This window comes from Mercenaria mercenaria, chromosome 7 (genome assembly GCF_021730395.1).
Source record: "Mercenaria mercenaria strain notata chromosome 7, MADL_Memer_1, whole genome shotgun sequence".
NCBI classification, from domain to species: domain Eukaryota; kingdom Metazoa; phylum Mollusca; class Bivalvia; order Venerida; family Veneridae; genus Mercenaria; species Mercenaria mercenaria.
This window is the reverse complement of record NC_069367.1, coordinates 52331621-52475799: the sequence shown is the minus strand read 5'-3', so window position 1 is coordinate 52475799 and position 144179 is coordinate 52331621. Positions and strand designations below refer to the sequence as shown.

General features: G+C 36.5%; 4 protein-coding genes across 6 annotated transcripts; 3 read left to right on the top strand and 1 right to left on the bottom strand.

The window, feature by feature from the left end:
• Window positions 1–30878: 30878 nt before the first annotated feature.
• Window positions 30879–65766, top strand: LOC123554159 (sulfotransferase 1C2-like). 2 transcript variants are annotated; one of them, XR_006686953.2, is made up of 7 exons: window positions 30879–31021; window positions 58990–59174; window positions 60588–60911; window positions 61452–61555; window positions 62999–63176; window positions 63359–64113; window positions 65644–65766. XR_006686953.2 is itself a non-coding variant. In XM_045344098.2 (6 exons), the coding sequence occupies exons 2-6, from the start codon at window positions 58994–58996 to the stop codon at window positions 63472–63474; spliced, it is 903 nt and encodes a 300-aa protein (XP_045200033.2). In that variant the 5' UTR covers window positions 30879–31021; window positions 58990–58993; the 3' UTR covers window positions 63475–65454. The 2 variants fall into 2 exon arrangements, 1 of the variants encoding a protein (XP_045200033.2); XM_045344098.2 differs by lacking the exon at window positions 65644–65766 and having other exon boundaries at window positions 63359–65454.
• Window positions 65613–81111, top strand: LOC123554160 (sulfotransferase 2A1-like). Its single transcript, XM_045344099.2, has 6 exons — window positions 65613–65766; window positions 67111–67296; window positions 73611–73934; window positions 74942–75045; window positions 75651–75828; window positions 80661–81111. Exons 2-6 carry the CDS (start codon window positions 67116–67118, stop codon window positions 80759–80761), a joined length of 888 nt encoding a protein of 295 aa, XP_045200034.2. The 5' UTR covers window positions 65613–65766; window positions 67111–67115; the 3' UTR covers window positions 80762–81111.
• A 153-nt stretch (window positions 81112–81264) lies between these two features.
• On the top strand, window positions 81265–91229 carry LOC123554161 (sulfotransferase 6B1-like). Of its 2 annotated transcripts, XM_045344101.2 has the most exons (6): window positions 81265–83468; window positions 85255–85436; window positions 85971–86294; window positions 87848–87951; window positions 90151–90317; window positions 90527–91229. In XM_045344101.2, the coding sequence occupies exons 2-5, from the start codon at window positions 85259–85261 to the stop codon at window positions 90184–90186; spliced, it is 642 nt and encodes a 213-aa protein (XP_045200036.2). In that variant the 5' UTR covers window positions 81265–83468; window positions 85255–85258; the 3' UTR covers window positions 90187–90317; window positions 90527–91229. The 2 variants fall into 2 exon arrangements, with proteins under 2 accessions (XP_045200036.2, XP_053404364.1); XM_053548389.1 differs by lacking the exon at window positions 81265–83468 and having other exon boundaries at window positions 83497–85436.
• An 11974-nt stretch (window positions 91230–103203) lies between these two features.
• On the bottom strand, window positions 103204–129986 carry LOC123554162 (glutamate receptor 2-like). The gene is made up of 17 exons (XM_045344102.2): window positions 129696–129986; window positions 127253–127372; window positions 125355–125494; window positions 124545–124672; window positions 121747–121847; window positions 115918–116108; window positions 115396–115572; window positions 114574–114684; window positions 113688–113882; window positions 113130–113230; window positions 112477–112573; window positions 109853–110030; window positions 109453–109611; window positions 105757–105977; window positions 105301–105433; window positions 104237–104369; window positions 103204–103913 (listed from the first exon to the last, which is right to left on the bottom strand). Exons 1-17 carry the CDS (start codon window positions 129772–129774, stop codon window positions 103589–103591), a joined length of 2589 nt encoding a protein of 862 aa, XP_045200037.2. The 5' UTR covers window positions 129775–129986; the 3' UTR covers window positions 103204–103588.
• Between the last annotated feature and the right edge of the window lie 14193 nt (window positions 129987–144179).

The following is a 144179-nucleotide window of genomic DNA, read 5'->3' as shown; positions in this document are numbered from 1 at the left end:
CATCTACAGGTCATGACCAACCTCCCTTTCAAGTTTTATGATCCTAGGCCCAAGCGCTTAAGTTATTGTCTGGAAACGGTTTATTTTCGTTTTTGTCGTGTTGAGCGACCTGCGAAGTTTCCACTTTTCTCTATTTTAAATGTTCCGGGTCACTGTAACCTTGACTTTTGACCTACTGACCTTAAAATCAATAGGGGTCATCTGCTGGTCATGATGAACCTCTCTATCATCTTTCATGACCCTTGGCCCAAGCGTTCTCAAGTTATCGTCCAGAAACCGTTTAACTGTTCCTGGCCAATCTGACCTTGAACTTTGACCTAATGACCTCAAAATCATTAGGAGTCATCTGCTGGTCATGATCAATCTCCCAATCAGTTTTCTTGATCCAAGGCCCAAGAGTTCTTGAGTTAACGCCCGGAAACTGTTTTACTGTTCCTAGTCACTGTGACCTTGACCTTTGACCTCAAAATTTATAGGGGTCATCTGCTGGTCATGACCAACCTCCCTATCAAAATTCACGATCCTAGGCCCAAGCAGTCTTGAGTTATCATCCGGAAACCGTTTAACAGTTCTGGGTCACTGTGACCTTGAACTTTGACATACTGACCTCAAAATCAATAGGGGTCATCTGCTGGTCATGACCAACCTGCCTATCGACTTTCATGATCCTAGACTTAAGCGTTCTCGATTTATCATCCGGAAACCGTTTAACTGTTCAGGGTCACTGTGACCTTGACCTTTGACATACAGATCTCAAAATCAATAGGGGTCATCTGCTGGTGATGACCAATCTTCCTATAGACTTTCATGATCCTAGACTCAAGCGTTCTTGAGTTATCATCCGGAAACGGATTGGTCTACATACAGACCGACCGACCGACCGACCGACAACTGCAAAACAATATACCCCTCCTTCTTCGGAGGGGGGCATAATAAAAGCAAAGAAGAATATCCAACAGGGAAAGCCACGTTCTAAAAACGCAGCCTCCCCAAAGGCACACACGAACAACACTCGAACACCACACACACAATATAACACACAAGGACAAAACAAACAAATGCAGGTACACAGTGGGGCACCTTGGAACGGTCAGTCTGTAAAAAGATCCTTTGGAAGCAAAGAACGCAACCAAGAAGGATAATAGCAGACCTGGTTTGGTGGTGCGCACTCAACCTAATAAGATCTGGAAAGTAGGCCCTTCAGTAGCACCGAGACAAGGCAAAAAGTGAAAATTGCAGACTCGGTTTGATCGAGTCTGTTCATGAGCAGTAATGGAAAATGCAACACTGCCTACGCCCCCTAGCACCGGCTTAAGCAGTATTCAATCTTCAAATCTAAATGAATTAAAATCAATCATCCCGAAGGACCAGAAAATATAACAACACTGAGATGAAGTCTGGGCGACTTTTTACGGCCGCCACACAACGCTTAACATCCGCCGTTTGTGTTTGTGTGTGTGCGTGCGTGCGTTTGTTTTTGGTTTAACGCCGTTTTTCAACAGTACGGCGGGCAGTTAACCTAACCAGTGTTCTTGGATTCTGTACCAGTACAAACCTGTTCTCCGCAAGTAACTGCCAACTTCCCCACATGAATGAGAGGTGGATGACTAATGATTTCAGACACAATGTCGTTTGTGTGTGTGTGTTCGGGTTTTACGTCTTTTTTCACAAATTTTCAGTCATATAAACGATGGTGTCTACTTGTAGCAGTGAGCACAATGCCCCACTTTATAGTGCTGCTTCACTGGAATATCACGCCGTAGACATGTGACACGATACCCCACCCAGTCACATTATACTGACACCGGGCTGACAAGTCCTAGCACTACCCTCTTAATGCTGAGCGCCAAGCGAGGAAGCTGCCAGTACCATTTTTACGTCTTTGGTATGACGCGGCCGGGGATCGAACTCATGACCTCCCGCACTCGAAGTGGACGCTCTACCACTAGGCTACCGATGCAGTTGTGAAGTCAATAAAATCTGGAAAGTAGAATCCTCGGTGCGGAAGCACCGAGAACAAGGCAAAAAGAGAAAAATGCAGACTCGGTTTGATTGAGTCTGTTCATGAGCAGTAAAGGAAAATGCTACTGCCCATGCGCCATAGCATCGGCTTAAGCAGTATTCAGTCTTCAAATTTAAATGAATTGAAATCAATGATCCCGAAGGACCAGAAAATATAACAACACTAAGATGAAGTCGAGGCGACTTTTTACGGCCGCCACACAGCAATTAACACCCGCAGTTGTGAAGGTAATAAAATCTACAACGTCAACGTAGATCCCTCGGAAGCACCGAGAACAAGGCAAAAAGCGAAAATTGCAGACTCGGTTTGATTGAAGCACCGAGAACAAGGCAAAAAGTGAAAATTGTAGACTGTTTGATCGAGTCTGTTCATTAGCAGTAATGAAAAATGTAACACTGCCCACGCCCCCTAGCAACGGCTTTTGGGGAGGCTGCGATTTTGGTACGTGGCATTCCCTGTTTGATATTTGTCTTTGTTTTTTAGCAGTATTCAATCTTCAAATCTAAATGAATTGAAATCAATGATCCCCGAAGGACCAGAAAATATAACAACACTCTTACCCCTACCATGTTCCAAAAAAAACAAGGAAGAAACTCCAACAGTGAAAGCCACGTTCTAAAAACGCAACCTCCCTAAAGGCACACACGAACAACACTCGCACACTACACACACACACAAAATAAACACACAAGGACAAAACAAACATAGAAACACAGTGGGGCACTGCCTTGGAACGGTCAGTGGCAAAACCACCACTGGGGAGTTTAAACCGATTTATGGTGCACCTAACCTCACTCTTCCAAAGTCACAAGAGACAGTGTAAATAAAAGTTATCCCCGCCAGGTGAAACCCTAACATACGTAAAGGCAACAAAAGGCATGTAATGTAAAATACAAAAATGCTCTTGTATATATATATATATATATATAAATGCAATCCTTAAGAACCTAAAACGCATGTCCTCTTTTTGCAGAAGACAGAGCAAGGGAAACATGCCAAAAGACGGAAATCATAATAGTTCAGTATATATAACAAGAGGGCCATGAAGGCTCTGTATTGCTCACCTGACCTATTGACCTAAAGATCATCAAGATAGTTTCATTAAGATATGGTCATAAATGTGGCCTCTAAAGTGTTAACTAACTTTTCCTTTGATTTGACCTGGTGACCTAGTTTTTGACCCCATATGACTCAGATTCGAACTTGACCTAAAGATTATCGAGATTAACATTTTGACTAAGTTTCATGAAGATACAGTCATAAATGTTAACAAGCTTTTCCTTTGATTTGAACTGGTGACCTAGTTTTTTAACCCACATGATCTAGATTCAAATTTGACTTAAAGATCATCAAGATTAACATTCTGACCAAGCTTCATGAAGATACAGTCATAAATGTGGCCTCTAGAGTGTTAACAAGCTTTTCCTTTGATTTGACCCAGTGACCTGGTTTTTGACCCCACCTGACCAGGATTTGAACATGACCTATAGATTGTCAAGATTAACATTCTGTTTCATGAAGATACAGTCATAAGTGTGGCCTCTACAGTGCTAACAAGCTTTTCCACTGATTTGACCTGGTGACCTAGTTTTTGACCCCAGATGACCCAATATATAACTCATCCAAGATTTTATTGAGGGTAACATTTTGACCAAGTTACATTAAGATTGGGCCAAAATTCTAGTGTTAACAAGCTTTTCCTTTGATTTGACCTGGTGGCCTAGTTTTTAACCCCAGATGACCCAATATCGAACTCGTCCAAGATTTTATTAAGGGTAACATTCTGACTAAGTTTCATTTGGATTGGGCCGAAATTGTTACCCCTAGAGTGTTAACAAGCTTTTCCTTTGATTTGACCCGGTGACCTAGTTTTTGACCCAAGATGACCCAATATCAAAATCATCCAAGATTTTTAAGGGTAACTTTCTGACCAAGTTTCATTAAGATTGGGCAAAATTGTGACCTCTGGAGTGTTAACAAGCTTTTCTTTTGATTTGACCTGGTGACCTAGTTTTTGACCCCAGATGACCTAATAATGAACTCGTCCAAGATTTTTATGAGGGCAATATTCTGACTAAGTTTCATTAAGATTAGGCCAAAATTGTGACCTCTAGAATGTTAACAGTCTAATTGTTGATGACGGACGGACGACGGACACAGGACGATCACAAAAACTCACCTTGAGCACTTCGTGCTCAGGTGAGCTAAAAATGCAATCCTTAAGAACCTAAAACGCATGTACTCAATGCCTTTGCAGAAGACAAAGCAACAAGGGAAACACCCTTAAGGGCCCGATGAAACATGCCAGAAGACGGAAATCGTAATAGCTCAGTCCTGGTGGGATTTAAGAACTACTAATCATAGTCCTCCACCTGTTCCGTCAGACATGGGATAGTGTAAATAAAAGTAATCCCCTCCAGGGGAATCTCTAACACACGTCATGGAAACAAAAATGCTCGTGTATAAAAATACAACTAGAAATGTGCCACAGACACGGATGCCCCCGCAAAATGAGAAAGGTCACGGGCATGGTACTGCTCACAAACTAAAAGAAGGACCCTAGGCCCTATTTATTTACAAAAAAAGATCTTGTAGGAAAACCAGAAAATTTAGTAATCTGTACATGTAGAGAAAATTGGCCAGGTTCAACCAAGGACTGTGACCTTGACCTTTGACCTAGTGAAATGGTTTTGCGCATGACACATCGTCTATCCATGCTTATCATTTTTCAAATTATTTTGAAATCTGACCATGCATATTAGTTATGGCCCAGACAAGAAAACCACTTATGTAGTGAAAATTGGCTTAGTTCAACCAAGAACTGTGACCATGACCTTTGACCTAGTGAAATGGTTGTGTTCACGACACATCGTCTATCCATGCTTATTATTTGTGTGAAATTATTTTGAAATCGGACCATGCATGTCAAAGTTATGGCCCGGAAACGAACACCACCCTTTCCCGAACACACAAATGGACAGGGGTAACACTATATGCCCCCATCCCATTTTATGGCGGGGACAAGAAAAGCAAACCTTAAGAATAAAAAACGAATGTACTCAAATGCCTATGCAGAAGACAGCAACAAGAGAAACACACTTAAAGGCCCGACGAAACAGGCCAGAATATAGATATCGAAACAGTTCAGTCCTGGTGAGATTTAAAAACTGCTTATCATTGAGTTCCCCCTCTTCCGTCAGACACAAAGAGGGAAGCGTAGTGTCCAACTGTAAACGGATTGAACACTAAACATGCGGTATGTCTCAAAACAGTTGGGTCGTAACCTCTTTTAATAACACGTTTTATAATTTTACCAAATACAGTTTGAAAATTATCATGACACAAGATCTTACGAAGTCAAGTCAGTTATTGTCACTGACAAATATCATTATAATTTTTACACTCATATTTTTGCTATTTGTTAATGAAAGTTTGCTGTATCTGAAACAAAAGTTTGCTGTATTTGAAACAAAATAAATATAAAAGGGTGGATTGGGCGGCTGTAGGAGAGAGAGAGGCCGAAATAAAAAAGGTGGTATTGGTCAGTGAAAAGTATGGTCATGAACAACCTCAATCAAACAGTCTGCAATTTTCAGTTTGCCTTGTTTTCGATGTTTCCGATGGCTTCCCCATATGAAGAATTCTACGTCCCGGGTAAGGCACGAACCAACATCGGTGAGTGGCAAGTGATTCGAGGTCAGCGACCTTAACCACTCTGCAACAGTGTATAATGTCATGGTATTGGTCGTATGTAATATACATTTAAGTAAAGAACGATAACAGAATTTAATGTTTGGTAAGCTGAGCTCAGTAGAATAGTATCACTTTTCGATCTATGGCGGTACACATACTAAAATAATAAATGTGGAAAACCACAGGTCGCGCAACACTCGATTAAATAAAAAGTTGCAGGCTCGGTTTGTCCTTTTGTGTTGGCTCTGAGTGTGTGTGTGTGTGTGTGTTGTTCGTTTTGTCCTGATGTGTAAGCTTTGAGTGTGTGTGTGTGTGTGTGTGTGTGTGGTGCACGCGTTTGCGTGCTGGAGGGTTCGTTTTGAGGAGGCTGCGCTTTTGGTGCGTGGCATTCCCTGTTTGATATTTTTCTTTGTTTTGATTGAGCTTATTCATAGACTGTCCAGTACCGGTACTTCCCGGGAACGATGGTTAGGAAACTACCCGCCTGACCTAACTGAAATACTGTTTAAACGGGCGTAAAACTGGATTCAATCAAGTAAAATCATACTGATATTTAACTGAACCCTTGATTGTCTTTATCAGATTGTACACAAGATTTGCCGACCTGCCACCAGGGCTAAGGAAGACGCTGAAGCCATTTAACAAACACTCCAAAATGGCTAGTACGGGCAAACTAAACGACGTACAACGGTCATAGGTAAGTGATACGTGAAAGAGAAACTAACCAAGGGATGTAAGAAAACAGATATATCGCAGTTGCTACTGAATGGGGGAAAAAGCTAATGTTTGGAGGAGTGACAGTATGGTGGAGGAAGGAAAGAGATTGTATGATTATCTGGAAAATAGTTTAAAGTATGAGCAGAAGAGGATCCGGGATCAGAATCAGAGTCGAGAAAGTTGCGAGTCAATGTTGAAGAGAGAGCTTGGAAAAGTCGAATGTATGCGGAAGATGTAAATGATGCCATCTCTTAAAGTGGAATGTGCGTAATTTTAAGTTGTTGGGTTTCCCCATAATCAGACTCCAGTGTATGCCTTTTTATGTAATCAGAAGTTTTAAGTTTGTATTTGATATGTTTCATTATTTGATTAAACCGTACTGTGTGTGCATTTTACAGTAATAGTGTAAATTACATAAATTTTGGAATAAGTGAATGAAAACCCCCTTTACCATATACAATCATTACCTCCCCCACCCCCTTGTATCATTTCCCCTTCAGCCGGCTTACGGAAGGTCGGTGGTTCTACCCGGGTGCCCGCTCGTGATGAAATAATGCACGGAGGGGCACCTGGGGTCTTCCTCCACCATTAAAGCTGGAAAGTCGCCATATGACCTATCATGTGTCGGTTCGACGTTAAATCCAACCAAAAAAGTGTCGGTGCGACGTTAAATCCAACCAAAAAATTACCCATTATCCTTTGTACCCCTGACAAAGTTATCTCCTATCCCTTACAGCATTACCCCCAAAGGATTAGGTTTCACCTTTCCCTTACCCTTTAGGTCTTATATATTTACCATCAACCTTTACCCTCTTGTACCATTACCCCTTTTACCATTACCTCTTATAATAATATCCTTTATTCCTTAAACCCTAACCCCATTACACCTTACTCCATCCATCAATTCTTTTTCATAATACTGTTACTGTAGAAAACAGTCTGACAATTAGTTTATCATTTAAGTTGTATTTATTATAAAATTGTCTGTCAGTGATTAAATGTTTTAAAGTTCGGTTGGGTTCATCATTGTGTTTCCCATTCATGCTGGAAAACCACTGTCTTGTTCATTCAGGTACTGTAACAGGTCCAGTACTAAATCTTTAGGGAGGCGTTGTGGTCCAGGGGTAAAGCGCCGGACTCCGGATCCAAAGGTCGTACGTTCGAATCCCATAAGAGGCCAATTTCTACCATATCCTTTCCAATCCCAAAATAGGAGCGAGTCCTGGTAGATCCCAGGAAGCAATAATCGAGCGTGATTAGTCCAAGTTGTAAGAACTTGTTTCACAAACTAAACTAACCTTAACCCTAATCATTAACGCTTCTCACATAAGTGAGGTTAGGTGCACCATAAACCGGTTTAAGCTCCCCAGTGGTGTTTTTGCCACTGACCGTTCCAAGGCGGTACCCCACTGTGTTCCTTTGTTTGTTCGTTTCGTCTTATGTGTTGGCTTTGTGTGCGTGTGTGTTGTTCGTTTTGTCCTTATGTGTTGGCTTTGTGTGTGTGTGTATATGTGTGTGTGGTGCACGCGTCTGCGTGCTGGGGGTTTCGTTTTGAGGAGGCTAGGTTTTTGGTGCGTGGCATTCCCTGTTCTATATTTTTCTTTGTTTTTACCACTTCATACTTATCCCTTCACCCCTTAACCCAACCGCCTCGGTAGCCTAGTGGTAGAGCGTCCGCTTCGATCCCCGGCCGCGTCATACCAAAGACGTAAAAAATGAGGGTAGTGCTAGGACTGGTCAGCCCGGTGTCAGTATAATGTGACTGGGTGGGGTATCATGTCACCTGTCTACGGCGTGATGTTCAAGTGAGGCAGCACTATAAAACTGAGCATTGTGCTCACTGCTACAAGTAGACATCGTCGTTTATATGACTGAACTAGAATGTGTCTGTAGGACATAGGGTCTGCCCCCTACTGGTACGTTTGTCACAAATAAGGGGGAATAATTCAAATGTTTGCAGTCTTAATGTGGTATAGCCTCGACAAACATTTTATGAAAAGGATTCATTATTCTAGGCCATATACTTTTTGAGCTATGAGCATCACAAACAAAAAATCCACAATTTTGGCTATTTCAAGGGCCATAACTCTGTAATAAATGCGAAGATTCTCAGGAAGAATGCCAAATATGCAAGGACACATCATGATACATCATGATAAAGACTCAAGCAAGGTTTCATGAATTAACATCAACTACTTTTTGAGCTAGGCACATAATTAGGTGAAAATGTGCATTTTTATACTATTTCAAAGGCCATAACTTTAAAAATAGGGGGTGGAGCCAGCCTTAAACTAAGCGTGTGCAAGTTTATATCATGATAAAGACTTATTCAAGTTTTCAACCATTTATATTAAATACTTTTTGAGCTAGGTGCATCACAAGGTGAAAATGAGCATTTTTGACTATTTCAGGGGCTATAACTCTGAAAATAGGGGGCGGACCAAAAAAAATAGGAGGTGCACAAGTTCTCGGTGCTTCCGAGGGATCTACATTCCATATTTTATTTACTTCACAACAGCGGGTGTTAAGTGCAGTGTGGCGGTCGTAAAAAGTCGCCCCGACTCCATGGGAACAAATTGTGCACCCCTTGTCGCAGATTTGTTTTTATATTGTTATGAAAGAGATTTTATGTTGAGCCTCTCTCAAGATACGCAGGCAGATATTATAACGGCATTTAATAATACATCACGCTATCTAGATGATATTCTTAATATGGATAATCCATTTTTGGTCAATTGGTGGGTACTATTTATCCTAGGGAGCTTCAGTTAATTAAAACTAACAATTCGGTTACTGATGCTTCATTTTTAGATTTACATCTCTCTATTTATGACAATTTTATACATAACAAAATTTATGACAAGAGGGATGATTTTAATTTTAGTATTGTAAATTTTTCACCATTTAGATGGGGATGCACCTCGGGCTACATCTTATGGGGTATATATTTCTCAATTAATTCGGTTTGCCAGACCGTGTAGTCATGTCAAGCATTTCAATGAACGTAATCAATATATTACAGGTAAACTTCTTCAGCAAGGCTACCGTTATTACAAATTGCGTAAATATTTTGCTAAATTTTATTATCGTAATTCTGATTTAGCTTTAAAATTCAATAGTAATTTAAAGACACTTCTGCGAGAAGGTATTTCTAAACCCGTTTTTATGGGGATGTGGTTTACAAACTTCGTAAGATCTTGGGTCACGGTAATTTTCCAAATGTATTTGGAAAGATTATCAAACGTTTTATTAAAAGAGGTTACGACCCAACTGTTTTGAGACATACCGCATGTTTAGTGTTCAATCCGTTTACAGTCGGACACTACGCTTCCCTCTTTGATTGCGTCTGACGGAAGAGGGGGAGGACTCTATGATAAGCAGTTTTTAAATCCTACCAGGACTGAACTGTTTTGATACCTGTTTTCTGGCCTGTTTCGTCGGGCCCTTAAGGGTGTTTCTCTTGTTGCTCTGTCTTCTGAAAAGGCATTGAGTACATACGTTTTTGGTTCTAAAGGTTTGCTTTTTATATATTTATACACGAGCATTTTTGTGTTTTACCTGCCATACCTTTTTGTTTCCATTACGTGTGTTAAGAGATTCACCTGGAGGGGATAACTTTTATTTACACTGCCCCGTGTCTTTGGAACATGGTGGGGGTAAGAGTGAGGTTGGGTGCTCACCATAAACTGGTTTAAGCTCCCAAGTGGTGTGTTTGCCACTGACCGTTCCAAGGCGGTGCCCAACTATGTTCCTTCGTTTTGTCCTAATGTGTTGGCTTTGTTTGTGTGTGTGTTTGTGGTGTACGCGTCTGGGTGCTGTGGGTTTCGTTTTGGGGAGGCTGCGATTTTGGTGCGTGGCATTCCCTGTTTGATATTTGTCTTTGTTTTTTTTACAAACTTCCATGGCAATTTTCCAATTGTATTTAGTAAAGACATTAAACGTTTTATGAAAAGAGGTTATGGCCCAACTGTTTTGAGACACACCGCATGTTTGGTGTTCAGCCCTTTTACAGTTGGACGCTACGCATTCCTCTTTGATTGTGTCTGACGGAACATGTGGAGGACTCTATGATTAGTAGTTCTTAAATCCCCATTGCATTTATATATATAAAATTTAAGAGTTGTCTCCCGTAGACAACACTGGTTAAAATAAAATCATAAAGGATGCTGCTATTGTGCAGACAAGGTCAAAATAGCTAATTTTGGCACTTCCAGGGGCCATAACTCTGGAACCCATAATGGGATCTGGCCAGTTCAAGAAAGGAACCAAGATCTTGTGGTGATACAAGTTGTGTGCAAGTTTGGTTAAATAATTTAATAAATGAAGCTACCATTGTGCAGACAAGGTCAAAATAGCTAATTTTGGCCCTTTCAGGGGCCATAACTCTGGAACCCATAAAGGGATCTGGCCAGTTCAAGAAAGGAACCGAGATACCATGCCAATACAAGTTGTGTACAAGTTTGATCTAAATTGCTCGCAAAATGTGGTCTCTATCGTGCAGACAAGAAATTGTGGACAGACGGACGAAGGGCGATCAGAAAAGCTCACCCTGTCACTATGTGACAGGTGAGCTAAAAATTGGTAAGTTGAAAAATCTGCAGGGTGAGAAAGCAAAATTACACCAACCACAGGGAGAGAGCAATTAACAGAATTGAAAAACTTGTGCATTTCATTCCAGATCATCCTAATGTGAAGTTTCAATACATTCCTCTGACTGATTGCTAAAATACCAGGTTACATACAAAAACTTAACTAAACCAAATGGAATACCAACTTCTGACAACTATAGCTCTACCTATTCTTCAAAAGCACAAAACTTACCTCACATTACACTAAAAATACATGTAGCTTATCCTAAGCCATCTGTTTCAACAGAATAACACTAACACAAGTTTCAAAGACCAGGAGGTAATTCTATGTTTATTACACAAGAAATGTAGCAATGCCACGAAACCAGATTTCAACAGTGAACTAGGAACGGCTTTCTTTAAAGGTGAGAAAAAAGATCGCAACAGTAACAGTTAGTCCCAGAACCCCAAAATAGAATCACAATCTAGGTCTTAATACAAGCTTGCCATATTCAAAATTTAGTGTCAGTATCTTTTTCCTAACAAAAGTTACAGAGCGGTATTTTTAGTAACAGTGACCCTGGTCCTAGAACCCCAACATAAAATCCGAAGCTAGGTCTTTATACAAGAAACTTAAACTCAAGTACCAATATCCCCTTCCTAAAAAAAGTTACTGAGCAGAAACAAATTTTCTGTTTTTAGTAACAGTGACCTTGACCTTGGTAAATACAATCCAAAGCTAGGTAATTATATAAGCTTGCTATACACAGTTTGGTAACAAAAGGTCACTCCAAGATATCGAACAGAAACCACATGTTTTGCATCTCCAACCACCCAGCTTTTGTTGAAAATCTGGTTACCAAAAAGCTACGGTATACACACAACAGGAGATAACTGAAATAGGAATCACAGTTAAGTTATGGTTCTTGTACACTTAACTTGATCTGTTATTATTTGAATACTCTACTAAATCTGTTTTGTAATCTTGGAGTTAAGCACCTGACGAAAGTTGTACAACTAATAATAAAAGAACATAATTAACTCAGAGAGCATGACTAAATTATTGTCCATGTATTCTGTTCTTCAGCTCACTGCCATCTTTAATTCTTATAGATGAATAGTCCCTTTATCAGCTTCAAAGCCAGATTCGGAAAACAAAATTGATAAAGAGAGAAATTCAACTATTATTCCTCTTGGTAAGCATAATGATTATATGAAGGTTCAAAAAAATTCCTCACATAGTTTTGGAGTTATGCTCCAAACAATGCGTAGAAGATGCTGACAATTTTCATAGGATAATATTTTCATGACAACTCCTTTGTTCTCTGTATTGTTCTATTTAGCCACAGAATAGAAATGCAATAAACATAATTAGTTATCTACTGTTCTCCTACCCACTTAACTTTCCTACTGTATATGCAGAGAGACAGACAAGGGGATACCACAAACATATTCAATCATTTCAGCAGAGATGTATCTATGGAACAGTGAAAGTTCTTGTTGTCTCTACTTCATACATGTATTTATATTTATTCAAGGTTAATTTTAAAGATGTTCTCCAAATAGCTGTCCTACTAATAAGAAGATATGCATCAGTTTTACTTTTTATATTTGCTTAAAATAATGTTGTTTATTTTGGTTCTAATCTGAGCCTCTGTGCGGTCTTGTAATGTTTTGTATTTCTTTTTTGCCAAGCCTATAGCTTCAGTGCCAACATTCCTCTTCTCCTGAATCTGTACCTTGAAAGCATCCATTAGATCTGCTCCTTCCTGAACTGTCCATCGCTTTCGTTTTATTCCTTAAATGAAAGGACAGAATTTCATAACTGTCTGACTCAAGATAAGACAAGAGGCCACGAAGGCACTGGGTCGACCTGAGTACCTAGGAAAAATTGTAACTTATCTTAAAACAAAACTGGCGTTACCTACTATTTGACCTCAGATGTCATTAACAGATTTCATAAAGGCAAACATTTAAGGGACCCCTTTTTTCTTTTACAAAACAAAACCTACTTATACAGACTAAACAATAGACAATATGACTAAATCAAAGTCAGTAAAGGTCAAAGTTCAAACCTGCATGCAAAACTGTACATATATTGCAAATTTCATTGCTGTGGCCTCTCAAGTATGAAAGTAGGTCAACAGGTCAAAGTCAAATTTGAATGCAAATTTGTAGCTATGTTTCAAATTTAACTGCTGTAGCATCAAAAATATGGAAGAAGGTCAATAGGACATTATCAAGGTCAGTGAACATTACAGTTCAAATGTGATTGCAAAACTTAAACACACATGAAGATTTCCTATAAGTCTCTGTGAAACAAGTTTTTAAAATGTTCCACTATATACATACAGGAAACAGTGACCACGTCTGCTGGTGGCCATGTTTTTAGACAAATCAAAATTACTTGAACAATCTTGGTAAAGAGTCACCGAAGGAACATTTGTGCCAAATTATTTTCATATCGGGCAAGCAGTTTCTGACAAGATTTTAAAGTTTCCACTGTATACATATAAGGAAAATGGACCACACCCCCTGGCGGCCATGTTTTTTGAGGAATCAGAATTATTTGAACAGTCTTGGTAAAGGGTCACCCAAGGATTATTTGTGCCAGTTTCTGACAAGAAGATTTTTAAAGTTTCCACAGTACTGTAAAATCTGGTAAATAAGCGTTTACGCTTATAATAATTTTAGTGACACTTTCATGCGCCTATTTTTGATATGCGCTTAAACTGAAGCCAAAACTATGCGCTTATATTTGATATGCGCTTATAGACAAGCCGTGTGTGCCCATTTTTGATATATTAGGAATATTGACAGTGCTTGACTTGGTTAAGAAAACAGAAGTAAAACATGGCCATGGACGTGCGCAGAGAACTACTTCCTTTTATTGCATAGGCCTACAATATTTAAACATAATGAACTATATAATTGCAAATAATGTTTAATCTCTCGGACCATTCAATAATTGTTCAGCAATAAGATTGTAGCATTGTATCCATATTCTTTTCACAGATTTACGAAAGAATGACAAACTGTCATGACAACGCAAACAACTTTTCTGGTATTCAACATTTTCTATTCAAAAAGCATGGTTATCGTTAACAATTATCGTTTTATCAGACAATAGACGTTACATCTTTTAACACGCGTCGGCTATTCAACAAGTAAGAACACTTGCCACCTGTATTTATGATAAACAATTATCACAGTATAATACCGTTAATTACATCTTTTTGCTGCATCTGTTGTTTGTTTACCAGTAATCGGATATGCGCCTACTTTCGAGACAAAGTTATGGTAAGGTCATGACATGCGCTTATTATCCCATACGGAATAATGGCAAGACCGTATGCGCTTACTTTTGATATGCGCTTATATTCGAATATGCGCTTACTTACCAGATTCTACAGTATACATATAAGGAAAAGTGACCACGTACCCTTGTGGCCGTGTTTTTGACGAATCAAAATCATTTGAAAAATCTGGTAGAGGGTCACCAAAAGAATATTTGTACCAAATATTTTCAAATCAGGCTGGCAGTTTCTGACAAGAAGATTTTTTAAACTTTCCACTAAATACATATCGGAAAAAGTGACCACACCCTCTGGTGGCAACGTTTAATGATGAATCAAAATTATTTGAACAATCTTAGCAGAGGGTCACCCAAGGAACATTTGTTCCAGACTATTTTGAAATCAGGCCAGCAGTTTCTGACAAGAAGATTTTTAAAGTTTTTCCTTTCAGTTGCCATCGGAGTTCTGGATGGAATGGAATTCTTTGAAAAACTTTGAAAGGGGGCCATCCAAGGAACATTCCAGTGAAGTTTGGTTGAAACTGACCTTGTGGTATAGGAGGAGATGTCGTTTAAAGGAAGGTGTGGACGGACAGACGACGAACGATGAGCGGTCACAATAGCTCACCTGAGATAACAAGTTAACGGAGGAAACAAGTGGGTCATGGTGGCATAAGTCGCTCACTGGAACAAATGCCAAGCAAATATACTTCAAAAAAACACAGACAAGAGTGAAGCCCCCAACCCCCTTCAAAGAAATAGATTGACCTTGACCCCAGTAGCCTTAAAAGTAATCGTATGCTTCTTCTGTAACGTATCTATATAAACATTTTCATTTGTATCTCATTGGAAACTGCAGATATTAGGCAGAATTAATTTTCTACTTTCAGCTCTGGCAACTCCTAATTATTGCAGAGCAGATTAAGGACAATCAAAGGCTGCTTAAGACCAAGTTTGGTAAATATTCATTAAGTTGTTCACAAAAATAAGTTCTTTAAAGATTCTTTTCTATTTGTAGCTCTGGTAGCCCCTAAATGCAGTCATATGGTGCTATTTTAAAGGATGATATAGTCTCAGTTTGGTAAAGATCTATCAAGCCATTCATGACAAGATGTTTAAAGGTTTCTCTATATTCAGTTGTGGCAGCCCAAAAATGAAGTCAAGTGGAAACATTTGTATTTATATACTACAGAGTGGACTATCTAAAGATACTACAAAGCAAGTTTGTTAAAGATCCATCAAGCACCTCATGATGTTTGAAGGTTTTTCTATTTTTATTTTTACTGGCCCCTAAATGCAGGCAACAATAACCATTTTAATATAAAGAGGGGACAATTCAAAGATGCTACAGACCAAGATTGATGAAGACTCATCCAACTGTTCATGAGAAGAAGATATGCTTTTCCATTTTTACCTCTGGCGGCCCTTAAACGGAGTCAAGTTGAACCATCTGTACAAATTTGACAGGGACCATTTTAGAACTACAGACCAAGTTTATTGAAGATCCATCAAGCACTGCACAACAAAAACACGTTCAAAGCTCCGGCTGCTCCTAAATACAATGAAGCGGAACCATTTAATTAAGAGGACCCATACTAGTATATGGACCAAGTTTTGTGAAGATCCAAACAGTGGTCCATGAGAAGATGCAATCAAGCAAATTCATCTGAACAGATCTGAGAGTGAACCAACCAAGGATGCTACAAGCCAAGTTTGGTGAAGACCCATCATGCAGAATGTGATGTTTAAACGTTTTTCTTCTTTTAGTCCTTGAGGTGGCCCCAAAATGCAAAAAAGCAAACCATTTGAATGAATTTGAGAGGTGACCATCCAAGGATGCTACAAATATGTGTATGAAAGAATTACAGTCTGAGACATAAGGCAATAAATCTTGTGGTGTAACTTGCAACTTTGTCTGTATTTGGGCCTAAAAGAAATTACTCAAATGGTAAAGTACCTTTGGAAATGTTTGGTTTGGGTACAGAAGGTGTTGGCTCACTATCCTCTATGCCTAAAATATGCTCTCCCTCTTCCTCTGCTGTGGTGCTAAGAACTGAAGGCTGACCTGAACTCTAAATTCTGAAACTAAACTGGGTCCAAAACAAAATGTTTATACAAGCATCCCCAGTTCTTTCTAAATGAACTAACAAAACTAAGAACTTGCTCCAATAACAATTCTGTACCATTTTTAAAACATACAGTAAAACTTGGACGTAACGAAGTTCAAAAGACTGTAAATAAAACTTTGATACATCGGGACATTTACACATAATTTTTCTGAGAATTCTTCAGGTTCGACCAAACAATAAATAACATTCCGTTTGGGAAAAGAAAACGTATTTATATATTCATTACTTATATTGCATGAAAAATAAAACAACAATTTAACACCAATATAAACATATAGACATACACAAACACAACAAAATATAGAAACAAATACTGTCATAGGAGAGAGTGCGCTTGACTATTTCATGCTGGATACTGGAATGCAGCGTACCTTTGTATCAGAGAGTGCAAACAAGCAAAATAGTCTCAGTAAAAGGGGCATAATTCATGAAATACTGGAGCCCCAGTTATGGAACTTGTCTTAATGATGATGAACAACTACTTTAAGTCTGAAGCAAAGTCACTCTGTTACGTCAGGGATTAACTGAGACTGCATCAATAATATACATGAAATTCAGAGTATATAGGGACAAAAATTAAGACATATTAGTAGCTGAGTTATAGGTGATATGCGGGTGTTGATGATGCGGGTGTTGATTATGAAAAACTAGTCCAAGTTAGAAGTAAATCCAGTTAGTAATAACAAAGATACAGGAAAGTCAATCAAAACTTTTATCTAAAATTCTAAGTGCAGAGGGGAATAATTCAAGAAATAATTGTTCAGAGTTATGAACACTGCCTCATATGATGTGGCTTATGATGAGGAAAAGTACTTGAACATTGAATAAAATCCATTCAGTAAAAACATAGAGAGACATTAACCTCAAATTGTAAGTAAAACAAGGGACATAATTCATGAAGTTTAGGTACTAGAATTATGGGCCTTGTCTCATATGATGTGAGTTATGATGAGGAACAACTATTTCAAGTCTGAAGCAAATCCATTCTGTAATAACAAAGTGAAGGAGCATCAAACTTTCACCTGAAATTTTAAGTGAAAAGGGGCATAATTCATGCAATACTTGTGCCAGAGTTATGGACCTTCTCATGTGATATGAGTGATAATGTCAAACAACTTTTTGCAATTTGAAACAAATTTTTTTTAAAATAATAGAGATATAAGTGTAATTGTATCAAAACTTTAACATGAAATTCTAAGTAAAAAGGAGGCATAATTAATGAAAAATTGTTGCCAGATTTATGAACCTTGTGTCATGTGATGTTGGTGTTGATGTGGAAAAACTATTTTAAGTCTGAATTCAATCCATTATGAAATAACAGAGACAGAGTAAAGTGCATCAAAACTTTAACCTGAAATTCTAAGTAAAAAGGGGGCATAGCTCATGAAGTATTTGGCCCCATTATAGGCTTTCTATCATATGATGTTGGTGGTGATGAGGAACAACTATCTTAAGTCTCAAGCAAATCCATCAAGTAATAACAAAGATAAAATGAAAGTGCATCAAAACTTAAACAAGGATCTGGATGCGGACACAGACGCGGATGCCGACGCAAGGATGAGTAGGATAGCTCTCCATATACTTCGTAAAGTCGAGCTAAAAATAGTAAATTTTTTATCTACACTATCGATTCTTTCGGTTACATCAAAGGATGCACTATAAATACAGACTCACTAATTGGATAATCGTCATTCAGGTATTCGAACCTAAACACATTTGTTGTGAATTTTATCTAAATAACAAGTTCAGTCAGCATGAACAGATCAATACACCGGAAAATTCGATTAATAAAAGTTTGATAGATAATGTGAAATTTATATAGAATTATACAGGAAGAAATACCGGGACTTTCAAAAACGTTCGATACACCCAGAAATTCGATATATTGAAGTTCGATACATGGAAATTGTACTGTATTTACACAGTGATTGCAAGATAAACAGAACCCATTTAAACAATCCAGCACCCAGCACACCAGAGATAAATTAGGAATTTTTTTTGCTGAAGGGCCTCCCAATTCTGAATCCAGGATTAATTGTCAGTTTTAGCACCTCTGCAATTGAAACATATAAACAGAACTATACCCTCTATAGAGACTGCATTCAAACAGTGTCCCTTGTACCGGTATTTGTTTAACTGTCCAGCTTCCACTGCCAACAGGACTCTTGCAACTTTTGCACGCTCCAGGACAGAACTCTGAAGACGGTAAACGCAGGCTTTCAAGTGACCTTTGATGAAGAAGTAGGAGAAAAGTAGGAGCCTCTGATATAAAAAAGTAGGAATCTGATGATAAATAGTAGGAACTTATGCGAACAAACTTGCCAGATTTAGAATAAAAGCATCACCGGCACACCTCACCCGCGATGTGCATAGCACCAGGAGGGGGTAGGTATGGGAGGGAGAGATGAATGGGGTCTCCCCTTAAATGTTTTTGATATAATGTCTAATTTCTGAAGTACTGGAGGGGAACTCCCCTCCTTTTAGGAGTAAGGGATCAGGGGGCTGTCCACTGGAAAAAATTAAAATACAGGTATGAAATGGTGGGGCTCTGGTGCATTATTTTGTCTAAACTTTTAGGTATGGGAGGTGTCCTAGTCATTTTAGGGGGTTCAGGGTGCTCTCCCCCTGGAAAATTTTGAAACACAGGTATGAAATGGTGGGTTCTGGGTGCATTTTTTGGTCTGAATTTTGAGGTAAGGGAAGAGGTATCCCAGTCATATTAGGGGGGCCATGGGGCTGTCACCCTGGAAAATTTTGAAACACAGGTATGAAATGGTTGGCTCTGGGTGCATTTTTGGGTCTAAATTTGAGGTATGGAAGGAGGTATCCTAGTCATTTTAGGAGGGTCAGAGGCCCCCCTTGAAAATTTGGAAATACAGGTACAAAATGGTGGGCTCTGGTGCATTCTTTTGGTCTAAACTTTGAGGTATGGAAGGAGATATGCCAGTCATTTTAAGGGGGGAGTGGGGGTCAGGGTGCTCTTCCCCTGGAAAATTTTGAAATACAAGTATGAAATGGTGGGTTCTGGTGCATTATTTGGTCTTATTTTGAGGTACTGGGAGTCGTACTTTCCTATTTTTCGGGGGTGGGGGGGGGGGGGGGCAATATGTTGAAATATATTGAAATGGAGGCCCCTGGTGCATTTTTTATCTGAATTTTGAGGTAAGGGAAGAGGTATCCCAGTCATTTTAGGGGGTCAGGGGGCACTCTTCCTGGAAAATTTTGAAATACAGGTATGAAATGGTGAGCTCTGGTGCATTTTTGGTCTAATATTTAGGTATGGGAAGAGGTATCCCAGTCATATAAGGGGGCCATGGGGCTGTCACCCTGGAAAATTTTGAAACACAGGTATGAAATGGTGGGCTCTGGGTGCATTTTTGGGTCTAAATTTGAGGTATGTGAGGAGGTATCCCAGTCATTTTAAGGTCAGAGGGCCCCCCTCCACCCACACCTGAAAAATTTGAAATACAGGTACAAAATGGTGGGCTCTGGTGCATTCTTTTGGTATAAATTTTCAGGTATGGAAGGAGGTATGCCAGTCATTTTAAGGGGGGAGTGGGGGGTCAGGGTGCTCCTTCCCTGGACAATTTTGAAATACAAGTATGAAATGGTGGGTTCTGGTGCATTTTTTGGTCTTAATTTTGAGGTACTGGGAGGGGTACTTTCCTATTTTTCGGGGGGCCAGTGTGTTCTTGTACATTTACTCACAATTACATAGCAGCACAATATATCAGGTCTTTCTATTTTCTTGTGCTCCAATATCAAGGTCAATATTCAACTCATATAATGAAGAGGTCATAGCAGCATATCAAAAATATCTCTAGAGCCTCACCAGTACACCATCAGTCCTTACATTATGTAACAAAATTCATTATACAAGTAGACTAACAACATTTGTTTACATATTTTTTCTTCTTTAGATAAAAAAGTGGGAATAATAGGAGTTTTTTTTTAAAAAAAGTAGGAAAAAAGTAGGAACAGACCTAAAAAGTAGGAAAAGGTAGGACTACTTGAAAGCCTGTAAACGTCTGTGTGTATATTCATTGAATGGCCCATGTGGGCTGCCAGCATTTTCAGATTTCTTCCTGCATGTCCATAATCTAATATAAAAGTGGAAATCTTCAAAAAGAGAAAGTTATACAAACTGTTGTTTTTGGTGTCAGCCCTATATACAAGCAGAATTCCAGAAATACCTTTGCGCTCACTTAACTACTGTTTAGCATGAAGTCCTGCAAGGCAGTAAAAATAAAGTTTAATCTTATTTTACATCATATTCAGAAATATGATAACGTCTGCTTAAGTTTAGCAAAACTCTGTAGCTCAAAATTGCTTATGTCAAAACTCTGGTTAACTTGAAAAGATTGTACATCCCATCAGAACTCTTTTGAATGATATAGAGATTGACTCCACTGAAATCAAATTATAGAAACTCCTGTTAACTTGAAGCAAATTTGAAATCCTATGTTATTACCCCTCAATGTGTTTGACGTTACATAAAAAATAATGACTGCTTTTACACTTGAGATATCATTGTATGAAAACATAATTATATCTAAAATGAGTAAGATCTTTAAACTGTATATGAGAAATATGCATGAAATATGGGCAAAAATAGGCAATGGCAATTAAGGCTCCCACATTTACATATATGTTTAAATTAGTCCATGTCATGTTGGGCTTGTAAACATTTACAATTTTCCAGTCCGATTAATCGATAAACTGGGTGTTTTCCCTTGCCTTTCAGCACATAACATTTTCTAGGACTAAATCATCACCTGTTTCACATAAACAGCAAATAAATTCTGTCTGTGTGAAACAGGAACAACTCGAGGATAGCCCTGGTATGCCCAAACAAGCTAGATTACCTACCATTTAACTGGCGGCTTTAGTGGGACTGGTACTGTTTGGATTAAATGTCAAGAGAAAACAAATGTTAGAACTGGGTAAGTTTGTTTAGTGATGGATAACGTCTTTCTCATTTCTTATTGTTTGACCCAATATTTGTTGGTGTTAATGAAAACAAGAGGGCCTTGAAGGCCCTGGGTCACTCACCTGAGTACCTAGGACAAATTGTAACTTAATTTAAATCAAAACTACTTTTTGACCTCAGATGTCATAATAGATTTCATGAAGGCAAATATTAAAAAAGGTCTAGTGAACATCAGGTAGAAACTGTGCTCATCAAGTTTTTCTTAATTTAACCTAGTAACCTAGATTTTTTTCCATAAGATAACATAGTTTCAAAGACTTAAACAATAAACAATATGACTAATTGAGGTCAGTAAAGTCAAAGTTCAAATCTGCATGCAAAACTATACTGAAAATTTCATTGTTGTGGCCTCAAAAATACGAAAGTAGGTCAAAGTCTTGGTCAACTACGGTCAAGATTGAAATCTACATGCAAAACTGTACCTATGCTTCAAATTTCATTGCTGAAGCCTTAACATGGTTCATACAAATTTTCTGAAGCAAAACTAAGGTTTTTTAAGGCCTTAAAATTCAAAATTAAGGACTTACATAAACCGCAACTTATGAATACCCTTGTTGAAAAAGGACGTTGTTCGCCGACGCTTTATTGTAGTACAGTCAAGCGTCTATACTACCGTGATGGGGGGAGTGGGGTGGGGGGGGGGGATAAAGTCAAAAGGGATGATGCTGGTGGGGTTCCCCTTCTTGCAATGGAGGTGGGGTTATTTCTGGGTATCTCCCAGAAAAAAATGTGTTTTAATGACTCATTTTGTTACACTTCGATGCATTTCAGATCGAAAAAGATGGTGGCATTTCAAATGTTTAACAAGTATCAGTGACATGAAAAAAGAAGGAAAAATTACATCTAAATAAGTATCAGCATCATGTTGATCTAATGGTTATCATGTTCTTCTTTTGACTAACTTACAGGATGCTTGATACACTCATATTTAAGTGACACACAGTTACAGTAGTTCGTAATAGTTACCCATATTCATCATTACTGTTCAAGTGACATTTTGTTAAGTTATGGCATCAGGGTTCTCCCAAAATTTTTAAGGACAAAGTTAATATGTTATTATCATTTTCTCTTTCAAACAAAGAGGCCCTACACTAACAAATTTTACTCGCAATCCAATGTTATGCCTTTGTAAAAATGTGAACTGGAACATTGCTTTGTCCAGAATATTATGCCTTGGTACTGGTACAATTTTTAGGATAACTTAAAACTCAAATTTTAAGAATTTAAACGACAACTTGTGATCATGCAAGCAAAGGTTTACACAATTTAACAATTTCTAAAACAATTTTTATTGATGACTGCTTCTATCAGAATAATTTGGCGGGGGGGGGGGGGGGGGGACTCACCAAAAATCGGCAGTAAAGAAGCATTCCAGGAAATGCTTAAAACTTGCTATTTCTTTCAAAAAGCTGCAAAAAATGAAAATGAAAATATCTTGCTATTTGAGTTGAAATGGGATGGACTTCTGTTAATTAAACTCAAATATCTGTTGCCTGGACTTCAGTTCTAACAGTTTATATAACTAGGAACCAATGCCCGTCGTAAGACCAACAAGCCATTTTCACATGCAAATGGGGAAGCACTACTGTGTTATTTTTTTATTATTTTTTTTTTTGCAACAAGACTTAAATATTTTCACTTTGCAAGCCCAGTGAATTTGAAAATATGAATGATGAAATGCAAGTCAATTGTTAAAAATTGACACTTGTCCAATATCTCGTATTGTTTTTCTTTTCTTCTGTCAGTGAAAAGTTTTAAAACTTGTGAAAAACAATGATTACCACAGTCTTAAACTTGCAAAAATCTACATTCTGAATCTTTTAGGTAAATAAATACTTCTGACGACGTTAACAGGTATGAAGGCGGAGCTACATAATCACTATGATGAAATTTTGTTGCGCTTTCTTCATCCGAAGCTATCATTGGTTCGACAGCGATCAAGTGACAGATCGAGTGAGCATGTGGCATTGTTCAAAGAACACGATCAGACATAATTGGTGTTTTTTGGGCTGTGTTTAAGACATGTCGTTTCGACAGTTAAGGGATGTCAGGTCAAATATGCATGTCCGATAAACAACTTAGTGCCTGAAGACATGTCGCACACGACGTGATAATAGGCTGGTACATTGCACACCCGCTAACCTGCAGTTCGATTTAATGCGATATTTGGTATAACGCAGGTCCAATATGGTTCACAGTTTTTTTTCATTCATACTTCCTTTCTTCTGCATGAAAAACTTCAAGATTCGCCATCTCTGTATGAATCATGTGCACATAGCACAAATTGAAATTTAATAAATGAGTAAGAAATAACTAAAACACATGATAATGCAGAATATTGTATACAATGTATAGTATTTAAATATGCACATTTTCAACTCATATTTGAAAATGTATATTGCCATGCTCCTATATTCATCTGGTTTTCATGTAAATGCACACATATCATTTTGGCACACAGCAACAGTAGTGCTAAGCACTTGGTGTGATTAGGTTCTCTCTGGTAAGTTAAACATCTAATATCACCCCTGAGATAAGGGTAAATGAAATAGCCCTAACAATGAAATAAGAACGTCCTAAAAAGAGATTTCTGATAAAACTCTAACCACTCGATTTGTGTGAAATAATTTTTAAATCTGGCCTGCAGTTTCTGACAAAAAGATTTTTAAAGATTCCACTATTTACATGCAGGAAAAAGTGACAATGCTACCTAGATGTCATTTTTTCAACAAATAGAAACAATTTGAACAATCTTGGTAGCAGGACATCCAAAGAACATTTGTGTGAAATTATTCTGAAACTAGGCCGACAGTGCCTAAAGAGATTTTAAAATTGTTCATTATTGTTGCCTCTGCAACAAGAGTTAGAGATGCATGGCATAGGATTCCTTGGAAACTTTTTAAGAGGCTACCGTAAGTATATTCCTGTAAAGTTTGGTTGCGTTGATACTGGTCAAGTGCTTCAGGAGATGGTGTTCCAAGACAATGTGGACAGACAGAGTGCAAGTAAATTCTTTGATCACTATACCTCACTCTGTTACTCTGAGCACTTTGTACTCATGCAGCTAAAACAACACAGCTGAAAGTTATGCTTCAGTTTAACTTACTGTTTTTGAAGTATGGTTTCCAACCAGCCTCATCTTTGGAAGTGGTTTGGAAAACAGCTGCAACCTGGTCAGCAGCTTCTATCTGGTTAATGGCCTGGTACACAACCCCTACTGACTTTGGGGTCACCAGGTCAAAGGTCAAGGTCACAGGGGCCAATGTTAACCTTTTGCATGTAGGCACTTTACCTGCGACCCACTGCACCCAGGACCTTCAAACTTCACATGCTGATAGTACTTATTGAGTACACAACCCCTACTGACTTTGGGGTCACCAGGTCGAAGGTCAAGGTCACAGGGCCCAATGTTAACTTTTTGCATGAAGGCATTTACCTGCGAACCACTGCACCCAGGACCTTTAAACTTCACCTGCTGATAGTACTTATTGAGTACACAACCCGTACTGACTTTGGAGTCACCAGGTCAAAGGTCAAGGTCACATGGGCCAATGTAACTTTTTTGCATGAAGGCACTTTATTCGCGAAACACCGCATGCAGGACCTTTTAACTTCACATGCTGATAGTACTTATTCAGTACACGACCTCTATTGACTTTGGGGTCACCAGGTCAAAGGTCAAGGTGCTGCGGGGGCATTTGTCACCATTAGTGACAGCTCTTGTTCTATTTTATTATCGCACCGTTGTTTGTGCCATGTGGCGGCCGTAAAAAGTATCCCATTCAATCAGGGCTGTTATATTTCGATCTTCTCAGATCGTTCAGCACGACTTTCATGTGTTATTGGTACTGTTTAATTTCTCAGCACGAACATTTCGGCCTGGATGGTTCCAATACTCTCGCTTTCATAGCTTTTGAGTATTGTATAATCATCCCTTGGATATGGTGCCTGCTTTTTAATTTTGTCTTTTGGCAGTTCCTGTAATATGCAGGCTCCATAACCTCAGATCTTCTTTCTAAATTCCAGTTCGTTTAATTAATTTCTTCATGTGAGGAAGCCATCCAGCTGGCTTATGGAAGGTCGGTGGTTCTACCCAGGTGCCCGCTCTTGATGAAATAATGCACAGAGGGGCACCTGGGGTCTTCCTCCACCATTAAAGCTGGAAAGTCGCCATATGACCTATCATGTGTCGGGCGACGTTGAACCGCCTCGGTAGCCTAGTGGTAGAGCGTCCGCTTCGAGTGCTCTGATGGTAATCAAAAGAAATCATCCATGGCATCCCGTTGGCGCGGATTTGACACTGTCTAGCCTGTACAAACTAGTAAAGACGATCCGAATATGATGTCTTATGTCTGCAGTGAACAGTCGGTTTTTAGCAAATAGTTAATCGCCGAACTACCCATACTTAGAGATGCACCCAGACCTTTTTAATCAGTACATTATCAGAAAGGGATCTCCGTGGCCGAGTGGTTAAGGTCGCTGACTTCAAATCACTTGCCCCTCTTCGATGTGGGTTCGAGCCTCACTCGGGGCGTTGAATTCTTCATGTGAGGAAGCCATCCAGCTGGCTTACGGAAGGTCGGTGGTTCTACCCAGGTGCCCACTCGTGATGAAATAATGCATGGAGGGGCACCTGGGGTCTTCCTCCACCATTAAAGCTGGAATGTTGCCATATGACATATCATGTGTCGGTGCGACGTTAAATCCAACAAAAAAAAAAACAAAACATAGTACTGTACAGTTGAAGAATTTGCCCTGACTGGACCTAAAGAGTTCAGGAAAAAAATGTTTGATATTTGGTTACACACGTCTGGAGTTGTCGGGAATATACTGAAATGACATAGGAATGACTGAAACATGCACGTAGAATTTCATCAGACTAGACATAAATTTGTAGTCCTGTTTGGCGCTATATAACCTATACTGTCAACGGTCAACATTTACAGTTATGATCTTGTCCTTGAACGTCATAATATGTACTTTGCTGTGAAGCAAAATCCACGAAAGCATTTAAAATACGTGCTTGACATGGTACACTAGTTGATCATAACTCTTCCAAAAATATGTGTCAAATTGGGTAAAACCTTTTCGAAAACGACTTCCTCCCTGCTATCAGATATATTTCCCACCTAAAAGACAGGAAAATGCATTGGTCTCTGAAATGAATATACAACCCTAGCAGATTTTTTGTAGGGTTTAATGTCGCACCAACACAATTTTAGGTTACATGGCAACTTCCCAGCTTTGATCGTAAAGAAAGACACCAGGTGCCTCTCCGTGCATTATTTCATGCGGGCACCTGGGTAAAACTACCGGCCTTCTGTAAGCCAGCTGGATGGCTTCCTCACATGTAGCAATCCAACCCTTCGAGTGGGGCCCGAGCGCACTCTTAAAGTGTTGACAAATTTTATCTGTAATCCTACATTAGTTTTGGCAGGCTGTGTATCTATCTTACCAGTAAAGATAATATAATAATGTAAAACTGGCTACAGTATCCATGTCCAGTACATTTATGGCGCTGGTACCAACCGAGATCCCAATTCCTAGAGGCAGGTTCAGTGTATAAATCATAACATGACCTATAGGTAAGAATGTGGTACTTTTATTTCAGAATTAAGCATAACATTTCAAAGCTTGTCCATAAGATCAGGGTGATTTTTTAAATTATCTTTGCCTCTTTGCCAGTGTTAAAAAGATCGGAAATAGCCGGGATATTCAGACTCCTCAACTATGTGCCGGTCAGTGGCAGTTTTATATAATAAAATTGCCCATACGTTTCCTACTTTGTTTGCTTTACACATTTTTGATTTAAGACGACATTGTGTTACTTAGATTGTTATAGTACAGGGCGTAAATTGTACGCAAAGATTAAAAATCCTGTGTGTAATCTAGTATTTCCGAGCGTGAAATCGCAGATACTCCGCTTACCTAGAACACTTTAAAGACATTTTCACGAATACGTGCCTGAAAGGTGAACAAGTTGTCTGCCAACATTCTTCTTTGCATAAGCTATCTTCTTACCTTTTTTACAAAAAAAACTAAAAACAAAAACAAAAAAAAAAAAAAAACTTAGTGACACTAAATTAGTGTCGAATTCTGCTTTGAACATCAAATTATATCTCAAACTCATTTTACTTGTACCTATCACTTTAAGTGCAAGAAAGTCGATACGAAAAAAAAAACCAGATCTTTTTCTCAGAATGTGTTTTACTTCAAAAGGAAAGGCAGATTATTTAGTCGTTATATATGTTTAAGCCTGTATCAGCCTGTTTTTACAGTGTCATCATTCGGGTATATAACAAGCAGTAACAATTATACAAGTTTTAAGTTAAACACGGAGCTGCAAATAAAGCTTAGAGGGAACACACATTTTTCCCCTCGAACATCAATTTCCATTCAGTGTCTTGTAAATGACCATATAACACTATAACAGTATTCTAAAATTTCAAAATACATTTTTCTTTGACCTGAAACTTACAAATAAAAGTGTGTGTGTTCGGGTTTAATGTTTTTTTCAACATTTTTTCAGTCAGATAAAAGTAAAGTTAAAGAAAACATTAATGCATAGGCTGATCACTATCAAAGCAGTATAAGTCGCCGTAAAACCCAACTCACTCAAAACAATAAAATACTTTGAGGTCTGGTCACAAGGAGATCCAATTGAAAAAAATGGTGCAAGTTTCATCGCACATTGATGTTGTTGGTGAAATAAATGTAACTAAGTTAGATTATTTACTTAATCCAGTACAAGTTGTCTCCCTTTGAATATCTGGGGCATTTCTCCCGCTTTTTATCTTTGTTGTAAGTGTCACGAGAGGCCTGTTCCTAGTCAGTGTAGAAGAGAACGGACATGTTTATTGCGGACATGTTTATTGCAAGTTTATAAGTAATTAAGTATTTGGAATACATGTAATTGTACATATACTTAGTTTTCAAGATTTTTTAACTTTCTTTATTTCTTTAACATTATTCTTTAACCTAATTTATACCTATGCAGTAACATTAAATGATCACAGTCTGTCTATGGTACTTAGTTGCACTTGTTGTTTACTATAATTTGCAACAAAAGAGCACCATCACGGAAAAACGAGTTTGACAGTGCACCCTTATTCTCTTACTCGACTAATTAACAGTGGAACATTTTTGTGACAATGAATGACATGTTTGTATAGGTGTATTGACTTAGTGTACAGAAAGTAATATTATCATTCTTTCCAACAAAACTGCCCAGATTTCTCTGACGTGTTATTTAGAGTATGAACTTGCTTACTTTAAATTTTACTTGTTACCAGTACACTTATACAAAATTCAAAGTTGGAGAAGAACTCTTCTTTGAAAATTATGAGTCTCTGAAGGTGCTGAAGAGTGGCCCATTCATGCGGCCCTTTTTGGAAATTTAAGGCATATGTCAGTAAATTATCAGTCGTTTTTTAAACATGTATATGCTTTATATGATGTTCAATTTTCATTTATAACAGCTCAGTACTTTTTATGATTTCGATAAACACGCACCTGTTATGGGCGGCGGTAAGCGCCAAAATTAGTAAATATACAATCCATTCCTAAACAAGTCAGTCAGTGCAGTGCATTTCAACGCCGTCAAATTTAAAACTCCACCCCGTCCAATATATTTGCATTCAACGCATTGCATTTTGAGACCATTTAAGGTATTAGATCACTAATAGTAATGTTTACAAAATGGCATTTGCTTGGTATATTCTGAAAGGTAACCGTGTTTTGCACTATTTCGCAATTTTTAAACAACTTTTACCGTGCCGTTTTTTTTTTTTATAAATTTTGTATAACTTACGGAATTTCCTCAAGCTCAAGTAGAGACAAATTTCAAAGTGATAGCAACTATACAAAACGTTTGCAGAGAACTCATTTTACCATTAATTTTAATAAAAGAAACATCAAACTATTGGTAAACAATTATAAAACACAAAATAAAAATGTCAATACCATTGTTTCTATGGTGCCTCAAGTAAATAGATTTAATGAGACAGAATTCATACTTCAACACTGAAGAAATAAGGTCGAATGCTGTGTTTCTGTTTTGAATTTTGCTTACTCCATTTAAAAATAACCTTAGGGCAGACGTAAAACCTACCTAAATTTCTTCCACAATATATAATCTAAGAATGAAAGCAAAATAGAGAACTTTCACCGCGAGTAACTCAATATTTTTAAAGATGTGTAACTCTACCCCTTCTGTTTAAGTAGTTATTTCACTTTGAACACCATTAAAATCTCTTATAAGATTCATCTTTTTCCATTTTTGTACAAGAAATCAATAATAAGTCTTGAAAGAAGTAAAAACTTACTTGAAAAAAAGGAAAATAAGGGGAAAAAAATTTGGTCCCAGTAGGGACCCCCCCCCCCCCCCCCCCCCCCCCCCCCACCAGAAGAATTGAAGTAAAAGTAATACAAAACTTCATTCCATATATTTAAACATGGAACGATGCATTGAATAACTTGTTGCGATGTACCGTAATATGAAATCACCCAACAAAACATGATACCATGCAGCTCATCGTGAGGCCGTTTAACAAAACGTGAGTACGTGCAGTGTAAAGTGAAAAGATTTTAAATTATTACAACTTGACGCCGTCTAATGCATATTGAAACCGCTTTGTGTACCTAAGGGCGGTGTATAAAAAACTTGCAGTCCAATGTGAACACGTTTAACGCAACATGAATTCGTGCAGTTTAAAATGAAACGATTCATTAAAGCTTGGTGCCGTCTAATGCATACTGAACCGTGTTGTGTGCTTTGGAGCGACGTATCAAAATTTGATGCCATGCAGCCAAATGTGTGCCGTTTAACGAAGCACGAGTACGTGCATTGTAAAAAGTTAATAGGGGCCTCCGTGGCCGAGTGGTTAAGGTCGCTGACTTCAAATCACTTGCCCCTCATCGATGTGGGTTCGAGCCTCACTCGGGGCGTTGAATTCTTCATGTGAGGAAGCCATCCAGCTGGCTTACGGAAGGTCGGTGGTTCTACCCAGGTGCCCGCTCGTGATGAAATAATGCACGGAGGGGCACCTGGGGTCTTCCCCCACTATAAAAAAGCTGACCTATCATGTGTCGGTGCGACGTTAAATCCAACAACAACAAAAAAAAGGTTAATAAGACTATCAGTTTATAAGTTTGACATGTTATAAACATAAATTCTGGATCAGTTTTTCATATTAAGAATATCTTAAAATTTGTCCTAAAACCGACCTTGTGGTAAAATTTTACATTTAATTTTAAACAGTTAAATGGTTTCAAAATGCAATGCGTTGAATGCAAATATATTGGACGGGATGGAATTTTAGACTAGACGGCGTTGAAATGCACTGCACTGACTGACTTGTTTATGGATGGATTGTATATTTACTAATTTTGGCGGTAACCGCCGCCCATAACCTGTTATTTCTTTATTTTCGCCGGAAGAGTAGACCGTTTTGGTTCATCGTAAATCGGTACAAAAACGAGGATAAATGTCTAACTGGTAACCCTACCCTTGTATCTATTTAAAGCGTCGTGTTGACTTTCGGTTGATACTAGAACAGTGATAACATATTTTTGGATTTATTTTTGTTTATTCTACTGTTAATGATAGTAAGTATTAAAGTAGTTTTATTACCTTAGCAATTTTACTGACTTCTAAGGTCTGAAATAAGACCAAAATATTACACGTGCTATGCATAAGGTTTAAAATAACAGGATTACTACTACTTAAAAACTAAGTGTGTTATAACATTTTTCAACTATGGCTGCAGATATGCTGACAAAATAGAGTATAATTGCAAAGATGGGCATTTGATATCGTTAATGATTTTGAATTCGCATTTTATATAGAATTTGAAAAGAACGGAAAGGACAGCATTTTTTATATGAGCATTGCGCTCAGGTAGGCTCCTCGTCCATATAACACGATACTTAGTCTATCAAATTTTCTGGTTCATTAAGAGTATTCTATTAAAACCACTATAAAGGTCTTGAATAAGATTTATATATCCGCCAAAAAACACGCAAATATAAGCAGATAGTTAATATAATGATCAATGTGCGTAAATATTAGGAATTGAAGTATGGATATTATACTGTCAATTTTTGTCGAGCCCGCTTGCGGAAGCGAAGACATAGTTGTCCAAATGGCTGTTCGGTGTATGTGCGTCCGTGCGTGCGTGCGTCCGACCGGATTTGTTTGTCTGGACCATAACTTTGACATGCATGGAGCAATCTCATTTATATTTGGCGTGAATGTTAACCTCAGTGAGACGGAGTGTCCTGCTTAAACCGCAGGTTCCTATCTCAAAAGTCAAGGTCACACTTGGAGGTCAAAGTTAATTTCAATAATGACTTTGTCCGGAGCATTTCTTCTTCATGCATGAAGGGATTTTGATGTAACTTTGCACAAATGTTCACAACCATGTGACGGAGTGTCATGCACAAGAACCAGTACCCTAGGTCTAAGGTCAAGGTCCCACTTTGAGGTCAAAATTCAGATATAAGAATGACTTTGTCCGGAGCATTTCTTTTTCATGCATGGAGGGATTTTGGTGTGACTTGGCGCAATTGTTCACCATCATGAGACAGAGTGTCATGTGCAAGAACTTAGAATTACTTCCCTTTGTTGTTACTATAAATAGCTTTATTTTCTGAAGGTGACATACTAGGTGAAAAAAAACAGATATTTTACAACTTATTTCCAGTATGGCCTTCAACTGATATACAATTACACATACACACAATCATACAGTGAATTTATAATTTAACATTTATACAAAAATACACATATCAGATTACTTAAATTTTCTCGACAAACACGTCTCAAATTAAAGAAGTCTTAAATAAACGTAATGTAACAATAACTATGTTTTAACAGAATTACCATGCGTCACAAAGATTATACATGACAATTAAGATACATACAAAAAAGAAAGTCTGTCCCATAAGATAATAAATAGTTCCAAAAGTAATACATAAAATACTGTTATCAGTACATGACCTCTATCATTTAGGGGATATGTAAGTCAAAATGTAAATGGCACGGTGATCCTTTGCCGAAAATCTGTCTCCAACTTAAAATAACTGAAAAACAATCTGGCCTACAGTTGTCTCACTGCATAGGGTGACAGCCCGTAGTCCGTAAAGAATCCCTGTTGTTTAGGAGTCAATATGCCAAAGATCAAGGTCACAGCGACTTTGAGACAAGAAAAGGTTTCCAGTTAATAACTATATATAATGCTTTGCCGTACAGTGGTCAAATTACATAGGATAATTGCATGTGGTCGGTCGATTACCTTGCGGATCCGTAAGTCAAAAGGTCAAGATCATTTTTACCTGAATGATATAAAAGAACGGCTGGCCACCAATCTTCAAATCTCGCCATTTAAGATTGAGAGTGAAAGCGTGATTAATGGATGACCACTAATGTTTTAGGAGTAACTAGTTCAAAGTTCAAGTCCACAATGTTATTGAGACTTAAAACGGTTTCTGCTCAAAATACACCGACATCTTCGTTGTAAAATTATCATACATCGTAGGATGATTGCTTGTAGTCAGTAGATGACCCTTATTGGTTGGTTCGGCATGAAAAGGGGACAACCCATCATAGGAAGCATTCATGTTTTACAAACAGTTCTTTTTTTTTCAAAATCGGGTGTGATCACAGTTATAAAAAGGCTACTTAGGTAAGGATTCTTGTGACTTACCTTATCCAGTTCAATTAGCTGTTGTCAGTCTGTCAACAATTGTTCGTTTTGTTACGGCATCTGCTTGATAAAATACACGACGTTTTACAACGACGTTTATACTGTTTTACACAGTCAAATTGTCTTTACCTAACTTACAAAAAAAAACCACACACACACTTCACGTTGACGATACATTAAAAGCACCCATGAACGTATTGAATATTAAGAGAACATAATGATATGCACTTCAAACATAAATCATTATAAGTTTAGTAGGGACACTTTGCTAGTATTCAAATGGAAATAGTAAATATTTGGATTGTCCAATATTAGAACAGAAAAAGAGAGAACAGCGGACAAATGAATATACATTTATAAAGACACTCATTGGAATAGCTGTGATGTGACAAAGCGAACTGTCTTACTTCTTTACATTCTTACAGAGAAGCAGTAAAATAGCGAAATGTTTTATCTAAATGTAATTCAGTTCTAGGCATTTGCATACAAACCTTTTTTCCAATGAACGTTGTAGACCGTACTTTATAATATTATCTCTCAATGACACAGGCATTACACTGCACTAAAAATTTCATATTGGCCAACAGTGTCTGTAAATATCAAAACCATACATAATATTTAACTTGATATTCTGTAACTAAACCGTGCAATGAAATCTGATGAAGTGTCGCTTCAGGAACATTGGTTAGGTTAACTGCCCGCCGTTACTTAACCTTTAGTCTGCTGGCGGCAAGTGTTTTTGCCTTTGCGACCAGTGCAGACCAAGATCAGCCTGCACATCCGTGCAGTCTGGTCATGGTCTGCACTATTCGCTATCTAGTCTAGTAAATGTTCAGTAAACATCCCTTCAAGTGATAAATGGTACTGCCCAAACTGAATGATGGACCAGTCCATTATAAAAATATAGCAGGATAAGGGTTAAATACTGTTTAAAAACAGCGTTTAACACAAACAAAACAAACAAACAAAGAGCTCCGCAGCTGCTTCCGTATTGCAGTTTTGATGCATCGTTTCGAATGCATTTTTAGATTGCTAACACATTATTATGTCTTTTTTTGATATGCTTAAGAATCGAACTATGAAATGAAATGAAGTACCGAACGTTTACAACCAGATCTCCACATCTGAACTGCATTAGGTAGGAGTGAAGTTTGTTTAGGGCGAGTCGGACTGATTATCATACATCCAAGTACCTCATGTAAATGCATGTGACACGTGACACTGCTGTGCCACGCATGAAAGGCATTGTAAATCATCCGTAATTATAATTTTAATCCTTATACAAAGATGAGACGATCACAAGGAAAAGAATATAAGAGAAGAGCCGAAACAAACTTAAATGAATATCCTAAAAGAGACTCCTCTGTCTGCTACGAGAGGTCATCATTGCTGCAGTCAAAACATCATAAAGAAAAGGACCTTTTAGTTTAATTGCATTTACAAGTCTTGTAAAGTCCATTTTCTTGGAAGAGTCTACGTTGACTTCAGACATATTAGGCAACTTGCTTGTCCTCAATATTTCCCCACTTCTGATCATGTTCGGAGCGCAGCAACCGCTGAAGTTTACTTTTTCAGAAAGTACTTGAATCCTTGTTTGTAACGATACGTCGCAAAATATTTTGCACTTGTCAGTTTGCGAGTAAGTTTCTGGAATATAATAAACCTATTTAAAACTTAAGTTCAGAATATAGTTCCTAATTTCAGTCAATAAAGAACATTAAATTTTTCAACAACTTAAGAGCTCGTAAAAACCTCTTTGATTTCACTCACATAGCTTTGAACAGTGTCTTCAGAGCTTTGGTTAAACTTTCTGAAATTTGACAGTTGCCATGACGATAATTTGGAAGCGGTGACATCAGTTATAAAAAGTTTTCATGTTAGTCGTTAACACTTGGGGCTAATGGAACTCGTATACAAATGAGGTCCATCCGAACTACCTTGGTTTCGATTCTAGTGACGTCATTTCAACCTTTTGACCTCGACTTTTCTATAAAATACTTCTCTGCGCATTGTTTTAGATTTAATCATATTTTATTGCTCATATATACATGCAAATAGATACATAGAATTACAGAAATACAAAGGCAAATGGGTTGGGCAACAAGTTCTAACAACATTACATTAAGCCCTTCCCAGAAGGGCGCATTGTTTAAGTAAAGCGCTGTAATTTGATTTCATGATCCCACGCCCAAATCGTTAAAGCGTTACGTCATAAATTAACTGCTACAAGTACACAGAGATTGGACCGATCAACAGTTATATCGGGGGGAATTCCCGATCGGTAAACTAGAGGGTCGACATATATTATATAAGGTATTCATCTGCAAAAGAACATTTGTTTTGTGCCGCTGAATGCCTTTGAGCGATTTAAGCCCTTTAAGCCCAATTTTAATTATTTAAAAAAAAGTTACTTGCAACAAAGAAAACTTCAGTATCAAAAATACATTAAGTGATAATGGAAGGTAGTTACATGTAGAAGATTAAAATAAAAAAAAACTTAATTTTTGGTTGAATATTATGAATACTTTGTATTTCTTATATTACATAACTCGTACATGTACCTTTGATGTGCTCGAAGGAACTGTACGTGTCCTTTTTTAAAGGTGTCACTATTTGCTGATCGGTTGATTTCCTTTTTTTATGTATGTATGTCCCTTCACTTATGTTTGAGAATAGTTCCTGTTTTGCCTGATGTCCAGAAGTTGCTACTTTCAGTAACCTTTCACAATCATTACAGGAATCTGTCCTCTTTTTTTCTTGATTTTGGTGTGATTTCAAATTTAAGAACATCTTTCAAGAGAGATTCTGATCTCGTTTGTGATCAAAGTGATGACCTTTGATAACTATTTATATTTGTCAAATTCTCTGTCACTTTACACACGCCATTTTCTTATAGTGAAAACTTCCTAATCCGTCGCAAGATACGTATGAAATGCACCAACTCCGTTCCGCGTTCTAAAAGTCATGAATTCCGGACTCCACCACCTGCCCTTTGATCTTAACTGGGGATCCTACTGATCACGTAAGGTCATACAGATATACAGACCCCTTCCAATGACCAAGTATTAGAGTCGGTTTTAAAGGGACCAAGTTCCATTAATTGCCTCTGCAATGGATGTGGAAAATATGTTCGGAAATAAAATCTATATTTTGATTTGACATGAAAAATGAGCAAAAGGAAATTTTCTGCAGTTTTTGGAAAAAGGATGTTTCTGCTGTTTTACCCACTGGATTCGGGAAAAAGTCTCTGTGTTCTTCAGCCGTTTTTACTAAATCGGGTAAATGCATTTTGATGTTGTTTTTCTCTCTCTCCTTTTTATGCTCCAGAAGGTGGGCTTATTAAAATCGAACTGTCCGTCTCTGTGTGTGTGTATGCGCGCGCGCGTGCGTGTACGTATCAAATATCGATTTTATATGTGAAATTACTAATGGGTGTTGTAATTGGTGGTAAATCAGAGTAGCCCAAATACCACTTACCAATAACCTTAGATGATGTTTACTGTTGTAGATGCTTGTCTACTGGATTGTGTTTGAGACGACGTCTAACCGGCTGGAACGCCTCATAGGAAATCACCCCTTTCGGCTTCCGGTAGGGCTATCCTTACATAGACCGGACCAGACCGGACAGGCACTACATTCCTCCCTGTCCTATGGAAGGAGGTAGTCATAGACCATGGGAGTTAACCATGGTCTCGTACTCTCAATAATATAAGAGATTCCTGGGTAAAACCAGTACTGGTATTGTGGCATTTCAGTCACAATACCACAACTACCGGTGACCATGGATCTTCACATCCATAGTACACCGGGGCTAGCCCCTGTGGCTTAAGCGGGCTCATCACCGTACATTAAGACTGGAAGGAGCTTCTCAATGTACAGTCGTTGTGCATTAGCACTTGCCAACTTGAGGAGGTCACCCCAAGATTGGCCTCTGGCCGCAACTATTCTGGATGCAACCCATCCAATCATATAAGGATTGGATTTCTTTCAGCGTGGCGGGCTGAAATAAGGAACATCCGTCTCAAGGAGCAAACGGGAAGACTAGTCTCCGCGGAGCATGTCGAGATAGTCATTGGACTTACAGACCATAACTGAACCCAACATAAGTGTTAGGGAACACCTCTTACCATTTCTGTAACATGTCCAGAGACCCTGTAAAGCAGTGAAGATGAATCAGCTGCTCCTTCATGCCCGAGGGGATGACTCTGTAACAAATAAAGCATAGTTAACAGAGACTCATCTGAAAGGTTTGTCAAACTTGTGCAATGAATAACAAGCACATGCTCCGGTTGCAGCAAAGTCAGGACTTGCTAAACCTTGCGGAGCTGTTCAGCCCATTTTTCATCAGGTTCAGTTCAATCAAGACCGATCTCCCCCAATCCTGCTACTTCCGGAAATTCGAGAACTTCCGACAGCTTACTGAACGCTTTTTTGGTAAGCGCCTTCCGGGGGTGGAGTCCCACGACCGGTAAGACACCCTGGTCAGACCATGCTTTAATACCCTCCTGAGTAGGGTAAGTCTCAGGGTCACTGAGTAGGGTAAGTCTCAGAGTCACAAAGAACTCCAACAACTCCCATGAGGTGAACCTCATGAGACTCAACCTTAGGTTGACACCATTGACAATAGAAAGCGCCAGTGCACCAAGGCCGTGACATCATTACCCTCCGGTCTTAATTTCACGTCCCTGGGAACCGACGCCCCCAAAGTCACACCTAAATCAACCATTGCCTGCACTGTGTAGGCATCTGGCTGCTCAACCGAGGATAGTGGATTCAGCGATTCAAGATAGACCAGCAAATCACTGAGCTCCCGATGTGCTCCTAAAAGCCACCTGCAGCACAGCTTCAGGGCGCTTAATCTGCGTTGAGATATATCTTATCCCTAAAGTGCATGATGATTAAACACACCAGGCAAATGACAGAGAAGCGCATGTTTGCGACTAACACCTGCCCCACATCCTCCTACCGGACACCTAGGGTCATGCCCTGGTTGCCCTGTTTCCCTCAGAGACAGCCTTGGCTTCTTTGCAAGGGTTTCTCCACTCAGCGAATGCTGAACAGAACGGCCTTTAACATGGGATCCTTTCCCCGGACCAGCAGGCTTCTTCCCCTTACCCGGCACAGTAATGACTGGTTGAGGCTTGCCTTGCCCAACAGAAAGTCTTGGTGCCCTCTCTACCGGACAAAGCGTTCTAGAATCAGGGCCTTGTTAAACCTGCCCTGTTCCAGAAGCACTGTGCTGGGTCTTACTCCCGTCTCGCTTACGCGGACGAGGTTTAACCGAACTAACCGGCTTACCACTGCCTGAGGGTTGTGCTGGGCTGTTACCTCCCAACAACTTTTCGGCAGTTCCAGAGGAAACCGATTCTGACTCGCTGTCGGCCTCTCCCCCCCCCCCCCCCCCCCCCCCCCCCCCCCCAACAAGCAACTATTGCTCTGCCGGAGGAACCAACTCGAGGTTCTCACCAGTCCGTTCAATAGCCGGACCCGTCCCTAATCGGATGTCCGTACTCTGTCCACGTGGGGCATCCTGCCACTTGGATTTACGTATAGGCCACAAACGGCTCACATTCTGGGAAATGCGCTCACGGGAGTGACACTGAAGGACGTCTAACTCCGTGGCCAGAGCTCTTAACCAGCTATACCTATGCTTGCTTAGCTTCACGGACCTGGTCCAACAGGATTTCAAACCTGTTCGGTCGCCTACTTGAGGTGATTTTCACTGCCAATTCTTTTGGGTTTGCTAGGTTGCCCATCTTTAGCACCTTAATCACCCTGTCTTTATATTCTTCAGCCATATTCTGAAAAATGATCAGTTTTGAGTCCTCACTCTTCTTTGACAGTCCGGACACTTGTATTGATTTATGTCTAGTGCATCAGAAGCGGTTATGTTCACACAGGACCAATGGAACCACTCCTTACAGAAATCACACTGGATCATACATCTACCCTGACATGGCTTTCGACATAAGCAGTAGGCTCGGTCGCTGCCCTTAGCAGCAGTTACGTCACCTGGATTTTGCTCCCAGTGCTTTTTAAAGCAGATAGGTAAACCCTATCACCTACCTCATAATTCCTCTCAAGTAAACGCAAGTCATAATTGCGCTTCATTCGTTTTGAGGGAGTTTTCATCATTTTGCAGGCTGTATCATGTGCCTCCCGCAACTTTTGGACCAATTCATCTGAGTAATCACTAGGGGACTGGCATTTACCCAGATGCTCAGGAAACGTTAGGTGAGCAGGCGCATTTACCTCCCGACCCAACATTAACTTATTGGCTGTAAACCCGGTCATACGGTTCACAGATGATCTCAACGCTCCTGCTATCTGCTGCAGGTGCAAATCCCACTGGTTTGGTGATTTGCCAATGAAACATCTAACCGCATCCATCAGAGTGCGATTGTACCTTTCTACCTGACCGTTGGCAGAAGGTCTATACGGAGTAGTCCTTGCTTTGTGTATTTCAAGAACCTTACAGACCTCCGTAAACGGTTTCGATTTAAAGTTCCTGCCCTGATCTGAAAATATCTCAAAGGGTACTCCAAACCTTGTAAAGAAACCGTCCATAGCTGCCCGTGCAGTTACTTCTGCGGACTGGCTAGGGAGTGGTATACATTCAACCCATTTGGTGAACTGATCCACCATCATAAGCAAATACTCATTGCCCCTAGGAGTTTTAGGTAAGAGACCTAGGAAATCAATATGTACTCTCTCCATGGGCGAACCTGCCTGGTACTCTACTCCGCCAATCGGCACTTTCCTTGCCGATCGGCTGTCTTATTCTGATTACAGGTTCACATTGCGACACATACTGTCGAACGTTCCTGCCTAACCGATACCAGAGAAATTTCTCCTTAACCCTCTCCTTAGTGCGTTTCACACCCTGATGCCCCGAAGATGGAAGTCTATGACTGAGTGCTATAGCTTCCTCTTTCAGGCTTTCTGGCATAACAATAAAATCTGAAAAAAAGATCCTTTGGTAGCAAAGAATGCAACCAAGAAGAATAATAGCAGACTCGGTTTGATTGAGTCTGTTCATGAGGGATAATGAATAGTGCAACACCTCTCACGCCCCCTAGCACCGGCTCAATCAAACCGAGTCTGCAATTTTCGCTGTTTGCATTGTTTTCGGTGCTTCCGAGGGATCTACTTTCCAGATTTTATTTAACGGAACTCTATTATACATATGTTGAATGGACTCCATGATCCACAAGGGCCAGAAAATATAACAACACTGAATCCAAGTACGGGGAGGCTTTTTACAGCCGCCACACGGCACTTAAAGATTGCTGTTGTGATAGTTAATAAAATCTGAAAAAAGATCCTTTGGAAGCAAAGAATGCAACCAAGAAGAATAATAGCAGACTCGGTTTGATTGAGTCTGTTCATGAGAGGTAATGAATAGTGCAACGCTTCTCACGCCCCCTAGCACCGGCTTAAGCGGAACTCTATTATACATATGTTGAATGGACTCCATGATCCCAAAGGACCAGAAAATATAACAACACTGAACACGAATATCATCTTGTCCTGAGTCATTCTGGTATAAAACACCATCTAACAGAAAAAAATTGTTCTTTGTTTAACCAATTTGACTTAGCCCCTGGACTGGCACGAAACAGATCGGACGGTTCCGGATCTGTCCTATCTCGTAACGAATTCAAAACAAACAGCAATTCCTGATCCTGTTTCTGAGCATCTCTCAATTTTATCACTGAGAACCCCCAACTACACAGCCTAGTTTTATCCCTCAGAGCTTCTTGATCTGGCACCGAGACCGGACTCAGAAGGCTAGACCCCAGACCCTGTGTAGAGTCAGAGGTACCTGTCGCACCCGTAGGCACGGCAAGTCTTTTTAGTTTGTCCTTTCCGGGGGGGATCGGACCTTAGACTGTGAACTTGGTTGCCCTACAGTAGGCACTTAACTTGACTGTCCAGCATTGACTTCATCACCGAGACCCTTACCAGCCTCAGTCTGATTTTTGGCACCCCTCCTTGTGGTTACCATGTTTATGCTTGTAACTTCAGTTCCTGGGCTGTGCTCAGACACCTCCCAGGGAATGAGTTCTACAGCATCTCTGAACATATCTACCACAATGGGGCTGACTCCCCCAGAGTGGTCTATATCCATGCCAGATAAAATTACTTCATCTTGTAGGCTACCTTTCTCAGAAATGCATTCAGAATCTGAGACTTTTATTGCAAGGGCTGGCTTGCCATTCTCACCTTCAGTATTACTGGCGGTTCCGTCTTGATAACCCGTAGACAGTCGTACCCATGTCCTTGTTGGTCCCAGGCTCCCCAGATGCTCCGTTATGGCCACCCACAGAGGTATTGTCTGGGTTAACATTATTTACCAACGGCACTGCGTCCTCTACTTCTTCGTAAAAATTTTCCCAGCTTTCATGGGCCTTCTTACAATATTTGCACCCGCCACAAGGTAACTGCTCCGGTCGTGTCCCAGCATGGTACTCTTCGCAATGCCCTTCCTCAGCCGGCATTCTAGACAAAGCGTCAGCATTACCATGCTCACGACCTGCCCTGTGCCGCAGCACCATATTATACTGGGATAGTACCTCTAGCCATCTCGCCAGCTGACCTTGAGGCTCTCGGAACCCCATTAACCACCTCAATCTCGAGTGGTCAGTCCGTACAATAAACGGTCTGCCAAGTAAATACTGCCTGGTAAATCTAACTACAGCAAGCAGCTCCTTTCTAGTGACACAATTATTTTTCTGCTCTTTCGTAAGAGCATAACTACTATATGCAATGACCTTTTCCTTGCCATCCTGGACCTGAAGTAATTCTGCTCCAATAGAATTATTAGAGGCATCCATGTCCAGGATGAATTTATCAGGTTCGGTTGACAAGGCCAACACAGGCGGCTGCGTCTGAGCCTCTTTCAAAGCTTCGAAAGCTTTAGCCTGCTCTTCCGCCATACAAACTGACGTTTACCTGTCACAGCATACAGAGGTTCAGCTAACTTCGAAAAGTTCTTAACAAAGCCTCTATGGTAGTTCGCTAAGCCCATAAACCGTTCCACATGCTTTGCACATGTCGGAACTGGCCATTGCTGGACCACTTCAATGTCAGCCTGCCCATTGTTTTCTCGTTTAGGGCAAACCCATTATTTTAACTGGGGACCATACGCCGCTTTTCATGGAATTACACGCTAGTGTATCATTGAAGGTTCCATGTGCACCGCCGTATGAATACATCTGCGGATGTCTCTAAATTGTTTTTGTACTTGTAGCATGTGTAAATGTTGAGTTTTGCTCAACCCGGGGCTAGAGGGCGTGGACGGTAGCATACATTTCCACAACCGTCCATGAACAGGCTAAATAGAACCGAGCCTGCAACATTTTCGTTTTTGTCGTGTTGAGCGACCTGTGGAGTTCCCACTTTTTCTATTTTAGGCATAGCTAAGCTATTGCCCCTGACATTCCTTCCCAAGAATTCTATATTTATCTGAAAAAAGATACATTTCTTAGGCTTCAGTTTCAATCCATATGTGCAAAACCTCTGCAAGGCCTCTCTCAGATTAACCATATGGTCTCTGAAACTCCTGCCAAGCACTACTATATCGTCCAGAAAGGCTAACACAACTTTCCATGTTAGGCCTCTGAGGACTAAATTCATAATTCGGGCATGTGTGGCTGGTACTCCACACAGACCGAATCCCATTCGCACATGCACAAATAGACCTTAATTCGTTATGAAAGCAGTCTTTTTCCGGTCTTCTTTCCTGATGGGAACCTGCCAGTAGGCAGAGTTAGCATCAAGCTTCGAAAACCATACACTCCCTGACAGTGGCTAGACAGTCATCCACTAAGGGCAATGGAAACACATCTTTCTTATATTTTTCATTCAAGGCATTGTAGTCAATACACCAACTAACTGTGACGTCCCTTTTCCGGATAAGTACTGGGGCGGAAGCCTAGTCAGATATTGACTCCTGGATGACCCCTGCCTTTAAAATTTTATTGAGATGGGCCTCTTCCTCACCGTCAAAACATACAGGCATGCGCTTCATGCTCTGCTTGACTGGTTCGGCATTACCCGTGTCAATAGCATGGCAGTAAAATTACCAAGATTAAACTCATCTTGAGCAAATACATCTTGGTACTCAATAAGCAACTGAGCCAACTGCCGCTGTTGCTCCTCATTCAAATGTTCACAGGAATCAGAGTATACTTGCTGAAGGTGGGGCGAGAGAGCACTATCACTCACCGGCCTCGGAACAGTGTCCTTTTACCAACCCAGATCAGAAATTTGATTTATATTATACTCCTCATCCTCCTCCCCAACTTCAATAGTTTCGGACACTGGATAAGCTCTTCCTATCTCAGCTCCCTTTTAAATTAACTTATACCTATCCGTGGGGTTGACAACACAAACAACTGGATCAGTGAACCCTTCCCTGACCACCCTAGGCTTCCATACATTAGACTGGTCCAACGGCTCAGTGACATAATCAGTTAGTTCTGTGTCCATCTTACATTTCACAAGGGCCACAGAATGAGGCGGAATAACCCTGCGTTTAGCCACAGTAACCCTGGACACTGAAGGAAACCCGTTAATCAACATCAAGGGTTATGTGCATGCCGTCAAAAATTATTATACCACTACCCATGTCTAAAATCGATTGGCCTTTATCACAGAGAATGTCAAAACCTAACAACATCGTTGTTCTATTTCATGCTGCAAATATGGCCAGATAAGTAGCCCAAAACTGGTGGTAGGTGGTCGATGAATGTGCACATCAACTTCTGCATACCAAAATGTTCGTCAGAATCTGTAGCTTTTAGAACTGCCTGATACCAGTTTCTAGTCACTGGGCAAAGTTTTCAAATTCAAGATGGCCGCTGATACATGAAAATGACATCCAATATATAAAATTTCAAAATAAAAGCATTTAAATGATGTATATTCATTTGGAATTATTATAACATTTTTAAAGGTATAAATCTGCAAAATTATATGCATAAATCGATATGAAATAAAACTTTTTGACACATGTTATACCAATTTTATATGTACTAAAATGTGATAAATACTATTTTCTTGAACATACGGTCAATTTACTTTGTTTTTGTGCTTCCATTTACTGTTGTACCTTACACTATGCAATCCCGAGTTGATCAAGAGATGATAAATTTGTAATAGCATTATCATTTTGTTAAAGGGTACATTTTAATTATTGATAACAGATATATTTTAGTGAGTGGGGTAATTCTATATAAAATATATTTAATGATATGTGAATTAGAAACAAATTAATAATCATTTTTTGTAATGTATACATTCTACTATATATTATCATTATCAAAACAATGTAAAGTACGAAATATATATTTAGACGAAAATCTAAAACTATTAAGTTTATTTAAAAAATGGCGGCCAAGATGGCTGCCACAATGTTTTTGAACTGACTTATATACTGGCAACAACTCCTTTGAAGAATATGCTTCAGCTTGTTGATTTCTTTACGTTATATCAGTCGTAAATAAGTTGATTATTCAAATGCTTTGTGATTTACAGAGTAAATTGTCATATTTCTTGACATTTATAGAATAAATGAAACAGCATAATGGTGTATGCATGCATACCAGATATAGGTTGAAAATGTAAATATTTATATACATATCCATTTAATAGTTAATTATTAACAGTAGCATGTTATCATTTTAGCTCATCTGAGCACAAAGTGCTCAGGTTGAGCTATTGTGATCGCTCACTGGCCGGCGCCTGTCTATCCACACTTTCCTATAACAACATCTCCTCCTAAACTACTGTGCCAATTTTGATGAAACTTCATAGGGATGTTCCTTGTACAGTATTCTTTCAAATTGTTTAACGAATTGAATTCCATGCAGAAGTCGTGTTGCCATGGCAACCGAAAAGAATTTTTTTAAAAATCTTCTTGTACAAAACCACAGGTTTTAGGGCTTTGATATCTAGTATGTAGCATTATCTAGCGGTCTTCTACCAAGATTGTGCAAATTATCCCCCTAGGGTCATATGTGTCCCCGCCCTGGGGCGAATTGGTTAATAAAGACGGATATGGGGAAAACTTTGAAAATCTTCTTGTTCAAAACCAAAGGGCCAAGGGCTTTGATATTTAATATATAGCATCATCTAGTGGTTCTCTACCAAGATTGTTCATATAATATCCATATAGGATCAAATATGGCCCCGCACTTGGGAATACATGGTTTATACAGACTTATATAGAGAAAATTATGTAAATCTTCATGTACAAAACCACAGGGCCTTGGGCTTTGATATTTTGTATGAAGCATTATCTAGTGGTCTTCTAACAATATTGTTCAAATTATCTCCTAGGGTCAAATATGGCCCCGCCCTGGGTGTCACATGTTTAATATAGACTTGTTTAGGGAAAACTTCGAAAATCTTTTAGTACAAAATCACATGACCTTGGGGTTTGATATTTGGTATGTAGCATTATATAGTTGTTCACTAACAAGATTGTTCAAATTATATCCATAGAATCAAATATGGCCCCGCCCTTGGGGTCACATGTTTTATATAGACTTGTATAGTGGAAAAACTTTGAAAATGGTATTGTCCAAAACCACAGGGTATAAGGTTTTGATATTTGGTTTGTAGCATCATCTAGTGAGCCTCTACTATGTTTGTTCAATTATATCGCTAGGGTCAGATATGTCCCCGGGGGTCACCTGGTTCATACAAACTTATGTAGAGAAAACTATGTAAATCTTCATGTACAAAACCACAGGGCATTGGTCAAATATGGCCCAGCCCTGGGTGTTACATGGTTTATATAGACTTATTTAGGGAAAACTTTGAAAATCTTTTGGTACAGAATCACATGGCCTAGGGCTTTAATATTTCTTGTGTAGCATCGTGTAGTATTCCTTTACCAAGATTGTTCAAATTATACACTTGGGGTTAAAACTGGCCCCGCCTTGGGAGCACATGGTATAAAAAAAACTTCTACAAAGAGAAATGCTTTAAAAATATTGTCTTAAAGCATACGATCTAGAGCAAAGATATTTGGTATGTGGCATGCTCTTGTGGTTCTCTACCAAGATTGTTCAAATCATGACCTTGGGGTCAATATATGCAACGCCCGGGGGTCTCTTGTTTTTCATTGATATGGGAAAAATCTTCTTGTCCAAAACCATAAAGCCATTTGGTGTTTGGTATTGCCTACTATCAAGTTTGTTCAAATCATGACACTGGGGTCAAAATTGACTGCACTCCGGAGTAAACAGTTTTTACTTTGGCTTATATAGGGAAAAGCCTTTTAAAAAAATTTTTAAACCATAAGTCCCAGAACTTAGATATTTGGTCGTTCTACCAAGATTGTTTAAATCGTGACCCTGGGGTCAATATGGGACACGCCCGGGCGGTCCCTTGTTTTTACATAGACATTTGTTTTTGAAGCAATCGCATAGCAATTTGGACCACAAGTATAATGTTTGATACAATATTCAATACTCATCTTGAAAAGGATAGAAAGAAAGAAGTCCGATTTCATGGCAAAGTCGCAAGGTAACCATGTTTTGTATCATAGCTCGGTGTTTTTTCTTAATAAATTTGGTGCAGGTAAATCGTATACACTGAGTGCAGGATGCGATAACTAAAAGTGTGCAGGTATCAAATACCCGCACGCCTACTGAACTACCATATATGGATGGCTATGATACAAAACAGAAAGAACATTAAAACTCTCAGGTAAACGATTTATACTCGGGGGCTACGCCCCCCTCGTACAAATCGTTTACCCTCTAGTTTCAATGCTCTTTCTATTACATGTCTCTTGAAAGTGCCGACTGCATTTTCTTGACGGTATGGCAGGTTTTTAAATGCTTGGGGCACCAGCTTTGTAATCCACATTCTAGGATATGGCAAAGATATTCCTTGGACATATATTGGTAACGTCAAGATGTATAATTAATGTGAAGCAGATACATATTATTTTTCTTGATAAATACAATTGCAAGCACCAAAATGAAAAGAGGTGACATTATCATTATTATTATTATACTAGATTTATATAGCGCCCTTTTCATGATCAATTTCACGTTCAAAATCGCTTTACATAGTTCAAATGCAGCCACACAAGGCGCATAATTCATCCTCTACTAGTACAGAACCGCCTCGGTAGCCTAGTGGTAGAGCGTCGGCTTCGAGTGCGGGAGGTCGTGGGTTCGATCCCCGGCCGCGTAATACCAAAGACGTTAAAAATGGTACTAGCAGCTTCCTCGCTTCGCGCTCAGCATTAAGGGGATAGTGCTAGGACTGGTCAGCCCGGTGTCAGTATAATATGACTGGGTGGGGTATCATGCCACGTGTCTACGGCGTGATATTCCAGTGAGGCAGCACTATAAAGTTGGGAATTGTGCTCACTGCTACAAGTAGACACCATCGTTTATATGACTGAAAAATTGTTGAAAAAGACGTTAAACCCGAACACACACACACACACACTCTACTAGAACAGACACAGAGCGATCTGACCAAAGGGACAGAGTGAGACAAAGCCCCCACGACAGAGAGATCAGAAATCAGATACAGGCTTGTCCGGCTAACTTAGCCTAGCTCGTTGCGAATAGACAAAACGATTTTCAACATCGCCCCAGTTATATGTTTTCAGGCAGTATCTTACGAAATTTCCACATATTTTATCAAATATATTTTTCAATCACAGGAAATGAAGACTGATGTAGCATTTGCGCTGGCAGTGCACTAGATACAGACAAAGACATGACATTGTGTAAAAATATGCTTAAATTTTATCCTGCATCGTTTGTCACAGTGACTCAGATGACTCAAAACATATTATGTCAGATTGCATCAGTCAACATTTGTTTAAATATATGTTGTTATTTTTGTAAAATGAACTTACAAGAAGTGTTCTCATTTTACTTATTTATTTTTCAATCGTGTATTTAAAACATACAGATAAAACAAGACAAACATACATACATATTTAAAAATATTCAAATTACCCTAGGATAAAATACTGTTCTACGCTGTTTTATGGAAAGAAAAATAAGTATCGCTCAGTTAACGAAATGTTGTAAAAAGAAGGGGTTTAGCAGGCTTTTGAAAGCAGCTAGAGCGTGAGCTTCCCTGATCTTGACTAGATTGGAGTTCCAAAACTTTGGAGCAGTGAATGAAAAGGTGCGATTGCCATACATCATGGTTTTAGTTTTTGGCATAACTAGTGACAGCGTGTCTTGTGATCTTGAGTACTATAGATAACCATGCCCTAACTGTTACCATGGTTTGGTAACAACAGGAAGATCATGGTTTATATCAGTATTACAGATGAATATGTACTGGCTGTTGTCTTTCGATATATATGAGTAATATAGATAACCATGCCCTAACTGTTGTCGTGGTTGGTGTCAACAGGAAGAGCATGGTATATATCAGTATTACAGATAACCATATTCTGGCTGTTTTTGTGGTTCAGTAACAATAGTGGGAGCATGGTAAATATGAGAACTATAGATAAACATGCCGCAACTGTTGTCATTGTTTGGTAACAACAGGAAGAGCATGGTTTGTATCAGTATTACAGGTGAATATGTTCTGGCTGTTGTTGAGGTTCGATATATATGAGTTCTATTGATAATAATGCTCTAACTAATGTCATAGTTCGGTGACAACAGCTGGAGCATGGTATATATCAGTACTATAGTTTACCATGGCCACCAGTAGCAACAGCTGGAACATGGTATACAAGAGTAATATAAATAACCATGCCCTGACATTTTTCGTAGTTTGATAACAAAAGCCGTGCTGTAGTTATGGTTCGGTAGCAGCAACTGTAACATGATATATGAGTACTATAGGAAGAGTGTAGTATTTATCAGTACTATAGTTAAACGACTGTAGTGGTGGTTCAGTAGCAAAAGATTGAGTACGGTATATATGAGTTATATAGATAACCATGCCCTAACTGTTGTCATGGTTTGGTAACAACAGGAAGAGCATGGTTTATATCCGTATTACAGATGTCTATGTTCTGGCTGTTGTTGTGGTTCGATAAAAACTGCTGGATCAAGGTAAATATGAGTACTATAGATAACCATGTCCCAACTGTTGTCATGGTTTGAAATGAACATGAAGAGCACGGTATATATCGGTATTACAAATAACCATTTACCAGTGAACGTTTTTCTTTCAATAAAGAGCATTGCAACGTATGAATTCCAAAAAAGCTAAGATAAAAAGGGACAGAAAAGTGGAAAAAACTAAAAGGTTAAAATTTACGGAAGGTAGACCTGGAAATGAATATGTTTCTATGACCTACATTTCCGCTATATAAAACTGAAATCATCAAGGAAAGGAGTTTCAATAAAATCTGATTTACTGCCGATCTACGATGCAAAACTTCCAATTATACAAAAAAGGAAGGACCTTCTCTAGCTTTGTTCTGATGGAACAATATCTTCAGAATTCCATCAGTATTTCAAGAATATTTATTCTGAAAAAGCAGCCAGAGACTGCCTATCAGAACCAGACATGTTGGAAGTAAGTGATAACTCTGATATTGAATAGTTGTTATAAGTACAAAAGAGTTTTTTTTTGTTTTAAGAGGTACTATATACTAGAAACAGATGGGAAAACGTTCTTTTACTAATATCTGGAATGGATTGTTGCAACTTTTTGTGGTGTAATTGTTATACAATTTTAAACATAATCTGTAATTTATACACCTTTTACTCAACATTTCTATTTGTACTAAGTGCACGTATTTCCTTAGTCTTTGTAAATCATGTCATAGGGTTTGACAGGTCTGTTATAAGTGCACTTGTGACAATATGGCATCCAATAAAATCAACATTATTGCAATTTTTTAGAGTACTAAGTGCACATAACACATTTGAACCTTCGAATTATTTTGCATTTTGTTGTATGCCAGATTGAGTTAAGTACAATTTTAACTATAAAACCAATTTAATTTGTGAGAAGTCCTTTTATAGTCTTCCTATATTATAACAACATTATTGACTATGATATAACTAAATCATACCTAAATATTCCCATTCAATGAAAAGTTTTATGTTTCTAAAACCTTCTTTTGCTTTCTCTCCACTATTTGAAAAATAAACATATATCGTTCTGGCTTTAACCCCTCGATATCAGTATTACCGATAAGCATGTTCTGGCTGTTGTTGTGGTTCGGTAACAACAGTTGGAGCATGGTATATATGAGTACTATAGATAACCATGCTCCGACTTTTACAATGGTTCGATAATAACATCTACAGAATGGTATATATGAGTGCTATAGATAACCATGCTCCGTCTTTTGTAATGGTTCGGTTATAGCATCTGCAGCAGGTATGATTCTGATACAGACAATGCTCCAGCTGTTGTATTAAAACCATGATAACAGTTGGTGCCTAATTATCTTTAATACTGAAACAGATGCTCCGGCTGTTGGTACCGAACCATGACAATAGTCAGAGCATGTTTATCTATAGTACTGATACAAACAATGATCTAATTGTTGTTACACAACCATGAGAATAGTTGGGTCCTGTGTATCTATAGTACTGATACAGACCGTACTCTAGCTGTTGTTACACAAACATGACAACAACCCGCCCGCTTAGCTCAGTAGGTAGAGCGCCGGTCTACGGATCGCGGGGTCGCGAGTTCGATCCTCGGGCGGGGCGTGTGTTCTCCATGACTATTTGATAAACGACATTGTGTCTGAAATCATTAGTCCTCCACCTCTGATTCATGTGGGGAAGTTGGCAGTAACTTGTGGAGAACAGGTTTGTACTGGTACAGTATCCAGGAACACTAGTTAGGTAAACTGCCCGCCGTTACATGACTGAAACACTGTTGAAAAACGGCGCTAAACCCAAAACAAAACAAACATGACAACAGTTGTGGCCTGTTTATCCATAGTACTAATATAGACGATTCTCTAGCTGTTGTAACACAACCATGATAACATTTTGGGCCTGGTTGTCTATAGTCCTGGTACAAACCATGTTCTAGCTGTTGTTACACAACCACGACAACAATTGGGGCCTGGTTACTTTTAGTACTGAAGGAAACCATGCTCTATCTGTTGTTACCGGTCAATGACAACAGGCGGAGCATGTTTATCTATTGTACTGATACAGAACATGCTCTAGCTGTTGCTACCAGACCAGGACAACAGCCGGAGCAGGTTTATTGTACTGATACAGACCATGCTCTAGCTGTTGTTACACAACCACGACAATAGTTGGGACCTGGTTATCTACAATACTGATACAGACCATGCTGTAGCTGTTGTTACCGGACCATGACAACAGCCATAGAATGTTTATATATAGTACTGATACATACCATGCTCCAGCTGTTGTAACGCAACCTTGACAATTGTTGGGGCCTGTTTATCTATAGTACTAATACAGACCATGCTCTACCTGTTCTTACACAACCATGAGAACAGTTGGGACCAGGTTATCTTAAGCAATGATACAGACCATGCTCCGTCTATTGGTTCCGGACCATGACAACAGTCAGAGCATGTTTACCTATAGTACGGATAAAGATCATGCTCTTACTTTATTTTATTTATTTTGTTGGGTTTAAGGTCGCACCGACACAATTATAGGTCATATGGCGACTTTCCAGCTTTGATGGTGGATGAAGACCCAAGGTGCCCCTCCGTGCATTATTTCATCACGAGCGGGGACCTTGGTAGAACCACCGACCTTCCGTAAGCCAGCTTGATGGCTTCCTCACATGAAGAATTCAACGCCGCTCGAACCCACATCGATCATGCTCTTACTGTTGGTACACAACCATGACAACCGTTGGGGCCTGGTTATCTAAAGGAGTGATGCAGAACATGCTCCACCTGTTGTAGCACAATCATGACAACAGTTGGGGCCTTGTTATCTATAGTACTGGTACTGAAGATGCTCCAGCTGTTGTAACAGAACTATGGGCCCTGGTTACATTTAGTGCTGATACAAACCATGCGCTAGCTGTTGTTACACAGTCATGAAAACAGTTGGGGCCTGGTTATCTGTAGTACTGATACAAACAATGCTCTGTCTGTTGTTACCAGTCCATGACAACAGCCGGAGCATTTTATCTATTGTACTGATAAAGACCTTGCTCAAGCTGTTGCTTCCGGACCATGACAACGTAGCAGGATATTGTACTGATACAGACCATCCTCTGGCTGTTGTAACACAACCATGAAGGAAGTTGGGTCCTAGGTATCTACAGTACTAATACAGACCATGCTGTAGCTGTTGTAACCGGACCATGACAACAGCCGGAGCATGTTCATCTATAGTACTGATACAGACCATGCTCCAGCTGTTGTTTCCGGATCATGACAACAGCTGGAGCATGTTTATCTATAGTACTGATACATATCATGCTCAAGGTGTTGTAACGCAACCTTGACAATTGTTGGGGCCTGTTTATCTATAGTAGTAATACAGACCATGCTCTATAGCTATCTGTTCTTACACAACCATGACATCAGTTAGGGCCAGGTTATCATTAGTACTGATACAGATTAGTCTTCGGCTCTTGGTACCAGACCATGACCACAGTCAGAGCATGTTTACCTATAGTACTTATACAGAACATGCTCTAACTGTTGTTACCCAACCATGACAACAGTTGGGGTCTGGTTATCTATAGTACTGATACAGGCAATGCTTCAGCTATTATAACATGTAGCATGTTAGCTATTGTAACATGTATAATTATGTAGCTGTTGCAACACAACCATGACAACAGTTGGGGCCTGGTATCTAGACCTGACCATACTATAGCGGTTGTTACACAACCATGACAACAGCTGGGGCCAGGGTATCTAAAGTTCTGCTACAGACCATGATGTAGCTGTTGTAAAACAATCATAACAAAAGTTTGGGCATTGTTATCTAAAGTACTGATACAGACAATGCCCCAGCTGTTGTAACACAACCATGAAAGCAGTTGGGGCCTGGTTTTATTTAGTACAGATACAGATCATGCTTTAGCTGTTGTTACACAACCATGACAACAGTTGGGGCCTTATTTTCTATAGTACTGATACAAATCATGCTCTTTCTGTTGTAACCGAATCATGACAACAGCTGGAGCATTTTTAACCATTGTACTGATTTATACCATCTCCAGCTGTTGTAACACAACCATGAAAACAGTTGGGGCCTGGTTATTATGTCTCCCATCACACAGTGGTGTGGGAGACATATTGATTTACTCCAGTCTGTGTGTGTGTGTGTGTGTGTGTGTGTCACAAAGCTTGTCCGCACTCTTAAGTCTAACATTTCTCATCTGATCTTCACCAAACTTGAAAAAAATGTGTTTGAACATGAGACCTCGGCCAAGTTCGATAACTAGGCAAATCCGCCCAGGCACTTTTGAATTATGGCCCTTTAATTACTAATTGGATCCACTCATCACATACATCGAGAAAAACTAGAATTTTTCAAGCTTGTCCGCACTCTAAGTCGAACATTTCTCATCTGGTCCTCACCAAACTTAAACAAAATGTGTTTGACCATGAGACCTCGGCCAAGTTCGATAACTAGCCAAATCCGCCCAGACACTTCTGAATAATGGCCCTTTAATTACTAATTGGATCCACTCGTCACATCCATCGGGAAAAACTAGAATTTTTCAAGTTTGTCCGCGCTCTAAGTCGAACATTTCTCATCTGATCCTCACCAAACTTGAACAAAATGTGTTTGACTATAAGACCTCGGCCAAGTTCGATTAGTAGCCAAATCCGCCCAGGCACTTTTGAATTATGGCCCTTTAATTACTAATTGGATCCACTCATCACATCCATCGAGAAAAACTAGAATTTTTCAAGCTTGTCCGCGCTCTAAGTCGAACATTTCTCATCTGATCCTCACCAAACTTGAACAAAATGTGTTTGACTATAAGACCTCGGCCAAGTTCGATAAGTAGCCAAATCCGCCCAGGCACTTTTGAATTATGGCCCTTTAATTACTAATTGGATCCACTCATCACATCCATCGAGAAAAACTAGAATTTTTCAAGCTTGTCCGCGCTCTAAGTCGAACATTTCTCATCTGATCCTCACTAATCTTGAACAAAATGTGTTTGACCATGAGACCTCGGCCAAGTTCGATAACTAGCCAAATCCGCCTAGGCACTTTTGAATTATGGCCGTTGAATTACTGATTGGATCCACTCATAACAGCCATCGAGAAAAAATAGACATTTTTCGAGCTTGTCCGCACTCTAAGTCGAACATTTCTCATCTGATCTTCACCAAACTTGAACAAAATGCTGACTGAAATACTGTTGAAAAACGGCGTTAAACCCAAAACAAACAAATGAACAAAATGTGTTTGACCATGAGACCTCGGCCAAGTTCGATAACTAGCCAAATCCTCTCAGGCACTTTTGAATTATGGCCCTTGAATTACTGATTGGATCTATTTATCATAGCCATCGAGAAAAACTAGACATTTTTCAAATTTGCAGTTGTGGGAGACATGCGCTTTTCTCAAAGCATCTCTAGTATTTAGTACTGATTCAGACCATGCTCTAGCTGTTGTTACCGGTCAATGACAACAACCGCAGCATATTTATCTCTTGTAATGATATAGACTATGCTTTAACTGTTGCTACCGGGCAATGACAACAGCCTGAGCAGGTTTATCTATTGTACTGATACAGACCATGCTCTTGCTGTTGTAAACAATCACGAAAACAGTTGGGGCCTTGTTATCTATAGTACTGATACAGACCATGCTCTAGCTGTTGTTACACAACCATGAGAATATTTGGGGCCTTGTAACATTACTGATACAGACCATGCTTTAGCTGTTGTAACAGGACCATGACAAAAGCCGGACCATGTTCATCTATAGTACTATTACAGACCATGCTCCAGTTGTTGTTACACAACCATGACAACAGTTGGGGCCTGTGTATTTATAATACTAATACAGACCATGCTCCAGCTGTTGTTACCGGTCCATGACAACAGCCGGAGCATTTTATCTTTTGCACTGATATAGACCATGCTCTAGCTGTGCTACTGGACCATGACAACAGCCGGAGCATGTTTATATATTGTACTGATACAGGCCATGCTCTAGCTGTTGTAACACAACCATGACAATCGTTGGGTCCTGGATATCTGTAGTACTAATACAGACCATGCTTTAGTTGTTGTTACACAACTATGAGAATAGTTGGGACCTGGTTATCTACAGAACTGATGCAGACCATGCTGTAGCTGTTGTTGGCTGACAATGACAACAGCCGTAGCCTGTTTATCTATAGTACTAATACAGACCATGCTCTAGCTGTTGTTACACAACCATGACAACATTTGAGGCCAGGTTATCGTTAGTACTAATACAGATTATTCTCCGGCTATTGTTACCGGACCATGGCCACAGTCAGAGCCTGTTTACATATAGTACTGCTACAGACCATGCCCAAACTGTTGTTACACAATCATGATAACAGTAGGGGTGTGATTATCTATAGTTCTGATACAGACCATGCTGTACCTTTTGTAACACAACCATGACAATAATTGGGGTCTGGGTATCTAAAGTACTGATGCAGACCCTGATGTAGCTGCTGTAACACAACCATGACAAAAGTTTGGGCATGGTTATCTAAAGTACTGATACAGACAATGTTCCAGCTGTTGTAACACAATCATGAAAGCAGTTGGGACCTGGTTATATTTAGTACAGATACAGACCATGCTCTAGTTGTTGTTACACAACCAAGACAACAGTTGGGGCCTTGTTATCTATAATATTGATACAAACCATGCTCTGTCTGTTGTAACCGGACCATAACAACAGCTGGAGCATTTCTATCTATTGTACTGATTTATACCATACTGCTGCTGTTGTAACACAACCATGAAAAGAGTTGGGGCCTGGTTATCTATAGTACTGATACAGACCATGCTCTAGCTGTTGTTACCGGTCAATGAAAACAGCCGCAGCATGTTTATCTATTGTAATGATATAGACTATGCTCTAGCTGTTGCTACCGGACAATGACAACAGCCGGAGCAGGTTTATCTATTGTACTGATACAGACCATGCTCTAGCTGTTGTAACACAACCATAGGAAAAGTTTGGTCATTGGTATCTATAGTACTAATACAGACCATGCTCTAGCCTTTGTTACACAACCATGACAACAGTTGAGGCCTTGTTATCTACAGTACTTATACACACCATGCTCTAACTGTTGTTACACAACCATGACAACAGTTGGGGCCTGGTTATCTATAGTACTTGTGCAGACCTACTTTACCTGTTGTTAAACATGACATCAGTTGGAGCCTATTTATCTGTATTTAGGATACAGATCTGCTCTGACCATGACAGCAGTAGGTGCATGGTTAAAGTAATTTCAAAACAGTACAAATAACGTTTGTAGAAAAAAATGATGCAAATATGATCAAATTCTGCACAATTAACTTTTGTATTAATATTTCAAATGGTGCGTGCCGTAGAAAGAATTGTGAGACCTTAACTCATATATATGTCAAATATTGAAGCAGCCATTTCAATGTATGTTGCCACAAAAAGTAACTTATGATACTGTGGGGTTTTTTTTGCCTGGTAAATGACTTATAGGCTGCTCCATGAGGGATATGTCACTGGGTGAGAAAAATGTACAGCGTGACCAGGACTCGAACCCGGGGCCTTTCGCTTACAAGACGAACTCTTTTGACAGAGCTACTCGGTTCCTTACACATTTTATCCACTTCAAACATAGTTTGAATTTTAAAGAACGGCATTCATTTTTCTCGTTAGTTATCACAAGGGCAGTGACTGAAAGGCTGCAATAACTCTAAAAGGGATATGTAAGATTAGAATTTTAATCAAATAAACATCAGAAATAGGTTCAGGATATACATGCTGTTTTGCTTCCTCTGAAGTGCATGTCTAACTAACAATTTTAACTTGAAAGCAATGATGACTACAAAAGGAAACACTAAGTTACAGGGAGTTTTGTTGCATATGTTTTATATTGAAACATTATTTTAAATGTTCTGCTGGCGATTTTTGTTTATTTGTATGTCTGTCTACTTGCTTTACATGAATTAAATATTTTGAACCATACCTCAAAACTTTCTATTTCAAGGTAATTAATTATTTTGAACAAAATTGCATTAAACATTGCAGTCTCATGGGGTAAGTGTAACCTATGTAAATAAGAAAAAATATACGAATTCAAATTGCACTAACCAGTTCCAGTTAAATGAAACTACTACATCGTTATTTCATCCGCAGACGTGTCCACTTGATAGTTTTCAAGGCCACATAAACGGAAATAAAGGCGACATATATGATATCAGGCTAATAATCATTTTGTTGTTTGTTACATAATGTTGACAACCCTGCTACGTCATACTGTACGGTAGGATACGTCGCAATATTGAACTTAAATGATATGTAAATGTTGGAATTTCCGACATCTATAAAAGGTAACTAATTGACGCATGCGCGTTTTGCAACCATGCGCGGTTTGTTGTCGTTATCCCACTTATGTATGTATTTCTTTTTTTATCCGTCGCTTTATTCTAACGTGATTCTCGCCCAACTGATTTCGTTGGTCATTACATACGCGAAGAAGAAAACTTTTCCACCACATTTTGAACCTTTTCTTGTTTATACTCGGAGGGGATATCGACCAGTCCAAAACTATAATGATATTCACCTCTTGAGTACAATTTTTTGTACTAAGGCGTATGTCACCGATGTGGCTGTTTGTGTATCGGTCTATGCCATAGTACTTATTATTGTGGTATTGATATATACATGTATACTATGGCATTTATCATAGGTGGGTCGTAGGTTCTCACCGCAAGGTAGAGAAACAACAGGATCTGTAAAATATATGTCAATAATATATTTTAATAGATAAATAACAGCTGCGCTGAACGATAGATGTACAGACATCAATCATAAACATGGTCATCCGAACATATTTTAAAAATTATCAAATGAAATGTAAACATACATGTATAATAATGACAATGACTGAACTGACGGACGACATTACAAAACATCTTAGAAACATGGTATAATCAGCACTAAGTTACATAAAAAGTATATGAACAGTTAAAACAAAGTATAAGGAATAACATGACATAATTATTACCTGTAAAATATATGTCAATAATATATTTTAATAGATAAATAACAGCTGCGCTGAACGATAGATGTACAGACATCAATCATAAACATGGTCATGGTTGATGTCGATGCATCGATTGGTCAGTACAGTAAAATAATTAGAAAAGAATAATAAAATAGTGATAGGAGTGCAAAGGTTACAAAGATATGGTAAGTATACTACGTACCACGGAGTAACGTTCCCTGTCGTACTACAATTATCTACACTACATACTACGGACAGTAGAACCACCGACCTTTCATTAGCCAACTGAATGGCATCTTAACAGGAAGAATTCTACAACATTGAGATTTTGAACCAGTGATTCTCAGTCAGCGACCTTAACCATTCGGTGACGCAGGCACCTATTATTTTTACTGGGGTTAGTTGTATTGATCCACTGCCCAAGGCAAAGGGTCAATATGACTACCTTGCGACTTTGAATAAAGTCGGTATGAAGTCACTTAATTAACGTTAATTTCTTTGTTCTTATATTGGTTCTGAATCAGTTGACTTCATTTTATTGCATATGATATGTCCAGTTTACGTCATGTCATGTCCAGCATTGGATTTTTGATTAATATATACAAACCGCTGAAAGTAAAAACTGGATAGTCCACAATGAAAGAAAATTAAAAAATATACATTTATGTAAACCTTTGAATCAATATTATTTTTAAAAAATGACTTCAGAAACATGGAATGGGAAAGGATAGAGGTTCGAGATGAGAATGGGGTTGGATTTGACTTAATACAACACGAAGAGCTGATATTGCCAGCCACACTTCAACATATGGAACACGAGAAACAACTCAAAATGATTCGCGAGTTTAAATACAAGAAAGGTGATATTCTCTTATGCAGTTATCCAAAAACAGGTACGATACATTTTTATTTTTAATGGCCATTCTTCGCTAGCTGTTTAATTAACGTATTTCATACGTGTACATTACATGTACAATGTATAGATATTAGTTTGCAAACTAATATCAACTTAATATAAGTATTTAAGAAGTTATTATTATTATACATCCTGAATGCCTGCCCGTCAATTACAAAGCCGCGCGTCGGCGTGGTACATTTTATTGCTTTATGAGATTTTCAAGTGACTTTGTTGGTGGGGGGGATGTTCAAGGTCATTCTCCTGGGGTCATATCTGTAATTAGCTTCAAACGTAGCTGAACCCGCCCGCTTAGCTCAGTAGAGAGAGCGTTGGCCTACGGATCGCCGGATCGCGAGTTCGATCTCCGGGCGGGGCATATGTTCTCCGTGACGATTTGATAAAAGACATTGTGTCTGAAATCATTAGTCCTCCACCTCTGATAATTCATGTGGGGAAGTTGGAAGTTACTTGCGGAGAACAGGTTTGTACTGGTACAGAATCCAGGAACACTGGTTAGGTTAACTGCCCGCCGTTACATGACTGAAATACTGTAAAAAACGGCGTTAAACCCAAAACAAACAAAAATAAGTAGATTTTCGTGACCGCTATATCACATTTTACACAACTGAAGGATTAGATCAAATAATTTTGAGACAACGTGCAAGAAGAACGCAACTTTCAGTTGTCTTGAATTTGTATTCTTTAGATAATGTGTATTGCTTTAATTGTTTAAGTGTATTGCGTCTTAATGACATGAGTTGCAAACCTGAACGAGAAGAGAGGTCATTGCACCTCGTGTATGCCGAGTTTTCACAAATTTTCTTTGTGAGCCGGTGCTTATGTAGTTTCATTCAAGTGATTGATAACAAACAACTCCCCCGTCTCATTGAAGTAAAATGTTTATTGACAACAGTTGAAACTTTGTTCATTAAGGTACTCTTGAACTTATTACGCCTTGAAAATAAAAGAAATACACATTATTATTTAAAGGACACAAACTCCAAGAAATGTCAAGAAATGGCATGGCAGCAGTTGGCAAGCAAACCTGCAAAAGATAATTTCAACCCCTAAAACAACTATTTATGAACTGCTTATGAATGCTATTAAATTTGATCAGAAAACAGTCATTAGGATCTGTTGTACAAATTAACTTCCGTTCAGCGATGCATGGTCCTTTTTCGTGTCGAATCGTCAAAACTCCAACTTATAAATTCAATTAAGTGGTGCTGTATATTATCAGAATTATTGGACTGATGAACATATAATGGCAAACGATAAGTTTGAATGAGGCACAATAAAATGTAATCATTCCAAATACAACTATTTAAGGCATTGGACCTAATTCAGTAGATTTGCATACATATTTATTAGTTTATTACAGGTTGCCTTTAATATATTTTCAATCAAGGTACACACTGGTTGTCGAATTTGGTATATTTTCTGGTTACACCCGGATCTGTAGAGTCCATGAAGACTGTACAACCAACGCTGATGGATCTTGTTCCACTTGAGCCATTAGAAAAAGTAGAACACAGTCGAGTCCTAAATTCACATCACAGAATTAACCGACTACCCTTCGATCATTTAGAACAAGGAGGAAAAATTATCGTCTTAACCCGTGATCCTAAGGACGCAATGGTTTCATATAAGTATCATGTACAAAATTTCGAGATGCTGAACCGGTCAAACTTATCATGGAACAATTTCTTTGATATCTGGGTCAATGGAAAATGTAAGTTACATATACATATGTCTTTTCTGCGACAGTTCGCAAAACAGTAAAATCGTTGCTGAATATACTAATATAGATAAGAACCATAACTCACTGTTGGCTATTTTCTAGTTATTTTCCCTGTTTTCTTTAACTTTTCGTTGTGCAGAACTGAAGATATTTCTATAGATTTTGACATGTAGGCAGGTATTCCTAATGGGAGTACAATGCACAAGAATGACGACTGTCCGGAATTAATTTTAAAATTTTCTTTGCTTATTTTTGCCATGAAACTGACTTCTGAAAGGGTTTTTCATTATGATAGATAATGTCATTCTGATTGAGAAGTTTTAAATATCATTCGGTATGTTTTTGAAAAATTTCGTGTCAAACAATGCTTAAGATAACTTGACAAAGAACTACCGGAACCTCCGTTAGCCTTGTATGTGTAATGTCGTCAACCGCAATATAAAAAAGGCTAATAGACAATAAGTATACGCTGAAAACTTGTGTTTTGATGGTGAAGATCTAGCTGATGTTTTTTTCACTCTTTTTCTTCAGTGCCCTGTGGATCTTTTTTCGATTATTACAACTCCTGGGAGAAGGCTTTGAAAGAAAACAAGGAACTGAACGTGCTCATCGTTCACTTTGAGCATTTAAAGACTGTAAGTTTTAAACGACTTAACTCAGTTTTCACTTTGAAAGTCTTCAGGATGGAGATTAATTGTTTTTTTTTCCTTAGTCAACATATGACAGATAATTAAAGAGCCTGCATTTCAAAGTAGGCCAACAACAAAATGATGCTGTCACGGAAAATATTGTAGTCGGGTTGCTTCAAAAATCCAACAAGTAAATTTTAATTATATTCAAAGTACAGAAAAAGGGGGCGGGAAGAGGTAAGGGGTAGATAAAAGGGAAGGATGTTTGGGAAAGGTGGAGCAAGGACGAATATTCAAAAGGGAAAACCACATTCTTTAAAATCAGTAACCCTACAACGTAAACCACAGCAGCGCAGACATCTACGTACTAAAGACAAACACACACACAAAACTTAACATTCACACAAGTTACAAAAAAAACTACACTTTGTGGCACCGCCCAAGACACACCTACGCACATAAAAACAAGCAGGTAAAAACGAAAGTCAGGCACCACCTACGGATTACTGGCGGCCAAAATTATGCTGGGCACGGTAACTTACTCCTAGTAAAAGGAGAGGGGGTGCAAATGTAAGGGAGCGCAGATGCACGGGCAAAGGGTGGGAGGGGGCGATCGGGGTAGTGAGGAGAACGAGGAAAGTAACGCCAACAAAGAAGACAACATACGAAACACAATACGAGACAGACAGAAAAAATGTTGAAAATAGGGGCGTCGCCTTTGAACGGTCAGTAACCTTTATATAGGAAATTGGGGGTTTAAACGCGTTTAGCGAATGCCAACCTCGCACTAACTCTATTTTCAACAAGTTAGACAAGACAATGAAAATAAAATCACTCCCCGCTGAGAACGACTTAACATTAGTGACAAAATACCAGATCATATCAAGTAAAATCATTAAATTAGGGTCAATCTAAGGTAAACTCAACAATTTGTCTGAAGTCAGAGCACCAAGATCCTAACCCTTAAGGGCACGAACATCATGTGCAATATTGATATATAAGTGAAAGATAGATTGATGCAAACACACATATTCTTTAAAATTAATTTATATCTTTGCAGTACTATCAACGTAATTTCACCCACGCTACAAAAATGACATCGCAAAAGCATTATTTGAAAGTAGTTCTGTGTGATTAAGAGATGTTCATCTTTTTCTTTTAAAATTAAAGAACATATTTTTATCGTACAATTATCAAGATTTGATTCGCAGTTTTATTTCAGTATACCAAAATCTTAAAACGAAAACCGTAATACATATTAATTAAGAAGCAAGTCCATGTATTCTCTTGTTAAAATATAATATTACATTGACGGTGAATTTTTTGTTTTATTTCATAGAAAGCCAAAACCATATATTACAAATTAGCGTAAGAAATACAAAAATATTAGCTACTGGCGACATGTTCTTCGCATTTACTTATACAACAGTGTAATCATCTAAATTGCAGAACGGATTGAAAGAACTACGAAGAATTCAAGACTTTCTTGAAGTAAACAACACAGAAGAGCGTCTAAAGGAAATTTTGGACAAATGCAATGTGACGAAAATGAAAGCAGACATAGATACAGGAGAAGTCGAGTCATTATTAAAAGACAGTGATGGAAAATCTTTCTTATACAGAAAAGGTAGTTATTTTGTTATTCTCAACGGTTTTCCATTTACTATTTAATGACAGTTTACTCAAGATCTCGCTTGTATAATTTTATGAACTACAATTTGATCAATTTTCTTAGCTGTAACTGTGTTATAACTTTTTTCATATGACTGCTATTTGAAACTACGTTATGTTTGTCAACGTTAATTCCAGGTGAATCTGGTGACTGGAAGAACCATTTTACAGTTGCCCTAAATGAACACTTCGATAATGTTTTAGAGGAACGGTTTAAAGACAGTATCTTCAACGCTGAATTTCTTGCAGGCTGAAAATTGCGATCTTTTGAAAATTGAGAATACACATTTACTATGACAGCAGTACAGAAAAAAATGTTTTGTGCTGTAGCTCCGATCTATCGCATTATATGTCCAGATGAAATGTGTAGTGATGTTTATCAGATAAGTATATGAAGCCACAAGCTATGTTTATTGTTTGCAATTTCTTTTGTCTATATCCGAAATAATGCAGTGTATAAAGACATGGCACCTCCGTCAGCTTTATCAATTATGTGTTGTATATTGATATGAATTCCGTTTGAAAACAGTAGAAAAGACATAAAGTTTAAAATGTAACGCAAAAATTTAAATACAAATGTACAATGCTTTCTGTGCCAGTCACTGGTAAGCCTAAGAACCAGCTCACTTATCTCAGTTAACCAAAACAGACTTTTTCAAATGAGAGGTTTTTATTTGCGGAAGGGTTGATGGTTTACCACTATATGAACAATATGTGTTCCGGTAAGAATCACTGGAAGTTAAACAAACTCAATATCTTGCTAGACCTTCTCAAAAGTACTTTTCTTCTTTGACGTTATACAGGAAGAGTAACTATTGACCTTCGAATATTGCTTATTCAGCGCAGCATGTACAGAATTAAAAGACAGTTTGGGAAAACCGGGTAGACGGAAGGTAAAAGGATAGCGAATATTCATTTAACAAATTTATATGGTTGTTTGTAATATGAATATGGCTGAACTATTTCAAAGACTTTATTATGTACCATTATGTTTGTTGTTGTAGTGAATGTTTATAAATATTGTTCAAAAGTTAAAGCCATCGCAATTATATAGCCATTTATATATCTCTCATAATCAAAAGTGATGAGAAGTAACATCAGAAACAATGTTCTTTAATCTGTCATTTACATTATTAACATTTTTTTCGTGTAATGTTGTTTAGTTACGTATGCTCTGGGTATTTTTTCTATTTATTCATTTCTTTTAAAGCTAATAACATTTCGTGTTGACATTTTGGTTAAGGACTTGGTTTACAGTTGAAAATAGATTAAAATAATTTACGGTTGTATGTTTTGGGTGATTGTGACTATGCTAACTAACATTTTGCAGAAAAGAATTAGTTACACACAGAATTGTTAACATTTTTAAATCAAGTCCAGATGAACTTGCCATTTTTGTTGGTGTCTGTTGTCATAATTTCACCAAAACAGAAAACGCTGGATTAATATCGAGTGTAATTATGCAAACTGACGATACATACACAGAAACATTATTAGTTACACTGCTTGTTGATGACAGGATACGGGATATACGCTGTCGAGGAAATCCATATCTATAGCTTAAAATCTGACTTAATTCAATTACGCTAGCGATGCGGCAGCCATTTTGTTTTTATCAAAATTCATATCTGAAATGTACTTGCAGGATAATGAATATATCCTGTCTCCACGTGACGTCTACTGACCAATCTTGTAGGAGGCAAGATAAAATAATATGCACAGCAGTTATCTTAGAATCTGGAATTCTGACAAACGTCTAACACGTATATTGTATTCTTATACTGCTGGTATACTATAGCGTATAGCATATGTTTGCTTTGAATATCAGAAAAAAAAGATATTTTAAGATTTCCAGCAAATACTGGTAGGTTATGTTTAGTATTTTACCATACTTGTCAAATAGCATCAGGATCAAGTCAAAAGTCAAAACAGGTGTAAATCATAGAATATCTAACCAGATTCATATATTCATATTTCTTAAACAAACTCATTGGCATTAGAGATAAAAGGGACTGAACACCAAACATGTGTATCTAAAAGTCAGAAACAAGAAAAAACATTCATAGGGGATTCATAAAACAAAAATGCAGATGCAGATACTGCGGGATACTGTCAATATTTTCTGAGTATTTACTCGAAATTCGTAGACAGTTGTAGCCATTACATGTATTTATAAATCTTTATTTAACTGCTTTATCATTAATTCATGCATGTGAATAAAGAAATGAAACTAATATTTTGTTTAACTGGTTTGTTTCCGCACGTTTTGATATCAATATTTTACTTCCGGTACACAGTATCATATTATGGTTACGCATATTCATACTCGATTTTCAGGTTAAACACGTAGCTGTCCGATTACACGGATATTCGCTATACAGTCCTAGTTAGTACACACATTGTTTACTTTTATATTTTTGTAGTGGAAAGGTAAACACAGAAAGGTTAAAAGTAGGGACGGATTTTATATATTCATATATTACTGTTTACACATTTGCTAGTAATATCAACTGGACTAAACCTGGTACACTGATCTGTCGAGTAAGGTATGTATATATTGTATTTACTTTTTTCAGTATAACTTAAAGCAAATTATTCATTCAGTCTTGTAAAATATTGCTCAATGATTAAATCAGTAGTGATCACATTGTGCATTTATCAAACTAATTTTTTTCCTGCTAACAGAAGTGGCTCCCTCACGTAAATATTTATCTTACATCCCGGGGTGTAATGTGACTCGCGTTAAAAAACATATCTCTGTAGAGGATTTATGCAGTTATTTACATTGTGTTACATAAAACGAGATAAAGATCAAATACCTTAATAGCGCCTCTTTGTTCCTTATAGCATATTTCTCGATTCGGAAAACGTTATTTCATGAAAACTACATACCGTTTCGCTGCAAATTATAAAACAAAACCGGAACAAAACATCGTTATTTGTCTTTGAAACGTCATGGCGTCTTTTCTGTTTATATTGATATTTTTTGGTTGAATTATAGGTCATATGGCGACTTTCCAGCTTTTGATGGTGGAGGAAGACCCTCCGTGCATTATTTTATTACGAGGGAACATCTGGGTAGAATCACCGACCTTCCGTACGCAAGCTGGATGGCTTCCTCACATGAAGAATTCAACGCCCCGAGTGATGCTCGAACCCAGATCGATGGGGGGCAAGTGATTTGAAGCCAGCGACCTTAACCACTCGGCCACGGAGGCCCCTTTCCTTGTTTATGGACGTTGATCTCCAGCGCTTTGTTTAAATACACTAATGTGAGAAAAAAAGAAAGAATTTAAAAGTAGTTCGTTTGGTATTCACTATTGCTTGCAGAGCATGCACGTAAAAGATTATTTCACTTGATGCAGATGCAGATAGAAATATCCGGTTGTCGGGTAACTGAGAACGTGGCAACTCGGCAGAGCCACTTTACTACCTAAAACAAAGTTACCCCCTTGCCGGATATTCCAAACGTCCACCTACAACCAGCGCAAGAACCTATTTTTGTTTGAAAGACAGCACACTGACAGAGAAAGAGACAAACAGAATATTCCATTGACTTTAACTATACACGATTAAGATAAGTCTTATATACAATGTTAAAATAATACATTTATAACTTAGGTGTCAATGGCTTCCGTGACCGAGTGGTTAAAGTCGCTGGTTTCGAATCACTTGCCCACCGACATTGAGATCGAAAGAGTAATTTTATGTGAGGAAGCTAACCAGCTGGCAGGCGGAAGATAAATGATTCCACACATGTACCCGCCCATGATGAAATAATGCTCCATGGGGCACCTGATGTCTTTTTAAACTATAAAAAGCTGGAAAAAACAATCGCCACCAGTGTTTTAGCTATAATTAAGTGTGCAAAATATAAAATATAATTACAGAGAAAATGGAATGGGAAAAGAAAGAGATCCGCGATGAGAAAGGAGTAGGTTTAAGTGTATTGCAGCATGAAGACCTAATCATGCCGACATTCTTTGAGCATATGGAAGCTGAGAAAAGACTCAAAATGATTCGTGAATTTAAACACAGGAAAGGAGATATTCTCTTATGCAGCTATCCGAAAACAGGTACGTGGTATCTTATACTGGAACATTTTCTCTAAATTCTTTTTTCCAACAACATGTATGCAAATTAAATAAAAGTTGAATTAAAATGAGAACTGATTGATCAGTGTGAACTGGAATTGTATGTGATCGTTGTGGTCTAAATTTGTGTGCGATTGATGCGGTCCATGTAAACTGCTGATCTATGCGGACAGTATTGACTGAAATTGTGTTTGATTTTATTTATGTCTTCAGTGTAATATGAGATTGTAGGCGCTCAATGTGAACGGCGAGTGTAACTGATACTATGTGTGAGTGTATGTGATCAGTATGAACTGAAAATATGTGTGATTAGTGTGGACAGATATTCGATGTGGAATGAAATTGTGTGTGGTTCTACACGTACGCAATCAGGGTGAACTGAGATTGTATTGTATTGTATGTGTAGAATGACAATGTATGCGATCATTATAAACTTGAACGGAGGTTGTTTGTGAACAGTGTGATCTGAGATCTTTTTTATGAGTGTGGATTGAGATTTGTGCGATCAGTATGAACGGAGGCTGTATGTGAACAGTGTGAATTGAGATTATTTATGATGAATGTGGACTGAGATTTATGCGATCAGTATGAACGGAGGCTGTATGTGAACAGTGTGAGTGAGATTATTTATGATGAGTGTGGACTAAGATTTATGCGATCAGTATGAACGGAGGCTGTATGTGAACAGTGTGACTGAGATTATTTATGATGAATGTGGGCTGAGCTTTATGCGATCAGTATGAACGGAGGCTGTATCTGAACAGTGTGACTGAGATTATTTATGATGAGTGTGGACTGCGATTTATGCGATCAGTATGAACGGAGGCTGTATGTGAACAGTGTGACTGATATTATTTATGATGAGTGTGGACTGAGATTTATGCGATCAGTATGAACGGAGGCTGTATGTGAACAGTGTGACTGAGATTATTTATCATGAGTGTGAACTGAGATTTATGCGATCAGTATGAACGGAGGCTGTATGTGAACAGTGTGACTGAGATTACTTATGATGAATGTGGACTGAGATTTATGCGATCAGTATGAACGGAGGATGTATGTTAACAGTGTGACTGAGATTATTTATGATGAAAAACGGAGGCTGTATGTAAACAGTGTGACGGAGATTATTTATGATGAATGTGGACTGAGATTTATGCGATCAGTATGAACGGAGGCTGTATGTAAACAGTGTGACTGAGATTATTTATGATGAAAAACGGAGGCTGTATGTAAACAGTGTGACGGAGATTATTTATGATGAATGTGGACTGAGATTTTTGCGATCAGTATGAACGGAGGCTGTATGTAAACAGTGTGACTGAGATTATTTATGATGAATGTGGACTGAGATTTATGCGATCAGTATGAACGGAGGCTGTATGTAAACAGTGTGACTGAGATTATTTATGATGAGTGTGGGCTGAGCTTTATGCGATCAGTATGAACGGAGGCTGTATATGAACAGTGTGACTGAGATTATTTATGATGAGTGTGGACTGAGATTTATGTGAACAGTGTGACTGAGATAACTTATGATGAATGTGGACTGAGATTTTTGCGATCAGTATGAACGGAGGCTGTATGTAAACAGTGTGACTGAGATTATTTATGATGAGTGTGAACTGAGATTTATGCGATCAGTATGAACGGAGGCTGTATGTGAACAGTGTGACTGAGATTATTTATCATGAGTGTGAACTGAGATTTATGCGATCAGTATGAACGGAGGCTGTATGTGAACAGTGTGACTGAGATTACTTATGATGAATGTGGACTGAGATTTATGCGATCAGTATGAACGGAGGATGTATGTTAACAGTGTGACTGAGATTATTTATGATGAAAAACGGAGGCTGTATGTAAACAGTGTGACGGAGATTATTTATGATGAATGTGGACTGAGATTTATGCGATCAGTATGAACGGAGGCTGTATGTAAACAGTGTGACTGAGATTATTTATGATGAAAAACGGAGGCTGTATGTAAACAGTGTGACTGAGATAACTTATGATGAATGTGGACTGAGATTTTTGCGATCAGTATGAACGGAGGCTGTATGTAAACAGTGTGACTGAGATTATTTATGATGAGTGTGAACTGAGATTTATGCGATCAGTATGAACGGAGGCTGTATGTGAACAGTGTGACTGAGAGTATTTATCATGAGTGTGAACTGAGATTTATGCGATCAGTATGAACGGAGGCTGTATGTGAACAGTGTGACTGAGATTACTTATGATGAATGTGGACTGAGATTTATGCGATCAGTATGAACGGAGGCTGTATGTAAAGAGTGTGACTGAGATTATTTATGATGATAAACGGAGGCTGTATGTAAACAGTGTGACGGAGATTATTTATGATGAATGTGGACTGAGATTTATGCGATCAGTATGAACTGAGGCTGTATGTAAACAGTGTGACTGAGATTATTTATGATGAAAAACGGAGGCTGTATGTAAACAGTGTGACGGAGATTATTTATGATGAATGTGGACTGAGATTTAAGCGATCAGTATGAACGGAGGCTGTATGTAAACAGTGTGACTGAGATTATTTATGATGAATGTGGACTGAGATTTATGCGATCAGTATGAACGGAGGCTGTATGTAAACAGTGTGACTGAGATTATTTATGATGAGTGTAGGCTGAGCTTTATGCGATCAGTATGAACGGAGGCTGTATGTGAACAGTGTGACTGAGATTATTTATGATGAGTGTGGACTGGGATTTATGTGAACAGTGTGACTGAGATAACTTATGATGAATGTGGACTGAGATTTTTGCGAGCAGTATGAACGGAGGCTGTATGTAAACAGTGTGACTGAGATTATTTATGATGAGTGTGAACTGAGATTTATGCGATCAGTATGAACGGAGGCTGTATGTGAACAGTGTGACTGAGATTACTTATGATGAATGTGGACTGAGATTTATGCGATCGGTATGAACGGAGGCTGTATGTAAACAGTGTGACTGAGATAATTTATGATGAAAAACGGAGGCTGTATGTAAACAGTGTGACTGAGATTATTTATGATGAATGTGGACTGAGATTTATGCGATCAGTATGAACGGAGGCTGTATGTAAACAGTGTGACTGAGATTATTTATGATGAATGTGGACTGAGATTTATGCGATCAGTATGAACGGAGGCTGTATGTAAACAGTGTGACTGAGATTATGTATGATGAATATGGACTGAGAATTATGCGATCAGTATGAACAGAGGTTGTATGTAAACAGTGTGACTGAGATTATTTATGATAAATGTGGAATTAGATTTATGCGATCAGTACGAACTGGTGTGTGAACTGATGTTAGATGTGAACCATGTGAACTGATGTTGGATGTAAACAATGTACGGTCAGTCTGATCTTCATAAAAAAAGAGAAAAAAACAGTCGCCAGGCTAAATGGCAAACGTTCTTGTGAACATAGAACAGCGTAACATCGAACGTGATAGAAAAAAATAATGTTTAAGGTAATATCTTATTTTACTGTGTACGGGAGCATTGTTATGAATAAATACTGTCTGGAGCATGTGGTTGCAACATTTTTCTGCTACTTATAAATGAAAACACGTTTTCTACGTACATCTACGACATTACTTATTTATATTTTTAGTTTTAGTTTTTAGCTCAACTATTCAAATTTGTAGAATTATTGCACACACACGTTAGTCGCTATTGTCGTTGGTTTTGTTATCAGCGTCGACGTCCGCATTCCAATTTACTTGTTTCTGTATGCAACTTGGTATCTCAACAACTGTTAGTGGAAATTCACTGTGTAAATGATAATCTGACCTGCAATACATAGATTTCATACAAATGCATCTCAGTTTTGTCTTTAAGAAAGGTATGCTTCTTTTTCGAATTTAGTTACGTTTGTGTTATAAGTCGGTACATGTATTTAAGTAATTGCTGATTATGATGGATTGAACATTCACCTTATTCCTTTTATTATCTGACGTGCACTTAGCAGGTTCTCTTATTCTTGATTACCATTTTTCAAAAGTTTCGCACCTTCTCCGAAATAGCAATGACGAGCAATGCACTGGGTATCTATTTTTTGTTTCGCATTAGTTATTCTCCGATTCATGTGAGCGACATTTGGTTAACGTTTTATTTGTAAGATTGCATCTACGTTACGTAGTGTTACGTAAGAAAAACTTAACACAGTTGTACCCTGTGATTATCTGACGCAGAATGTCATGTTCACTTCCTGAAAGTAAAACGCTTTTTTTTATTACACGCCTAATTGTACCCCCGACAACAAAGTTGTAAGGTGGAGGGGGGGGGGGGGTATACTGGTTTCAGGTTGTCTGTCTGTCTGTCCGTCCGTGCCCGCGAAATGATGGTTAAGTGACTGCATAGCGGTACTATCTCTTTGATGTCATTCATTCCGTTCTGTTTATGTGACCTTTTTCTTTTTATGTGACTGTTAGAACAATAGAGAGAACAATGGAGGTGTCACATAAATACCGTTTCGTTAGAATGTCCGTCCGTCTGTCCGTAGACACAATCTTGTGCGCACCATCTCTCCTCATCCCCTTGACACAATTTAATGAAACTTCACACAAGTGATCAGTAACAACAGTAGTTGTGCATTGGGCATGTTAGGTTCTTTCAGAAAAAAAATTGCTTAGTTATGGGACTTTGTTTTTTGTTACTATACTATATACATATACACAATCTTGTGCGCACAATCTCTCCTCATCCCCTTGACACAATTTAATGAAACTTCACACAAGTGATCAGTAACAACAGTAGCTGTGCATGGGGCATGTTAGGTGCTTTCAGAAAAAAAAATTGCAGAGTTACGGGACTTTGTTTTTTGTTACTATACTATATACATAGACACAATCTTGTGCGCATCATCTCTCCTCATCCCCTTGACACAATTTAATGAAACTAAACACAAGTGATCAGTAGCAACAGTAGTTTGCATGGGGCATGTTAGGTTCTTTCAACAACAAAAGTTGCAGAGTTATGGGACTTTGTTTCTTGTTAACATACTACGTACATACAGTCTGCATATGCAATCTTGTGCGCGCCTAATCTTCCGAACCCTTGCACACAATTAAATGAAACTTCACACTTTAAGTGATCAGTACCAAGCCTAGTTGTGCCTCTGCCTAGTGGTGCATGTTACGTTCTTTTAAATAAATATTCTGCATCGTTATGGGACTTTTTTTTTGTTACTTTACTGTATACATACAGTCTATATACATACAGTCCACATAATTATGCAATCTTGTGTGCGTCAAATTGCAATGTACTGTGTCAGTGCATGCGGGGGGTACATTCAACACCTTAAGTGATACCTCTAGTTTCATACAAGTATATATTCAACGGCATTATAATATAAATTTTAAGATTAAAGGAAAAAACACGTGTATAGCTGACATAGTACCGCAAACTGCTGTGTCCTAAAACATTGAATAAAAATCTACTCTAATATAAATTGTTTTCAGATTCTTCTTAAAACGTTAAAGTAGACTGCCATCCAGACTGCATTACATTGCAATAGTCGAAATGCGAAATAACTAGGGACAAAATATATATTTCTGTAGCTTTTTGATGTTTACGAACCCCGTCAGTCCTTGAATAGTTCTTCATTCTCTTAATCTCTTTTGTACAACATTTATTCAAATGTGATCTTCTGCCAAACATAATAAACTCAGAAGTGTTCATTTTAAGTTTTTGTGTCGATATGCCGTAAAATCCAACTCACTCACTCACGACGTTCAATCTTTGAAAACGTTATTTGAAAAAGTTTCAGCCGGAAATATTTTATCGTTTTTAAAGCAGATAGGAATTTATAAAAAAAAATCTGAACATTTAATTTTTTTATTCACATCTTTTGCAATATTATTATGTTTGCAGCTGATATTTTAACACATACGTATATACATTTTCACATAAATGATTTTAGATTAGATATGCTTTACATTTTTACATAAATGATTTTAGATATGCTTTACATTTTTTTCATAAATGATTTTACATTTTTACGAATAAATGATTTTAGGTATTCATTTGTTCTCTTTCTGACTTTGACCGTTATCTTGAGACGTTTAGTGAATTTGCATGAAAATATAATGTATGAACTGCTGATATATTGCCAAGTGTCGTATGTATTACTTGCAGAGAGTTAGTCAGTGAAAATTGAACAGAGAAGCTTATAGCAAAACATAGGTGAACCAACCAACGGTTCGGTATTTTGTTTTTAATCTTGAACTCGTTTTCATCAATACTAGTTTCACATACTGTCTTTTTATCAATCAAGGTACACACTGGTTATCAAACTTGGTATATTTTCTGGTTACCCCCGGACCTGTACAGTCTCTAAAAACTGTACCACCAAAACTGATGGATCTGATCCCACTTGATCGATGGGAAGAAGTTGAAAAGAGCCGAATCCTAAGTTCTCACTTTAAGATTAATCGACAGCCTATCGAACATTTAGAGCAGGGAGGAAAGGTTATCGTCATAACCCGTGATCCTAGGGACGCAATGGTTTCAATGAAGTATCATGTACAGAATGACGAACGGCTCAGCAATGCACCCGTATCGTGGAATTTCTTTTTTGACACCTGGATGAACGGAAAATGTAAGTTTCACATGAAAATTGAGATTTTACTTGCGAAAGTGCATGAACTTTTGCAGTCTGTTTTTGCATTATGATATAATATTTTAGATAAATAAATATTCTTTATACACGTATTTAACACAGTATTTACCCTAAGGGGTACCAAATGTTTAAAGACTATAGTTCTCACGTATTTAGTCAGAAAAAAATGTTAGTGGAAGTAGAACACTAAGATTCATACTACATCCGCGACAAAACTTTATACAATCAGAATCATTGGTCGGGGTGTTTGTTATTTGAATAAACATAAATATGTGTATCTGCGTTCAAAGATCTAGGTAAAGAGAAAAATATACTCCATCGATGGTATGGAATTTAATCTCACTCAGACATGTTCCTATTGAGTGATTATTTCATTGTCCTCTTAATTGGATATTAAACGCATTATCTTATTCATTTAGTTGGTGTTAATTTTGTAACTCACATGAACTTTGTTCAGGGTGAGCTAATATAATATGTGGGTGGTCCGGCGTGAACAGGTTTACTGGCCAATTTCTGCGCTGGAACTACTTCAACCTGTGTTCAAATGGGGGCACTTGATCCTTTTGAGGGCCACAAGAGCTAAAACAGATATATCATTCAACTACATCTTCTCATGAACCTGTGGATGGATCTTCATCAAACTTGGTCACATGGGGGCACCACTTGGCCCTTTTAGGGGCACCTGTAGCAAGAAATAGAAATAACTTTAAACAACTTCTTCGCTTGAAAGGCTTGATGGAGGTACCTGGCCCTCTTAGATTAAACCGGAGCCAAAGAATGAAAATATTTAAACGACTTCGTAAGCTTGTTCTAATATCTATGCATTTGTTTTTATCACAGCAAAAAATAGAAATAGAAATTTCAATAACTTTCATCTTAATGAAATGTTCACCAGACTTATGAAAAATATCGTCAAATGGTCGAAGTCATCTTCAGATGAGTGCGTTAGGCCAATTTGGGCCTCTTGTTTATTTTTTGCTCTTCAGGTCCTTTTGGTTCTTACTTTGACTATTACAACTCCTGGGAGAAGGCTATGAAAGAAAACAAGAACCTCAACGTGCTCATCGTTCACTTTGAGAATTTGAAGAATGTAAGTTTTTAGCGACTTTGTACATGACCTTTCGAAAAATATAGAGTAGCTATATTTGTTTTTTTTCTATGGCTAGGTCATTTATTTGTTGGATACAAGATATGTTAATGGTTTGCATGAGTTTGTTTAAATCAACATATTAGAAACCATGATATTGTCAGACGTTTAATTGCGTTATGGCACGTATATCGTAATTGCGTTTTATGTCGCTCTGTGCGAATTACGTCCAGTTAGTTTTCTTGCACCTTTGTCTTAATCAAAGATTAATTTTCGTTTATTTATACGATACCTACAATGCCTATGAAGTGTAATTATATTTGATCTTCTAATTGTAAAATTATTATATTTTATCCACGTCGAGATCTTCTATTCTGATGTAAATATTACCATTGTTAGAACACCTATAAACGGTCTAAATAAGACAAAAAGATGTACAGTGTGCATCAATGCATAAAAACATTAAAAAAGAAAACACACTTAAAGCTACAAATTTAATTAAAACATGTTTATAATAGTTACATAATTGACGTAATTAAGATTACCTAGACCCGCTTGTCATACTGGTTTACTGTTAATACTCGTATGTTCCATAATCTACATTGCAGAATGGATTAAAAGAACTGCAAAGAATTCAAGACTTTCTGGAAGTAAGTAATTCAGAAGAGCGTCTAAAGGAAATTTTAGATAGATGTACTGTGAAAAAAATGAAAGAAGACATAGATACGGGAAAAGTTGTTTCGAGTCTAAAAGATAAGGATGGGAAATCTTTCTTATACAGGAAAGGTACAGTAGTAGTTTCTTTATTCATATGCTATATGTTGCTTATAGTTTATTTGTCTTATTAGTATGTTCACAAAGAGATGAATACACACATCATGTGTAACAAACTGAATATTTTTCGCTCCAAAATAGAAACTTTTCTAATTCGAAAAGCCCTGTAACCTTTTTCTGGTCCGAACTGATTAGACAGGTTCCACTGTACGTGGGTTTCTTGTTTATAACATGTTTCATTTATGTACTGGTGAAAATATGCTCCCCAGCTTGCTTTTACTTATGAAACAAGAGTCAGTCAACAAAGTAACTATATTGTTCAACTGCTCAGGCAAAGACAAGGGCTTTTCAACTGCAATGAAGCTGTAGCATCTAGCTGACTAACTTTTATGTCAGAGGCATTATATTTGATCTATACTTGTTTTAAGGCCATCGTCCTACGTCTTACATTTGCTCACATTTTGGCATAACCCCAGTGAAACTTTCAAAATAGTTGCTTTGTAAATACGATAAAAGGGTAATGCTATGTTGTCTGGTCAATTCATTTAGCCAAAGTCTCCCCTTAATCGTCATGAAACCTGGCTGTTGAATCTTACTCGGCTTTGAAGTTTGATTATCTGGGGTCAAAACCTTGGTAAGATCATAGTGAAGTCATTTAAAACGCTAGAAACTGCAGCTTTTATCATCTACATGGACGTTGGTCAGAATGGCGGTGTTTCAAATCTAGGTCAAGATTAGAATGTGTGGTTATCTTGGGAGCATAGAAACCCCTTCTCAGCATTATAAACGACACTTTTTGCATAACGGCTCAAAGTATCTGTCTTAATATAGCCTAATTTGATGCAAAAATCTTGGTCAAAAATGTCGAAAAAATAGAAAAACCTAATAAACTTCATAGAGAACAAACAATTTTCCTGTTCGAAACATTTTACAAAATTCTCTTTGTTGAGTTTAAATTTGTTTATCTTGCAAAAGGACTAAAGTCATTGGGTCACAGCACAGTTAAATCGTGTGATCAAATCAACCGAGCATAAACAAATATGTTTTTTTTTTGTTTAAGAAATAAAACTCGTGCTGTTCATATACTTCAAATAATACCTGTTTCAGGTTATTTGATATTCTTATTATTCATTATAATTCAAGAGAACAAATTTTCTTTTTTAACGCCATCCCAATGTATTACTTAAAGTTAAAGTATTTCGTATGCCCCAACATTTATGTGGGGCGGGGGCATATATCGTTACCGCTGTCCGTACGTCAGTCTGTACGACCCGAAATCTCGTGACTGTGTAAAACTCCTCCCACACTATAAGCCTGATTTGCTTCAACTTTTCACAGATGAACAAACGTGATGTGCAGATGACCATAAAGGATGTGACCATTTTAGCGCAGTTATGGCTCTTTGATAGTTTGCTATTTAAAATATAGAGACAAATGTGTCCAGCTCATCAAACACTATTGAAAGGATACGCTTGAAAGATTCGAGCCTAATTAGTGATGATGGCTCTGACTCTAGCTGTATAACCGGATTAACATGAAAATCATATGAAAATATTTGAGCCGCGCCAAAAGAAAACCAACATAGTGGCTTTGCGACCAGCATGGATCCAGACCAGCCTGCGCATTCGCGCAGTCTGGTCAGGATCCATGCTGTTCGCTTTCAAAGCCTATGCAATTAGAGAAACCGTTAGCGAACAGCATGGATCCTGACCAGACTGCGCGATGCGCAGGCTGGTCTGGATCCATGCTGGTCGCAAAGCCACTTTGTTGGTTTTCCCATTGCGCGGCTCATTTGGTGTTTATTCGACCGTGAGTTATAGCAAAACCGAGTTTCCTTAGTATGAAATCAAGGTACTTAAGTTAATCCGTAGAAAAACTTCATTAACACGCTGAATTTTACATTTCCCTTAGTTTTATACTAGACACAATGGTTACCTTCCCTGATACATCGTGCCGTAGCATAACATGGTCAGGCGAGTGACTTACATGGGACACCACGGCCGTCTTATACATATCTTTAATTTTGATATCATGCACCGTACGTGACGTCGTATATTATGATTACGTTCTTTTTTTCTAACGAAGGCATAAATGTTAGGTCGAAATTAGTAGGACTTTTTTGCCTTTGCTATTTTAAATGTCATGATACTGCAGCTGGTCCAGACCAAATGCATTACCAACTTTTAAAACACTTGCCACAAAAATCATTAGACCTTCTCCTTGAAATCTACAATATTACATGGAAAACTGGTATTTTTCCAGACTCCTGGAGAAAAACTATTGTTATTCCCATACAAAAACCCGGAAAAGATAGCACGAACCCAAGTAATTATAGACCGATAGCCCTTACTAGCTGTTTATGTAAAACTCTAGAACGTATGATCAATTCTAGACTAATTTGGTATCTCGAATCGCAAGGATTAATTACAAACTTTCAAAGCAACGCAGCACAACTGATCATCTTGTTCGACTGGAAAATTTTATTCGTGATGCATTTATTTAAAAAGAGCATCTAGTGTCTGTCTTTTTCGATTTAGAAAAAGCTTATGACACTACATGGAAATATGGTATAATGAATGATCTTAACAACATAGGTTAAAAAGGTCGTCTGCCAACATTTATATCACAATTTTTATCTGATCGAAGTTTTAAAGTACGTGTTGGTGATACCCTTTCTGACTCTTTCGAGCAAGAACAGGGAGTTCCACCACAAGGTTCTATTTTATCTCTCACACTTTTTAGCATCAAAATTAATAATATTGTGAAATGTTTGTTACCAGGGACAGACTGTTCATTATATGTTGACGACTTTTTGAATTGTTATCGTTAAAAAAATGTGCGTACGATTGAACGCCAATTACAACTTACAGTGTTTGTTTGAATAAAGTTCAAACTTGGGCCATGCAAAATGGGTTTAAATTATTCCCAATCGAAAACTCAGTGTGTCCACTTTTGTCAATTACGGAAACATCATTGTGACCCTGAGCTTTTTTTAAATGGTACAAAAATATCCGTTGTTGACGAAGCAAAATTTCTTGATGTTATCTTTGATAATAATGCTTTCCTTTGTGCCGCATATAAAATACTTGAAAGCCAAATGTCTGAAGTCGTTGAATCTTTTAAAAGTAATTTTAAATACTGATTTGGGAGCTAATCTCATGGTTTTATTAAGACGTTATAGAGCTTTAAGCAGATCTAAGCTAGATTACGGTTGTATTGTTTATGGTTCAGCAAGAAAGTCTTATTTACAAATGTTAGATACCATCCATAATTAAGGTCTTCGTATTGCTCGTGGTGCATTCCGAACATGGCCAGTTGAAAGTTTATATGCTGAAGCAAACGAACCCTCTCTTTACACAGGCCGAGAAAAACTTTAATTGCAATATGCTTTAAGAGTGGCTGCCAACAAATCCAATCCTGCACATGAAATCATGTTTAAACCACAGTACTCCGATTCATATGAGGAAAAGCCAAAACAAATCAAACCGTTTGGATTTCGCATAAAATCTTCTATGAATGAAACTGACTTTGAATTCGATGGTAGTAAAGAAAATTCGATTCCAGATACACCACCATGGACCTTTCATGCCCCTACTGTTCATTTCGATTTGAAAACTGCCTTTAGAAAGTCTGAAATAAACCCTGAAATATTCAAGTCCAAATATCATGAAATCAAGTCAACTTACAAGGACTATTTTGAAATTTACACTGATGGTTCAAAAGATGAATCAAAGGTTGGCTGTGCTGCTGTCAGCCTCCTTCATCAATCAAAATTACGTTTGCCAAGTAATGCAACAATATTTTCAGCCGAGGCCAAAGCTATTGATTTAGCTCTACATTTTATATCAAAAAATAGTGAAGAAAATTTTATTATCTTTTCCGACTCGCTTTCTGTTTTACAGTCAGTTCATAACCGAATTATGGAAAATCCGTTCATTCAAAATATTCTTCTCAGGGTTCATGAACTATCTTTAAAAAAGTCTATCATATTTTGTTGGATTCCCAGTCATGTTGGTATTCATGGAAACGATGATGCTGATATTGCAGCAAAGAAATCACTTTCATTATCACAATCTAATTTGAAATTACCACATACCGATTTTAGGCCCAATATAAACAAATACATTTGATCTAAATGGCAATCGTCATGGATCAATGCTTCATTCAATAAACTTCATGATATCAACCCTACTCTAGGGGAATGACACCAAGGGAACAGATCTGTTCGCAGGGAGGAAGTTGTTCTATCTCGCTGTCGAATAGGTCATACCCGTTTGACTCATTCTTATCTTTTAAATAAAGAAGATCAACACGAATGTGTACCATGTCAAACACCGCTAACTATTAAACATATTTTAATCGACTGTGTGGACTTTGCTACACAACGCAGTACATAATTATGACGTTCACTCTTTGAAAGAGTTATTTGAAAACGTTTCAGTCGGAAATATTTTATCGTTTTTAATGCAGATAGGAATATATCAAACAATCTAACATTTCATATTTTTATTTACATCTTGCAATATTATTATGTTTGCAGCTGATATTTTAACACAATCGTATATACATTTTTACATAACTGATTTTAGATATGCTTTACATTTTTACATGGATGTTTTTAGATATGTTTTACATTATTCATAGTGTTCTTTACATTTTTACATGGATGTTTTAGGTATGCTTTACATTTTTACATCAATGTTTATGCTTTACAGTTGGCGTTTTCAATGTGACTTCTTCTCGGCGATATATGACCATTTTGTGTCGATTCGCCGTAAAACCCAACTCACTCACTCACTCACTCATTTAATCTTACCACATGTTTCACAACTCTATCTTTACAGGTGAAATTGGTGATTGGAAGAATCATTTTACAGTTGCTCAGAGCGAATTCTTCGATAACGTTTTGGAGGAAAAGTTTAAAGACAGCATCTTCAAACTTTGAATTTCTTGATCAATAAAAACGATGTGCACTGTTTATTGATTGTGAATTTGATCGTAAGGAAAAAAAAACAATAAACACATCTGTTTTCTTCCAAAAACAAATTGAGACAGCAAAACAATCAACAATTCCCTTTCAGGGATAGATACGTTACAAGTCATGTCTCAATGATAACATGTGAAAATACCACAGCAACCAATGGTACTGTGTCGCATTTAAATATTCGCCGTTCGAGATTATATTTACATGTATAATGCATTGTAATTATATTGTTTGTATGTATTTGTCACATGGAATTCAATATATCTAAATTCAAAAAGAAAAAGACTACATGGATTAAAATACAAAAGAATTATGTTTGTCTGTTGTTAAGTAAATATAAGCATTTATGTATTTTGCAGAAAAAATGTTAATGGTATACTTTTGCAAACAACACTGCCTTTGGTTGATGAAGCCTTTATAAAAATCCTTTAACCTAACGAATCTTCTTTAAGGCTGTAAGCCTTTTCCAAAAGTGCGTAAAACTCATTACTAATCAAGATTTTCTTTAACAAGGGTTACCATGATTTCTCTTTAGATGATGTATATAACAATACCATTCATCGTATATTTTATTTTGAAGATTTCCATGTGGGTCAGTTTGACTCTTTCTAAATTTTCCAAATGTCTCAAAATGAAAGGCAATATTGTTATTGTTGTTATGCCAATTCAGTCCATTAGGATTTCTTAAATCATTTCCAAATACGCTTAGAAATGAGAAAGATATGAACATTTGATCGAATTTTGTTTCCATGGCAGTAAGAAAACTGATTGCCATGATTTACATCATACACTCACAACACATATAAAGTAAATCTATTTAAGAGTTTGTTTTGCTAAATAAAGAATTCAGTAGTGTGTAAATGACGTCATAAACACACTAAAAAGGCTGCCTAAATGATCAGCCATTTTAGTAAATTTCAATCTGCCGAAATCTTTTTAAATAGTAGTCCTATTTTAAAAATTCTTTCAACGTTATGAAAGGCTTGTTGGTGACTTTTATATAAAATAATCGTATTGTCAGGCATTGCTTGCACATAAGTTATTTCTGATGAGCTTTAAACAACCAATTTTGTTAAGTCTAAGAATAAAAGCAAATGCTTATTTACATTTTTCGTAAACGTAAGGAAAACCACTGTTACATAGTATGAAGATCAAACAGTAACAGTCTGAAGCATAGAACGCAACCTTCCGAATAATCAGAAACCTTGTTTTTGGCCTTTTTGTTTCCATTACGTGTGTTAGAGATTCCCCTGGAGGGGATTACTTTTATTTACACTGTCCCGTGTCTTTGGAACATGGTGGGGGTAAGAGTAAGGTTGGGTGCGCACCATAAACCGGTTTAAGCTCCCCAGTGGTGTTTTTTCCCACTGACCGTTCCAAGGCGGCGTCCCACTGTGTTCCTTTGTTTGTTCGTTTTGTCCTTACGTGTTGGCTTTGTGTGTGTGTACGTGTGTTTGTGGTGTGCACGTCTGCGCGCTGTGGGTTTCGTTTTAGGGAGGCTGTGTTTTTGGTACGTGGCATTGCCTGTTTGATATTTGCCTTTGTTTTTTGGCAGTGATACAGACAAAGGCAATTCTGGCAAAACTGTTTTCATTGACGCTGACGATCGCTTTACTAGCATACGGTGATAACGTCTGTTGCACCGAGGAAAGTTTGAGACCTATAATATTGTCTGAACGTACGACGCAATTATCGCGACGGCTACAGAGACGTATAAACGACTGCTTTACAGGATGGTGATATCGACGGCAAACTTAAAACGTTCTAAACCTGACACTTCGACGGTGACGAAACAGATAAATAAAATGAACGAATTGAATGTAAACTCCGGTGATTACTACGGAGTCTCATTCAGCTCATGTCGTTAGTCGTCCGTTGTGCTTTAGACCGACTCGCTATTTGACGCTTGATAACGCGACACAACGCGCAACAATTCGACATAATGCTCGGCATTAATATCCCGAAGTCGTGTGATATTGTCGCTAGTCATATCGTGTGTCGAGCGTCGTGTCGCTTTGTCGTTCGTTGTGTTGCGTGTCGACCGTCTACTCATCTAGGTCGACGTTCGCCATGCGAAACGATGGCTGACAAAATAAAACGACGCGTGTCACGACGTACGACAATGCGACACGACGCTGATTAGGTCCTTTGTGGCCGAGTATTCTAATCATCTGAAGTTGTATGTTACAAATCTCGCATTGGCTGTAGAATTCTTACTTTCAAGGAAACCTCCTAGCTGGCTGACGGAAGGTTGGTGGTCCTGCCCAGGTGACCACCCGCGAAAGAAGATAATGGACTATATGCATTGCCTGGCAAAGAAAATAAATTCCGGTGTGACATTAAACAAAAATGTAAAACTATTTAATGAAATTACATGAATTTATTCACAAGCACACACATTTTATGAAATTGTTTGCAGCAGCAATAACGCAGTCAACGTTCAACCTTTACCTAGTTTTCTGTGAATGGTAAATCGTCCGTACATGACCGACACTCTATAAATAAAGAATTTACTTACTTACTTACATAAACGTGTGTCAACACACTGATACGCTGATATCAATTTAGGCTTCTACATTATTATCAAGCACGGCGATTATCGGTTATTTAGATGAGGTTATTTTATTTGTGTTAACATTATGTGAATATTGTATTTATACAATACATGGTAATATATTTCATTATTTTGTTTTTATGGTTGCAGTATAATGAATTCGAAAACGCATTAGTTGTAAGGGAAGATGATGTTAGATGGCATGTGATTCTATGACTTTATGTGTGTCACTTTTTGTCGAGTCTGCTTGCGGAAGCGAAGACAGTTGTCCAAATGGCTATTTGGTGTATGTGCGTGCGTCAGTGCGTATGTCCGTCCGTCCGTGCGTCCGTCCGGATTTGTTTGTCCGGACCATAACTTTGGCATGCATGGAGCAATCTTGTTTATTTTTTTGCATGAATATTAACCTCATTGAGACGGAGTGTCATGCGCAAACCCTAGTTCCTACCTTAAAGGTCAAGGTCACAGTTGGAGTTCAAATATCATGTATGATTTTGTCCGGCCCATAACTTTGACATGCATTGAGGAATCTTGTTTCTTCTTGGCATGAAAGTTAACCTCAGTGAGACGGAGGGTCATGCGCAAACCTCAGGTTCCTATCATAAATGTCAAAGGTCAGACAGATTAACTTCATTTTCTAAGCCGTTTCGAAGGTTTTTGTAAAACTAGCATAAAATGTTTACCTAATCGTCCCGCTTAGCTCAAGGGAAAGCGCAGACCTACGCACAACGGGGTCGTGAGTTCGATCCTCGAGGGGGGCATATGTTCTCCGTGGCGATTTGATAGAAGACACTGTGTCTGAAATTATCCGTCCTGCAAATCAGATTCATATGGAGAAGATGGCAGTTACTTGCGGAAAACAGGTGTGTACACGTGGAGAATCCAGGAGCACCGGTTAGGTAACTGCCCGCCTTTACATAACTGAAATAGTGTTGAAAACGGCGTTAAACCCAAAACAAACACAAAACTGATCAAGACGACGTGCAAAGCGCACAACCCAGATCAATAGGTCAAACGACAAGGTCACACATGGAGTTCAATGATCGGATAGGTTGAATTATGTCTGTTCTAAATCTTCTTAATCACTGGAATGATTTTGTAAAACTAGCATTAATTGTTGTCATAACAAGATGACATGCAGTTTACACACTTAGACGTCAAAGGCTGCTAAGCTCAAATTTATGTTCGCTTTCTAAGTAACTGAAATGAATTTCAAAAAATTAAAAGCATTTCAAAACCTCATAAAGGCAAAGTGTAGAGCCCACGACCATGGTCACTAGGTCCTAATTCAAGGTCATACATAGAGGACAAAGATCAAAAGCTCAAACATTTTCCCTTGATTATCTTCTTAACCACTGTAAGAATTTTTACAATAGTTAAACAATTTTTAGGCTCATTCAATGCGGTATTCAGAGTGCATAGCCAATGGCATTATGTACAAGGGCAAGGTCAAACTGAAAGCCAAAGGTTATAAGCGGAACATTTTGCTTACTCTGTATCAAAACAGCCTCTGGGGGTATTAATCACCTTTAGTAATAGCTCTAGTTCAACTTGTTGCTGACATCTTGAATGGTACTTAAGCTGATTATGGATAAAAGGTTTACAGACGGAACAATGCTATGTTCTACTGATTTAACTATATATATATACATCACTATTAAACGTGCATGCATGCTATTTCCCTCTCTCTGTAAAGTGTTTTCATGCGTCACTAAATGTAAGAAATAGAAACTAGAAGTATAAGATCACAATAATCTGCTACTTTTACTCTTTGGAAGGCCTCAGTTCACAACCTTCTTTTTATATTAGAGCATTATTTGAAATAATAAGATGTGTTATATAGTATTCAAATGGATTACTAATGTATCAATTATTTCTAATAAATACTTTTTCCCTTTAGAAATATGGAATGGGAGATTAAAATCCGAGATGAAAATGGTGTTGGTCTAGACTTAATACAGCATGAAGAGCTAATCATGCCAATGACATTTCAAGATTTGGAACCAGAGAAACGACTCCGAATGATTCGTGAATTTAAATACATGAAAGGGGATATTCTTTTATGTAGTTATCCGAAAACATGTACATGGCATCTCTTACGTACATTTCTGATAAGTGTTCCATTTTGAGCATTGTTATCATTTAAAGAGAAAATCACCGTAAGTGATGGAAAAACTGTTCAATAGATAACTACATGTAAGTAAAACGAAAATCGAAAACCCCGAAAATTGTTGAATGGGTATGCTGTAAGGTTAAGTACAGTTTTTATCATTTTACATATTACTTCTTTGCGGGATTATCGCTTAAAAACCTATTTCACATTTCATGTAGTTTACAGTCTATGAAATTATATTGTATAGAACTGACTGGGTCAGTCACTTTGGTGAGTAAGTACTTCCTACTTGTGAACATAGTTTCTGAATATTGAAACACGTCAAATTTGGGTAAATTTGCTTATATCGTAGATTAGATAAAACGCTTTTAGTGCGCATATGTAGATTTTCAAGTGAGAACATACCATTGACACATAATAAAAAGGTGTAAAGCAATGTAAATAATCCTATCATAGATATTCAATTAACGTCAAGCGTACATACTGTTTCCTTTTCAATTAAGGTACTCACTGGCTTTCAAACTTGGTAAACTGTCTCACCATCCCAGGACCGGTTGGATCTATGAAGGCTGTATCGGTAAAGCTAATGGATACGATACCATTTGATCAATGGATGGAAGTAGAAAACAGAAGAATCCTTAGTTCCCACTTGATGATCAATCGACTACCCGTCGAACATTTAAAACAAGGTGGACACATCATCATCATAACCCGTGACCCTAGGGATGCAATGGTTTCATATAGGCATCATGCACAACATCTTGATATGGTAAACGGACCAAATTTATCCTGGAAATATTTCATTGATACCTGGATTAACGGAAAATGTATGTTATTCTTTTGTATTAATGGTTTTATTACTGTATTTGCTAATAATACAACCAGCAACATGAGTGAGGATCGTTGTTGCACAATAACGAAATATGTGATTATTTTTGCTTGAATCTTAAGACAAACAAAATTGGAAAAGAACGGTTATAATCACTAATATTGTAGTTATTTACAAAGATTGTTGGTGACCAGATATGGAATAAACGCTGTCGAGAATACCGTACGATACGGATAGCTTGCCGATTACCCTAATTTTCATATTTTCTAAATTTGAACATTACTAATAAACATAATCCTTATCGTACCACACCCTTTTTACTTCCGTATTTGCTGAATAAAAGGTAATTAAACATCCAAACGGTAAGTGATGATAAAATGGTACCGACTAAATACTAGGAATCTGATAGTTTATGGTATAATCGAGACATTATGTAAATTAAAAAAAAAACTGCTGGAATCCTGCAATCATAATTTGTTTGGTTTATGACATCAGCTCTTTTTGTTATTATATAACAATAACACCAAGCCATGAAATGCTCATTGAACTGTATTTTGACTGAATCAGAAGACACCAAAGCTAATTTATACAAGTTATGACTAGTTCTATTCAGAAACACTGAAATCTTTATGTTTCATCCTTTTGAAAATCATTAGATTTCACGATGACGAAAATGTCTCGATTTTTGGCTTTTATCCCGTTGCCTGTTGAATTCTTTAACGTGCACGTGGATTAGCTAAACGATAAACTAACTTCTTAACACGAGTTCACCATAACCTTGGCATAATCTCCCGTAGAGAGTTATTACTATTCTATTGCCACTTCTTATTGCTATCTTCACTTCGAAAATTATGAAAGAAAAAAATACAAGTCATATACTCTCGAAAAAGATATCTAAAGATGGAGCTATAACGATCTGACTTGATTCGACTACGCCAGAGATGCGGCAGCCATTTTGTTTAAATCAAAATTCATAACGAAAAACTACTAAATGAATAATGGAATATATCCTGTCTGTGTGACGTCTTTTGACCAATAGAAATACAATAAACTTGTAGAAGCAGAGACTAAAATATATTCCCATTTTATATTCAAAACACGAAATGTCTGCGTATGTAAATGCTTCAGTACACAATATATTTCCATGTTAAGAAGACTTCTTTCTATGTAATCATATTAGCAGCGACTACGTTAAAATATTGAAAGCAGGCGTATATTCTAATTCAGAAAAAGTAGGCATTTACTTGAAATTATAGTAGGTAAGCAAAAATATATTCTATCCTGTACCAAGGGTGGCTTCTTGTAGCGTCAGTTGTTTAATTTTAAGTTCACGGTGTAGAACATTAACACAATCTTAAATCATGGGGAATGGATATGTGTGACTGCATTATTGCGACAGTGTCCAGTTATCAGAAGTCATTTTGGAAAAAAAAGAATCATTTATCTTATTTTGCTGGAAATGTAGAAGTGTAGCGCTTGAGGAACTATTTCCAGATCTTGTATTGACTTGAAATGCTATTATTAATTTGTCGTTTTTGTTTTCTTTTTCAGTGCCCTTTGGTTCTTCTTTTGACTATTACAATTCCTGGGAAAAGGCAATAAAGGAAAACAAGGATCTCAACGTGCTTATCGTTCACTATGAAGATCTTAAGACGGTAAGTACGTACATGGCCTATTCTCTCTAAAGCAGATGATGTAAGAATGTAAACATAAGAGTTCAAAGTGCTTTGAATTATCTTTCAACGCTTTTATACAAAGTATTTGCTCGGAATACTTTAGGTAAAAATGGCATTTATTTTCGAAGGGAGACAACTTTTTCCGATTATTTTAAGTAATCGTCGAGAAAAAGTTGTTTCCCTTTCAATATGAATGCCATTTGTAAATATATAAAGATAAACAATTGCTGAAAACTGTGTTCCACCTTGTTATGTGAAATTTCACCACTCGCACGCTATTGCAAATGCCTCAAAACGAACATGTGTAACAGTTCTTTGAAAATGGTGATTTTTTAAATTGGTTTGACTGTCCAGAAGTGGGGCCCTTATAGGCAGTGATTTTCTGGAATTCAATGTTTATATCACTATACTGACACTTGTTTCATAAAGTAATATACATCTTTTACATGCTGTTTAATTTTCATGTCAAACAAATCTTTCTTTCTATGATTTGGTGTTGTTTGATTTTTGTCTCTCAAGGCCTTCTTCGTAACCTTAAAGTCATTTACCGGTAATATTCATTCATTCTCACAATCTTTCATTCAGTCACTAATTTACCAGTCAGTGTAAACCCACCAGACTGTAAGAAATATCTCAGTAAAAACATATTATTATTAGCAATAAGTATCAAATAAGATTTCAAAAGAAAATATTTTGTCTGCATAATTCTGAACGCTATAGCTTTTCATCTGTTGAGCGCGTGAACCATCTACAAAAAGATAACAATAGGAAAGAGTACATACTTCATTATGGCATTCTTTCAGACATCATATCCTTTGAATATGTTCAATAAAGAAACGTTTTCACTTACTTGTGTTTCAAATTCAAAAGCTTGTGGATAGTCCCGTCCGCATACCTTAATGACGTAGAATATCCCATTTTTTGCTGTATGTTCCAAACTATTTGACAGTTCTTTGAGTGGTTTAAATACATATGGAATGGATGAGGGTACGATAAGCTGTCATGCTGATAAAGTTACACCAACTTATAAAATGAATGACCATTAACAGTATTGATTCTAGCAATAAGTAAAACTACATTTTACGAGCTCGTTCTACACAACAAATACAAGTCGAGAACCAGAAATAACTGGAAAATCCTTCATGGAAGTAAACAGATACAGGACGCGAAATACTGTCTATGACTGATCCCATCGTACGATTTTGAAATGACTGAAGGAGTTGTTCTGTACATTGTTGCATTTTGATAAAAACATGTTCAATGCTATTTGATGGCTACATGATAAACTGCGGGCACGATTTGGTACCCGACAGACAAACGGACGCAAAACCGTACAATTTAACTAAAACGAAAACGTTTCCCCGAATAAACAGCAACTAATAACTGACTGCCTATGCGAAAAGGATAAGAACACTTTTAGAAATATTCTAAAAGTGTTAAAAAACTATACTAGTACTAGTTTTAATGTGTGCTAGAACGATTCAAGTACATTTTTAGAAATGTTAAATTGGACAAATTTTCAAGAACAAACTGTTCTTAAAAATGTTACAGTTTCAGTTCAAGAGCAGTTCAAGAAATTTGTTTCAGGAACAATTGTCCCAGACTTGTTCCTAAAATATAGTTCTTGAACTGTTCTTGACCTGAAACTGTAACATTTTAAGAACAGTTCAATGACTTTGTTTTAGGAACAATTGTCCTAGAAAATAAGAACACTTAAAGACAACTGAAGAACATCAGTTGCTCACAAACTGTTCCTAAAATGTGCAAAAATATGTTATCAAGACAAAAGGTTCAAACACTGTTCTCGATATGTTCAATTTGTTTAATATTACAGCATTTCAAGAACATTTATGAGTAAATGTAGTTTGTGAACTGTTCTTAAAAGGCGCTAGACTTCTTTAAGGACATCATAAGAACACCAAGGATTTTAAAAAAAGTTCTTAAACTGTTCAAGTACAGCTGTTCTTAAACGGTTTCAGTTGCATTTCGATTACCATTTTGCACAGTTCTTGAACAAACATAAGAACATCATTTCGCATAGGCGAGGAGGCATTACATTGTCGGTCGTTGAATTTACTGTCATATAGCAAATCAGGTTAAAAAATGATGCTAATAAATGTTCTTCAATGTTGCAAATATCGATATATTCAATGTCTGGTTTGCATTTTGTTCATGCAGAATGGTTCAAAGAATTCAAGACTTCATTGGCGTTAGTAATCCAGAGGAGCGCTTAAAGCAAATTTTAGACAGATGCACTGTACAGAAAATGAAAACAGACGTGGACACAGGAAAAGTCAAGACTATTCTCAAAGATAAAAGTGGCAAATCTTTCATATACAGAAAAGGTAGTAACTTCTTAATGGTCATTTAGTTAAAGACGGATTCTTTCTTGTTTCCCATATAGTAAAGTATTCAACACTACATATAGAATTTATGAAGAAACATTTATCAAACAATAATAACTATGTCTAGCCACAAACTGGCTATAAATATATTCGTGTGCTTAACATACTATACTGTATGTCTCTTTTTTTTTTTTTAAATATTTGAACAGGTGAAATTGGTGACTGGAAGAACCAATTTACAGTGGCTCAGAGCGAGTACTTCGACAAAGTTTTGGAGGAACGGTTTAAAGACAGCATTTTTAAACTTTGAATTTCAAATTTCTTGAAGACGAAAATGAAGAAGGGATGCATACATGTATAAATTTTACAATGAAATGATCGCCAGATAATAATACAATTGAAATTGGTTGTTATGCTGCCATTGTAATAAGAAAAGTTCCAGTTCACCAGTCCCTAATAAGGAAATGTGCCGCGTGAGCACTGTTTACGTTTTACTTACTATAGATACTCACCATGAACTGCTACCCGAACAAAATAGATTTATTAATCATTATCCTTTCAACTGTTTGTCAGAACAGCAACATTAAATTGTTTCATGTATAGCAAAAGTAAGAATTCTTCCTAGTCAAAACTAATTATTTTTCATAAACGCGTTTATATTATATTCCACATGATTAACATTAGGGAGACGGTTTCGGTTAGATGACTAAATTATCAAATAAACAAATTGATGTTTTCGAGTGGTTTTGTCGCCTAATTTAATTTTCAAGTGTGAATTGATCCACGAGGGCTTTAGCCCAAGTGCTTTAATACCCAATCATAATAAGCGAGGAACTATTGTTAATCAGGCGATAATCCTCATGAAGTCATTGATTGTTCTCATTCTTTCATTATTACATACCTATTGAAATATTTTGAGTTTCAAGTTTAAGTTTATTCAATACTCAATTCATGTAGTACATGACAATATGAGCTATAACAAATATACATATTATAATATATAAAAAATATGTAAACATGTACGTGTCTCGTTTTGTACAAAGGAGGGAGATACGTTTTTAATAGTATTCAACATGTATTTATAAACTTCAATGTATATTACTTCTCCATAGAAATATCAAATACAAAATGGCCCGATAGATAACAGGTGGCGTTTCTAACAGAGACGAATTAATAAAACCAGTTAGTGCATTGAAAACAATTCAAACTTTGCATAATACATATAGTTCCTAAAATTTACCTGTTATGAAATTTCATAATAATTTCCTTTACAAACATACAAAAATGTCTATATTTATCAAAATGTTTTGTGTTGATGTTCATAATAGATTTAAACAGCATAATATTTGGGCGTCTTAAATTTTGTCGTTCTAGTAATCTTCTTCTTAATACAGACAGTTCTTTACATTCTAACAAATAGTGATATTCATCACCTATACTTCCTATACAATTACACAGTGTACATTTACGTAAGTGAAGTTCTGTTCCATTCCAGCTTCCCGTTTCAACCGGAGTCTGTTATTACGCGTTCTAAATTTAATTACATATCTAAGTAAGTTATGAGGTGTATTAACTAAGTAAGGTTCAAACTGGAATTTTTCTTTAAACAATCGATAATTTTTACATTTACTTGAATTATTGATGGTGGAATTACCATTCATTCAAAAATAGATCGGACAACTTCTGTTTGACGCATGCAATCAACCATTTGTGGTTTGGAAATTCTTGATTAGTCCACACATTAAGTAAACCACATTTAACAAATAATCACGGATATGTTTGATCCATTGAAATGTCTGCCTATTAACATTTGCACATTTATTAAAATTGCTAAGTACTATAAAGTATAGGGAACAAGACAACTTAAAAGCATTAGGTACAACAAGTTTAGACCAAAAGCTAACCATCCTGGTATCTATATCAATACTTAATGGTTTAACACCAGTTTCACCGTATACAATGCAATTGGGTGTACTTGATTTCAGACCCAATATATGTTTAAGATATTTCAGTTGTATTTTTTCAAGAACATTATTATTACCATAACCCCAACATTCACAACCATACAATAAAATAGGTTTAACAAGTTTATCAAATAAATCTATCTGCATATCTATAGGTAATTGTAGGTTTTTTGCTTTTTTTAATAGACAATACATAGCTTTGGTAGCTTGGTTTGCAATATGCTGTTTTGCCTTAGAAAAACAACCGCTTCTACTAAATGATATACCCAAATATTTGTATTCTTCAACAATTTCTAAAATCTCATTCTTATAAGTAAAATTATACTGTAAGGGTCTTCCTTTGGAAAATACAATAACTTTCGTTTTGGATGTATTGACCGTTAATTTCCAATTATAGCAATAACATTCATATAAATTAATAGCATTTTGTAAATCAATAGCCGACTCTGATACTATAACAGTGTCGTCTGCATACAGAATAACAAATAATTTAACTAAACCAATCAGTTCATTATTTAGAGTAACTCCTTGTGCACTGTTTCTGCTTTCAAAATATTCATGTAGATCGTTGAGATAGAATGAAAACAAAAGAGGTGACAGATTTTCACCCTGTCTTACACCAATGGTGCATGGAAAAAATTCCGATTTTTCACCATTTACACACACACATGTTTTAGCATTATTATAAATACTTTTAACAACATTTAAAAACTTTCCAGTTATATTATAATGACTGAGTTTTGTCCACAATTTTGGCCTATATATAGTATCAAAAGCACTTTTCAAATCTATGAATGCACAAAAAAGCTTCTTTCTAGAATTATGCAGTAAATCGATAAGCATTTTAAGTACGTACATATTATCAACGGTGGAATATCCCTTTCTAAATCCTGCTTGATACTGATTTATAAGCTCATTTGCCTCTGCAAATTTTTGTAAGCGTATATTTAATATAGACGTAAACAATTTACCAAAGCAACTAAGTATCGTTATTGGTCTATAATTGCTGGGTTCAGTAACATCACCCTTGTTTTTAAATATCGGGTTAATTATACCAACTGTCCAACAATCAGGTACAATACCATGGTTAAAACAATATTGAAAAGCTTATGGTATACAAGTTTCAAAATAGGTATAGAGTGTTTTATATGTTCATTCAAAACTTCATCTAAGCCACATGCTTTATTATTTTTTAGCGCTTTCACAGCAAATTCAATTTCTTCAATTGATATTTCTCTGTTAAGCATATCATTATTGATAGTATGTATATTTGGCATGTCATTATCTGGTGGCATATCTTCACCATTACTACTAATGTTAACATTTTTTAAAAAATCGTACATATCTTTTAACTGTGCGGCAACAACATTTTTCTTGCCACCATTCAAAATTTTCCAATACTCTCTAGGGCTTGATTTTTTCAATTGTTTTAGTTTTTCTACATTTGACCTTTTGAATTTTTTATGATTTTTTTATTGATAAACATTATGCTGGACTTTATTCATCTGGGTAGTAATGAACTTGACGTCATGCGGCAATTTGTTTTCATGTTTTATGTTATGTTCTCTTACCGGTTCGCTCGTCGACCGTTGTTTATCGCAGAGTTCAGTTTGACCTTCTTTGTTGAAATGGCAATCAAATAGAGTATTTTAGATATGTTATCATATACTATATAACATACTCACGCTGGAGCGTTCAGTTTTATAGCATATTTAACTATGACATAATTCAATTTGATGTTTTTACAGGCATCATATCTTTTGTTGAATTCCATGTAATTCCTAGTCACGGGGCATAAGGCATGTTGGACATTGCATTCATTTTTCAAAAAAACAGCCTCCATTTTTGAACCTACCATTATTTAGCTTAGATGTATTTTAAGCGTCTAACGTATCGTAGCGTCTAAAATCATATTTCCTAAATCAATATAGAAATGTTAACTGTCTTGTACATACGTTTTCTAAGGAGTGTTGGCAGCTTGTAATAAAAATGAAAAACGGATATAAAGAATGGTTTGTTTTACTTCTCATATGTGTATAGTCCAAAAATTGCTGTAAGCTAGTTTGCTAATAAACTGGCAGTTCACTTCCGTGTTCGTCGATATTTCCTGATATAAATATGGTTACGTGACGATTTTGTTGACATTTCCTTATTCATTATGTCGCTGCTGGAATCGTTTCGTCATTTTTGCACATAAGATCGGTACTTACATTAACTTATTTCAAGCCGACGGAAGAAAACTGCAATTAAACAGATACAAACTGCACTTTGTCCATTGTTAAGGAAATTGGCTTAGCCCCTGTTATCGAATTTCTAACGCAGAAACTCGACTTGGCCAACACTCTCGTTCCAAATTAAGAGTAAACCTCCTCCATGTGTTTCAATATTATGAAAGAGAAACATACTCTCAGGTTTGTCGTTTATTAATATTTCAAATATGAATATTTCAAACAATTAATTTGAAGTATAATTTTGATATTTGTTCGTCTTCTGCCTTCTACTAAAAATATTTTTTGTGTGTTTATCTTTAGTTATGTATTAAAATGGGCACGGGAGTGACCCTATCTAACGTATCATGTGTAAAGTTTATTCTTATAAGAAAAACGCAAATTCGGTCTTAGAGTGTCTTAATCTAAATCAAAATTTCAAATAAGACGTCGTGCAGAATAATGAAAAGTTTTGCGAAAGAAACATACATTTTAAATAATTGATACACTGTGTAAGATGGTGTGTGTGTGTGCGTGCGTGCGTGCGTGTTTAACGTCTTTTTCAACAATTTTTCAGTCATATAAACGACGGTGTCTGCTTATAGCAGTGAGCATAATGCCCAACTTTATAGTGCTGCCTCACTTGAATATCACGCCGTAGACACGTGACATGATTCCCCACCCAGTTACATTATACTGACACCGGGCTGACAAGTCTTAGCACTACCCCCTTAATGCTGAGCGCCAAGCGAGGAAGATGGAGACATTGTTCATTGCTGTCAGACAAAAACTTTTACATACATACGGCATGTCCAGTCATCCAATGAAGTTTCAACATTCTGGGTCAAGTGGTTCTCAAATTATGGATACGAAACGGTTTTCCATGTTTCGACCCCTGTGACATTGGCCTCTAAAGAATGGTCACAAGATCAATAGGGGTCATCTACAATGCATGTCCAGTCATCCTATAAAGTTTCAACATTATGGGTTCATTGTTTCTCAAGTTATTGATCGGAAACAGTTGTCCATGTTCAAGCCCCTTTGACATTGCCTTCAATCGAATGACCTGAACATGAATAGGGTAAAGTTTCAACATTCTGGGTCAAATGGTTCTAAAGTTTGTTTTTTTTTCGCGCTCCCAATTAATTGGGATAACCCCGTTTATTTTTGTAAAATATAAACATTTACAAAACAATAACCAGAAAAGAAGTCATTAAACAACCAATTCATACAAACATATGAATAATAAATTTAATGATAATATTATATTGAACACAATAGTTACATCGCCAGTAAAATAGGACTTGTTCGAAGAACGAAAAGACAAGTAAAATTTGACGAAGTTTCTATCGTCAAGCTTACAAAATTTTAATATTTTTTCATACACAACATTGTGAAAATTTATACGTCTATATATGTATCTGACATGAACTCAATAGATTTCAATAACTGTAGTTTTTCATTATCAGTATTGTGCCATTTTATTTGTTCTTTAATTTTTCTAACTAGATGTTTATAAAAGCTTCTTATTGACTAATAGTTGTTATTGAATTTACAATTATTTCTATATTTCCACATTTCCCATTTTGTTTCATATATAATCGTATTAATCAATTTGTTTACTTGCCTGTCATCATAATATCCGAAACAAACAGCAAATTTAAAAGCAGAATCACAGATGTTGACATATCTAAACAGGTCGTTCAAGTTCTTATTTAAAAGTGTCCAAATATTTTTGGCAAAATGACATTCCCACACCAGGTGCAAAGTTATTGATTTCCATGTGACTTTCACATTTAATTGAGTGATATGAATAACAATAGGGGAATACTCTGTAAGCGCTATTACCCTATGAAGTTTGAATGTTCTAGTCAAATGATTCTCCTGTTATTGATCGGAAATGAAGTAAAACCGTGTGCTGACCCCTGTGGCCTTGACCTTTGATCAAGCGACCCCAAATCTATTAGGTAATCTGTTTTGCATGTCCGATAACTATGAAGTTTGAAGGCACTAGGTCAAATGGTTCTCCAGTTATTGATGGGAAATGAAGTGTGACGGACGGACGCTATATATCGGTATTTATGTTGCTACTCTTTTGTTCTTTCTATTGTTCTTTTAGCGACGTAAAAGAAATAGCCACATAAAAGTTTACGGAAAGAATGACATCAAAGAAAAAGTGCAGTTAGCTATTGTTTCTTATAGCCACCTAAGTATGGAAATGTAAGCTCGAACGGACAGACGGTTGAACAAGGCCAAGTGGAGGGGAGACATATTAGAAAATAAAAGAATGCTCAAAATCAAGCTAAGAAACAAGTTGTGGATGAATTGCAATGTATGTCGATTAACAAACGCGTCTGCACAATATTAGAAAACGTTTCTGAGCAACATAAGAATTTTGCTCAAGGTATGACAAATTTGTAAGGTCACGATAAGACAACGTTTTATTCTTTTACGGTTATAAACTGTTAACAACCCAAAATAATGACTGTAACAAGTCATTGTGTCTGACGGCCTCTAGAAATGATTTTAACTGTTGTTTTCTGTGTTTCTTTTAATATATGAGTGTAAATACTTTGTTGTGTTACGGCTGTCAAATAGCCGAGCACTGTTCATAGACTCGTGTCCCTACTAACATTACCTACGTTACAATATATTGCTACCGCTAAGTTAAGCCGGTAGAATCCAGTACGACCCAAGGATGCATTAAACATGCTCCATTTTGAGCTTTCGCAAGTATCAGTTTTAGATGCGTTTTGTCGGCGTATTGCCATTATAGCATATACATTTGTTTTGTTTGTAAGCCTATTTATAGTTACCAATGGGCGGCTTCTTCGGAGAACTGTGGGTAATTTAAGTTGGAGGATATTGAAAGGAACAGAAGACGCTCCAGTTCCAGAAGTTTCCTCGATTCTTTAGAATGTCAAGTGTAAAGCACCCAATGGATACAATGGATATATCCTAGGATATATAATCAACTAGAGTCATATTTCGAGTTCTTTTTAAAAGAAGTATCTGTTGTTTAAAAGTATTTTATAAATCCTGCATTTTAGTCACTAGTGTTGAGTAAATATTCCGTACAGTTCCAAGTGGTTGACGTCAAGTAAGTATTTAGCCTATAATTGTGTTAGAATTTAATACATATTATTGCTTGTGTCTCATTAATTTCAGTGAACAAATTTCATATACTGCTCAAAGCACACCCTTAAGTTTCAAGTATGCGCATAGTGTCTGTTCCGTGCTTGTACTTTAGTTAGCAGAAAATCGCAGTGGCTAAGCGGGGTTGAACAGGCTGCTTGAAGAGAAAAATATTAATGTTACATAAAGAGAAACAACGTTTCAAACAACCACCAATAGTGTGCTAAATATGCTCAATATTATGCAAGACATGTCTATCTCACCCTGACGTGCTATTTGATTTTTGTTTTAAGGACCGCTGGGTCCATATCAAGTTAACTTAAAAAGAAAATATTTCTTATATGGGTGGAGTTGATTGTAGTGAGATCTGTAATAGATAGAAAGGTTAGTAATACCCTTTATTTATCCTTCAACTTCAAATATGTACAATTTACAAAATGTCTGTCGCAAGTTTTGCAATTTATCTGATGCGTCAAAACATGATTCCTTTAAGTGACTCGACGAAATTCCGCTAAAGTAATAAAACTATAAAAGTTGGTACTCCGAGTAAGAATAAGGCAGAACACGGAGAAATTCCTCGCTAAGCAAGATTTTTCCTTCGAGGAAAAACGGAAAGTGGGTTTTCCGCGTGAGCTGATCTGTACCTGCGTCATATTTGTTCAAGTGTCTTATTATTACTCTAGACGACAAAACACAGATACAGCATGTATTGTAGTTTTTATGTTTTGATGGAAAACTGTTTATTTGTTTACATTCTTCGAGTCAGCCGTCTCCTTGAATGCTACATACCTCAATGTAATATTTCCTCTTTTAAATGTGACACAAACATGTAGTTTTAGTATTCAGGGAAATTTTATGAAAACCTCTTTGTTAGAAAGAGAATAATACATCTCCTTCAAGTAAAATAAACATCATTTTACAACCGGTATTGAGAACAATTATTCGCTTTTTGTAACCTGCTTCTATATCTAAGCCCTTAGAACGTTTATTTTAAATGGAGTGTAGCTTTTTTTCAGCATTAGTTCCTAGAATACGTAGTAGAATAGTCAACATAATGATAAATCGTGTCCTTCTTTGTGGGATTACGTTTACATGTATAGTTACGACTGGACATTTTAAGACATTGAGTGAACACAGTCACATCCAATATATCTATGAACCAATATTGTAACAGAATGAAGGCATGCTATATACACTAAGCAAATCTCTTTTATGTAACATGAGACACTTTGTTAAAACAATGGCTAATCAAAATAAAATGCAACCATTGCTATAAACAGTTTTAGAAAATAACTAGGAGCACTGCTTAGTTTTCTGCTGCCGAACAAAACTATTCTGTTTGACCCCTTGACTGTCAATGGTGAATGCTTTTAAGATTTATTTCGCAACCCTTTATCGCAAGTGCGTATTAGATCATTTAAAGCCCTGCTCCGCGGCTATTCAGATTCTATTATGTGTATGCAACCCATCATTACCATAGGTAACAGTTAACGGCCACGCGCCACACTTAAGCACGCAAAACCACAGGTATTTTATATAGAATTTTATATAAAATAGACTCTAATTTGACAGGCGTCACTGTTTATAGTCAGGATTTTCATGCTTTTTCAGTGACAATTTAAGGTTAAAAGGTAGGACTGGAGCAGGTCTTTTAAAAAGCGTATAAGACTTTATACTGCGCTGCTGGGGTTTACGTTGTAGGGTAACTGTGATTTAGGAACGTAGCATTCCCTTTTGAATATTCATCCTTGTTCCACTGTCCCCTTCAACTCTCTCCCGTCTATAATATTTTACAACTACTTTTTGTTGTGGGCCTACTTTGCAGATTCGTGGCTCTGTGGCTGTGTTTGTAGTGCTCTGTGCTTCCGAGAAATCTACCCTTACCTATTATCATTTTTTACAAAAGCTTCTAATGTGTAAGGTCCATATAACACAGGCACTGTTAAATTATTCAACAAATATATGATTGGGTGTTTCTAATGTAAATATATTTCGGAAAATCTACTTAAACATATATCGTTTACTCAACGCAAGAAGTGGATAACTGCATTGACTTAAAGAAGGATTTATTCACTTTTTGCGCTAAGGTGACGATATAGTACCTCCAAAATTAATGTCTCCTAGCAATTTAACATTTCACGAAATAATTTTTATTTTAATGAGTTGCTATGCAATGGAAAGGAGAATGAGTTTTTCCTGATACTACACCTGTATTCAGTTCACATAAGAATATGAGAGAATCATTGACTATACTTGTCATTTGCAACTGTTGTTATTAAGCATTAATCGGGTAATTTTGTAAGTTGCTAGTTTCAGATGACGTAGTCCTTTAGTTACATCTAAAAGTCATGGAATGTGTTCATACTTTCCGCATTATTTTATAAGTATTAAACAAAGCGATGAATCATATTTAGGTTTATTGAAGAAACTTTCAAATTGAATAATTAGGCAGTTACGTTATTTATTGAATGACCCTCGAATATTTAAAACTGCCATTTGTGTAGTGTTATGTATTTTAGCCACAATCTACTATCGTTAAAAGAAAAACAAATGTCAAAAAGGGATAGCACAAATGTAGGGATATCAACTTGTGTAAAATGGTTAAGTATCTGTCGAACTTTCATAAAAAGCAACTTCAAAATTTTCACTGTAGCACTGATAACCTGAGATACCAGCATTGTGTGCAGAAGCTCATCTCTGCAAAACAAAAAGGTAAAGTTTATAAACTATAAAGAACTTTATTTAAGCCCCCCTTTTAAAGAAGAATGCCCCCCCCCCCCCCCCCCCCCTTTTAAAGCAGAATGCACTCCGAACAAGATCCTGATAAAATATATTTTGTTGAATAAATTCGGAGCATTAAGAATTAAAAAAAAATATTTACGAAAAGCTTATAATTTTTATATTAAGGTAATGGAAAATAAAAGCCTGTATAAATAATATGACATTCAAACAAGAAACACATAACAATTCCTAAAAGCCAATAACAAATTAAGCTCTTATGTGATATAGTATAGCAAAACTATTTTATCGAAATGAAACTGATATCATGTTTGTCTTGATAAACTCTTTTTGTTTGAAATTTGGTCATTTGCGGTTATAAACTAGGTCACTGATGTCATATCTGCATGATTTTTGAATACAATAACTGATATCTTAATTTTGAAATTGAATGTATAACCTCTGACATGGACATTTTAAAAGTTGTATAAAAAGAAATCTTCGAACTTGGGATATGTGAACAAACAATCTGCTGTCGCGGGCATGTATAATATATTCCCAAATGACCTGGTTTGTTGGCACACTCTTTTGTTGAAGATCCATGATTGTTCAAAGATTGCAACAGAGGAAAGATCCCAGATACCAGGTATATGCAAAAGTACTTTACGGAATGAATAGAATTAGGTTCCAACATACCAGGTATATTAAGATATTAAGGAAAATTTTTGACTAGTAAACCGTTTGGAATATTAAACAGTTAACGGGTTATTAACGTAACCGATCATTTACATAACTACTTCTGATTCTCTCTCTCTCTCTCTCTCTCTCTCTCTATCTATCTGCTAGCATTGTCATTCCGCTGTTCAACAATAATTATATGGAATCTGCATAGAATCCACAGCACATATATTACGTTACATAGACAATTATTCAATTCAATAATATTGTCCATTACAAGAGTGAGTAGTGTTATGATAAATATAATGTAAGATTGTCTGTGATTAGTATTGATGCCTGAAATCAGTTTATGGTAAAGAGTGCGAAAATGTCAATTTGGTATTGTTCACTGAAATAGGCGTATATTTAAGCGGAAAAGTGCTTCAGTGGTAATCAGTTCATCACATAATTATAAAAAAAATTGAACTTTGCTATCTTTATGTTTGACATGAACGAATTCAATACGCATCAATTGCAAAAATCAGTAAAGAAACAACTGTATTAAATCATTCATAAATTATCATCAAACTGCAAATACATTAGATGTGGTAAATGATTGTGTATAATTGTATTACTCTATTGGTTATTGCAAACAATAATTCATTATGGTTAATAGAGTCGTAAATTCCTGTGTCAGTAGAAGCAAAATGTTTAATTAGCACCTGTTACATAGATCGAAAAACGCCTGTGGACATCAACAATTAATTTCCATTTATCTATACAGTGATATTAAATTGCCACATATTTAGTGTATCTGTTAGATATATCAAGTTTCAGTGCATTACACAAATGTGTCCGATATGTTGATAGAGAATATCAAGCGGCTAATTAAGAACAATTATCTTTTCTCTCATCAATATCTGCGCCTATTAAAATTTCAACAAAATAATTTATCTTCACGTAGAGGAATTTCCGTGAATGAACAGTTAATTAAGGTCGCTGACTTCGAATTACTTGTCTTCGCCATTGTGAGATCAAAGTCTCGCGTTTGGTGTAGAATTCTTTCATGTGAGGAAGTTATTCTGCGTTGGTTAAACCCAGGAGCACTTTCCTGCCTACAATAATGCCCGAAGGGACACATTTGCTCTTCCTCAACCGAGAAAACCAATAAATTGCAACGATTGCGTCTTTTTGACGTTAGATCCCGATATTATTCTCAAGTTATTTAGTTTCCAATAATTGTTTTAATTTAACCTCACCGAAATGGCTTCTTTCTAGTTTAGGAGTTCTGAAAAAGTATAGAAAAGCTGATGTGTCTTGTCAGTATCATATACCACTGCCCGGACAATAACTTTTTGCCGCCATTAATGAATAAAGACAATTAAACTGCACATGCCACAGCGATGGGTAAATACATTTCGTCCTCGATAGTGATGAAACTATATCTCTATATCTTTCTCTAGGATCAGAGTCAGCGATTAGACATAAATAAGTGCTACTAATAGGATGTGTTGGCGTTTTTATGTTTGTCCTTTTGCCATTTTACGCGTCCGTGCTTTCACTTTTTTGCATTTTTGAGCTTGGCTTTCCATCCTTGTATTTCCCCTTCTCTCAACACCACCACCCCTTTCTTACCGCATCTCCATTTCTTTCTGTTTCTTGCATATAAGTAATTGGATTTTTGAAGCAACCAATCCTCTATAGTGTCCACTAGAGCTTCTATTTGCGGCGGGCCTACATTGCAATATATGGTTTTGGCGTTGTTTGCTGTGCTCTTTGCTGTCTCCTTAGAGAATTAATCTTTAAAAGACCAATATTATTTAAACGACAAGCTACATTGGCACAATAGGGAACTTTGCACAAGACGCAACCTTTAAGATATATCTACAAATCTTCCCTTGTTCTGGCGGCGGAATGTAGCTGATTTCTCCAATTTCGTTCGGTTTTGCTGTTCTTTTGAAAAGCGCCAGCATGCCAACACTCAACGCGCCGATACAAATAATAAGATATGTGTTATAATGGCGCGCTAGATTATAATTCTGGAATGTTGGCTCAAACGCGCTTCAAGTGATCCGGTCTGAAAAAATCCATCCGAGCCGAATACATTATCCCAGATCAAGCTGGTGTTAAAATAACTCTATTATAAAGTTAAACGGGTAACAGTGAGACGTGAAATTATAAAATTAGGCAGGACAAATACCCACCGAAATTAAAAGAATTTATTTCGTAACAAAACATAAATTTACTTGAAAGTAATATAAGAAAAGATACCTGTGCTATTGATCATTTCATATTAAGTATTGACTAATCAAAATCAATATAAGCAAAGGGTACTTTTTCTGATATGAAAACACAATTAAAAGGAGAATAGCAACTTTTAACTCATTATCATGGCTGTCAACATATTATGTAAATGAAATTCTGGCTCGAATATTAAAAACATTTTCATGAAAATCAAACACATAGTACTCTTAAACGGAAAGCAAACAAAAACAGAAATGAAACGTGTGTCTTTAGTTATCAGTCTGGTATATAACGAAGTATGTATGCGAACATTTTGTCCTGCAATCAGTATTTGCTTGTTTAACCTTCACAGCCGAGTTTGTCTACATTCCATACTTATTTTAATGCCATTAAATGACGTTTTTTTTAATATTACTGTGTTCTGTGTGTCACTTTTGGCCTTGTTTCTCATTTTTTGCACAAACAATTGGTACTTATGCAATATTATTTCAATCAAAAAGGCAGTTAAACCTAAGAAAACTCCAAGTAAACAAACATAAAACGCACTTTGAACGTCCATTAGAGAAATCGGTTTTGCTTCTGTTATTGAATTTCCCGCGCAAAAACTTGACTTAGGCCACCACTTCCGTTTCCATATTTGGAATAAACCTCCTTCGTGTATTTTTAATATTCTGAAATACAAACGTGACGTCTTTGTAACATTTTCAGAAAAAAAATGAGAATTTTCACACAGTCAATATACTGTTTTTGTAAGCAAAACAGAAGTTCTTCTTTACGAAGAGTATGAATTCCTTGATCTATATTAACAATGTGTAAATGACAAAGAAAGGCAAATTTCAAAGTTTCCAAAGCAAACGTAAAAATCGTGTTCTAGATAAATGCTCTGTTTATGTCGGAAAATCAAACAGGCACTTTAATCTTTGCTTTTTTTGTTTATTAAGAATCGTTTTGGATAATAGATTTAATTAAAGACAAACGCGTATGAAATCCTTACTGATCTGAGAAAATTGATGCATGAGAAGAGTTGTTCTTGAACCCAAGCACGTATTTTAGAGGCATAAATTCTTCCTTGATGGTCATAAGACTGCATTCTGTTGCCATTGCAATTTCCATGTATGTTTTATCCCCTTGAAATAACGAAAACAATAATAATAATAAACAGTCATAATAAAATGCTCTCAGTCATCCTGACGAATTTAGAAATAGAGTTAAAACGTAGCATACAATTCAATTCTGACAATCTGACAATATCAGAAAATGGTTCTGGTCAACTTCAAAGAGTTTCTGTTCGAAGTCAAGAGATACCTGTTGATACGGTGAAATATAATATACTCAAATTGATACAACAATTTTTCTGGCTTACAACACAAAAATGTTTAACAGAATTTAAAGGAAACTGCTTACAACGTAACTATATTGACTGTAGTAATGTTTTATAAGTATGATTGAATTGTCGATTTTTGTTTTGGTTGCAACCAAACAAAATGATCTCAGCCTCGCTTCGATCGATAATGTTCACGAGTGGTAATTATAATTTTACAATATGTCTCACGCACCCTAGCACAAGCCTATTATTCGGGATTACATTATTTTGAAAACGATCGATCCTACGTTCCATCCAAAAGGACAATAAGATGATAACAAATTTGAGTATAAATACGATGCGACTTTTGCCCGCCCGCTTTGCTCAATGGGGAGAGCGCAGATCTACGGATCTCGGGGTAGCGAGTTCGAGCACTGGGCGAGGCATATGTTCTCCGTGACGATTTGATAAAAAATATTGTGTCTGAAATCATTTGTCCTCCACCTCTGATTCACGTGGGAAAGTTGAAAGTTACTTGCTGAGAACAGGTTTGTACTGGTACAGAATCCAGGAACACTGGTTAGGTTAATTGCCCGACGTTACATGACTGAAATACTGTTGAAAACGGGAGTTAAACCCTAATCAAACAAACAAACAGCTGCCAGTTATAGCTGTGTCTAAGGCGAAAAGTCTATTTCTTTATAAGCCTGCAAGCAATTAAAAACCAAAACAAAATACTGCGTATCAATTCATACCTATCCACGCATATTTTCCTTTTTTCACCCTTTCAACATGATAAACAGGGCTGTGGTGCAAAATAGTCGGGTCAGTTTTGTTGAACTCTATAAATGCCTCTCCCATTGCTCTGAATGTCGGGTTGCTGGAGTTCTACAATGATAAATATTTAGTTATGATAAACTGATTAAAGCTAAAATGTAATCAATGGAGTTACTTGAATATAATCTTATACCCTGCTTTACTTACTTTCTAATATAAAGTGTAGGTTTAAATGTTATAACCCAATATAAAATTAAACAGCCTTGTCGAAGAGAAATGAAAGCAAATAGATGGTGTTATGCACATGTACAAGTTACAATCAACAGAGACATTAAAATTACTTAAGACAATAAAACAATGAAAATTATTATATATACAAACGTATTTTATGTTTTGTTTATTATGACAGTAAAACGTAAAGGTTAGTGCCTAACTGGAAACATCGACTCCCAAACGGTTCCGCCAATCGTTCCCCATTTATAGGTACCCTTTAATTCATTCATTTCTTGTAGAGTATTGAAAGGTGGCTTTTCTTTGGTCACTGTCAGAAAGGCAATGAGATTTCCACAGTATGTGCCAACAATTATAATACACGTTAACCACCAACAACTAATCAGAGTTCGCCCAGCTGTTGATTCTGGTAAATGTACACCACCTGAAACATTTTGTTAGAAACATTGTTATCGATGTAATAATTATAAACGTAATGGCTAATAACGTAATGGCTAATGAATAGAAAAAGTGGAAACTCCACAGGTCGCTCAACACAACAAAAACGAAAATGTTGCAGGTTCGGTTTGATTGAGCCTGTTCATGGACGGTAGTGGAAATGCATGCTACCGTCCATGCCCTCTAGCCCCGGGTTGAGCAGAACTCAACATTTACACATGTTAAAAATACAAAAAACAATTTAGAGACATCCGCAAATGTGTTCATACGGCGGTGCACATGGAACCTTCAATGCTACACTAGTGTGTAATTCCATGAAAAGCGGCGTATGGTGCCCAGTTAAAATAATGGGTTTGCCCTAAATGAGAAAACAATGAGCAGACCTAAACAAACTGGAATTTAGAAAGGGGATCTGAGGTTATGGAGTCTGCATATCACAGGAACTGCCAAAAGACAAAATTAAAAAGCAGGCGCCATATCCAAGGGGTGATTATACAATACCCAAAGCTATAAAAGCGGGAGAATTGGAACCACCCAGGCCGAAATGCTCATGTTCAGAAACTAAACAGTACCAATAACACGACATAAAAGTCGTAGTTCATTTACTTTTCGTATCGTTCATATTTTAATTACATGTATAGTTTTAGTCATACAATCATTTTGATTACATTTTATGTTTACAACTCTAGTACCCTATATTTTCCAAGGAAACTTAACAATAGAGAAGCAACTAGAATCCACGACATTTTTAAAACTAGAAAATGCTGTTGTACAAAACACATGTTTCCCCAAAAGCATAGCAGTAATTTACAAGAAGTCAATAAGGGACAGGAGCGAAAGTAAAAGAGACACTGTCGGTTGACTTTTTGACTACAATGCAACAGGGATCATCTATTCGGCATGTCCAACTTCCCATAAAGTTTGAACGCTCTGGGTCAAGTGTTTCTCAAGTTTCCTATGTTCTCTCCCCTGTGACCATGACCTCTAAAGGAATGACCCCAATATAAATTTACTCTTTACTCCCTATCACCCCCATGAAGTTCGAAGGTTCTATGTCAAACGGTTCTCCATCTATTGATCAAATATGAAGTCTGACGGACTGACAGTGTACAACAGTTTGTCTCCACCAGTGCATTAATTGTATATCATTATAATGAATAAAACAAAAAATAAGCCGTAAGGATATGTGTATTATTAAATATGTGATCGGATACCGGGTTTCTTATAATGATAATAACAATAACAATAACAACAACAATAATAATAATAAATAGTTATAAAGATACGAACAGAAAGCGACTATTGCCAGTCTAATAGCATAAGGTGACTCTTACCAGTCTAACATACGTTGCTCTAACACTATCATTTAAGAATTCTATCCTTTACAGTGAAGTGAAAGACATGGTTTAATATTATTTGTAATCTATACAAAAAAACTAAAACTTTTGTGTGAAGAACAGTACGGGAAAGCGTTTGATTAAATTCACAAACTTAAGCAAATATATTGCTACGAGGGTGGGATCAAAAGTAATGCACCCAATGGTGTTAAATGACAACTAAAGGTTGGATTAAGAAATTCTTTATTTCAAACCTTTTAAGTTATCTCCTTTGACAGATACACAACGTCTCAATCTTTTAATCCAATCCTTAAAAGCTTTCTGATAGTCTTTTTCAGGTATATTACTAATGAGGTTAAATATGGCGGCCCCCAACCTTTGGCGGGATGTATATTTTCTGCCTGCAAGCTTTTTCTCGAGATGAGGAAAAATGAAAAAAGTCACAGGAGGCTAGATCCGGAGAATAGGGTGGGTGTTCTAGAACATATACTCCCTGTTCATTCACCATCCCAGCCTTGTGACTCGAGGCGTTGTCATGTAACAAATAGATGCCTCGGATACCCGTCTTTGGTCGACGTTTCTGGAAATACTCGAGAAGCTTTTTAAGAACTTTTTTCTTGTAAAAATTGGCATTCATTGACTTGCCTTTAGGTACAGGAACCTGGATGGCGAGACCTTTAGTAGTGAAAAATATGGCATACATAACCTTGCAAACCGTTTGGCAATGCAAGGCCTTCTGGCATTTTGGGGAGCCATACTCGGTTACTAACTTTTTGATGCGGTTCGAAGAAATGTATCCAAGACTCATTACCTGTTACTACATTCATAAATGTTTTTTGATCGTATCTTGGAAACCTTTTCAAAAGCTTGCGCGCCATCTTAATGCGCGTGCGTTTTTGCTCATCAGTGAGCAAATGCAGGACCCACCTAGCACTTTTCTTGTTCAATTTCAAAATATTTCACAGAATGCGCAACACAGATGCTTTTGAAATGCAAACCATGTCCGCAATCTGCTGAGAAGTATATCTTGCGTCAGAAAGTACTTTGTATGATTTTCAACATACTTGACTATTGCAGACTAGTCGAGCAGTTTAGCGTTTTGACAGACTCCAGCCTGCACAAATTATGTTCTAACCTCTCCCAAACTTGGAAAGACATTTCATTACTACATAAATAGCACATATACTCAGCATAAAGTCCTTTGAACCTCTTCGAGTGAAGCGGAAGTCTTAATGTAACGACTAAATTCGTTCGCATTTTGTTAATTTTCAAACCATTTGCTAAACCGTCTACGAAGGTTGGCAAATGTGATTGTAGCGAGATATTGTGTTAAGATAGTTTAATACGTGCGATTGAAAGCTATTTACAAACGGGAATAGTGCAAGCGTTATATTGTACTCTGTTAAAAATACGGCTGTCATATACCGACTGAGTGGATTACTTTTGACCCATGCTCGTATTATGTCTGTATGAATCTGAAAACAACACATCATATAAATTTGAAATCTAGACTATACTTGCGGTAGACATATAAAAAAAAAAAAATAATCAAATTAAGTCAAGAAACAATTTATGTGACAGAATTGTCATATAATATGTACACACGTAAATGTAAGAAGAGAATAAACGAAAGCAATGACACTAAGTACAATTAAGTGACAAACAATTGAAAGAAAATACAAAGATTTTGCGGATAAGAATGATAAACGAATGAACGGTACATCATGTGAACAATTTTGTGGATGGTTGTTGTAAGACAAGCCAGCTACCCTAAATCGCCGGATAAGTGTGTCTTATAACACTATGTTACGTCGTCGGATACCAACGAGTGTATTATGACTTTAAATCGCTGAAAACCCACGGGTTTTATCAATACACTACTTTATATCGCAGGATATCAAAAAATGTCATGTAAAGATGTTCTTTTTTTAATAAACCATGGTAAATTGTTACCCAACACAACATCATCAGGAACCAACGAGTATACACAGTATTATAAAACACGTTATTATTAAACCTTCCATGATATGAACCATAACATCACATTGCTACAAATAATATGAATTATAAGTTGTTAACTTATATCTAGAAGTTGCTCAAAAACGTTACTATAATTCAACATACCTTGACATAGTAATGCTCCAAAGACATACCAAAAGGAACTGTGCCATGTATGAAGACCACCATTTTCAAGTCTATTTTCAGCATGCTTAGAAACCTCATAGAATGGATTGTACTTCTCAATGAGAAATACTAGAATTGTAACTATCACCAAAGACGCGACTGTTAAATAGAAAATAAGATAGTAAAGTAAATTCGTTTGACATTATTTCAGAATCTTTGTTCTGGCATACAAAATAAAGAAAGTTTCGCTTAAATGCTTCATGTTTTTGCTTCGTCTACAGAATCTACAAATAAATATGCACCAATTAACATTTATCTTAATGGGTTCTGACTGTTCGATATTTAATAAAGGGTATACATTGTCGGATAATTATGGATTTTCTGTTAAAAACCAAAATACCTATTGCCAGAAGAACTTCCCATTTGAAAGGATCTATCAACGTTTTCCATTTTGTAGCATTGACGTCTGGTTTCTTCACCAGCACTGTAGTATATCCGTAGTAGTAAGGATAACTAAAATCCATCACTGGGTCTCTCTCTGCTTGCACTGATATGGCCGAAGCAACGATATCTACTTCCTGAAATGAATGTGGTAGTATTCCTTTAAAGCTGTCTAGCTTTACTTTAAGACAAAAAGCTATAGATTAACTTTCACACACTGAGGCACAGTTAAACATTGATGGAAAAATATTTGTATAACATGTAATATTGTATCAATTTCCCAAATTTGATTACCTCCCATGTATTGAGAAAAACTCTATCTATCACACTTAGCATTTGAGTAAATCGACTACAAAATTTAACTTGTGCTTTTTTTTTTGCCTCATTTCTGAATAAAAACCATTTAAAGCTTTTAAAACCTTTATTTCAATTTTTCTAAAATTGAATTTGAAAAAAAAATACGATATTAATTTATAGGTGCTTTTGCATCTGTTTAAGTGAATTAAGGTACTGGGCCCCTAATAGTAATGTTTAAAAAAAATGGCATTTGCTTGGAATATTTTTAAATTGACCATGTTTCGCACTGTGTTGCAGATTTTTACTTTACCGTGCCGTTTTTTTGTAAATTTTGTATAATTTATGGTATTTCCTCAAGCTCAAATAGAGACAAATTTCAATGTGATGGCCACTATCTAAAACGTTTGCAGAGTATTCTTTACAGCATTAATTTTGATTAAAGAAACATCAGACTATTGTTAGACAATTATAAAAGTTTAACACAAAAATAAAATTGTAAAAATCATTTTTTCTAGGATGCCTCAAGTAAACAGATTTAATGAGACAGAATTCTAACTCCAACATTAAAATAAATTAAGATCGAATCCTGTGGGTCTATTTCGAATTTTGCTCACTTCATTCGAAAATAACCTGGGGCAGAAGTAAAACCTTTCTGCATTTCTTCCACAATATGTAATCTAAAGAATAAAGACAAAATAGAGAACTTTTACCGCATGTAACTTAGTATTTTAAAGATGTCTAACTCTACCCCTCCTGATTCAGAGGTAAATGCACTTTGAACAGCAAGAAATCGCTTATAAAATGAAAATTTTCCACTTTTGTACAATATATCCATAATAAGTCTTCAAATAAGTAAAAACATACTAGAAAAAAGGAAAATATGGAAAAAAAATTTGGTCCCAGTGGGGCTTGAACCTATGCATCTCTGAAAATTGCAGTCAAAGCAGGTTTATGGTAGGAATTGAATACTTTTCAAAAAGGAGTTGCTCTATTACGGGTCCAATACCTTAAGAGCATTCCTCGATAAGGGTCTTTTGGACATAGGGCAGTTGTTTATAAAGGCATCGTAATTTCTAGGTGTACATGTATCATTGGCAATAGTTTTATTTATTATTAAAAGTCCTTTCTATTGGTCTAGATGTAGTCACATGATCAATGATAAATAGTCATAATGACTCGAAGGTGGAGCCAAAAACAAATATTGACTGCCAACTGTGACATCATCACGGTTTGACGTCAAACCAATGCGACGTCGTACACAATTTACCACGAAAAATGACCAAAGGCTGCAGAAATTTGTATTTAATGTTTATACTTAATGAGTTGGCTGGATTTAATAATAAAACAATAGCTGCCTTTTAAGTCCGGTCGATATGTGGATTTATCGGTCTGATAAAAGCCATATCAACCTCGGGCTGCGCCCTTGGTCGATATCGCTTATATCAGGTCAATAAATTCACACATCGACCTCACCAAAAGGCAATAATTGTATAATATACCTACGAAGTGTTTGTCTAAGATATATCATGCATTGACGAAATAATACAAAACCTTGTATTCATCTCCTATACGACAGGTAACGTTTTCAAGCTATTGCTTGTTGACGCCAAAATGACGTAATAATTGCGTCCCAACGTTACTTGCATCATAAGGTTTTCAGTCTTATTTACTAAAAGTAAAGCCATTCAGCCTGATATAACACTAGAAATAGGTATATGTATACAATATAAGGGTCACTTAAATAGTATCGTCAATGAGGCATTTTGACAAGGCCGGATCACACTCGGCGCAAGCACCTTGTGGGATCCAGACCTGGTAAATTCTACTCGAGCAAATTCATACTGCAGATAATCGTTCTGTAATCATAACATTATTATTTTGCTATGCTTTAGCATCGTAGGTCTCTAAGTCTTTGAGAAACACTTTTAGTATTACTGATATGTTCAAACTTATGATATCTGGTTAAACTTTGCTTAGAATCTTCCTCTGTAATTTTACTACCTGTTACGTTGAAATGGAGAAATAAAGTTCGTCAATACAAACGTTTGGTACACAGTTTTAATATGTTTGATACATGGACATCTGACACTGCGAAATTATGAATTTTTTCTTAAGGATTGCCACTACATTTTGACACAACATAGGCAATACTATAAATATAGCTTAAATCCTTTTTTGGAACAAAATGAAAATGCATATAGCAACTTAATACATGTATTATGTTCACTCATTTAAATATAAATCACTTTAATATATGCACTATTATAATGAATAACAGTAGCAAACCTCTCGCTGCAGTTGTCCAACAAGACCATTGAATGTTACATTCACGGAATTGCTTAAACTTCCCCATTTTCTATCTGCTGGCTCAGTCAAGTTATATCTACATAAAATACAATTTTTCAAATATCAGCTATATGTAGCTCAAAGCACATGTTCCATAATGTGAATGAGTAATTGTCTTTAAAATGATATTAAGTGTCTTAAAGTCAATTATCCAGTTTTCGATTTTTAAAAAGTTAAATTGACAACTGCTTTTTTTTTCGAAATGAACATAAATCGTGTATCATTGTATCCGCATGTTATATTTAAAACCTTGTGCAAGCCTTAACTGTGAGGCGAGACGTCAGCAGTCAAACAGATGAGGTCATGGCCTTTTACCATTTGCTTCTAAAGACTGTCCTACTATTCTGAACGAATGTGATATTATTTTGTTTGGGACATATATCGTGTCGGCTGCAAAAGGTTACCCAAACTCAACATACTGTTAACCATGAGAAATCCAACATAGTGCATCCGGGCAGTCTGGGCAGATCCATCCTGTTCGCTAACAGTTTCTCTAATTGCAATAGGCTTTGAAAGCGAACAGCATTGATCCTGACCAGACTGCGCGGAAACGCATTATGTTGGTTTTCTCACGGTGCGGCTCAAATATTTACGTAAAATTCAGCTTGCTCGCCAACTCTTTTAACAAATCCATACAAAATCCTTCATATATGTAGGAGTTGTTAACCTTTCGTTTCACGACAAATGGCGAGTACTGTAAAATGAAAGATAAAAGAAACAATCTTAGAGTTGTTTACTTCAAGCGAAGAAGATAAAGCATTCACCTCATAACCAGCGTACTCACATTTTACTGCGCTTTTGTAAATAATTTTATTTTTTATTTTATTTTAAAAGACAATGGCAATGTAACAATAACTTTCAAAACAAAATCCAGACATTGGCCTGAGAAGACATAATGTTTAAAATGATCTGTTGTTGTACACATTACATTTGGAGCAGAAACTAATTTTCTATAAAAATGTATCTAAGGCATACTTTTTCTGAAATCTGCGTATATCTTTCTAAATATCTATTACGATTCCTTTCTTCACAATGAACAGGTTTAGTTGAAAAAAAAAGTTAACTAACTCACCACAAATGTACATATTTTTACGATTTAATTCTTTACAAAATACAATACACTATGAATGACGAATGCTTGCATCAATTACCGGCAGTGTAGATACAAGAAACGATCTCTTGTTATATCCATATTTTGTGTTTGGAAAGATGTTCGCGCTGACAACAACATTGCCGTTGAGATCAGCATAGCCGACAGGGCTGAATTCTCTGCCGGTCTTTCTCCAAAGCAATGTGTCAATGCGGTACCCTTGGCATTTACTGGTAGGATTCCAGGAACGTGCATTCTAAGGAAGAACATAAAATATATGATTAGATATGTTTGTTAGATCTATGGCGGGATCATATTTTTTATTAATGGTAAGCGGACTAATTATTACCAGATTTTTGAATTACTCTTTGATTCATTTGGCGTTCAAACGACATCTGAATGTTTGTATTCACTGTCGCTCTTATATAATAAGTAAACTTGTAAAACGCCAACAATTAAGTATTGAAACATATTGAAAAATGATGATTTTTATTAACTTAATTTGCAATTAGCAATGCCTTAACACCAACACTAAGTACACAAGACCAAATCATTTAAAAAAATGTCCGTTTGGTAGGACAAACGTAAATAGCTATTCTCTGAAGTAGAACCGTTGAACTCCTATCAGAGTGGTGGAATGATTAAAATTCAGGTGAATATAACTTTCTGTTTTCTTGAAACTATGCAAAAAAGACCGCAAAACTAATAATATATGTACATGTAGTAGTTTAAATAAATTAATAATGAAATTTAATCCCTGACTATGTTTATTCTACTAGTACTACATGCAAGATCCAAATATCGCTAAACTTAATAGGCGGGTTCCCTTTTATTTCATTACTGAATTCAGCTCATTTTGGTTCGACTTTTAATTAATTACCCAATTTGATTCTTTGTAATCTAAAACGCGATTTGTACTGTTATAACATATAAAATTTTCAGCCAACCTCCTGAAGTCTGTTAATGAATTCCCTTTTAAATTCAGTATTGTCCTCACCGGCTCCCACCTCTTCTCTTTGAATGTCAAGTACAGTGGAACCGATGCCTCTATAGAAGACCTTTAAGAAAAAGTTGTTCTGGTGATACGTACATGATGATAAAAATGGTATGGCAATTTAACTATTATAAAGGAATAACTATATAAAATGGTTAGTTGTAAGTTGGTTATTTTGGTCTTTTATTCTGGTCACCTGAGATAATTACTGTTTTAGGTTTCTTGATATTTTATTCATGAGCTAAAAAAGAAACATATAAGAGCCGTGCCATGAGAAAACCAACATAGTGGCTTTGCGACCAGCATGGATCCAGACCAGCCTGCTCATCCGCGCCGTCTGGTCAGGATCCATGCTGTTCGCTAACAGTTTCTCTAATTACAATAGGCTTTGAAAGCGAACAACATGGATCCTGTCAAGACTGCGCGGATGCGCAGGCTGGTCTGGATCCATGCTGGTAGCAAAGCCACTATGTTGGTTTTCTCATGGCGCGGCTCATATAGAGCTATCCGTTTTACTTTTTTTTAATTGAAAAGACCAATATAATTATTCAATAAGACAACAGTAAGTTCTTTAAAATGCTTTTGATCACCATCTGAATATAATATATCAATACATGTGTCTTAAAAATTATTGAACAAACAAATTAATTAAAACTAAAGAAACGCTAATTTAAAAATATCTTTCGAAATGAGGTAACGCTGTATAAAAAACTAAGAACGTTGCTGATTACTATTTATCATTGTGACTGTGCATTTATATAATTATATGCCTTACATCTATGTCAATGTTTCGTAGTTCTGGAACTGCTAATATCGCAATGTTGTCAAGGTCGTTCGCAGATTCTTGAAGTGCCTTTGAATCACTTTGAGTGTAATCGTATAACACAACCAACCATCTTGAGAACATTTTCAACACAGTTTTCTCATTATGTAATGAGTCGAAATTGTTTGCCTAAGAATAATAAAATCTACTATGATCGACAAAAATGTTCTTCTAAAAAGGCTAAAATATTGACCTTTTGCAAACTTTGAAAGATGGATGTAAATAGGTCGCACGCAATCGTTTTAAGCTTAATAAAAATGTGTGCGTTTGTAAACTATTATGCTTAAACAGCAATGTATGTATAGAGATTTAATTAAGTTTAAATGGTATAAGTAATCTTTTCTAACTTTGAGGAATAATTCCGCTTTTTATAATAATCCCTGAGATAAATTCATCTTCTACACATATGTTTCATTTAAAATAATCCACCACTATTTGAATTTGAAAGACACGTGATGACTTAAGTTTGCTTACAGTCTTCAGAATTGTCTTCGTATTGAAAAGCTTGCATACGATGATCACATCAATCTCTTTGTTCGCTGCCCCCTTTGCTCGGTAAATGTCTTGTAAAACATTATGCATATCCGTTACATGATCAGTGTTGTACATAGCAAAAAGAACACCATCCTTTGATAGACCATCGACTAGAGCCGTTACTTCCAGTTCTGTTAAAGAAACGATCATAGTTATTATTATTTATTATTTCCTAAATCCAGCATTATTTCACTACAGATGGATAATGAATTTAACACTATTACTAGTGACGGAGGAACAGATCAGGCACTAAAACTGTGTAAGAAATCAGTAAGCATTTACATTTATTTTAGTTGCCATTCTGTATGGAATTATTGTTCTTGCATACCAGATGGGGATTTCCGGTACTGTTACCGGTGTAACGGTCAGATTTATCCCCAGTCAGTTTTCCCCGGGGAATAAACCTACCGGTTAATTTCTTCCCCGGGGAAAAATCAACTGGTTGGTTTCCCCCGCCCTGGTGGTCCCCCCCCCCCCCCCCCCAGTTTTGTGCATAAACAAGGGAGAAAAAACAACCGGTTGGTCACCCCCGGGCTGTTCTTTACCCCACCACCTAGTTTTTGTGCATAAACAAGGGAGAAAAAACTGGTTGGTTCTTTCTCTCCTCTGGTTGTTCTCCACCCCCCGCCCCCCCGTAGTTTTTGCGCATAAACAAGGGAGAAAAAACTGTCGTTTTTTTCTTCCCCCTGGTTGTTCCCCCCTTCCTAGTTTTTGTGCATAAACAAGGGAGAAAAAACAAACCATTTTGCCTTTTCTCCCACCCCTGGTTGTTTTTTTTCCACTAGATTTTGTGCATAAACAAGAGAGAGAAAAAAAAACAGCTGGTTGGATTGTTCTCCCCTTTTGTATACAAAAATGAAGGGGGAACCAACCAGGAGGGGGACGGGGAAACCAACTGGTTGATTTTTTCCCCGGTGAAAAAATCAGTCGGTTTGTTTTTTTCCCCGGTGAACAACTGACTTGGGGAAAACATGGCTGTTACACCGGTGCTGGAAAAATCCATCTTAAACCCCGGGGTGTAAGATGACTCTCGTCCTGTAAATGACGTATTATATGAACTACATATATGTAGAAGATATATGAAGTAATTTACAATTTATTTCAAAAACTGGAATAAAATCCAATAGCTTGACCTTTTCTCCTGATAGTATATTTCTCGATTCAAAAAACATTATTTTATCAAAAATTCATAACGTTACGCTACAACTGACAAAACCTAAACTAAACATTCTTATTTGTCTTTGAAACGGCATGACGTCTTTCCTGTGTACGGACGTTTGGTTTCCCGCGCTTTGTTTAAATACGCTGCTACAGAAATAGATCTAAAAAGAAACCCGTTCTATTGATTTTATTTTTATCATTATTATTATGTCTCCCACCACACAGTGGTTTGGGAGACATATTGATTTACTCCAGTCTGTGTGTGTGTGTGTGTCTGTCTGTCTGTCACAAAGCTTGTCCGCACTCTAAGTCGAACATTTCTCATCCGATTGTCACTAAACTTGTACAAAATGTGTTTGACCATGAGACCCCGGCCAAGTTTGATAACTAGCCAAATTGGTACACATTTTGGAGTTACGGCCCTTGAATTATCGAAAAATCGGCCTTTTTACTCTTGTCCGCACTCTAAATGGAACATTTCTCATCCGATCTTCACCAAACTTGAACAAAATGTGTTTGACCATGAGACCTCGGCCAAGTTCGATAACTAGCCAAGTCCAGGCAGTTTGGAGATACGGCCCTTGAATTACTGAAAAATGTGCCTTTTTACTCTTGTCCGCTCTCTAAGTCGAACATTTCTCCTCCGATCTTCACCAAACCTGAATAAAATGTGTTTGGCCATAAGACCTTAGCCAAGTTCGATAATTAGCCAAATCCGCCCAGACACTTTTGATTTATGGCCCTTGAATTACTGATTGGATCCACTCGTCTAAGCCATCTAGAGACACTAGACATTTTTCATAGGGGCAGTTGTGCGACACATGCGCTTTTCTCAAAAGCATCTCTAGTTTGAAAATGGTATGAAAGAAAAAGATTCTATCATTTGTTATAGGTGCAGATGGGAATATCCGGCTCTCGGGTAACTGTTTGCACAGCAACTCGGTAAGAGCCTTTCTTTACCGCCTAAACGGTATCCCTCGAGGCCAGAAATTCCTATCTGTACCTACAACCAGTGAAATAATCTTATAATATCGTATAGAACGAAATTGCCTTCTGAGTAAGACCACTTTTTCCTGTGCATATGTCATTAACGTTAAGTTTTGCATAGAACGAGTTTCTTTCAAGATTCAAGGTATGTATTTTCGAAAGAAAAAATAATATAAATAAACAAGGCAAATTACTTGCTGTTAAATTATTTTTTCATTTCAAATCTTTGCTGGAGTCAAACATTTAATCTTGCACGGAAGAACATCGAGTATACACGTCTTGACTTTTGTCATAAAAAAACGTTTTCTGTATCATCCAGTTCATACTTTGTTCTGCTATTTTATTTACAACCATAAAGCTATAGTCTTTTTCGATTTAGAAAAAAGCCTATGACACTACATGGAAATATGGTATTATGAATGATCTTAACGACATAGGTTTAAAAGGTCGTCTGCCAACATTTATATCACAATTTGTATCTGATCGAAGTTTTAAAGTACGTGTTGGTGATACCCTTTCTGACTCTTTTGAGTAAGAACAGGGAGTTCCACAAGGTTCATTTTTATCTGTCACACTTTTTAGCATCAAAATTAATAATATTGTGAAATGTTTGTTACCAGTGACAGACTGTCCATTATATGTTGACGATTTTTTGATATGTTATCGTTCAAAAAATATGCGTACGATTGAACGCCAATTACAACAGTGTTTGAATAAAGTTCAAACTTGCGCCATGGAAAATGGGTTTAAATTTTTCCAATCGAAAACACAGTATGTCCACTTTTGTCAATTACGGAAACATCATTGTGACCCTAAGCTTTTTCTAAATAGTACAAAAATACCCGATGTTGACGAAGCAAAAGTTCTTGGTGTTATCTTTGATAAAAAAGCTTTCCTTTGTGCCGCATTCTTGAAAGCCAAATGTCTGAAGTCATTGAAACTTTTAAAGGTAATTTCAAATACTGATTTGGGAGCCGATCGCAAGGTTTTATTAAGTCTTTATAGGGTTTTAATTACATCTAAGCTAGATTACGGTTGTATTGTTTATGGTTCAGCAAGCTTATGTACAAATGTTAGATACTATCCATAATAAAGGTCTTCGTATTGCACTTGGTGCATTCCGAACATCGCCAGTTGAAAGCTTATATGCTGAAGCAAACGAACCCTCTCTTTATGCACGCCGAGAAAAACTTTCTTTGCCATATGCTTTAAGAGTGGTTGCCAACAAAACTAATCCTGATCATAAAATTATTTTTAAACCAAAGTACTCCGATTCATAGGAGAAACAAAAAACAAATCAAACCGTTTGGATTTCGCATAAAATCTTCTATGAATGAAACTGACTTTAAATTCGATGGTATTAAAGAAAATTAAATTCAAGATACACCACCATGGACCCTTCATGCCCCTACAGTTCTTTTAGATTTGAAAACTGCCTTTAGAAAGTCTAAAACAAACCCTGAAATATTCAAGTCCAAATATCATGAAATCAAGTCAATTTACAAGGACTATTTTGCAATTTACACAGACGGTTCAAAAGAGGAATTAAAGGTTGGTTGTGCTGCTGTCAGCCTCCTTCATCAGTCAAAATTGCGTTTGCCAAATAATGCAACAATATTTTCAGCCGGAGCCAAAGCTATTGATTTAGCTCTACATTTTATATCAAAAATAGTGAAGAAAAATTTATTATCTTTTCCGACTCGCTTTCTGTTTTACAGTTAATTCTTAACCGAAATATGGAAAATCCATTCATTCAAAATATTCTTCTCAGGGTTCATGAACAATCTTTAAAAAAGTCTATCATATTTTGTTGGATTCCCAGTCATGTTGGTATTCATGGAAACGTGGATGCTGATATTGCAGCAAAGAAAACCCTGTCATTATCACAATCTAATTTGAAATTACCACATACCGATCTTAGGCCTAATATAAACAAATACATTTTATCTAAATTGCAATCGTCATGGAACAATGCTTCATTCAATAAACTTCATGATATCAAACCTACTCTAGGGGAATGGAACCAAGGGAACAGATCTGTTCGCAGGGAGGAAATTGTTATTTCCCGCTGTCGAATAGGTGATACCCGTTTGACTCATTCTTATCTTTTGAATAAAGAAGATCAACCCGAATGTGTACCATGTCAAACACCGCTAACTATTAAACATATTTTAATCGACTGTGTGGACGTTGCTACACAACGCAGTACTTATTTTGACGTTCAATCTTTGAATAAGTTATTTGAAAACGTTTCAGTCGGAAATATTTTATCGTTTTTAAAGCAGATAGGAATTTATCAAAAAACTAACATTTCGTATTTTTTTTTACATCTTTTGCAATATTATTATGTTTGCAGCTGATACTTTAACACATACGTGTATACATTTTCACATAACTGATTTTAGATATGCTTTACATTTTTACACGGATTATTTTAGATATGCTTTACATTATGCAGTGTGCTTTGCATTTTTACATGGATGTTTTAGGTATGTTTTACATTTTTACATAAATGTTTATGCTTTTCAGTTGGCGTTTGCAATATGGCTTCTTCTTGGCGCTACATGACCATTTTGTGTCGATTCGCTGTAAAACCCAACTTACTCACTCGCTCTAACACAGAGCTGCACTAGCAATGTGAACATTTATGACGTCAGATAAAGAAGGTATTGAGTTTTTCGTCGAATTCGCGAAAAAACAAAATTGCACGAAATTTGTGCAGTTACTTTAAGGAATCATATTACCGCTGCCGGGAAGTGTTAATCGGTTAGGTTTTTATTAAATTTCTTAAATGACCAACTGGTTCGTACTCAGAATACTTTTTCATACTCGATATAACTCGTATGTAAAACTACTGTTCTTGTAAATTTTGTTACCTATTTCCACAGATTTAAAATATATGCATAATTAGGCTTATTATATTTTTTGCTAAAAAGGAAAATACGAAGTGTATGTTGTAAGGAAAAACTGAATAAATGTTTTAATTGTGTCGTTTATCAGTAGAAGCGGCTATAGATATCTTAAACATGTTGACTGTTTCCTTGAAAAACTAGAATGTTAATTTAAAACATATTCTGGAATTATAAATCCATTGCCTGAAAATGCTTCGGTGTGATATTTTTTATGCTAGAATAGTGTCGTTACTCGTATTTTGTGATAAGCCCGTCGTTGTCAGCAAAGATCACCAGGGCAGATTAAAGCTAATTCGCAAGAAACATGTATTGTCCCTATAACCTATTTGTCAATGACTGGACTAACGGTAAATACCACAAGCTTATATTTAGATTTTAAAATTGCTACGAATGGTTGTATCAGGGATTTATGTAAGATGTCTGTCTGAAGATAACACTGCAATTATTATAGTCCGAAATAATAGAGTACTGACAGTTTTTTCAGAAAACAAAAATGATTGCTTTAAAGATAAATGCATACATAATTTGTATTTGCAGTAAAAAAGTGGTAAAAAGTGGTCTATTAATTGCCAATGCTTTATGGAAAGACGTATCTCAGGCAGATAGATTAGTTTTAATCCTTAGAGGACATACATCTGAAACTTTGTAAAAGGCAGGTCGATAATATATTAACTAACTCAGAGAAATCAATTTGTATGTGATCAATTACCTGTAGAGCTTTCGTAGAATACAATTATAATGCGCCACTTCAAGGATTTAACCAAAGCACGGATGGCCAGAGGTATTGGCATTTTCAATAATACATTATCCCTGCAAAATAAGAACAAGAAATATTAATCAAAATTGCACGTAGTAATGCATAATTTGGATTAGCAATCAAACCATCTTGTACATCTATGAGACAGAGAAGCATATTTCGTAGCATATAGTTGTTTAAACAAATAAATTCTGAGAATTGAGAAATTGGCAAAAAGATGCATCAAGAAAATTATGATAAGCTTATAATATTATAGAAAGCTAATAGAAGATGATCACTTGTGTAAACAATTAAACACACAAACAAGGAACACATTATCATTTAAATACGCAAATTATGAAAGAAGTTCTTACTTATAGACAAAGCGACAAACTAGAAACACGGATGCTCTCGCTATGTGATGTCAAGACACAGAAGTGTGAGTCCTGTGAGTAAAAGCTCTTTGACAACAGAAAATGAGTACAGAAGTTATCAACTTGCAGATAAATATGACTGTGCATACCTTGTTGACCTTTAATGATTAAATATTACAGTATTGTTATGGTAAACGTTTGTACTAAGATATTTTGAAAATCATTCTATGTATATGAAATTATAGATTGATACAAACTCGATCACCTTAAGTCTGATTTCGACCTTTGATATATGGGCAAAAATTAAGTGAATATTGTGCAAAGTTATTTGAATATTCATGTTAGTGTTCACTCATTGAAAAGTTATAGAACAAACAATATGGGTTGATTAAGATATTTGACCTCTAGAACTACGGCCTTTACCTTTGATCTAGGGGTATAGCCCTTACCCTCAGCATATCATGGTGATTCTTTGTGACAAGTGACTTGAATATTTATCAATTCTACAAAAGCTATAAATGTTTGATTTCTAACGGTAACCTTGACCTGTTAGTTTTGGAACTACCGGTAGGTCTTACCCACAACACATTGTCTAGTTATGTAGAATGTTTGTGCTTAGTTGCTTGAATACAAAGGTCATAGACTAGAGACGAACAATTGTGTCAGTTAATGTACTTTTAAGGGTGACCTTGACATTAAGTTAATGGAACGGGTCTTTAACGCACCTGTTGTCTGGTTATGGTCAGTCTTAATGCAAAGTTATTTGAATAGCCATGCCTGCACTAAATGCAAAGGTAATGCAAGCAGTATGGGTCCTAAACGCACACTGTACATACACATAATCTATACTTTATAAATTTCAATATATTAAGGGGATTAATTAAAAAAATTATAAAATTTAATTAAACTTCCTTCGCCCCCCCCCCCCCCCCCCCCCCCCCCAAAAAAAAAACGAAAGAGAAAACTACTATTTTCTTCTTTCGATAAATCTAATAAAGGATACGACGTGTACAAGTATCAAATAATGACTTAAATATGATTGACCGGTATATGATTGACCACCATGCTTACAAGTTACAAAAATAGAAAAACTATTTGCCTTACATGTATAAAGAATTACCAGTTTTCTTAAAATAGTGTGCATACAATTTTGCCATCAAATGACACAGTTTCAAGCTGGTACAATAAATTCATCAAGGAAATCGTCATGGTAATTTTAATGCGTTAGAGATGATAGTGACGCCTTAAAAGCTTACTGAACTTGTATGATGTTCATGATATCAAGTTAAATAATCTGATAACTAGTTTTTAAAAGGTTTGGTATTAAATCTCGCGTTTTTGTACACAAATGACTATGTCGCTGAAATATGAATTTGTAGATATCCACACGTCACTATAAGAAACTTTATCTATGCGTTCGGATTAAGTGTTATGAACTGAGGCAGCCACGAAAGCCAAAACCTTTCTCACCCCAAACGAAAGCACATAATAGTTTATAACTATCTAATGACATTACAAATGTTGGATTTGACAGCAACTTATCAACAGCCATTTCCTTCAAAATAGTTCGAGTTTTCTGAACTTTAGGGTCATTTAACTAGCTTGTTAATATGTTTTTGACTTTATTTCTTTTCAAAAGTAGACGCATCTTAAAATATTATGTTGAAGTGCTCGACAAGATTTGAATTCATGCAGATATCTAAGTTGAAGAGTCATCGAAATTATATCGAGACAAATGTGATTAATGGACCAAAGTGTCACAACGCCAACTGTGCTTTAATTGTGTCTACGTTGGCTATACGTCTGTCCCAACGTGAAAAATTAGCTCATCTTTTAAAGATTGAAATTGGAAATGTTACCCCGCTGTATGTTGCATAGTCGAATTCTAGTATGATACTCTTATTTATCGTGCATATTTGACAGATAGAGCATCATTCAGTATATTTGTCCATATGCCAATCTGAAAAAGTATCTGCGTGTGTAGAAATGAAATAAACTGTTAGATATTGTCGATATTGGTATCAGTTGGTAGTTTCAAGCCTTAGATGCAATTTGAACAGAGAAAAATCTTATAATAAAGGTAAATCTCAAAACTGGAGGCCCTGTTTTCCTTTAAAATGTTCAATGCTGATCTAGTATTTACAACCCTCTGATAAACGCTCAGCTGACAATAAAAGAATCATTTTTCTAAAAAGTCACTCAAATGCGACGCTAAATCCAGGATCAAGCGTTGAAACAACAGATGCCTAATACAACAACGTGTGCTGAAAAAAGTAATCAGTGGGCAGTTTAGTTTGTCTTTCTTCGCCGTTGAATGGAAACAATAGCTACATGACCTAAATAATGTTGATGTGATTTTACGCTTAAACTATCAAAACGTAATTTAGGTGTGTTTACTCGTGTGTGTTTGTCATGTTAAGATCTGTCAAACAATAGGTATCTTCAGATGCAGAAACAGGAGTACCGCCATCGTTTGTATCAGTTGAATGTCTTGGTAGCTCCATGTCTTTTATTCTCTTCGAAATCTAAAAACATTCGTTAAAATTTATATAAATTTATTATAATGAATATTCAAATTATTATTTTTTTATTATTATTATTATTATACGCGATTTATATAGCGCCCTTTTCAGGATAAACACGTTCAAGGGCGCTTTACATATAGCAAACGCAGCCGCACAGGGCGCGAAATACAGACACAGAACGATCTGACCAAAGGGATAGAGTGAGATAAAGCCCCCAGAACAGATAGAGGGAAATCCTTTTCAGGTACAGGCCTGTCCGGCTAACTTGTATAGCACCGATACACGCGAAGCCGTCTTTCCCGGAAAAAACCAGTACAGGCCTCTTAGTTAGGTGGGTGACACTCAAAAGTATCTCAAAATTCCCAGTGCCTGGACTGGGAATCGAACCCCGGACCTCTGGATTGACAGTCAAGTGTGTTACCACTAGACCACCGGCCCACCAAATTTTTTCTATCACCACAAAACTACTATTAGTAAAATCAACTGAGTCATTTACTTATCGATTGATTTGAAGCATATATTTAACTTATTTCAAAGTACATTTGTGTTTTACTAGCGAAGTTAAAGATCTTTCAATCGGCTAAAAGGCATATATCAGCTTCTGATTATACCCAGTCATACTAATCTTAACTAATAAAGCCGTTCTGCAGATAACAACAAACTATTGACACTTATTTAAAACCTTTTTATTCCTAGATCTGGCTCCAAGTTTTATCAGTTTCTTTCTGTGTGTCTTCAAAACAAGTGGGATCTTCAAAATGCTAACATCGTATTCGAGCAATGCAATTACATCTACATTTGTATCTGCGTCCAGTCTTTGAACTGAAATGGATAGTGTACCTGTTTTTTTTTCTAAATTAATACACTTATATCAGTGCGTTTATTAGACATTGTAACAGTTAATCAGATAACCGATTAATCTTTACATCCCTAGTGTAAACATAGATTTTATCCGTTTGAAAAGTCATTATAGTAACAAAACTGAGTTGCAACAATACTGTGATAATGGTTTCCCCTCTCGGGTCTTATGTTTCCTCTAGATTAGTCCAATGTTCTTGAAAAGTTACTAAGGATAAGATTAAGTCTTGACTTACTTGTTAATGGATTTTAATGGAGTGTATACAGAAACATTGGACAGTACCTTTACCATGTGATATATAAGGAGATAATCTCTTTAGCGAGATAAGAAACAGTCCTATGTTATCCAATTATATAGTGTTTGATAAAAAACACGAATAGTGAATTCGTATTAAGAATGATATTGTAGAAAATACAGTAGACTGCTATTTGTACATTAATTGAACTGGATATGTCTTAGTCGATTTAAAATATGAATTCATGATTAATTTTTATTAAGAGCGGGAGCTTCTGTTTAATATCACAGAAAATTACAGAAGTTATGGTTATAAATCTTCTTATTTACATATTTCTTTTAATGCAACTATTTTACAATCTCCAAATATCGAATACTAATATATCGACATGGGAAAGGGTGCCCCGCAGTAAAACTGAAAAAAATGTTGATGTTCTGGTCTATGATTCCAACAACAGAAAATCGAAACAATTAATGTGTTGTTCATAGCTCTACCTTATCTTGAAGTAGACATTAAAGAACATCTAAGCAAGGCATTGAATATGCCTGATATCGATCATAGCAAATTGTGTGGTTACGTGTCCCGAGTTCGAAGGCATTGATATGTTCTTATCCATAACTAGACCTGCCAGCGTTGTAGATTCTTAGTGTGAGAGGTATTTGCTAAAAGCTCTTACTACACAAAATTCTTAAATCATGCTGACCAATTTCCTTGCTGATACTAAAACAATATGAATGTAAAAGAAAATAAATCAAGGTTAGTTAAATGTATATGGATTTAAAAACAATTTCAGTATCACTGAAAGCAGAATGTGTAATCAACACCTGTGATGTAGACAGAGAAAATCACCTGGAGGTGTCAATTCACTGTCAACAGTTTTTACACTGATTGGAATGTCGACAACAACATGAAACATCAAACTCTCTCAATAGTGCTTAAATATATTCAGAGGGCATTTCACTGTCTTACAAGCATAATGTTTCACCAGCGCCTATTATTCAGGAGTCACGCTGGGTCATTAGGAATAAAAGCCTTCTATCTCCAATCAATATTTGTGTCGAGTAAAATCTAGCCTAAGTATAAATTATTAAGTTCCAAGATATTTATCCTGAAATACGGAAAACTATGTATTATGCATGCGATTGTATTTATTTATTTATTTTGTTGGGTTTAACGTCGCACTGACACAATTTTAGGTCATATGGCGACTTTCCAGCTTTGATGGTGGAGGAAGACCCCAGGTGCCCCTCCGTGCATTATTTCATCACGAGCGGGCACCTGGGTAGAACCACCGACCTTCTGTAAGCCAGCTGGATAGCTTCCTCATATGAAGAATTCAACGCCCCAAGTAAGGCTTGAATCCACATCGATGAGGGGCAAGTGATTTGAAGTCTGCGACCTTAACCACTCGGCCACGGAGGCCCCTGCATGTGTTTGTAAGTACATAAAATTATGAAAAAAAAAACAATTGTTATGTTGATCTCACCTGAACTAAATATATTGAAAACTTCTGTAGTATCAACGAGATGCTTAACAATCACAAATTTCTGTTCATGCCTTGAAAACGTCTCAATCTCTGTTGAACCTGTGCCATGGGCTATAACTCCTACCAAGACCAGGAACAATTATAAAAAATTATTTATAAATGATAAAAAAAATATTTATAAATGATAGCTTGAGAAGTTGAGTAAAAGACAATATCAATACTTTCTAGTGTGACTCTAGAATTCTCCAGAGTACACAATAATGTAACAGACAATACTAATCAATATTTCAAGGGACTTCATTGTTTAATAGAATTTTACACTTGGAAACCAACACATTGGACATTAGGAAACTATTATGCCCTACACTTACAAATTTTACAAATAGTCAAGCACTTTGTGGAATGTAATAAATAATTTATTGCATTCTAATATACAGCATGTACAAGTTATGTATTATATTATTCAAGTAGCCCCAGGTTACTTACAAGGCTAATGGCTTATACACCGGTGGGTGAATCCGTCTTCAATATCCACCAATCCCTGATGGTGAGACTTTTTAACCTTTACAGTATTGAAGTTTACCGCATTATGAATGGTTTGGTTGAACATAAAATTTAGGAGAGGTAAATATATTACTGATCGGTATATAAATAAAATTGAAAATAAACAACGCAAGTCCTTCGGTTTCATGAAAAAGCTTCTGTTATGTAGTAGTTCATAGAAAAAATAAAAGATAAATGTAGATTTCTTGCAAGCATTAATGACAGCAAACCCAGCCAGAGCTACACATCACAATAAACACCCACCACAAATAGAAGCTGTAGTTGAAAGAATAGTGGACAGGCTGCTTAAGATTTAATTCTAAACTGCAAGCTCCCCAAACTAAAGCAGTACAACAATAAAACCAAAAATATACACATACATACCAATTCCATACACACACAAAAACCCTTATACATATAAATAAAGCGCATACATAATGAAAAAGGAACAAAAAGGAACACAATAGTGCATCTCACTGAAACGGCTAATGGCAATTTACCAGTTGGGACCAAAGACCGGTATACTGTATGATGGGCACATAACCTTACTCAAAGGAAAATGAAGAGGGGCGTTAAAGCGGGCCGGAGTGGGGGGGATGAGAGAGAGAGAGAGAGAGAGAGAGAGAGAGTAATAACATGACTTGAGACAATAGACAATAAATATATCATGTAATATGGAATGAATACATAGCCTGTTTAAACTGGGACATCTTCTTGGAAATGTCGGTAACTTTAAGTTAAACTTAAAGTTGGGACATGCCAAACCCGCACTACGCCATTTTCAATGAAAGATAGCGTAAATAAGATATAAATGCCTCATGAGGTCTCACACATAAACATTTTATATAAACAAATACTGAAACATTTTTGGGGAAAATGATAAACCATTAATTTGTTGCATTCTATAACATTGTATGTACGTACGAATTTATGGTATCATGCCTACACCAAACGGGCAAAGAATGAGGCGGGAATCCTGGGCAAACCAAATTATTCCATACACATATCGGTGTTCTAATCCCCTTTATTTACTTAAGCAGTCGGCACTTAAACTACAAGTCAACAAATTTCATTTCTTGTCTTTTTAAAAGTTAAAGATAAATCTTGAATTAACTCATCAACCTGAATTTTAATATTGTTGTATTACGAGTGTATGAAACCTGAAGTCCTTTTCTGATGAGTATATTTGAACATGATATTGTCTCAGACCAATACCAATCGAAATACATTTGCAGTAATGACTAAATTGATTTCATGATGAAAGATCAGTCACATGTTTATTGTCAAGGGAACGTAATTTAAAAAGAAAAATGCCCCCGAAGATAACAAATCGACTACCATGCAATTGGATATTTTATGGTCGGTTATTGAACATTTCACTTTAAATAATTAATTCGTTATGAACGGGGGCACTGAGGCATCATCAGCTATAGTATACGACTTGTATATGGGCGGCGGGAACCGCCAAAATGAAAAAAATATACAATCCATTCATAAACAAGTCAGTCAGTGCAGTGCATTTCAACGCCATCTAAATTAATCCTAAATCTAATAACCGACTATAAAATATCCAGTTGAATGGTCTCAAAATACAATGCGTTGAATGCAAATATATTGGACAGGATGGAGTTTTAGACTAGACGGCGTTGAAATGCACTGCACTGACCGACTTGTTTATGAATGGATTATATATTTACTAATTTTGGCGGTAACCGCCGCCCATACTTGTAGCCCATGGTCAATATAATCAAATAAAAATATACTCGTCTAAAAACAAAGATATATTCATATTGATGTAGTGGTTATTCTAATAAAATTAAATACGAAAGAGCATTATTATCAATTTAGCAAACACTTAGAATTTATTGTGTGTATAGAAATAATATCGCTTTATACATACCTATTGTTATGCAGTCATTTCTGCATGACAAAATCCGACTTGATACAGCAATCAGAATAAATCCAAAAACAAAATTCATTTTGAAACAAATTCTAAACGGATTATTGATGTTCCTATACCCAGTTTAATTTACTTGAATATGTACTGGTTCCTTGTTTCGAATTCCAAGATCATTTTCTTCATCTTTTAACATGAGCGTCTACGTCCATGCGCTTTTTTGTCAAGTACATGAGTAAAGTAACACCTGAGCTGAAATATAATTACAATAAATAGTACAACGGCTTTCCGTCATTTAGCTTATAACCTACAGCATATAATGGAGCATATATTCTTCAATAAACTAGATTTGATATGCCGAGGACATCAGTAAACATGATCATTATATTTCCAATAATATCGTATGAGCTTGGCTATCATTATCATGATTTATTAGGATGCGTAAATATGTTTTTAAAATTTTATCATCATCATCGTTAATTAAATTTTATTTCAAATGAAATAAGAGGGTTAAATAAAGTAGTGAGTTACAAACTTCGTAAATTTCTGACTCATGTTTCAATTTTATTCAGAAGTATTTAAAAAAGTTTTTGATATAAATTGTGTACCACAGACGCCACAGATTTGATGTTGGACGTCCGGCCCTTTCCTAATTTTACTTTTTGGGGGCAATGCCCCCAGATTTAACAAACCGTCTTTCAATTTTCTTGTCGAGCTTATGACCAACCTGACAACACACAGAAAACAAGTTCCAAAGTATTTACCAAACATAACTTTCATATTGCATTTTGCAATTATATTTTTGATCCAGATATGATTAAATAGATCTACACATTTTATATTAACAATAGTATGTGAAGAAAACTAAACTGCATTACAAATATAAATTATAATAGGTCTTCTTAAGCGTAAGAATAATAAAGACGCTTGATTTGATCACGTGATCGGTTCTGAAACCAAAACACTTGTTTTGATCATGTGACCTATTCTGAAATCCAATAACTAGTTTCAATACGCTCCAAAAAAATGTGTTCATGATTCTGCGTGAAAATAGCAACTACTAAGGAATTGCAACGCCACTGATAAGCCGATAGATTATTGATTTTTTTCATCGCCGTGCCTCGACACTGTTGTGGATGTGTATTATGGAGAAACTTTATCAGTTTGCGGCGATCAGTACCGTTTACCAGCAGGCGAATCTATAAATATGCGGCAACATCCTATAGATCCCGATTCGCAATCTTTTCTGTGCAGAAGTTATTTCTAAAATATTATTTCAGAAAATACAGTGCTGAAATGAAATACTTTTCGCATGTCTAAGAAAATATTTTCAAGAGATATGTTATTTATAAAAATTAATACTATATAAAAGATAATAATAATAAAAAATAAAATAAAAAACAGTGTTTTACCTGAAATAGAATAGGTAGAAATATTCATTACTTATTCGTCAGTTTGAATTTATGACTTATTTGGTTGGGGGTGGGGGTGAGTGGGGAGTGGGGGGAATTAATTTGACAGTTTGATTCTTTGTAATTAGTATATAATTTAATAATCGTCAGTAGATTTTATCTCTCATTGTTCGAATTCGTAAAATCAACTATGAACAGATTACTTCTGTTTTACACCAACTATTAAGAACATTTTAAAGCTTAAAGGCATATTTATGTAACTGCTCGGACCGTCCTTATTCGTGATTGTACATGTATATTATGTATAATTATATATTTTGATCTCGAAATCAGCTGTAAGTCGTTAATCAAAATGTCTTGTCCACAGAAGTTGCATAAAAATGAATTGAAATTTCAAATAGTTACTAAAATTTAATACACAATTGCACGGTACATATCCATATCGGCGGACTCTTTGCGAAATAATTATGCTTTATCGGCGGTTTCGTGCGTCGGCACCGGCGATTCTTTGCTATAAACAGGCTGGCAGTTATAAAAAGTCAAATAAACACACCAAATTAAATAAGCTATTAAGCTATAATGTTTCCAGATAGCCATTAGCCTGGAGCCTCTCTGTGCGTAATGCAGAGAGCCTGCCTGTGCATAAAAACAACAACAACAAAAAAAAAAACAACAAAAAACAAACAAACAAAAAAAAACAAAACAAACTGGTATGCAGAGAGACCGCCGGTGCCACGACAAAACCGAAAGTAAAGTGGTTTTGAAAAATTCCATTTACATTTCGGCCTATTTATCTGTATTATTTGGAAGAATATTGATAAATGAATACAAATAGAGCGCTTGATATGTGTGATATATAAGCAAAAACTGGTTAAAGACTGTGGAAAAAGTCGGGCTAGCGTTCCATATCAGTACACCATCAACAAATTTCATCGAGCTGCGAGCAAAATCGCTGATAATTAAAAAGTAAACACTGTAAAACATAGAAAAGACAATCTTATGTTCCGTGCTCTACTTATTTTTGAGCAGATACCTATGATCATGGATGGCAGCTCGATTTTTTGCCTCCCATACCAACCTGGGCACTGTTTATAGCAAAACATAGCCGGTGCCGACGCAAAGAAACTGCCGATATAGCAGATTTCGCAAAGAGTGCGTCGATATGGATATGTACTGTGAATTGGAGAGAGCATCCTGAATATACATGTCATCTAGGGAAGGCTTGAATCCATGGAAATGTTGTCAAAAGTTATGACATCAGAATCTTGCGGGCATGCAGTAATTTCAATAGCAACCACCACGCCACTGCAAATCAGGAGAGATTTTTTTTTTACTTTTTCCTGAAATCCGACCCCACTATAGGGCCAATAGAAACGCGCTTATTCTGGAAAAGTACAGCATTTCCCAAACTGAACATGTGCCCGATTCTTTAGTCTAAAGATCAGAACATTATGTATATGACGTGTTTAACATATAATGTTCGGGAAATCCTTGAAAAAGGACCGAAGAAAAAAATCATTCCCAGATTTTTATTTAAAAAAAACCCCACGCCATATACGCTGATCAAACTGGTATTTATCTGCAGGAAAATTATCGTTTAACGTAAAAAGTGCGCTAAATACTGTTATAATTTCGCTTACATATACGTATTTCATCATTTTTCAGACCGAGTAATTTTTGCTATGGGAGGTAATCCACCATTCCGCGATGATAACTTGCCACAGGTGCCCGTTATATTTTGGCCTCATTTTCTTGGTAATTATCCCTGCAGATGTACATTTATGTTACCAGTTTAATGTATTTCATCTATCTGAGGGTGCAAATGGTTTCTGATGGTGATATTCGAAGGCAGAACCACCAGAAATCTTGTTCTTTTTCCACGGGCGTTTCGTATCCTAATTTACTCGAACCTAAATGTATACGCCAGTTCGGTAGGTTCATTGATATGACGAATCACGGTTTTCATAGTCGTAAATGTATTTCTTATATTATGATATTGATAGTTTGAAATACAGATGTATATCAAATAACATAAAATTGAAACAGACAATGTTATTTTGATCAACAAACATAACAAACAATATGAATAATAATATTATTATATATCATGTATGTTTTTAAGAAAACAGTTACTGAATTTTAGCAATAGTTGGAATGGAAAAAAGGTAGAGCTATAAAAATATTTTTTACAGATGTTTGTGTGTTAACTAATGACGACTTCTTATTAAAATGATGCTTATTTGTAACAAAAACACATTCCTGACTTTTTTAATTGATAAGTATTGTACACATTACAAAATATAGCCTAGATTTTTCAAAGTCAGTTCAAGGAAATCCTGTTCCTTTAAACTTTCACATATTGGAATATTTTGACTTTCTGTCCAAACTTTCATAAAGTGTTACAAAGTTTGCCAGTTTCTGTTAGACTGTCAAGAACACATTATGTCAGGACATAGAGTGCAAACAGAAGTATTGAAGAAATTGAAATACATCGTATAGCTTTATCTTTTTCATTTTATCAAACCTGGCAATGAAAGGTTTTTGTTTGTCGATGAACAACTGCTATTGAACAAGACTAGATTTTTTATCTTTACCTTTTGAACAAAATATAGAAGTGTATTGAGCACAAAGTTAATAAATTTTATTGTTGTGCACTGTTAAAGTTGTGACCACTCCATTTCTTGCCACACACAAGTGCATTACATAATGCCTGCATGTACTTTCCTGACATGAATGGGTTACATCAAGTCTTGAAACTGCAAAGCATTGCCCCCATCAGTCCTCTCAGTACTTTGATCTTGTTTGTGTGTATGCTCGCTGAGACTGAGACGCTTTTCGTTTTCTGTTCTTACTTGTCAAATCATAAAGAGTTTATTTCTTGTTGATCTGCTTTCTTAGAAGGTCACTGAGTACGCGAAGTTTTTCGTTAGGATGTCCTTGTTACGTATTTATTTTCATTCACATATCTACTGCTTACATATTTTACCGATGTATGTTAGTGGTTTACCTTTTTGCGATGACTGTTAAATGTTATTTCACAAGGGACAAACTATAACTATGTTCCTTGTTACAGCGATCCCTTCTCCGCTCCATATCTGTATTCATCTAACAGATTTTACTTTAAGTTAACGGAATTTTAATTAAGCTTGATTGTTTTCATCCAATGCGTTTAGCGGGCAAAACCTACCTTCCTGTTTAGTCGGATTCACGATATATCTAATGTTTAAACATTTAGGTGGGCCGATGGTCTAGTGGTAACACGCTTGACTGTCAATCCAGAGGTCCGGGGTTCGAATCCCGGTCCAGGCACTGAAAATTTCTGAGATGCTCTTGAGTGTCTCCCACCTAACTACAGGCCTGTACTGGTTCTTCCCAGGAGAGACGGCTTCGCGTGTATCGGTGCTGTACACCGGGCACGTTAAAGAACCAGACTGTCTATTCGAAAAGAGCTAGGCTAAGTTAGCCGGACACGTCTGTATCTGAAAAGTTCTCTCTGTCTGTTCTGGGGGCTTTATCTCACTCTGTCCTTCTGGTCAGATCGCTCTGTGTCTGTACTAGTAGAGGATGATTTCGCGCCCTGTGTGGCTGCAGTATATGTAAAGCGCCTTTGAACGTGTTTATCATGAAAAGGGCGCTTTATAAATATGGTATAATAATAATAATAAACAAAGGATAGGAATATTGCCGTATCTTTTCAATGTCATATACCATTGTTTTCACATTTTCATTTGAACAGTTCCGTTCAAATGAATGAATAGTCCACAGCATTGTCATAACGACTTAGAGTCTTAAAAGTCTGTTTAAATCAAAGATTCTTAGATTCTTGTGTCCTTTTCGGAAACAAAAACTCTTATTTCTCCCTAGAAACAGACTCTGAGATAATGTAACATGATATCAAGAGGAAATACAATAACTCTAATGGATTGATTTAAGTTCAAACAACATGCTGCACGGGCAAAATATTTATACTTCGTTGTACCTTGTTTCTCCCAGTTCAATCTGGACTATTACAGAAAACATGCCGGAAGGAAATTAATGTAATGATTGATGGTAATGAGGGAAATTAATTATTTGTACGTGACAATGATCTGTAGCAGTAAATAGCTTTCATTCATAATGTAGCACTATACGTGAGTTTTTTTAATAAGCTTGAAGTCATTCAGTCAAGTGGATTCTCGATTTAACTGATAATAAGTAACACACAAAACTACTTAGAATTTAGGAAGATGTTAAGAAATGGATAATTTCATATAGACTTATTTAAGGGTGTTTGATATCCTATATTTATTTCAAGTTTACGCTGTTTTGCAAAATACAATCCTACTATTTAAGGAAGATTTGTTCTTAGCTATTTCAAAACCGTTTGACACCCACCCGTATGGACAAAAGAACCATACATAAGTCAGTCTATCACGCTAATGAGCTGTGGATAAAGAAATCCTACCACAACTTGCGATTGTGTCAACAAGGCAGATTTTGTTGAGTTGATGGATTTATCGTGAAACTAGAATAAGATTTCCTTATTTGTAGCGGTATATTTATTTTCTCTATGTCCCTTTTTAACAACTTTACGTAGCTAGTAGAAACACGTAACAAACGTACACACATAGTAGTGATATCACAGAACAAATGACACTATGAAAATTACAATAACTCGACTGATACTTTAAATTTTGCGGTTATCTAATAGTGTTTATGAAAAGTCCTTTAATTAAAGATATAGTCAACATATTATAAACTTTAAGACGTCATATTTTCTAATTTACTAGGCTCAAACGAAAATGAATAGTTCATTTTCATAAACAAATAAAAACACCTCTGATATAGGAATTGGCAATTGCACTGCTATTTCACATAGTTCTGTGCATTTCATTTCAATTTATCGTTTTAAAAAATAACGGTATCCTGGCATCAGCTGATCATTTCGTCGTCTTGTGTTTCCGTCAGAAATCTCAGTTATGCTTAGTTCCTCAGCCATAGAAATGGATATTACAAATTCATATTTGTGACACTAACTTACACTTAAAACGATTTTATAAAAAATTTTGTGGATTGCATAATCACTAATTTACTCTAAATATGGAGTGGTTTCTAGGTCAGTCATTTGTACACACATGGTTTGAATTGTTCACAGCAACGCCATTTCTAAGTTATGGATGCACAACAACTTTTCTACAAGCACGTGTATCTTTGATAAATATAAGTACTATTACCAGTGTGAGATAACCAATGGCTCAATTTTTAAATCAAATCGTCTTGATAAGGAAAGTCAACACTGTCAAAATATTTAAAAAGTGTGAAACAAGATTTATATTTAAATTTGGAATATCTGCAAAAAGGTAAATTCGAATTAACAGTCATGTAATTGTATTAATAACCAAAACCGGCAAATATTTACAAATCATTTCTTCTCTTTTCATTCTAGAAACAAATAAGTTGAGGTATTTCTAATCATTTTAATCTTACTTTAGAAATTACAACCAATTACAATAGAAGTCATTACATCTTGTCAAGACATTCTTTTTCCAGAGATTTATAGTATCTTACGATGTATATTGAGTTTCATTGTGCGTTTCCATAGAAACAAAATATAGAAAGCTACAAATGTATGTTGCATAGGAACTGCAGAGAAAATCTTACTGCAAATAGCAATTCATCCTTAACCAAAATTTCTACAGTCCTTATTGGTAAATGTGTTCCGACACGACATTTATCTTTGCTATTTAGTGACAGAAATGTTTACATGTACTAAAAAGATAAAGAGTCAATTACTTTTGTTGATCACTTTGTTAACATGCATTTCAACACACTTTTATACTTAATTTCAAGACATTTCATTAACTGAAACCGGTTAACTATATACATATCTGTTTCTATATTAACAAACGATTCTCAGCTTGGTATCACCTTTAACTGAAAGATATCTTTATGTAGTAGAGCCGTAGAGGCTAATTATGCATTATCCGTATGCTATTTTAGTATTTATTTGGCTTTTTTACGGAATACATGTGCGCGTTCAGCTTTACGTTCGAGTTAGTGGTTTGCATTTTACGGCGAATCAACACAGAATGGTCATATATTGCTGAGAAGAAGTTGTATTGAAAACGTAAATTGTAAAGTATCTCTAAAACTATATATATTTTATAAAAACGTATATACATATAAATGGTTACAAATATCAGTGGCAAACAAAAATACATTTATATTACAAAATATGTGACTGATAAATATATGATGTTCAGACTTATCTGCTTTAAAAAAAAAGATAAAATATTGCCCATTGAAACTTTATTCTAGCAACTATTTCTCAAAGACTGAACGTTATAGTATGCACTGCGATGTGGAGCGAAGTCCATACAGTTGATTAAAACATGCTTAATTGTAAGCGGTTTTTGACATGGTACATATGGGTTGATATATAATAATGAGTCAAACTTGTATGACCTGTTCTAAAGCGAGAAAGAACAACTTCCTCCCTGCGAACGGATGTGTTCCATTAGTACCATTCAACTAAAGTAGGTTTTATATCATGAAATTTATTGATCAATGCATTGTTCCATGACGATTGCCATTTAAATAAGATGTATCTATTGACATTTGGTTTAAAATCCGTATAATTATGGTAATTTCAAATTAAAATGGTAATAACAGGGATTTCTTTGCTGCAGTACCAGCATCCTCGTTTCCACCAGTACCAACATAACTTGGAATCCAACAAAATATGATTGAATTTTTATAAGCCCGTTTTGGAAAAACGAGACATATTATGTGTTGGCGCGTGCGTCTTTCTGTCCGTCTGTCCGTTCGTCATAATTCGTGTCCGGCTAATGCCTTTATAACCATTAAAGGTATTGACTTAAACTTTGCATATAGGTAGATGGCAATGAGACGATGAGCCTAGCGCTTGAACCGACTCTGTAGGCCAAAGGTCAATGTCACAAATTGAGCCCAAAGGTCAAAATTGTCCATCATATTTCGTGTCTGGAGTATAACTAAATAACCATTCAAGGTATTAACTTTACACTTAGCATGTAGGTAAGTGGCAATAAGACAATGTGCCGTGTGCTTGAACCGGATCTGTACATCAAAGGTCAAAGTCACAAACTGAGATCAAAGATCAAATGTGTTCGTTTTATTTTGTGTCCGGAGCATAACTTATTAACCATTCAAGGGTGAAATCTGCTATCATATGTCCAGAGCATAACTTAAATGAAAATATTTTTTAGTTGCAAATTGACTGTTGAGTTAACGTTATTTTCTTCGATGAAGGTGGCTGACTGCAGCACAGCCGACCTTAAAATACCCTCTTATTGTCTGGGTAAATTGGGAAACAATCCTTGTAAGCTAACTTGACTTCATTATATTTGGATTTGAATATTTCAGAGTTAGTTTCAGACATTTTAACGACAGTTTTTATATCACCAAGAACTGTAGGGGAAGTTAGGGTCCATGGTGGTGTATCGGGATTGTTATTTTCTTTACATTATCGAATTCAAAGTAAGCCTCATTCATAGAAGATTGTATGCGAAATCCAAACGGTTTGATATGCTTTTTCTTCTCATATGAATCGAGGTACTTGGGGTTTAAAATGATTTTATGAGCAGGACTAGAACTTTTTGCAGCCATCATAGCAATGACAGTTTTATCCCGACGTGTGTAAAGAAAGGGTTCCTTTGCTTCCGCATTTAAGCTTTCAACAGGCGATGTTCTAAATGATCCAAGAGCAATACGAATAAAATCTGGAAGTAGATCCACCGGAAGCACCGAGAACAAGGCGACCTTGATTATGGGTGGTATTTAATAAACAATTAAGTTTGAACTAGGAAAGTAATGCGCTGCCTCTCGGTTCACGTAGATGGATTAACCTTGTCACGTAATTGATGGACGGGGTAACAGCTGCTGCGTCTCGTATTGTTAAACTCTGTCTGTGGAGCCCATATTATGCATACATCAACAATTTATACAACTGCAGAATGGATCAATAGTACAAAACATGATTTCTGTTGCAAAAGTAATTGATAACATGTGTGGTAATATCAGTTATTGGAACACGTATACAGATGAAAGAACTCGCTTATCAATAACTTGTACGAAAATTTAGTTTTATAATGAAATATTTATAGCCCCTCAACCAAGGCACTAAGTTTCAATTGTATGTTCATCACAAGCTGTAATTCCATATTAACTTCTACCACATTATTTTTACAGGGATAGGACAGACTGATCAATATAACTGCACCTTTACTAATCCTACCTTTGCTGTTTTAAAAACCTGTTCTATTTTGACTCTTCACTATAAAATACTAAGTGATATTCCATTTCATCATCGGTTTGTTAAAAGTTAAATTTCTACCATAAATAAGCTAAAATACATCTGAAATCTGAAGCAATTTTTTAAGGATAAATCAAACATATATGAATGTATCTTAATTGTTTTGCTTTGCAAAAAGTTATGATGTGTCTAAAATTGTTTTCATTTTCTAATCAATAGCATAATTGCAAAGTCGTATCTATGCTTGTAAGAACTTGCCTAAGACAAGAGTTATTATTATTATACCACATTTATATAGCACTCTTTTCATGCACATATATGTACACCTTCAAAATTGCTTAACAGAATAAATTGCAAACAATGCAAACAATTACACATTTTTCCACATTAACAAAATTCATGAACTGGATGTAAAACATCCACGTGACAATTTCAGCCAGACACATTCAATGCGGCGCAAATTCTCACTTTTAGACTTTTAGCCACAGCTTCTATCGGCTTAAAGAAAGCCATGACGTCTGCGTATGGCGCCAATGGCCTTGGTGTATATGATATAGATCTTTGGAACAAGTACTGATCCCTGGGGCACACTGTTCTTCATCAACATAGGCGTCGACAACTCACCATCAACGCATACAGTTTCATAGCAGTCACTAAGACACGATGACATCCATCATGATCAACAATTAGGTAAAATTTGCCGTCTTGTCGGTAAAATTATCCCCCTTGAAATCACCTGGCTGTGCGATATCGATTTTTATCTGGTTGATATTTTCCAATACACACAATATTTATTATCCTATTGTAGTGTTCGTCATTCTATTCTCTTTACAAAGATATAAAAAATATTTATCTAAAATGAAGAATTAATACTTCCCTTGGCGATTAAAAAACACCACAATCAGTCTCTGTTTACGGCATACAGTTACCGAATAAAATAAGCAAAAACCTGTGGTACGTATCTTATTCTTTCCCCTGTGGCCACTTTATTCATAATTTGAGAATATTCATTATCCTATTGAAGTATTCTACAGACAATAAATTTTTTATATATGTTTTTATTTTGAAATTATTTTAATGTCTTCTTGCTTCCCTAGACGTTTAAAAGTTGGTGATTTTTGTATTATTGCTTTATTTGCACGTGTCCGTGGTATTTCCGAACGCGTGCGGAAACGCACGAACTCGCCCGAAGTTCAGCTGCCGATGATACAGAAAGAGCTGATTGTTACAACAGAGTATTATTATCAGTTGGTAATTTTTACTGCATGCATCAATATAAAAGTAAAAAGAAAGAAAGGTAGAGAGAGAAGAAGACAGGAAAGTCATAACAATTTCATGAATTAAATTTACAGATTTTCTAGATTATTTTTTTTATTATTATTAATCTGGTTTAACGACAAATATATTGTGCAAATGGAGCGGTATGTCATCAATTAACCAGGTGTGCAACTTGGAAAATACGTTTTATTATTGCAGATAATTATAGAAGTGATAATAACAGTGCGGGAATAATTTCAGTCAGTCAGTCCCTTTGTGAAACCTTGAGAAGGCATAATTGGCAGCACATACTTTACTACACAATGACTGGCTCGAGGGCAAATAGGCAGTGTTGATCATACTTTCATATACTATGCAAAATAAAAGAATAAATAACGTAGTGTCTTCTTTTTCCGTTCTGTATTTTACATTTATTGAAAAACAGGATTAAACCAAGTTGTTACTCTGTCTGTAACCTAATAAATATAAAGATGACTATATTTGTTGTTGTTGTTTTACCGGTACTAAAACTGGTGTAAAATAAATCACCCTTCCCACGTTTTTACAGTAGATATCTTTTTTTTATGATCGGCACCTCCCGTGATACGATAAGCGGAGATAGCCGAACCATAACGATCTGAAACACTCGCTAAAAATATCCCATAGTGATCGATATTTAGCTAGACGGTCTAAGGGAGACAACAATTTATAGCGTTGATCTCGATAAACAAGGAAAGATAATAGAATCGATTTTTGCCCAATTCTTCAGTATGACATGTGTTTTTTCTGCGACTCCAAATTGATATTCGAGTCGGTGTAACAGTGTTTTGGAGGTCAGTCTTGTTGGTAAAAAGCGGACGGATAGAGTAGCACAAGGAATGTTACAGAATTTTGGCCGTGGCCGAGAGATTTTTGGATGTCATTATGTACCTTTAAAGCCGACTCGGTTGAACGAAACTTTCTGTACGCAGTCTACAGTCCCTTAGCTTGTAGCTTATTTTTACTCAAGTGCCTCATGAAGGTCGTCTGTATTTTTTTTTTTGCGTAGAGTAGCATGTTTATCTATCAGTAAGGATAATCCATTTGAATATAATTATATGCACTTTCTAGCTGATCCACGTCTGTGCCTTCTGGAAATGTATTTATTGCAAGGGACGCTGAGATGTCTAGTTTGAATAAACTTACGTCAGTTGATGGTAATTACCGAGCTGTCATTCCTTGCAGATCACATATTTAAAATAAATATTATTTCAGTTATTGTTATGAATAAAACTTTCATAAATTTCACATTTTTAAACTCCTTTTTTTTGGTTATTTGAAGGACTTTGAAATCAATTTCTAGACTTTATTTAATGTCTTTCCTTTCTACCTTTGAAGTATTTAGGGTAAATCTCTAGATGATAGGTTACCAATGTTTTCTACGAGTTATGTTATAAATGTACATATTGTAAATCTTTGAATGCAAACTGACAGAACAGCAAAATGTCATCAACTAACAATAAATACACAGATATCTCTCGATGTCCATTTTCAGTTAAGGTATTAATGAAATCTGAACAGTAGATCCCTCGGAAGCACCGAGAACAAGGCAAACAGTGAAAACCGCAGACTCGGTTTGATTGAGTCTGTTCATGAGCAGAAATGGTCACTTGCAATGACACGATAGAAGAAAATATTAAGCAAGGAAAAGTTACGGTCCATCTTGTTTCACACGAAGGGATATATCAAAATTATAGGTATCAGATGTATAGAGGTAGGTATATGATTTGCAGCGATTTGCATACGCTCATTTGTTCATTCCTGTTTTAGTAGATTGTGATATAATGAAGTTGCAAAAATTACTTCTTGAACTGTTCAGAAATAAATATATGAAGTTTTTGTCACTTGACTAATTTGATTCGCATAAATTTAACCAAGCGTTGTTGATGATTTATTTTCGTTATACAGGGTGTTTTGTACATAATCCCCGCAATGTTCCACGGTTACATGACACTTAGGTCTATATGAAAAGAAATTTCCACTGTGTAACAGAAAGCACGGTATGCAAAACACAGAAAAAATGTACGTGTAAATACGTACGCTTAACAAACGTAGCCACTGAAATTGCAATGAAGTTGATATTCCTCACAATTATTTAGGACATTTTTAAAAAATGACATTTAAGAAAATGCACTATGCAGTAATCATAACTTTTCTCTGTTACCGGTGAAATAAGAGTATATGGATTATTTCCCTTTTTCTTTGTTATTGCTTGCACATTGTTTAACCATAACTGTAACTCGGAACTTGCACTTATTTAGACTTCAAGGGTTATTAACATGTATCCTTCATGAGCTACTGCCCTAATGATTCACTATAATTATAAAGTATTTCGCTTTTTTACCTTTTATTTATGTGACGTTAAGATAATAAAAATACAAATCTTCACAGATTTGTCGAAAAGTACGGCTGAATATGTCTCGCCGTTTGGCTGTGGAGAACAATACAGAAATGATGTACATACACTTTGCGAGGTCAAAGGTCGACCCGCCTTTGAAGAAAATAAAAAAAAATATATATAAATCAAGTATATAGCCTTGCAATTGCTGATCAATCTGTCGGTCGTATATCTACCGTGCAAACGGACACTCTCGACAGAGTAAAACCAAAGCAATACAAAAGAAGTACGATATGAGAAGAGGGCAACCTACTTTGCGGCTACCAATCAAATGATACACTGCTTTACTACTGGCTGTAAGTAGGTCCGACTGGCAATTCCAATTAGAACATATCTACTATGTTTGTCAAAATGATGATATATAAGTCGAAATTTCTATTTAGGATGTTGAGTTACTTAGACTGAAATTTCAAGTAAATGACTTGCAAGTTGGAGTACGCTATCTTGCTTGGACAATCAGATAAACTACCTCTTGTTAATATCTATCATTATTGTGAAACTCTGAGAATGCATGTAAGTGTAAAGATTCAATACGTTTTTTAAAAAAAAATCATTTCTAAGTTTAGTTTGCCCACCAATTAGTGTAAAATAAATAAATAAAGCCATGGTATTCATGTTATAAGAGAAAAATCAATCAAATATCAAAATACGCACCGCTAGCAATTGCTGTACAGTATGAGTTTCACCGTATAGTGTTTATATTTTATATAATATAAATCATATGTATTTCATTGACCGTTGTTACTTTGATGTTTTCTGGACCGGGCTATCAAATATTATAAACAAGGTTAACGCATTAAAGGTATTTAGAAAAAACAATAGTTTACGAATGATGCATAAGGGAGAACCTGTCTTGTGTACATATTATAAGCAAGATTCACGCTGTAAAGGTATTTAGAAAAACAATAGTTTACGAATGATGCATTAGGGAGAACCCCTGTCTTGTGTACATATTATAAGCAAGGTTCACGCTGTAAAGGTATTAATAAAACCAATAGTTTACGAATGATGCATATGGGAGAACCTCTGTCTTGTGTACATATTATAAGCAAGGTTCACGCTGTAAAGGTATTTAGAAAAACAATAGTTTACGAATGATGCATAAGGGA

What these genes read in the sequence shown, in the direction of transcription:
- LOC123554161 (XM_045344101.2), top strand. Translation starts at nt 85,259, where the DNA reads ATGGAATGGGAGATTAAAATCCGAGATGAAAATGGTGTTGGTCTAGAC. An exon ending in TACCTGGATTAACGGAAAAT is followed by an intron (nt 86,295 to 87,847) that starts GTATGTTATTCT and finishes TTTCTTTTTCAG; the next exon opens with TGCCCTTTGGTTCTTCTTTT. An exon ending in ACTATGAAGATCTTAAGACG is followed by an intron (nt 87,952 to 90,150) that starts GTAAGTACGTAC and finishes TTGTTCATGCAG; the next exon opens with AATGGTTCAAAGAATTCAAG.
- LOC123554160 (XM_045344099.2), top strand. Translation starts at nt 67,116, where the DNA reads ATGGAATGGGAAAAGAAAGAGATCCGCGATGAGAAAGGAGTAGGTTTA. An exon ending in ATGCAGCTATCCGAAAACAG is followed by an intron (nt 67,297 to 73,610) that starts GTACGTGGTATC and finishes TTATCAATCAAG; the next exon opens with GTACACACTGGTTATCAAAC. An exon ending in ATCTTTCTTATACAGGAAAG is followed by an intron (nt 75,829 to 80,660) that starts GTACAGTAGTAG and finishes CTATCTTTACAG; the next exon opens with GTGAAATTGGTGATTGGAAG.
- LOC123554162 (XM_045344102.2), bottom strand. Translation starts at nt 129,774, where the DNA reads ATGAATTTTGTTTTTGGATTTATTCTGATTGCTGTATCAAGTCGGATT. An exon ending in GCGAGCAAGCTGAATTTTAC is followed by an intron (nt 112,574 to 113,129) that starts GTAAATATTTGA and finishes TATTTTATGTAG; the next exon opens with ATATAACTTGACTGAGCCAG. An exon ending in GCATCAATTTTCTCAGATCA is followed by an intron (nt 103,914 to 104,236) that starts GTAAGGATTTCA and finishes TTTGTATTTCAG; the next exon opens with AATATTAAAAATACACGAAG.
- LOC123554159 (XM_045344098.2), top strand. Translation starts at nt 58,994, where the DNA reads ATGGAATGGGAAAGGATAGAGGTTCGAGATGAGAATGGGGTTGGATTT. An exon ending in ATGCAGTTATCCAAAAACAG is followed by an intron (nt 59,175 to 60,587) that starts GTACGATACATT and finishes TTTTCAATCAAG; the next exon opens with GTACACACTGGTTGTCGAAT. An exon ending in TATCTGGGTCAATGGAAAAT is followed by an intron (nt 60,912 to 61,451) that starts GTAAGTTACATA and finishes CTTTTTCTTCAG; the next exon opens with TGCCCTGTGGATCTTTTTTC.